Here is a 127,485-nt window from a genome sequence, read left to right as displayed (position 1 = left end):
AAACGGCTAATCCTTATTAAAATTATGAAACTGAAGAGTTTGTTTGACATTGCGACCGATTTTGAAAATTGACTCTGTGTTAGATGATTCATTTATCGAGAATAGTCTAGTACTATTTTTTATCCAGGAGCGCGGATTAGTTCTCATATGATAGATACCATTGACGGAAGCTGTGGGCACTACAGAATAATATCCATACCGATTTAGAGCCAGATCTTACTATCGGCCGACGAAAATAGTTAGAGCTTACAAATCAGTATAAAGATGAATGGTAGTACGCACATGACAAAGATCAGGTATTTATTCAATCCCACCAAAAACATTAAATGTAAAAAAAGCCAATCCTCTGCGCAATTCCTCCACCGTAAAAAGTTTTGAGATCGCATAGAAGCCAAGTCCTGTTCAACTTTATTTGTAATAATAAATCAATATTTTGTGACTATATCAATAGTTTCGTTCACTTTACAATAATATTGACTTGGCCATGAGCACAATAAACTACAAATATAATACAGCATATCTTGGAGAGGTGAAAGTCAATCATGAAGTTTAATATCACAGAATTAAATACTTTTAGTTTTTTCAATTGTTACTAAATGACCGACAGTCAGTATCATCCAAAATCATGAACTGCACATTTACTATGGCGCATGTTTGGTCCATGGTGATCTCAAATTCCAATCAGTCCAATTGTAAAATCATGTCCATATAGAATGTATCAATTCAATGGTATTTACACATTATTTCAGGGAGCGACTATTAACTTGTGCTCATGGCCAAGACAATATTATTGTAATGTGAACAAAACTATTGATATAGTCACAAAATATTGATTTATTATTACAAATAAAGTTGAACAGGACTTGGCTTCTATGCGATCTCAAAACTTTTTACGGTGGAGGAATTGCGCAGAGGATTGGCTTTTTTTACATTTAATGTTTTTGGTGGGATCTAATTTATTTTTTGTAGGTCTCCTTCTTCTCTAAGTATATAACAAATTAAATTAACTTACATGCAACTAACTAAATATATAACAAACTAAATATGTAGACCTAAACTAGCACGTAAACAACATTTTTTTAAATAAATTAAACAATTTCGAAATTGTCGAATTTTTTAATCGAATATCTTTTAGAATAAAAGAGATTTATTTCAGAGGTAGATGGCGCTATCACATGAAATTGTTTTTTTTTTAACTAAAAACCGAAGCGCGATTTAGACTAGCACAACGCCATCTATCGAGCGAGCATGCAGTATTTATCGCACTCACTGCATTAATATGAAAAATTTTTTCATTATTCATTTTATTTTAACCTAGCTTTTTTATTCATATGTATGTATATTTAATACATAATAACAATATACCACACTACGTAACAATAAACAAATAGTAACATTTTGTACCTACATAAATAAAAAACAAAGTTATCAATGCAGTCAAAATTCATACACAATGTTCTTGAAAAACCGCAAATATAAATTTGTTTCCTATTTTTTTATTAAGTTTTAAGGTTTTTCTAATTTTCCCTTTATATGTAGCTAATAACCTATCTTGGTGCCAAATTTGAAGGTTCTAAGTTTGCTAGAAGTACCTTAGACTTTTGATGATCGGTCAGTGAGTGAGTCAGTGACAAAATGGTGTAACTTTGATCGCTCATAACTCGTAAACTATTTATTCAAATTTCTTGTAATTTTGGGACTGAGCTTGTTCTAATACTTACTCTTGGTCATCGAAAACCTAAACTCCTAGCTTTGTTTACATGGAAGATACAGGGGGCTGAAATAGCCGCGAAACGCTTCGAGAAAAGATGGTACGGCCGTGCCCGCTTTGCTCGAGTCTTGGCTGGGGCACTGCCGTGCCCTCAGATATCAGACCGACAATGGATTGTACAATTGTAAATTATAGTAATAGATAGCTGTGTTGCTGGGAAGTTTGTTCTTCACCGCTTCTTCTTTCCAGCCATAACACTAGGACGTGGTGAAAGACACTTTGGGGGTGCTGTCATTTTTGTAATGTTGACGTTAAAAAGTGCTAATCTAATTAGCCTACTTTAATAAACGATTTTGACTTTGACTGAAAACATAGAATGAATAAACATTATCTTTAAAATATTTTTCGCCTAATATCGGATCAGCTTTCAGCCGACTTTTTAGTCTACAGTGTTCGAGGATGTCCTGCAGCTGAAACTACAGTTAAGTATGTATCAACGAAAACTAAAAGTTTTAACTAAAATCATTCAACTTCACCTGCATTCACGAACTTCGTTCTGAAAACTTGACCTATTTCATCCATTTCCACGAAAACTCAACGAATTTCCTGAACTGAAAATTATTCAAAAGTTTATCAAAAAACGAGTTATGAATTCTCGCACCGAAAAATAAATAAAAATGCAGTTTTACTTTATGTAAAACTGCATTTTTATGAATGAATTACCAGACGTAGGTACACTAGAGTTTTTTCATCCTTTTCATTGCGGGTATAGGATTTTAAATGCTAATGGGTTTTATTTTACCCTTAGTATATGTTGATATGAATGGAATTTTCCAAGATTTTACCGGGAATTTGTTGTGTTTAAACGAGTGTACAAAACTTCCTCGATGAATAGACTTTCTGAAATAGCGCGTTCAAGCAAAAAAGAAACAAACAAATTCTTTAGCTTTATATTACTAGTATGGATAGCATAAAATAAATGAACTGACATCCAATTCAAACAACCAAAAATAGCTGTATTAGGAATAGATAAAGTCATCCAAAAAACACACTGAGTTGGCGGTTTTTCCGAGCGACACCGCTGGTTTTGTACTAGGGGTGACGCGCGGATTTTAACTAAATTAAAAAAAGAGGTTCTCAGTTTGACCTGTATACTGTTTGTATGTATGTTATTTGTGAGCGATTATCTCCCGTTTTTGATGCAATTTTCAGCATAGTATTTGCCATAATTTATCTAATCAATGTAATTTTTGTACCAAAGTACCAGAAGTCAATTTGTCAAAATCGGGCAACTTCGCTTGGAAAATCCACCAATGTGAAAACACTGCTATACCAGTCGGGTCCGAAATAATTTGGCCAGCTTACGTGGGCGGTAATCTGGTGGTTGCAGCTTCCAGCCCACGCTTATAAAACAATTTTTCACCCAGTTAAAACTTTTCGCTGAATAGATTTTTGTAGAATTTTTCTTTGCCTCTTAATTAAGGTCTTATGCATAGCCGTGGGTGTCGCTAATGACTTCTTAAGGAGCTTAAAATATATCTATAGTAAGTAAAATAATGATGTTGATAAAAAGAATATAATTATTACGTATTAGGGAAGGTATTTCTGACGGAACATGCGTTGCGTATTATCGGTGGCGTAACTAAAACAGACAAAGATACGATAAAACATTCAATCGTTCACTCCTAACCGATTATGCGTTAGTGTGACGATCATACATTTATGATACGCTCGACGCATTTTCCGTCAGTTACGAACCTTCGCTTCATGTAAAAAACCGGCCAAGTGCGAGTAGGAATCGCGCACGAAGGGTTCCGTACCATTATTTATGAAACGAACGGACATAAAAAACACGTTTGATGTATGAGAACCCCCAAAATATTTACTTTATTCTAGTTTTCAGTATTTGTTGTTATAGCGGCAGTAAAAATACATCATCTGTGAAAATTTCAGCTCTCTCGGTTCATGAGATACAACTTGGTGACAGACGGACGGACGGAGCTTTGGCTACGGAACCCTAAAAAAGATGTAAAATATTGGTTCTTAGTTGCATCTAGATAGACTGGAAGCCGACCCCAACATAGTTTTGGGAAAAGGCTACAAATATAACAAAAAACTATGAAAACATTTCTACAGCAATGATTACATGGAAAAAATATAAAATTCACAAAGCAATTAAAATATTTCACTGAATGAATACATAATTAATTTAATTCTCTTCACTGAAATAATTTTATTTCGAGTTCCAGTAGCGATGCATCTGTTACATTCCATGAGATACAAAATATAAATGAAAACCTATTTTCACAAATATGAATGAATATTACAAGTTATTTTGGGACTTAATGGAAATGTTATTTCCTTTAATTATTGTAGGTAGTTAGTACATGTGGGCTGGGTAGGGTAGCCATGGGTTTTGACTATGTAGGACATGGGCAAATGTCACCATCACGAGATAGAAGTAGAGTTATATGGAACTGCTTTTACAGTATTCGGGTAGTAAGTCCCTCTGGCCTACTTCCCTGTTCATATCTTTCAACCAATAACTGGAAATTGTCAAGACATGACACCATGACAAATATATAGCTGCCACATGCCATAGTAAAATTCACAATGTTAGTAATTTCTATGCTAGGTTTGGAAATAAGATTGTATATTTCATAAAAATAATAATAACAGTTTCATCATCGCTTCATGAAAATTTTATCACCAATGTAAATCTGTAGTGATTACAAAGTTTTTCTAACTCTATTCCATCATTATTAGATCCGAATAATCTTAATTTATTTCCCTTTAAAGAATATATTTCCATTCCAATATTGATATCGCTTTATGAGGCTTAAATTTATTGCTGGCTCCTTTGAGTCTTAAATAAATATTCTGCCTTTATTAATCCTGTCTTCTCCTGCAATTTATAGATTGGGGGTCACCCTACTTACCTACCTTTTATGAAATATTTTTTATACTATATTTTGGTTATGGTGAAACGATGGATGGCTTGTGTGAAAGTCGATATGGTTAGAAAGAATGTTACTTGTGAGATGACGGCAGATAGAAGAGTATGGAAGGAGAAAACATGCTGCGCCGAATCCAAATGGAGCCGAATCCAAGGATGATGATGATTTTTGGTTAATTAGAAGTTTTCAGTACTGTGGGATTTTTTGAAAGAGAACATCATCATCTGCCTAGCCTAATCTCAACTGTTGGTTTTCCTTTAATCTAACTGGATGCTCCTGACCACCAGTGTTTTGCAAGGAGTGTCTACCTATCTGACCTTTGTTGAAAAGAAATAGGTCCCTGAAACCTAAAGTGAGCTTCTTATATGTGAAAATATTCTCGGCAAAATCACGGTAAACTACTAGTAGATAATATTTTGACGTAGTAGGTATACGTAGTTAATAAATTCCTACAGAATTCCGCTAATTCCTAGCGCAGCAGGTTACCGGTAGGTATATGTGTGAACCACATAGGAATTTTGTGTATCCTCTGTTGGCGTATAGACGCATTCCTTGTATTAGTTGGTTAAATAAATTTTATTTGGTACAGCCTTTTCACAATAGTGGATTTCCCGCTCATTTCATGAAAGTGATTGCTTTTAGATATTCATTATTTTAATAATTTCCCGTCGTACTATAAAAACTTTTAAATGTCTGTTGAACACTTGTCTAAAAAATGACAGATTATAACGTTGACATAAGGTCCATTTTGCAGCCAAACTTTTTTAAAACTGGCGCTCAACAGATGTTTAAGTTTTTGTAGCAAGGCTGTTAATCTTTTATTCTGGTACGTCCGTCCGAACGTTCCGAGCGCTACCGCGCGGAAAACCCGCTTGTGTAAAAGCGCTGTAAGAGTTTTAGTTGTAAGTATGTGTAATGATAAATTGCATCATATCAAATGTTTGCATGCCAAAATGGTAGAATGTACTAGAATTCTTCAACATTTCCGTAACCACCTTATTGTTAATACCTATATTCTGAGCAAATAAATGAAAAGCGAGCGACAGATTTTTACCACTCGAAATGTGTTCCCCGTATACGCTATCGGTTTTATTACGCGCGACTAAAACCCCCAGTGTGAAAGCACTATAAGGCTTAATAATATTATAAGGTGTATCTAGCTTTTGTCAGTTAGGAATTTTGAATTTCCTTGAAGTCGGGTTTACTGACGGTAAAATGAAGCGTAAATTCAAGAATTATTGAGAAATGAACGTCAAAACTTGATGTTGGAGCTAGGTAACGGCTTGCAGTATTATGTTATTTTAAATAAACAACAGCAGTATTTATAGTGCAGATAAAAAATCATCTAAAATCTTCTTAAGGAAATTCCAAAGTTTGAGTTTTTCAGTCTGTTTTTAACAGTAGTTTTTAACTCATCATCATCCTCCGAGCCTTATTCCCAACCATGTTGGGGTCGGCTTCCAGTCTAACCGGATTCAGCTGAGTACCAGTGCTTTAACTACATAGTAATTAGTACTACTACAAAGTAGTTAGTAGTTTTTGTAGTTTTTAACTACATAATCAAAATCATGTACCATAATGAAATCGGGAAAAACAGTACTTTTTGGAAGTAAATATATTTTCTCTCTACTTAGTTCTCGTGGATAAATAAAAATATTGTTTCCAAAAAGCATTGATAAAAGTAATTTATTATTATTGAATAAAACTGTATCTTCAAGTAAGCCTGGTTACAAATCTGATCAGAGTAGATTCAATGTTAATAGTGGAAAGATATCGGGTTACGTAGATAGAATTACACATCAAAACAAAGTCAAAGAAGTGCTAAACCATGCAAAGATTTTTCAAATCTACCAACCATCTTTTCAAATTTTGTTTTGAGTTTTTTTACAGTCAATCTGGATGCAGTTGAATACCAGTGTTTTACATAAAGCGACTACCTATTTGGTCTACTCAAACCAGTTAACTGGGCGACTACTGCCCGCAATGGGATAAAATATAGTGTATGTTATTCTTGAATAGTGTAGCTACTCAACAGTGAAAGATTTTTTTATCGGTTCCGTCGGAGCCTTTAGGGTACAAACAAAAAGCTAAATAATGTTTCCTCTTTATTATAATATATAGTAATCATGAGTCGGTCTTATTCTGATCTTTGTAATGTGCGTACTACCATTCATCTTCATACTGCTTTAAGCGCCCGATCAATCGCACGACTAAAAGTTTGCTGTGTGTTGCTCTTAGCGTGACTGGACTGGATATTTTTCGTAGAAGGTATTTACAAAAAATGAATCTATTCCACATTTAGATATCGATGCTTGAATAATATTTATTTGTAACACCTACGATATGGGATAATAGTTCTGAGGCTAAAATATAGCCACCCACTTTTGACACATAAACCATTCTTTAGTGACGAAATTGTTATAGGTAAAGGGGTTATAACCTTACATAAATGTTGTATGTAAATGTAGGTAAACATATGTATAATGGGTTTGGAATTAAAAAGAGCCGTTATATTAAGCTGGGTACTCACTTAGCAGTGTAGCACGTAACGTATCAGATACGGTATCAAGTGAGTAGGTACGTAGGCACGAGCCGGGTCACGTATAGCCAATATTAATTGTTAAATAATAATTGTAATTAGAAAGTGCAAGAAGTAGTGACCTTTTTGAAGTAGTGCCCGGGACGTGATAAAAGCCGGTAATCATTTAATTAGCTCATCAAAAGCATTTCATTAGCAAAAAAATGCATTAAAATATACATATAAAATTAATTGGTATTGCTACAAAAGTGAACCTTCTATGTATTTGCCTGCAGTATCATAACCACGGTTAGAGTGGGCGTTCGGCTCAGAATTTAGTTTCTGCATGCCTTAGTCTAAACTGATTTAATAACATCTAATAATAGTATAATATCTATGGAAACTGGAATTTATTACATCGATAATGATTTACACATTTTTAACACTTTATCTGAACGTAGAAAGGATATGAAGGTAAGTATGTCTCTGTATTTTATGACTCATTCACGCTACTGCCTGCCCATTGGATGGATTATGATGAAACTGACAGTATGTAATGTTGCTTATTTCCTCCCTTATAAAAGGTACTTTTATAGAATACGAGTTTCTATTATTAGGATATCAAGATGATAAAAAATTATATCAATCCAATGTTATACAGCTGAATAATTTGTCTATTTGAATGGGCGTATCTCAGGAACTACTTGTCTGAATTGAAAAACTTTTACAGTGTTAAATAGCTCAGTTATCGAAGATATACAAGCTACTTTGTACTCGGGTGTGCGAAGTAGTTTACACAAGACACAAATCTTGGTTTTAGTTGCGGGCAGGAGCTAGTAAAAAAATTATATTAGCTCCAGCTTTAAAACAAATTAAAAGGAGTTTAGCATAAATATGACGTTCGCAATGAACTATAAAAATATTAAGTTATTACTTTAATTGGATTACGTTCATTTTTGAGTAGTTTGGAGTAGGAATTTTAACGAGATTGGAGTTTCTATGAAATTAAACCAATCAAAAACTTACTGATTGCTGATTCCTCTCGAAGTTGAAAAGTTATATCATTTTAGAAAATGCATTTTAATACAAAACCCAATTTATTGTTTTTCGTAGACTGGATGTCTTCTGAAAACCTCGACAGTCTGAAATCACCAACCCGCATTGAGCAAGCGTGGTGATTAACGCTCAATCCTTCTCCGTGTGAGAGGAGGCCGCAGCCCAGCAGTGGGATGATAAAAAGGCTGATGATAACGAAGACATGTCTTTAATGATCAGTCTGATATGAGAAGAAGCTTTATAATTTGGACATTAAAATTACCAAAAGTAGGTAAAGTGTCAATTTGAAATCTACTATCGTTACACTTTCATTTCATATTTAAATGGAAAATCTACCAAAACGTCAATAGATACACACTTTATGCATTACGAAACCGTCAAGCACGCCTACGTACTCTGCCCCGGATTTGCTGGCACCCCTCCCCCCCTCTTGAATATCAATGAACGGTGGAATCTTGCTGTAACCCCTCCCCCTCTCGTTCCCCTCTCTCGTCTGCCAAAGTTGGCGCATTATAAATTTTATTCTAACGTCAACATTTGGCAGAGAGATGATTCGATGTTTTTTTTGGTATTTTGAGGATTGACAAGGATTTTTGAGTGGCTGACTCGGATTTTTGTAAACAGTGGCGCCAGAAAAGAATTTAGAAAAAGTGTTAGTGTGATAGGTAAGCGGTTTTGTGAATGGGAAACAATATAATGAATAGTTTTTATATCATTCCAATTAAAGATTCAGAGTACGGACATATAGAGAAGATGATTAGTAGGATGCACATTACAAAGATCTGGCATTGTATTGTTGGCCGTCTGTTTATCCTGAAGTGTGCGGGTACTCTTAATTATAACTGGATCCTTGTTGATTTGAACCAGGAAGTGATTTCATGTCCCAATTTATTTCCTACCGTACTGCCCAGTGACGCTGGGCATCCTAACGCTTGGCATCCCATGGGGTCTACCAAAGATGTCAATTTACAAATGACATAATCAAACAATCACAACAACCCGCCCACGTCTGAAAATCGGTGACCGAATTTTCGTAGGACAAAAATATAACTCACTAATAGCAATAATACAATAAAGCAAGCACACGTCCTACAAAAAGTTGGTCAGAAAATTCTTGTCCTACCGAAAATCGGTCCGCTTATCTGTTCTACAAAACATCCTCCGTACGCGGCCAACCTTATGAAAAACAAAATAAAACTGATAGAAACTCAACATGAATCGATCTCATAATCCGTTCTAAAGCTAAAATAATCCTACATTCTACTCCACTATTGAATCAATAAAGAATTAAATATAAATCTGTCCGATACTTCAATAAGTCTATATCAGAACCCTCTTTTATCCTGTTCGGTCGGATAAGGCTCCACGTCATCGGAGTGCAGTAGCGAGCACTCCAATAATATTTAAGCTGGTGCAATACTGTGAGATATAATATAAACATTTATTTAGCGTAAAAAGTCGTGGTGGCCTAGTGGGTAAAGGACCAACCTCTCAAGTGTGAGGGCGCGGGTTCGATCCGAGGTCAGGCAACTTTTCTAAGTTTGTATGTACTTTCTAAGTATATCTTAGACACCAATGACTGTGTTTCGGATGGCAAGTTAAACTGTAGGTCCCGGCTGTCATTGAACATCCTTGGCCTTAAATATTTTAAGTGCTATATACTCCATTTGAAACCGCTGGTGTAAGCTTTATATAATTAAGTATTTATTAATTATTGTTCCCAAAAAGGTTTAAGTTTAGGTGTAAGATAAAAATTTGCTTCAAATGCAATTAATAGCAATAATCACAGCTCAAACAACACATTCTATTTAAAAATCTCTCCAAGCATAAGAAAATGGAATGCAAAAATAACAATAGTCACAAACAAGATATCTTGTACAGCTACAAAAGATACAAAGTCAACAGTATTTCAAAAGGAAATGCCGCCCTCATTATAATGTTCTAAAGAGCTCTTTTAGACCCGCAGACGGCAGATTAAACAGTCGGCCGATAGGTGACCCGATAGTTGGATAAATTTAGTTTTTTAAGAATATCGTGAATAGGCACGGCGAAGGAAAATGTAATTAGTCCGTCTTTTAGATAACCCTAAAATAATACACACATCTTATTATTTTCTTTCACAAATAAATAACAAGGAGGATAACATACGATTGAATTTTAGTGCTACGTCTCTTTTAGGTACTAAATTTACATAGACCTGACACCATCAATCGTTGTTACGTTATATCTTAGTAAATATTTAATGTTTTTTTTTTTTATAATAATACCTGTACAATATTTTTCGCCTATATAAAATGCGGACGGAAATTTTTAGCCCTATCGTCACGCCGCGCCGTTAGAACCAACATTTTTAGTCGATCTGATACCATCTAAATAATTGTACCTAATGTGCACACTAACACTCATCTTTATCCTGTTTTACAAGCCCAAACAAACTATCGGCCGACTAAAAGTTTGCAGTATACTCTTAGAATTACCAAGGCATATATTCATGATGGTTGCCGCCCCCTCATGTTAAGCACTCAGCCTCCTCAATTACCTTTGAGCATTCTATGCTTTTAACTCAAGAATTGTGATACAAGGAAGAAGTAGATGCGGGGAATTAAATCTTTTGTCTTCTAGTTAGTCTAATTAACTGCATAATCAGCGGTTACACCCGCGTATTGTGGGACTTTCCTTGCGCGAAATTATATATACTTCCCTGCCGATTTCGGCTATGGTGACTGCTTTCAGTTATCATTGAGAGAAGAGCTAGGATGATCAGCTCTTCTATGCGCCCTTTGATGGCTGCAGTACCCTATTTTATGTGTAAACGTGCGCGAGCATTGGCTGCACGTTAGGATACCGTCCACGTAGTTATAATGAATGGCTACTGGTGTTTTAGCCTTAAGAGCATCACGCTTCGCATCCAGTGCAGATTTCCTTTGCTCTTCGAAATCTTTGATCGCATTTTTAAGTAGGCCTCTCCATTCAGGGCGGCAAATGGCTTTTGTCTCCCAGTTCTGAGGATCAATGTTGCACCTTTTCATGTGTCTTTTCTGAACATCCTTGAAGCGTAAGAACTGGCCACCTTGTTTCCGTCTGCCGTTCTGGAGTTCAGAAAAGAAGATGCGTTTGGCCACCCTATCATCATCCATGCGTAAAACATGACCGCACCATCTGAGCTGTCGCCGCATCAGGTACGCTTCTATGCCGCAGACATTCGCGCGTCGTAGCACTTCGGTATTTCTAATCCGATCCGACCATTTGATTTTCAGAATGTCTCTTATGCATTTTAGATGAAATCGGTCCAGCGCCCGTATATGTTTCCGATAGAGGACCCATGTTTCAGCCGAGTATAAAAGATTTGGGAGGACTATGGCCTTGTAAACGGAGATTTTTGTCGAAAGCTTCAAATCATGTGTGTGTAAGTCCTTGGCTCGTAATTTACCGAAAGCAGCTGATACAGCGCCAATGCGATGGTTTATTTCGGTATCAAGGTCACACTTGGATGTAATTGTGCTGCCCAGATATTTGAAGGTATTCACTTGCTTCAGCTCAGTATCGCCAATGTTTACCTTGATAGGTTCTGTAGCTCCTTGAGAGTCGATTGCCATTACCTCAGTTTTCTTAACACTGATTTTTAGACCGAAACGACAACAGACTTCCTGAAGGTTAGTCATCAGGTTCTGGAGCTCTTGTGCAGAGTTGGTAACAAAACACAGATCATCAGCGTACATGATCTCCGTTATAAGAGCATGAGATACTTTAGTATATGCTTTTAATCTGGCCAGGTTGAAAAGTCCCCCATCAGTCCTGAAACGTATTTTGATTCCAGCAGAAGTTTGTTTGAGTGCTTCACTGACAACGACAGAAAAGTAGAGAGCAAACAGTGTTGGCGCAAGCACACAACCTTGTTTGACCCCACAGGTGACAGGGAAGAACTCTGACTGGTCACCATTATAAGTAACACAGCAGGTCATCTCGTCGTGCAGAAGGCGAATCATTCTCACAAACTTCTCAGGACAACCTAATTTTGCCAGTAAAGTCCAGAGGGCTTCCCTCGGCACGCAGTCAAAAGCTTTTTCTAAGTCCACGAAGCACATATACAAAGGTTGGCCTTGTTCTCGGCTTTTTTCCTGGAGTTGCCTAATGGAAAAGATGGCTTCGCCGGTGCCCCTGTTAGGTCGAAACCCAAACTGAGTTTCTGGCAATATGGCTTCGGAGACTGGTAAAAGCCGGTTGAGAAGAACTCTGGCAAATATCTTCCCAGGTACAGAGAGGAGCGATATACCCCGGTAGGAGTTGCAGTCGGAACGGTCTCCTTTGTTTTATACAGTGTCTGTATACGGGATATTTTAAATTCAGGTGGTATTGTTTCCTCGTTCCAAATGCGATCAAAAATTTGCCAGATGTAAGTATGAAGTTGCTCCCCTCCGTATTTCAGCAGTTCTCCGGCGATGTTATCAACGCCAACTGCTTTTTTATTTTTCTGCTCTTTGATGGCTTGAACAACTTCAGCAAAAGTTAGTGGTTCAGCAAGCGACTCATTCGGCGGCAGAGGATGGATACGCCTTATATGCTCAAGATCTGCTGATCGATCTACATTGAGCAGGTGGTTAAAGTGCTCTGCCCAACGATCAAGTATATCCTGCTTAGCAGTGAGCTTTTGGGAACCATCTAGGGACCTTAACGGAGTGCAGTTTTTTATGGAAACGCCAATCAACTTACGCATTTCTTCATAGAAAGCGCCTAGTTGGTGGGTATCTGCAAGCCACTGTATCTTTTTTGCCTTTTCAAGCCACCATCTATCTTTCATCTTCCTCGTTAATTCCTTAAGGAATCACCACTACTTCGGACTTCTTGACTGGATTTATGATTTCCTTCACTACGCTTTATGAGTACACGATGCTGTTTGAATGCTTCAGTTAGGGCCCTATCATTCTGGTCAAACCAGTCCTCGTTGATTCGTTTTTTGTATCCTATGGTTTCCGTAGCCACAATCAGTACGGTGGATGAGATCTGTTTCCATTTTGATATTAAGTCACCTTGCTGGGCATCAAACACATCTAGCGCATCTGTTAGGCCTTTTTGGTATTTTTCTTGAAGATCTTTATAATCCAGTCGATCTAAGTTAAGAGATATTGGTTTAGCCCTGCAGGGTCTTCGTGGTTCACGAAGGCGGAGCCTCAACTTAGTTACCAAAAGCCTGTGGTCTGTCCAGCAGTGCGCGCCGCGCATAACGCGTGTGATATGCACCTGGGAGATGTCCCTTCGTCGCGTTATCGCGTAATCGAGGAGGTGCCAGTGTTTAGAACGCGGGTGCATCCAGGTGGTTTTGAATTTGTCGCGAAGCCTAAACAGAGTGTTTGTGATGGTGAGGTCGAATTGGGCACAGAGTGTGAGTAGTAATTGCCCGTTACTATTCATATTGCCCACACCATTATTTCCAATCACGCCCGGCCACGACTCAGAATCTCTGCCAACCCTCGCGTTGAAATCGCCTAGCAGCAGTATTTGTTCGTTTGAACGTATGCTGGTAAGGCATTGGCAAAGTTCTTCATAAAACTGATCTTTGACACTGTCCTCGTTACTCATTGTTGGTGCGTATACGCTTATCACATTCAGGTAGTTGTCGTTTAGTAGGTGAAGGCGTAATGTGATAATGCGGTCCGAGATGTATTGTGGACATTCTGGCAGTTTTTTTACGATGGTGGATTTGATGGCAAACCCTACGCCAGCTAACCTTCGTTCATTTTGGGGTCTTCCTTTCCAGAAGAATGTACAATCCCCGCCGATTTCCTCGAGTTCGCCTTGGTCAGCTAAGCGTGTTTCGCTTAAAGCTGCCACGTCTACATTGTATCGAGCAAGTTCACGTGCTACGACAGCAGTTTTACGCTCCGGGCAAAGGTTTCCGTCATTATCGATTAATGTACGCACGTTCCATGCGCCAAATGTCATAAATGATGTTTTTAACTTATTTTTCTTGTTACGTCGACCGCGAGTAATGGGGTGCCTAAGCAGCCGCGGTTGCGCGAAATTAAGTAGCCTATAGCCTTCTTCGATGAATGGGCTACCTAAAAGTAGTCATCATCAACCTCCTGCCCTTATCCCAATTTTATTTGGGGTCGGCGCAGCATGTTTTCTCCTTCCATACTCCTACCTAAAAGTAGTATCTTTTTCAAATGGGATCAGAAAGGTAGACTGGCCCGTTCAAGCTAATAAAAAAGCTCTTCAGTTTTATAATATTTCTAGTTATTTTCCGAGAGTTGGGTTAATAAGTATTTAATATTTCGAGTTGCTTTGCTTCAGTTTATTCGCGTTTTCAGGAAAATAAATGTTAATCCAGACTTTTTATATACCTACTAAAAGCTTTGTTTATTTGTTTCCTTGAAATCGCTTATCTCAAGGACTGTTCTGATTTCAAATGAAATGTTTTAGTATTGGATAGCTCATTTATCGAGAGAGGCTCCTTTTTAACCAGCTGTGTGGAATAGTAACTAGGGGACAAGGGTGCACAGTGTGCTCACCAACACGCAAATTCCCTTAACTTGGGGGAGGCAGCAGTCCAGCAGTGGACGTTTTTAGGCTGCAACGACTAAAATTCTTCCAAAATTCGGCACAAAATAAATCCTGAAGCCACAAGTCATAAATATTAAATCCAAAACAAAAGGCACACCTCTGAACATGTGTAAACATAATTTTATAACTAAAATATACTTTGAAAATCCTATTATCATAAAAAAACTGGAACACGTAGGCAGAAACCGTTGTAAGCTTTAAATAGTAGCTATTTTCAAGTGTAAAAATAAAACTTGTTTACACAAATATTTTTTGTTTATATTTATTTTTATGTAAATGCGTAGATTTAGTTCAGATTTTTATGGAAAAATATTTATTTACTGTCTATATATTCTGTCTCGTTTTATCAGTACCTTGTTACCGGCTGTCATTGAAAATCTTTGGTAATCAGAAGCCAGTAAGTCTGACTACCAGTCTTAGCAATTGATATTGGGTTGCCGATTAACTGGGTTGAAGAGGTCAGACAGGCAGTCGCTCTTTGTAAAACACTGATGCCTACTCAGCTGCATCCAGTTTGACTGGAAGACGACCCCAACATAGTTGGGAAAAGGCTAGGCAGATGATAATGTGTTTACTGTCTATAGATGACAATAATACTGGGTACCTTCACACTTAACCACGTATAAATTTTGGGGAACAAACAAAGAAAAACAAAATGACTCCTCTTTATTATTTTCAGTTAAGATTCTCCGCCATTTTATATTAATAGCATATCTCACAATAGCCTACAAGGCTGGCAGACATTATTTATTACCGAGTCCTATAGAGGACTATTTGCTTTATCGAAAAGCAAACAAGAGAATGAAGTTCCTTCCGCCCACGGTTTAAACTTGAATTCGAAAATATAAAAGTTGTACAATATTAAGTTCGATTTTCCGTTTTTACAACTGAACAGATGTTGTTGAATATTCTTAAATAAGACTTAGTCTAGCCTTAGTTTGAGAAAGTTTGTTCTCAACAAAAAAATTACGATGTAGCTTATTTGTGAAGAATTTACTTAATAACTAGATTAGTTTCGACAACATTTAAATTATTGTTTTTTTTTTTAAATTAAATTATGTATGAGGATATTTTATTGTATAGCTGTGCTTTTTCTGAGCATATTTTTTGTCGTAATTAGTCCTTACTTTGGCATGACCAATAAGCTTTTTGACGTAATCATCATCATTATTTCAGGCGTAAGTCGTCCATTGCTGATGATAGGTCTCCCCCATTGATTTCCAAAAGGAACTGTGTGAAGCGGCCTACGCTCGACTATCTCGTTGGGTGGACCATTCTACACTGCGTTTACTGTGGTTTTTCCTCAAGCAACTTTCTGCATCATCAGCCATCGTAACATCGCCATTTTAACAGGTTTATCCGGATTTGGAATTGCTCAAAGTGATGTCAGTGGGTTTTGACTTCACTTTGATCAATTTTGACTATTCAAGCTTGTCGCAGACTCGCTTGTCGCGACGTAACGTTGTTTTGCAGATGATCAGGGCAAATATGACACGAAGAGAAATCAAATCAAATCAAATCAAATCATTTATTTCATGTAGGCCTTTACAAGCACTTATGAACGTCAAAATTATAAATAAGTTTGCTTCTAGTTGCCCATTCCAAAAGTAGCTTCCTATGGAGAAGAACGGGCAAGAAACTCCATGGTTACTCTTTTTAAAAACATAATAAGTGTTACAATTTGTATGTATTGATACATACGATAATAACATGAAAAAGAAATGTTTACAATATTTTTTGGGTTGACTTTGAGAAAGTTATACAATGCAAGTTGAACTAGGAAGTTATAAGAGAAAATTATTATACAAACTATTTTAAGAAGTTAATAAATTAAACACACCAACTGTCCAGATTACAGTATCTGGCCTACTAATTTATATTTATGTAAATAAGTAGGTATCTTGCTTACTTGGCCTCCCCATACATGCATTCCCATTACTAAAAATATTGTAAATTAAAGTAGTTTGGTACCCTCAAAAATGAAGGAGATAAAATAACTTCCCCAGTAACTGATGCTACTGTAAAAGCTCATGAAAATGAATTTTCAATAAGTCCTTTGGATGTGGAATTAACTAGAATTGTGTCCACAGCGCAGTTTCCTCGCTGCAATATTCATGAGGATCCACAAAATTTAGAGCAAGTGGAATTAAAATAGGTATCAGTTATTTATATGGGTAAAGTACCAAAGTTTATTCCGGGTAGGAAATATGAACGTTTAACTAATTTAAAAGAAATTTTCATATTTTCTGCTTTAGAGAGCACCCTCAGAAATCTGGTCTTTCTATGATTGATTATGATAAGATTCTTAAAGGGGATTCTACCTCATGGGTATGAGTATGGGTATAGGGAATTTACATATAGGATAAAACATTAAGGTATAGGACTAACGATCGTTACTGGCTTCACATGGTTAAATTATATAGTTTTAAAAGAAAACCGGTTCAGAACTTTTTCCTATACTTCAATATGTATAATATGTGTAGAGGAAACATTTTTTGTTCTTTTGTCTTAGAGTGCCAAAACTAAACCAATTTGAAGAAATAATTCACAGTTGGGCAGTCATACCATCCCGGAGTAACATATGCTATATTTTATCTGGGAACGCAAAAAAAAATCTTTAAGAACAGTTAGCTAGTCAGCGGTAGTAAACATTATGAGACAGCTAGTTTTAGATTATGTAGGTTAGGTTTAATTGTCAGTACCAGAATTCCATACCACCATGATTCACAAAAGTAGTTCCCTCTCTGAACATTTGATAGTGATTTTTATTGAAGTTTTTATCAGTATTTGTTCACACTGAGGCTATAAATCAACTACGATTTACGATTAATCTGATATCGACAGGTTTTTTTTTCATTCAGTTGTATAGGGTTGATAACGAACTGTACTTTTGTAGTATGAGCTCATTTTAGGATATTTTAAAATTGATGTAAGAAGTTACTGACTAGAATAATGTCATGTCAGTATAATTGTTTTTTTTCCGATTTGGGCATTTTTTACTTGATTCCATAATAAATATTAGACATGCTCTTGATCACAAAAATCCTGCCTTTAATCCAGTTACTAGAAGTGGATGTATGTAATGTCTGTGTAGTCCAAAAGTTCAAAAATGAGGTAAAGAGGTTAAGAGGTTCTCAGTTTGACCTGTGTACTGTTTGTATGTATGTTAATCGTGAGCGATTATCTCACGTTTTTGATGCAATTTTCAGCATAATATTTGCCATACTTTATCTAATCAATGTAATTTTTGAACCAAAGTCCCAATTGTCAATTTGTCAAAATTGGGCAATGTCGCTTGGAAAATCCGTCAATGTGAAAACACTGCTATACCAGTCGGGTCCGAAATAATTTGGCCAGCTTACGTAGGCGGTAATCTGGTGGTTGCAGCTTCCAGCCCACGCTTATAAAACAATTTTTCACCCAGTTAAAACTTTTCGCTGAATAGATTTTTGTAGAATACTTTTTCTTTGCCTCTTAATTAAGGTCTTATGCATAACCGTGGGTGTCGCTAATGACTTCTTGAGGAGCTTAAAATATATCTATAGTAAGTGAAATAATGATGTCGATAACAAGAATATAATTATGACGTATTAGGGAAGGTATTTCTGACGGAACATGCGTTGCGTATTATCGGTGTCGTAAGCAAAACAGGACGTCCTCAGGCACGGTGGAGTGATGACTTGCGCAAGATGGCTGGCAGGAGTTGGATGCGAGAAGCCAAAAATCGATCTCAGTGGCGTGCACTTGGAGAGGCCTATGTCCAGCAGTGGACTGCGATAGGCTGGTGATGTATGATGTAAGCAAAACAGACGAATGTACGATAAAACATTCAATCATTCACTCTTAACCGATGATGCTTTAGTGCGTCGATCATACATTTACGTTACGCTCGACGTATTTTCCGTCAGTTACTAACCTTCATGAAATACAAACGATGTAAAATACTGGTACTTAGCTGCATCCGGTTAGACTGGAAGCCGACCCCAACATAGTTGAAAAAAGGCTCAGCAGATGATGAATATAACAAAAAAACGATGAGAACATTTCTGCAACAATGATTACATGGAAAAAACATAAAATTCACAAAGCAATTAACTATTTCACTGAATGAATACATAATTAATTTAGTTCTCTTTACTGAAATAATTTTATTTCGAGTTAAAATGCATCTGTTACATTCCATGAAATACAAAATATAAATGGAAATAATAAATGAAAACCAATTTTCACAAATATGAATGAATATTACAAGTTATTTTGGGACTTAATGGAAATGTTATTTCCTTTAATTACTGTAGGTAGTTAGTATATGTGGGCTGGGTAGGGTAACCATGGGTTTTGACTATATAGGACATAGGTAAATATCACCATTACAAGATAGAAGTAGAGTTATATGGAACTGCTTTTACAGAATTTGGGTAGTAGGCCACTCTGGCCTACTTCCCTGTTCATATCTTTCAACCAATAACTTTTTTGGAGTAAACTGTCACTGGAAAATGTCAAGACATGACACAATGACAAAACAATATACAGAGGTATTACCAAATGCCATAGTAAAATTTACAATGTTAGTAAATTCTAAGCTAGGTTTGAAAATAAGATTGTATATTTTATAAAAATAATAATAACAGTTTCATCATCGATTCATGCCAAATTTAATCACAAATGTAAATCTATAGCTATTACAAAGTTTTTCTAACTCTATTCCATCATTATTAGATCCGAATAATCTTAATTTATTTCCCTTTAAAGAAAATATTTCCATTCCAATATTGATATCGCTTTATGAGGCTTAAATTTATTGCTGGCTCCTTTGAGTCTTAAATAAATATTCTGCCTTTATTAATCCTGTCTTCTCCTGCAATTTATAGATTGAGGGTCACCCTACTCACCTATTATGAAATATTTTTTATACTATATTTTGGTTATGGTGAAACGATGGATGGCTTGTGTGAAAGTCGATATGGTTAGAAAGAATGTTACTTGTGAGATGACGGCAGATAGAAGAGTATGGAATAAAAATGAGATAAGGGCATGTGAATGATGATGATAATAATTTTCAGTTATAGTAGATTGTTGTTACGGACCTTAGTTTAAAGATTTCAGAACAGTGTTTTTTTTTTAAAAACCTGGAAACCAAATTTTGATCAAAGTAATCTGGCTAGCTTGGTCTTAATTGTTGGGACTGCTTTAAGTCTAACTGGATGCTCCTGACCACCAGTGTTTTGCAAGGAGTGTCTACCTATCTGACCTCTGATGAAAAGAAATAGGTCCCTGAAACTTGAAGTGAGCTTCTTATATCTCTCAGCAAAATCGTGGTAAACAACTAGTAGATAATATTTTGACGTAGTAGGTATACGTAGTTAATAAATTCCTACAGAATTCCACTAATTCCTAGCGCAGCAGATTAACGGTAGGTATATGTGTGAACCACATAGGAATTTTGTGTATCCTCTGTTAGGCGTTGGTTAAATAAATTTTATTTGGTACAGCCTCTTCATACTGGCGAATTTTCCGCTCAATTAGTGCGAGTGATCGCTTTAAATATTAATCTTTTCCATTCATTATTTTAATAATTTCCCGTCGTACTACAAAAGCTTTTAAACGTCTGTTGAACACTTATCTAAAACTATGTCATATTATGACGTTGAAATAAGGTCCGTTTTGCAGCCAAACTTTTTTTTAAACCGGTGTTCAACAGATATTTAAGTTTTTGTAGCAAGGCTGTTAATATTTTATTCTGGTAGTTGTCAATTGTTTTCTGTTACTCGTATAGGCGCGACACCGCCCGTACGTTCCGAGCGTTGCCGCGTTGAAAACCCGCTTGTGTAAAAGCGCTATACAATTTTGAAAAAAAAACAAGAAAACGTTTGTTTCAAACTAAGCACACACAGTAGACAGTCCAAATTATGTTAGTAAATGAGAAACTTAAAAATCTATGTCAGTAAAATTCAAAATAATTATTATTTTCAACACGCATGAGCGACAAATGCCTGAGTATTTGGCCGTCAACTCCAATGGCACACTCAGAATAGCGATAGAATTTTGCCGCTCGAAATGTGTTGCGATCGCTCGATCGGTTTTATTACGCGCGACAAAAATCCCCCAGTGTGAAAGCATTATAAAGCTTCATAATATTGTAAGGTATATCTAAAGCTTTTGTCAGTAAGGAATTTTGAATTTCCTTGAAGTCGGGTTTACTGAAGGGAAAATGAAGCGTAAATTCAAGAATTATTGAGAAATGAACGTCAAAACTTGATGTTGGAGTTAGGTTACGGTTTGCAGTATTAAGTTATTTTAAATAAATAACAGCAGCATTATAGTGCAAGTAAATATTCTTACTCGAGGAAATTGTAAAGTTTTGAGTACCAATTTTTTTGGCTGTTTTTAACTACATAATCAAAATCTTGTCAATCATGTCACCTATCAAATGAAATTGGAAAAAAACAGTACTTTTTGGAAGTCAATATACCTATTTTCTCTCTACTTATTTGTCGTGGATAAATAAAAATATTGTTTCCAAAAAGCATTGATAAAAGTAATTTATTATTATTGAATAAAGCTGTATCTCTAAGTAAGCCTGGTTACAAATCTGATCAGAGTAGTTTCAATGTTAATAGTGGAAAGATATCGGGTTACGTAGATAGAATGACACATAAAAACAAACGGAAAGAAGTTCAAAATCACACACAGATTTTTCAAATCTACCAACCATCTTTTCCAATTTTGTTTTGAGTTTTTTACAGTCAAACTGGATGCAGCTGAATACCAGTGTATTACAAAGAGCGACTACTTATTTGATCTACTCAACCAGTTAACTGGGCAACTACTACCCGCAACGGGATTAAATATAGTCCATCTATGTTATCAGGGAAAAGTGTAGCTACTCAATAGTGTCAATTTTTTTTTATCGGTTCAGTAGTTTCGGAGTCTGTGTTTCCTCTTTATTATATTACTAGCCGTTATCCTGCGGTTTCCCGTGGGAGCTGCAACCCGCAACGGAATAAAATATAGCCTATGATACTCGGAAAGAGTGTAGCTTTTTAAAAGTGAAAGAATTTGTCTAATCGGTTCAGTAGTTTCCGAGCAATAGGGGTACAAACAAACAAACAAACTTTCCTCTTCATTATACTAGTATAGATGTAATCATGAATATAATCAATCTTATTAATCGGTCTGATTCCGGCTAAATTCCTGTTCTTTGTAATGTACGTACTACCATTCATCTCCATACTGATATACGAGCCCGTCCAATCGGCTGACTAATAATTTGCAGTCTGTAGGAGGCTTGGCGTGACTGGACTGGATATTTTCGTAGAAGATATACACAAAAAATGTTTCTATTCCACATTTAGATATCGATGCTTGAGTAATATTTATTTGTAACACCCACGATATGGGATAATAGTTCGGGGGCTAAAATATAACCACCCACTTTTGACACATAAACCATTCTTTTTGTTGACCAAATTTTTATAGGTAAAGGGGTCAAAGGTGTAATTTTTGTGTAAATCTAGGTAAACATATAAAAGGTTTGTAAGGAAGAGTATGTGTGATATTACAATGGATTTCGTTTAAAACAGAAAACAACCACAGCGGTTGAGTTTTATGAAAGCAAATTAAAATTCTCATGGTACGTCGTTTTCTTTCCTCGTATATTCATCTATCTATACATAGGTTTAGTAAATCTGTAGAGAAGTGATTTTTGTACCTACATTGAATATTTTGAAAAAAAAAAACATTCCAGCGTGTCAAAGGTCAACCAGCAGAACCCATGTCTAGCATTTTTGGAATTCTTGTTTATATATATATTACTTATTTATATATACTTGTAGTCTAAGTCCACGAAGTATCTAATAGCCAATAATATTTTTCTTAGCTCTTTAATAAAAAGCATTTAATAAAATAGAATATACTGCATTACAAAACAAAAATTAAAAAGTACCTATTGTTACACAATTGAACCTTCTATGTATTTGCCTACTATTTCATAACCGAGGTTAGAGTGGGCGTTCGGCTCAGAATTTAGTTTCTGCATGCCTTAGTCTAAACTGATTTAATAATATCTAATAATAGTATAATATCTATGGAAACTACAATTTATTATATCATCAATTATTCAGACGTTTTTAACACTTTATCTGAACGTAGAAAGGATATACCTCTACATACCTATGAAGATATGTATCTATATTTATGACTCATTCACGCTAAAACTACCTAATTACTGGATGGATTATGATAAAACTGACAGTATGTAATGTAACTTTTTTATTAGAATAAAAAGATCTGATTATTATTCTTCTCTCATATGAGGTTATTTTATGAAATACTAGCTGGTGCCCGCGACTTCGTCTGCGCAGGTTTAGTATTTCGAACAATATGTTTACAAATTGTAGCCTATGTGTTATTCTGATGTATAAGCTATATTATTGTAAAGTTTCATTAAAATCCATTCAGTAGTTTTTGCGTGAAAGAGTAACAAACATCCATACATCCATACATCCATACATCCATACATCCATACATACAAACTTTCGCGTTTATAATATTAGTTTTATGAAATATGAGTTTATATTATTAGGATATCAAGATAAAAAAATATATCAATCTAGGCTAGACTAATGTTATAAAGTATCTTATTCTTTTTTGCACACTTAAAACACGAAATGCAGAAACAATACACAAAGATTATGTGAAACAGAAATAATAATTTGTCTATTTGAATGGGCGTATCACAGGAACTACTTGTCTGAATTGGAAAACTTTAACAGTGTAAGTGTGTCTTATCCAGGATATACAAGCTACTTTGTACTCGTATGTACGAAGTAGTTTAGTTTTTAGGTAGTAAAAATAATTTAGCATCAGCTTTAACACAAATTAAAAAGAGTTTAACATAAATATGACGTTCGCAATGAACTAAAAAATATTAAGTTATTACTTTAATTGGATTACGTTCATTTTGGAGTAGGAATATTAACGAGATTGGAGTTTCTATAAATTTAAACCAATCAAAAACTAACTGATTGCTGATTCCTGTCGAAGTTGAAAAGTTATATCATTTTAGGAAACGAATTTCAATACAAAACATATCTTTTTTGTGTTTCGGAGACTGGAAGCCGATCCCAACATTGTTGGGAAACAGCTCGGGAGGTAATGACGTCTAAAAACCTCGAATATAAAGTCTGAAGTTACCAACCCGCATTGAGAAAGCGTGGTGATTAACGCCCAATCCTTCTCCGTGAGAGATAATGCCAGTGCCCAATAGTGGGACGATAAAAAGACTGACGATGATGAAGACATCTTTATAATAATCAGTCTGATATGAGAAGAAGCTTTGTAATTTGAATACTAAAATTACCAAAAGTACGTATGTCAATTTAAAATCCCCTATGTCATTTCATTTTTATATTTGTAAATAAATGGAAAATCTACCAAAACGTCAATAGATACACACTTTATGCATTATGAAACCCTCAAGCACGCCTACGTACTCTGCCCCGGATTTACTCCCCCCCTCCCCTCTTGAATATCAATGAACGGTGAAATCTTGCCGTAACCCCTCCCCCTCTCGTTCCCCTCTCTCGTCTGCGAAAGTTGGCGCATTATAAATTTTATACCAACGTCAACATTTGGTAGAGAGATGATTCGATGTTTTTTTTGGTATTTTGAGGAGTTACAAGGATTTCTGAGTGGCTGACTCGGATTTTTGTAAACAGTGGCGCTAAAAAAGAATTTAGAAAAAGTGTTAGTGTGGTAAGCGGTTTTATGAATGGGATAAAATTAATTACCTAATAGTTTATATGTTTTTCTAATTACATATTTAGAGTATCATAAACCAGAATGAAGATGAATGGATGGATATTTAATCGATATCCCCTGAAAACTTCGAACGTAGATAATCAAAATATTCTAAAAAAAATTGTCGTCCGTCTCAACTGTCGGCCGACTGTTTAGTTTGAAGTGTCCATGTATAATTGGATTCTTGTTGATTTGAACCGGGAAGTGATTTCATGTCCCTACCTACCTGATTGCAAAGCGACGCTGGGACCCCAACGCTTGGCGTCCCGTGGGGTCTACCAAAGATGTTCAATTTACAAATGACAGAATCAAATACCCACAAACATAAGGCTACTCGCCCACATCCGATAAATCGGTGACCAATTTTTTGTAGGAGAAATATAGAACACACTAATAGCAATAGCACAACGCACACGTCCTACAAAAAATCGGTCAGAACTTCCTACAAAAAATCGGTCCGATTTTATCTTTCCTACAAAAAGTCCAACGTGGGCGGGCAACCTAATGAAAACAAAATAAAACTGATAGAAACTCAACATGAACACAAATCGATCCAATAATCCGTTCTAAAGCTAAAATAATCCCACATTCTACTCCACTATTGAATCAATAAAGAATTAAAAATAAATCTCTGCCGATCCTTCAATAAGTTATCAGAACCCTCTTTTGTCGTGTTCGGATAAGGCTCTCACGTCATCAGAGTGCAGTAGCGAGCACTCCAATAATATTTAAGCTGGTGCAATACTGTGAGATACAATATATTATAAAACACAATATTTACATTATATTATTTATTTATTTTAATTAATATAATCAGCATCACCGATAGACGTCATCATGGTAGCACTGGCTGTCGCTGAAAACCAGCGCTGGGACTCCGTCTTGTTTCGGGTCGCAGCATTATGCTGAGCGAGGGCCGTTTGCGCGCTTTAAGACGCATATTTTCCCCTTCTATTATTATTTCTGTACAATGTGCCTAATTTTAAGTGTGTGTATGCGCAATAAAATTTATTTCTTTCTTTCTATATTTAGCGTAAAATCTCTGTATAAAAACACATGAGTTATTATTTTATGCGAAGAAGATAGCATTAACTAGCAGATTTACAGTCAGTTTCTTCATCAAAAGTAAAAGCCAAAGTAATGCCATAAAGTAAAAGTAACGGTCAAATTCGTTTTTCCACGATTTTTGTACTAGTTTTGCTGTTACTTTACTTTGTTTTGATGAAGAAACTGGCTGTTAGTGGTTGACTTTATCGTTTTTGAAAAGTACCTATCTATGTGATTTAATTTAATAAATCTGTCCGATACTTCAATAAGTCTATATCAGTAGTAAGTTAATTGATCTCATATAATATTGTGATTATAAATAATAGATTAATAGTAGGTAATAATGTTTATAATAGTAGGTAATAATGTTTATAATAGTAAGTAATAATGTTTGCATGCCGAATGGTAAAATATGGCTGAACTTTATAATTATAAGAACTTTTGTATACCCATATTTGCAAAATAAAAATATTCTATTCTATTCTATCAGAACCCTCTTTTGTCGTGTTCAGTCGGATAAGGGTCGCACGTCATCGGAGTGCAGTATCGAGCACTCCAATAATATTTAAGCTGGAACAACAGTGTGAGATATAATATATAAACATTTACGTAGATTTTAATCTCTCAGACATACTAATTAAGTTATTTAATAGCGGAAAAATCTCTCTTTAAAACTACTTATGTAATTAATTTATGTAAGAATATGTGTAGGTATATAGATAGCATTAACCCGTTTATGGGGTGATTAACATTTTCATTTTTGAAAAATAATTATGAAATAGTTCTATTTACTGAATAGTTTGTTATGTTATGTATTATGAAAGCCCTAATTAATTTTAAGAAAAAATATTTTTGTGCTACATACTCCATTTATAGAGAAAGATATAGAGACGCGAGTAAAACCACTGGTAAAAAGCTTCATATAATTAAGTATTTATTAATTCGATATTATTCCCAAAAAGGTGTAAGTTTAGGTGTAAGACAAAAATCTGCATCAAATGCAATTAATAGCAATAATTACACAGCTCAAACAACACATTCTATTTCAAAATCTCTCCAAGCATAAGAAAATGGAATGCAAAAATAACAATAGTCACAAACAAGATATCTTGTAAAGCTACACAAAGATACAAAGTCAACAGTATTTCAAAAGGAAATGCCGCCCTCATTATAATGTTCTAAAGAGCTCTCTTAGACCCACAGACTGAAGATTAAACAGTCGGCCGACAGTTGACCCGATGGTTACATAGATAAAACATTTAATTAAAAAAAAACGTGAATAAACAAGGCAAAAAATAAAATTGTCCTAAAATAATACCTACCTGCCTACCTAAAATAATGATACGTTTTGTTTTCTTTTCTTTCACAAATAAATAAGAACGAAGATACAATACGATTGAATTTTGTGTCACGTCACTTTCCGGTAAAAAATTTACAGTCATGAGACCCCACTCAATCAATATGTGTTGCGTTATATCTTAGCAAATATTTAATGTATTGTTAAAATAATAAAAAATATGTGTCTAATATTTATCACTTATCTATAATGCAGACTAATTAGAATCACAATTTTAGCTCACGCTATTTGTCGTACTTAACGCTTTTAGAATCCACATTTTTAGTCGATCTGATATCGTCTGAATAATAGTAATGTGCATATTATATTATATACCATTCACTTTCATACTGATTTATGAGCAAAAACTGTTGGCCGACTAAAAGTTTGCAGTATACTCTTAGAATTACCAAGGCATATATTCATGATGGTTCCCGCCCCCTCATGTTAAGCACTCAGCCTCCTCAATTACCTTTGAGCATTCTATGCTTTTAACTCAAGAATTGTGATACAAGGAAGAAGTAGATGCCGGTAATTAAATCTTTTGTCTTCTAGTTAGTGCTTTTAATTAACTGCATAATCAGTGGTTACACCTACGTCTTTTAGGACTGAGTTTGAGACCATATATTTAAGTAGTCTGGGTATAGCCACTCTCGATCAATGGGTTATCTATACTAATATTATAAAGAGGAAAACTTTCTTTGTTTGGTTGTAATGAATAGGCTCAAAAATTACTGGACCGTTTTTAAAAATTCACCATTAGAAAGCTATATTATCCACGAGCAATATAGGCTATATTTTATCCCGGTACGGGCAGTAGCTTCCAAGGGACGCGGGTAAAACCGCGGGAAAACGGCTAGTGTAACGTAAAAGTATATTCAATTCAGACCAGTTGCATTGCAGTAGTCTCTGAGATAAGAGCTTTCAATGAAACAAATAAACAAAGCTTCAAAAGATATAGGTACCTACGTTAAGTCTAAATTCATTTTCCTGAAATATTTTGCTAAAAATACTATAATAATACTAACAATTTTCCTGAAAACGCGAATAAACTAAAGCAAAGCAGAGCAACTTCAAATATTAAATGCTTTTTAGCCCACTCTTTGTTTACCACTCAGAATTTTAGTCATGTATTTCATTCCGTTTCAATTTATAACTATTATTTATACATTTTAACCGGGTGCGTGGAGTAGTAAGCAGGGGACGTGACTTCCAAAATGCTCTCCCAGGCTGGAGGACAACAGTTGACGTTTTTAAGCCTTAACGACGATCGAAAATTATTCCAAAACTCGGCAGAAAATGAATCCTGAAGCCACAAGCAATAAATATTAAATTCAAAACAAAAGGCACACCTCTGAACATGTGTAAACATAATTTTATAACTAAAATATACTCTGAAAATCCCATTATCATAAAAAACTGGAACACGTAGGCAGAAACCGTTGTAAGCTTTAAATAATAGCTATTTTCAAGTGTAAAAATAAAACTTGTTTACACAAATATTTTTTGTTTATATTTATTTTTATGTAAATGCGTAGATTTAGTTCGATTTTGTGGAAAAATATTTATTTACTGTTTATTCTGTCTCGTTTTATCTGTACCTAGTTACCGGCTGTCATCTTTGGTAATCAGAAGCCAGTAAGTCTGACAACCAGTCTTACTAAGGGATATTGGGTTGTCCGAGTAACTGGGTTGAGGAGGTCAGATAGGCAGTCGCTCATTGTAAAGAACTGATACCTACCCAGCTGCATCTAGTTAGAGAGAAAGCCGACCTTAACATAGTTGGGAAAAGGCTAGGCAGATGATGATTTCTTTACTGACTATACGTGACAATAATACTGGGTACCCTAGCACCTATACGTAGGTTTTAGGGTACAAACAAAGAAACAGAAAGAAAATTATTCCTCTATAAAATAATAGTATAGAAGTACCTATGTATATCAGTTTTTTCAGCAAAGATTCTACGCCATTTTATATTAATAGCATATCTCACAATAGCTTACAAGGCTGGCAGACATTATTTATTACTGTGTCCTATAGAGGACTATTTACTTTATCGAAAAGCAAACAAGAGAACGAAGTATATCATACCGCCCACGGTTTAAACTAGAATTTAACAATATAAAAGTTGTACAATATTGAGTTGGATTTTCCGTTTTTACAACTGAACAGATGTTTGTTGAATATTCTTAAATAAGACTTATTTTAGTCTAGCCTCACTTTTAGAAAGAAGGTTAGTCTTAATAGAAACATAAGACTGCCGCTTACTTGAGAACAATAAGAATAACTTAAATAACTAGATTGGTTTCGACAGCATTACCTATGTATAATAGGTATAAAATAAACAAGTCCCATCCAACGCATTAATTTTTCAGATGTCTGGTTTGTAACTAAGTAAGTAAGTACCTAAGCTAGGTTTCGAATGCATAGCTTAAATGAATTTTATTGTATAACTGTGATTTTTCAAAGAGCATTTTTGCCGTAAATAGTCCTTATCTTTGGCTTGACCAATTAACTTTTTCACGTTATTAACATCAAAATTTTAGGAATAGGACATCCATGGCCGATGATAGGCTCCCCTCATTGATTTCCAAAAGGATATGTGGGAAGCGGCCTACGTTTTGCCTAGGACGTTTGTCAGATCGTCGGATCAACTCATAGAGGTGGCTATTTTACGCTGCGTTTGCCAGTGCATGGTCTCCAGTTCAGTATCTTTCTGCACCAACGGCCATCGTTTCCTGGCGCCCTTTTCCTTTCAAACGGTTTATGCTACCTTACTTTGAGCCAATACTGATTGCTCGATAAGTTGCAGCTTCGTTGAATTTCAACATACGTTGATTTGCGAATAGTCAACCTCATAACTATTATAACACGACAAACAATCCAGGTTAAAATCTTTGGCGTACTGCCTAATTTATATTTAAGTATCTTGCCATACTTAGCCTCGGTATATATCCAGTATAGATAATGCAAATAAAACGTAGCTTAATACTCTACAAAAAATTAAAGAGATAAAATAACTTCCCCAGTAACTGATGCTACTGTGAAAGCTCATGAAAATGAATTTTCAATAAGTCCTTTAGATGCGGAATTAACTAGAATTGTGTCCTCAGCGCAGTTTCCCCGCTGCAATATTCATGAGGATCCACAAAATTTAGAGCAAGTGGAATTAATATAGGTATCAGATATTTATGTCGGTAAAGTACCAAAGTTTATTTCGAGCAGGAAATATGAACGTTTACTAATTTAAAATAAATTTTCATATTTTCTGCTTCAGAAGTCACCCTCAGAAATCTGGTTTTTATATGATTGATGATGATATGATTTTAAGAGGGAGCTATCTTATGGATTTACCTATGGGAGAAATAGTCAGATATAATGGTTTTTCCAGGTTAAATTATATACCTAAACTTTAATAAGTTTTTTTCTCTTCTTCTAATCTTTAGATGGTTAGTGGTAGGTACTAAATAAAAAGTCGTTCAGAAGTTTTTGAGTTTAAAGTGAATATACACATGGTGGACGTTATCTACACTAATATAATTATAAAGCTGAAGAGTTTTTTCTTTGCTTCTTTCTTTGTGCTTATCTCAGGAACTACTACTAATTTTAAAAATTCTTTATAAGTATATAAGTTTTAGAGGTAGAAGCCCGTTTGTCAAGGAAGAATTTTTTTACTTTTTATTGTAGTACGCGGAGTAGTTTCCACAGCATGCGAGTGGAACCGCTGGTGGAAGCTAGTTGTCTATATCTTGTAATGTTCTATTAATGATCTTTCAATTGTAGAAATGTAGACCACCATGATTCACAAAAGTAGTTCTCTCTGAACCATTTGATAGTGATTTTTATTGAAGTTTTTTATCAGTATTTGTTCACACTGCGGCTATAAATCAACTACGATTTACGATTAATCTGATACCGACAGGTTTTTTTTTCATTCAGTTGTATAGGGTTGATAACGAACTGTACTTTTATAGTATGAGCTCATTTTAGGATATTTTAAAATTGATGTAAGAAGTTACTGACTAGAATAATGTCATGTGAGTATAATTGTTTTTTTGTTTTATTTTTCGATTAGAGCATTTTTTACTTGATTCCATAATAAATATTAGACATGCTCTTGATCACAAAAATCCTGCCTTTAATCCAGTTACTAGAAGTGGATGTAATGTCTGTGTAGACCAAAAGTTCAAAAATAAGGTAAAAATGGAAATGATGTTACGACTGTTTATATTATTTATCTATGAAAGTAACATTAACAAAGTTTCTTATCAGCAATTCATATAATAAATATACGAAGTCAACTTTGTGAATGCCCTAAAACATTCACATATGGCATGGATGCAACCATCAAATTTAATTTAATTACAGCATTTAAATAAAACTACTTTTACGGATTTTATCGCGGTTATATTATATTATTTAATCCCGACGTTTCGGATCCTTTACAGCATCCATGGTCACGGGCAGACTAAGGTGCGTAAATGTCTAATATTCGCGTAAGTGTCAGAAATTAATTACAGCATTTTAATTGGATATGTGAATAAGTAGACAGATTATATGTCATTGAAATGTAAAGTTTTCGGTGCCTGGTTTGTCTTTTCGTGATAAACTCAAAAACGGATTTTGTAGAAATTAATGAAGAAAAGTAAGTATAATTTGTGCTCCCATCAAACCAATGCGGATCACTAGGTACGTACATTTATAAAATCTAGTATCTACCAGTTTCTAAATTCGAAAGAGTAACCGCGGCCCTGATACACAAAAGGCTTTAGTTAGAAGGAATAAGGGTTGCTTTTAGTCAGTAAAAGTCTGAAACTCTCTCCCACTGTACCTTCCCACATCTTCAAAAAAAAAGAGAACTAAAATACCTACTGCACAACTACACAAATAGTACCTAGATATATTTGTTATTAACGCACTTTTACACTTACAGCTAGCCAACTCAGTAAGATAACTCAGAATAAATGACGATTCTGTGGAAAATAAGCCACATGTAATTTATGTCGATACCTGAATAATATTATCGATATAGTTATCGGCGTTATTGAAACCCAATCTAATTACAGAGCATTGAAATTAATTGCATCTAACGAGCTATAATATTGTATTTAGTGTAACTAACTATCTATGTCATGTTGCGTCATTATTGATTTTACTAGTAATTCCAATTAGTGTTGTGGTGTAGGGAAATTATGCGAAATAATGTTTTCGTTACATATTTTACCAAGCAATTATTGTAAGCACGGCTGTCATTGAACATCTTTGGCAGTCATTACGGGTATCGGGTTGCCCGGGTTACTGGGTTGAGGAGGTCAGACAGGGCAGTCGCTCCTTGTACAACACTGGTACTCAGCTGCATCAGGTTGGACTGGAAGTTGACCCCAAAATAGTTGGGAAAAAATTTGACAGATAAGGTTTTGAGTTCGAGAATAATATATAATGTAAGTTTTGATTAGGAAATTAAATTGGTATAAGGGGTGATGACAGTAATTATGATTGTTTTGCAGAACGTTAATAAAATATCTCACACGTGTATCATAGACTCAGAAAAAAATATATTTAAAATACATTGTAAAAAAACGTGGCCTTAAAAATCCACCACCATTAAAAAGCATAGTACAAACAAGAAAAAAACGCGACATTTAATTAAGCTTCAAGGTCAGAGCTAATTAATTTCCGTTACGACATTTTTGTAGTTTCGTTCCGCCATTTTTCATCTGCAGTCCAAAGGGTCCGTGTTCCGACTTCCAATTGTGTGCTCGAGTCATTTATCATGAAGTTAAAAGTACTTGTTAATGGTTGAGTTTTAGATAAACTGTGGATGTATTTGTTTTAGAAATACTGAGTAGGTTTAAGGAAGAGATAATTGCTAGTCATGTAAAGTAAAGAATCTATCTTTAACCACTTCACTATCCACGAAGCAGACACAATAGTTAAACAATCGGTGTGTATCACATATATTATGACTCATGGGGCAGGCCCTGTTCCATGAACCTGGCCACTTCCCTGGGAAGTTATTAATACCTTGATTTTTAAATAAGCCATCTCTTACACATGCATACACATACAATTCCCACAAACACCATACAATTCCCACACACACTCATACATCACACATTCATGCGCATACTCCACACCCATATGGTTAAATAAATGTTAAGTGTAAATAATTTAAAAAAAAATCTCTCAAAACTATAATTTAAGAGCGGAGTCTCCTAACACAGGCATTACTTGCTTAAAAGGAGGCTCCAATCACAAATTCAATGTTAAAATATTTTGGTACAGAAATAAAACTTTTTGTATTTGTATTTATTTATGTGAGATTTTTTTCTAATTTTAATATACAAAATCTTAACAGTATTATTCAATCAATGTGTATCATCTTAAGGATGATACAAGCAACAGGAATATTAGGTATTCGAATAAACAGTGTTTGAATTTGGCCAAAATTATGGTGTGATTTCAACAAAATGCACCCTTTCAACAATATGCGAGCTTTCTTTGTAAAATACGTACATACGCTCGTCTAGGCGAGTGCACAGCAATTGTGCAAAGGTTGCAATTTCTCGGATATTTTTAAATGTTCACACACACACAGTTTGTTACTGTTTGCTAGAGCAAGTATCCGAAAAAACATTTGTATGTATTACAGTGCCGCACACCGATATATTCTTGCCGAGTTTATATTGCCGTTTTCCCGCGGTTTCACCCACGTCCCGTGGGAGCTACTGCCCGCACCGGGATAAAATATAGCCTATGTTACTGGCAGATAATATAGCTTTCTAATGGTGAAAGAATATTTAAAATCTATCCAGTAGTTTTTGAGTTTAAGATCTATTACAACCAAACAAACAAAGTTTTCCTCTTTATAATATTAGTATAGATACAAGTAGACTAAATTAACGATTGTATTGTGAAAAGAAAGTGTGTTTAAGAACTTAAGAAACTCGGATTATGGAGCCTAATAATGTACCTACTAAGAAAAAACTCCATTTGAGGTAGGTACAGATTATGAGATTGTAACAACAAAATTCTAATAATAATATTTTAAAGAGAACTTTCTCAATTTCTCTTTAAAACGACTTTAATTTCACGCGGCATAAAATAGTTATTTCGCGTCTTAAAACGATTATGCTTAGACTACCCGCACATTGCAGACAAAACAGTTGCCCGACAGTTGACCCGATGGTCAGCAAAATTTCTTTCAAAAAAAATTTCGGGTCTGCTAGAAGAGGTTTTATTAGAAACTAGCTTCTGCCAGCGGTTTCACCCGCATCCCGTGGGAACCTCTGCACGAACCCGAATAAATAGTAGCCTATAGCCTTCCTCGATAAATGGGCTATCTAACACTGAAATAATTTTTCAAATCAGACCAGTAGTTCCTGAGATTAGCGCGTTCAAGCAAACAAAGAAACAAACGCTTTAGCTTTATAATATTAGTATAGATAAGCAGTACCTTTGTACTATTTTATGTTACACACGAAATAAATAAATGGTAAAAAAAAATATATCTGATCCCAATCAAAGTTTTCAGTCGCCATGATACCGGCTAAATACCTGATCTTTGTAATGTGCGTACTACCATTCATATTCATACTGATTTATGAGCCCAAACAAACTATCGGCCGACTAAAAGTTTGCAGTGTGCGTATACTGTAAAACGATAATGCTTAGTGTAAAGTAGTAATATAATTTTATTGTTGGTTCTAACGTTTGTTGAAGCTATTGCGTGGGATTTTATCAAAAGAGTGTCGGAAATCTTTAAAAATATTTTCTAAAGAATTTGAAGGACTTTAAAGAAAAGTACTAAGTCTTTATCAGCTTAGAGTGTATTCAGACTTGCGTTTTTGTTCTGCACGTGTGTTAAAGCGATATAAGCGCTTTGAAATACGCTTAAATCCGATGCATTTAAACCCAAAATTGCCGCAAACTAGTCTGAAAACCTATTGAAACTTGGATTCTCTAGTAAATTAAACAGTTATTTAAAAGCTTAGATAGAAAATTCTTTTATGAAAATTGTTACTACCCTACACTCTTATGTACTACCCTACGCTCTTATGTACTACCCTACTCTTATGTACTACTTGACACTGATGTACTACCCTACTCTTATGTACTACCCTACTCTTAAGTAGTAGTTGTAAGTAACTATATAGATTTTACCTAGTTTTAGGTACTAATTATATCTGTACGCTCTACGAGCAATGCATGGGGAAAGTCAATCCCTACTAATATTATAAATGCGAAAGTAACTCTGTCTGTCTGTGTCTGTCTGTCTGTTACGCTTTCACGTCTAAACCACAGAACTGATTTTTATAAAATTTGGTACAGAGATAGAGTTGACCTTCAGAAAGAAGATAGGATAGTTTTAATCCCGGACTTTTGAAGAATTCTCTTGGAAACGCGATATAACCGAACTTTGCGCTGGCGAAGCCGCGCTCGGAAGCTAGTATTATATACAGTCATGGACACGTAATTAAAGACACTGAACTTACCGGGGCATTTCATCTGTATTTCTTTTTTTACATTGCCGTGGGAACTTTCTTTTCTATTTTAAAATATTTAAGAAGGCATTGTGAAATGTTAAAATTAATGACTATATTTAATAATCCCCCGCGCCTAGTTTTTTTTCGCTTTATCCGAATCCCGGGCGGTATAATCCATAACGAAGCCTGGCCATCTAATTAAAGACACTCCATTTGTTCAGAGGAAGAAATACAAATTATTAATATTATTGGAGTTATCTTTCTACAACAACATTCCCTACTCTATATTTAAACATTCCAATAAGTATTAATATTTGGTTTATTTCCTTTTACCTCCATAACAGTACGACATCCTTGAATGAGCAAGCGGTCCGTTTTGTAGAAGTCGCTGAGGGAATTTTCTTCCATGCTTAATTAAATTCTGTGTAAAATTGATCGATGTTCCATGTACGACTTATTGCCATGGTATTTTTTGCCTATTACCAGTTTTAGTTTCATTGGATTCGCAATAGGCCAAACCAAAACCGTCATAAGTTGCCCGATCAAAGAATCATTTTTACTACTCTTGCAGTGTTTTTCAGAACTTTTCTAATTTGGAAAGTCCTAATGACCGGTAAATTATGCTTAGTTTATAACGATATGCTTATTTATGAATAATTATAGTACTTGAATTCGCCTATTTTTAATAATACCTTTCTGAAGGGTCTTACACTAAACAGTGGCGACCAACCCCACACTATAACATTTTCGCCTCCTACGTTTGAGAACTTTCTTGGTGTACTTTGGTTCCATCACATGTTTTGGAAGTGACTAAAATCATTTTTTTTTGAATTCTTCAAATTAATTTGTTTTATCAGATAAAAATCATTTTCAATACTTGTTCAGAGCAACTTTCACCTTTGCTAGAAAACGCCAACTATAGTATGGACACCACGCGGTGCTTTTCCAAAAGTAACATCTTCCGATACACATGCACTACAGTTTTTCCCGACCCGGCTGTTATCTTAAAGTTCTGCAGACACAATTTTCGTCCTTCTAGCATCAAATGACTCCGAAAAAACAGTACCGAATAATATTAATAGTTCTCTATTTTCGTTATAACACGTTTCGTTTGCGGACAAGTTTTCCTTGGCGTCAGTTTTCAGTTGTTCTCAAACCTTGATTTTTTAAGTGCCATTAACAAGGCATGTTTAATAATAATTTTATTACCGTGTCCTTATTACAGTTCAAGTGGTATGAATGAATCCGCATGACAAAACTTATTTTAAAAAGCCTAAAACATTTTGCTACCAGAATTTTTGATTTTGTCGTATTGATCGGACTAAAATGAAAAAAGTTAATGAAGGGAACCTAAATTATTACCAAATTTGAGTTCTAATAAATATTTTACTCACTTAAAAAAAAAGTATGGCGACTATTTCTATCTTTCGTTTTTTTTTCTTAACTAGGTATTTACTGTCTTTAATTAGCTGACCAGCCAAGTATCCGCTACAAAAGTTAGTGTTCAGTTCCCATAAAGCGTTATATCTAAAGTATTAAAGAAAGAAAATATTTTATGTCCTTAATTTAAAGAACACAATGTAATGTTTGTTTTAATAATTATTACACTACAGTTTATACCGTGCTTAAGCTCATGTCAGTACCATAACTATTTATTTCACTTCGAGTCGGGGGTGTCTTTAATTATGTGTCCATGACTGTATGTACTAACACCTTGTAACCTACCTATGTACATATACACCGTGACATTTTAGTCGTCTTACAACGGCAGCCCACATCATGTATCCAATGACTAGAACACGTTCATTAAGAAAATATATATATTTATGACATTTGAATAATTCAAAAATAAAAATAAATTCATTATTATGACGCATGACATAGATTATAAAAACACCCTGTAGTGAGCGCGGCCCGAGTCTTTATCAATGGAGCGGCGCGGTGCGGCGCGGCGCGGCGTCTTTATCAAAGTTCATTCACCCTAGCGCAAAATAAGTTTCTTATTACTATTGCAATCTTAATGTTCTCATTATGTAGCAGTTTGTAAACTTGCACTCTTACTTAACTTGTAACACTTAATTCCAATTCTTCCTTCATACTTTTACGGGCTTAGGACCGTCAGAAACATTTTTCGTAATAAAACCAAAACAAAGTGATGTAAGTTGACAATGACGTACCTATTATCAGGCCTCAGTCACTCTCTGTACTCGCGAGCGATAAATGCCTACCGCTCGCTGGGTTACCGGTGACCCCACGCGGCTCAGGGCGCACAACAGTCACACGCGCCGCGCGCGCTCCAATATTATTATTTTTATTTCGTGCGGGTTGATCACTCCTCGGTTCCGTAACATTATTAGATTGTTAGGCGCAGCGTACAATCTTCTTGCTTCCCTTAAATTGTCACCAGCTATTGCGTGCACGCGTACCATTTGTAGGTACTCGATATTCGAGTAGCGACGGTTCCTATCACTCATCATGCAAGACGTATACCCTATTCACTCGTAGCGATCGCGAACAACACTTGATTACCGGTAGTGCGCGCACACTTCCACTTGCGGTGTTCGGACGGCAACTGAGCCACAGAATGACCTTTAAAACCAATTTTTAAGTAAAAGGCGGCATTTATCAAAGTCCACGTGGACTCTTTGAAAAGTGCCGTCGTCGTCTTTGGCGGTGCCGTCGTGCCGCTCGTGGAATGAATCTCATTGGATGACAGTCCACGTGGACTGTGCTAGATTGGCTTACGATATTTTGTCTCGTAAAAAATGGAGATGGAACGATCACTCGACTCGAGCGCTGGGAAGGTACTACTTTCTACCGTTTGATACGTAAACATTATTAACAGGATGTTTCTTATTTCTAATGTATTATTTATTTTTCTTTGCACCTATTATCTTAATTAATGCTATAAAATTAATAATCATGTCTAGTGGTATTTTATGTCGGATACATTCAGTGGACCACCTTTGTAAGACGACTAAAAAGTCGCGGTGTATTAAAGAACTGTGACTTTTACTTTGACTTTAAAGAGAAACAAGAACAATTATTTCCCGGAATTTTCCATTTGTTGTGAAAGGATTGTTACTGTTTTACTATGAAAATAAACTGAAGTATAGGTTAAGGTCTTTTTTATCTGGTATACCTATGAATATACCGCTTACATAAAATTAGTAAGTGGTAATTGCTGTTACTCGCTAGCCAGGATTTTAACCAGGTTCCCATTCACATATGTATGTTCTACAAAATGATATAGTATTAACAGTGTTAATTTAAAACAACTACTTACAACAGTACTTAGGTACTAGAGTATACTATTACAAAATTGTCTTTATTCTAGAAATCCATATGTATAATAGACTGAATGAGACGAAAGTCTAATAAATTATTCGGGCGTTGTAATGAACGAAAATAATAATTTCTTACATATTTTGGTCCCACTTATTTCACACCGAATCTATCTTTAGATAGTGTTCAAAATAGTCCATATCAGTATTGAAATAGTGATTGAGAGTTTTCTTGCCTAATCCATCCAAACGTATTTTCAGTAATTCTCTGAGGAAATCTGATTCAAAAGACCTTTAGAAAAAGAGTGGGCTATAATCTATTCTAAATTGCTGATATTCTGAAATAACTTTCCTTTAACGCAATTGGTTAAGAACACATACAAAGTAGTAAAAAAAAAAAAAACCAGCCAAGTGCGAGACGAAATCGCGCACAAAGGGTTCTGTACCATTATTTATAAAACGGACCAAAAAATCACGTTTGTTGTATGGAAGCCCCCAAAATATTTATTCAATTCTAGTTTTCAGTATTTGTTGTTACAGGGGTAACAAAAATACATCATCTGTGAAAATTTCAGCTCTCTAACTATCACGGCTTATGAGATACAGCGTGGTGACAGACGGACGGACGGACAGAGGAGCGAAAACAATAGGGTCCCGTTTTACCCTTTGGGTACGGAACCCTAAAAACGTATATTATAACGACCAAGTGTTGCGTAAAAAATTCTTACAAGCATTTTCGACCAAAGGTCGCCTAAAGAATAAGAGTTTTAGCTTCCATTTCACACATCGGTGAACATACGAGCCGGTCTATTTCCCACAATATTGCTTCTTTATAAGTAATACTTATGTTTGAAATATTACCCTGAAAGTATAATCTGAAAGGTACTTTTTTTGAAGGGGCCTCAATTCATCGAAGATTATGGGGCTTATAATCTTGTTATCAAAAAACAAATGAAAATAGATTGTTTATTCTTTTAACAACAAAATATCATAGGTCAATAAAGTGTGTTAATACCTACCACAGTTAAAAGAGAGATAGTTTATAAAGGACTAAGAAGTCACTTTTTCTCGTGTAAACTGGGAGCAAAATTTTTGCTTCTATCTCTGGGCAAAACTTACATATTAAGGTAAGGTCATAATACTAAGACTTAGTGATAATAAGACATGTACACACTCAGAGACATTTAATGGTTACTTAAGCCGTTCCCTAATGCAGAATTTCTATGAGAATCGGTCACTAAGGAGTGACTTAAATAATCATTAAATTTCTCTGAGTGCGGGGGTAAGAACTTAATTAAAAAGATGGATAGATTATTCTTTATAAGCTATCTATACCTATTAATTCATATTTTCAATCTTAAAACTAATTAAAAGTAGGTGACAGGACGTAGGCGATGAAATATAATCGTTAAGAGCGATCTCTTTCAGACAACCTTTGGATGGACTTTTCATTTATCTACATATCTGTCAAATAGCAGTTTTAATCATCATCATCTGCCTAGCCTTTTCCCAGCTATGTTGTGGTCGGCTTTCAGTCTAAACAGATGCAGCTGGGAACCAGTGTTTTACAAGGAGCGACTGCCGATCTGACCTCCTCAACTCTGTTGGAATAACACTTTATTAAGACTGGTTTTCAGACTTTCTGGTTTCTGACTACCTGTATAATCATCGGCTCGATTCTTGAGCGCTGACCTTCACCTGCGCAGAAGTTATTTATTGGGTCCCTTTTGCGGTATGAAGTGAGGCGCGGGGGTGGGCTAAAGCGGTGATTGGCCCGCAGCGCATCGCGCCATAGCCGTCACTCGGGATTGGTTCTTTGCTAATAAATCACTTCTGCGCAGGTAAAGGTCAGCGCTCAATATTCGTGCCGATGATTGTACCGACTGCCAAAATGTTCAAATGACAGTCGGGACCCACCATTCTTTTTATGAAAGCTCATTCGGATTAATGAAAAGTAAAAAAAATTAATTGAATCACATTCTATAGAAGACTTGAAAGCTTATATTGTGTTACACAAAGACTTTACTGAGGAGATAACTTGAATTTGTTCGCCTTGTTACTTAAGTTAGATACACTTAGAATATGTATAACTTAACTTTTGATTTAATAGAAACATTTTCTCCTTTGATCTTCGTGTGGGTGATACAACAATTTGTATATCAAGTAACATTACTCGTATTTTAAAACACTAGCTTTTCTCGCAGTTTCACCCGCGTCCCGTGGGAACTACTGCTCGTACCGGAATAAAATATAGCCTATGTTATTCGGAAAGAGTGTAGCTTTCCAACAGTGAAATAATACTTTAAATCGGTTCAGTAGTTTCAGTCTTTAGGGTTACTGTAACTGTTACAGCTTTTTTATCGTTCCACTGCTGGGCTGCGGCCTCCTCTATCACGGAGAAGGATTGAGCATTAATCACAACGCTTGCTCAAGGTGGGTTGGTGATTTTAGACTAGATAGTCCAGGTTTTCTCAAGTTCTTTTCCTTCACCTTTTGCCTTTAGGGTATAAACAAAAAATGTTTCATCTTTATTATATTTGTATAGATACATAGACTGTTTCTTGGTTCATCCGCATCTCGGGGCTATAATACCCGAGAATAGTGAAACTTCTTAACAATGACATTATTATTCAGTAGTTCAGGTTCAGTGATTTTGGAGCCTTTAAATGCATAGAAAACCGATATTGTGAGTTGTGTTTATTTTCCAATTTTTCTTCTTCTTTCTTGCCTCTTAATTTCTTATGGTTGTTTGTTAGAATGTAGTACTTCTCTGTGCCCATAGCCAGACGGAACAGCCACCTGACGAAGGCTATGGCAGTCCACTCCCTTATATCCCATATTATGGATGGTTATAATCCGGTCCGATATAAATTCTGTTGTAATGTAGCTATATTTTTTATTCAAATATATTTTTTTAAGATTAACGCGTTACGCAATATTACAGAAGGGTCCATCAATTGCCAAACTGATATAGGTCTGTCTGAGAAGATGTAGGCGTCCGAAAATAATTTTATAATTCCCCTCATTGCCATTACTCCCTAATTATAACTCGAAACTTTTCAAATCCAAAATAGCTTCCCAAAAGTCAATCATATCAATCACGATAATTTTGAGGACTTATCTTGCTTCGATCACGAAACCAATTTAGTATTTGGAACGACCTCTCGCCTACGTCGGCTATCTACGTAGTAGGGATAGAATTCATTCTGAGAGCACCAGTTGCTCTATGAATGGGCTCATTCAATACTGTGGCGGGAGGTGCGCATGCGTCGTATCGATCTGTCGGGGCCGGGCGGGAGGAAGCGCGGAGCGTTTTCCAATGGCGCGCGATGGGTCGACTTTCGACACGGGTGGTTTTGTTTGTGGGGTTTTCATTCATGTTTTGAGACATAAAGGGCTTCAGAAGGAACATGGTGGGTTTTAGTCAGTAAGAATCTGACACTTTCTCACGCTGCGACCACAGCGGGTGGGTTTATTTGAAGATTTACCACCAAAAGAAAAGGTTTTCTGTTGAGAATTTTTCGTGTTATCCTACAAATATAAGCCTGATGATGAGAAGCTATCTTTTGGCTATTTACGTTAGCGTACTTGATAGTACTCGATCATACTTGATTTTCTGTTGAGGCAGTTAATTCGCTAAATACTAAGTCGGTCATTATATGACTTTTAACTACAATAAGCCGTAGTCCCGAATTCTTAAAAAGAAAAGGTATGCACATAAGCAATCCATTTGGATATGACAGGCTTTGAAAGGATCCCAAAATTATGTTTGTGGAGCATACAAAAATTAACAGCCAATTTCCTTTGAGCCACACCTTGAAAGTATCAATACTTAGTTGATTTACTTACATAAATTATTTGCTCAACGAGATTAATTATATTTTCGACACTAGAGTCAAATGGACAGCCACACCCATCCGGAATGTTACGTTTTGGCAAATAGCGTATCTATACATACTATATGTATAGCTACACACATATACTTGTATTTCTATATTTACAATTTACACAGCTTTGAAAACCTATAGATTGATTCTAATTTTAGACACAATTTGGATAAATGTGACTGTATAAAATAAAGTTGATATTTTCATTTGAACATCTTTGGCAGTCGTTACGGGTTGTCAGAAGACGGAAAATCTGACCATGAGTCTTACCAAATGGTGTCGTGATGCCCAAGTAATTGGGTTGAGGAGTTCATATAGGTAGTCGTTCCTTGTAAAATACTGGTACTCAGCTGCATTCGGTTAGACTGGAAGACGACTCTAACATACTTGGGAAAAGGCTAGGCTGATCGTGATATAGTAATGGTTCTCTCTACTGAAGCCCTCTGTTGGACGTAAAAATGTAACAGAGCGGTTTCTTATGTCTTAAAATAAAATTCCATATTGATCAACTCGAGGAAAACTGAAACGAAACTGAAACTGTCCATTCGTCCGATACAAGACTGTCTCATAAGTCATAAGCCGTGGTTGAAATTATATAATTTGAGGTTGACAGCTTTTCCTCAAGCTACTTAAAGTGGACAAGTAAAACCGTAGGAAACTAGCTAGAAATGTAATAGGAGGAGTACATATTCTTAAAAATACATTTATACTTTGAAACGTTTTCAAACTGACAAAGACAAACTACTGCAGTCTATTCATGTTACTGTGAAGGTTGAACTAAGGTCAATCTTAAGTTTTTCCAGTCAGAACCATTTTAACATTGCCATTCATTTTGAATTTTTGACACCATTAGCTGGTCAAAAATGGGTTGTATGATGTATAAAGAATTGGAACATGTTGATTTAAACAAAATCTTAGAAACTTCCATGGCTAAAAACTAACATAACCTTTGAATAGGATTTATTAAAACGACTCAAGTCAACCTCTCGAGTATGAGGGTGTGGGTTCGATTCCAGTTCGGGCAAGTGCCAATGCAACTTTTCTATGTTTGTATGTACTTTACTTTTAAAAAGGTGAAGGAAAACATCTTGAGGAGACCTGCTCTATAGTCTGAAATCACCAACCCACAAGCGTTGTGATTGATGCTCAATCCTTCTCTGTGTGAGAGGAGGCCTGTGCCCAGCAGTGGGACGATAAAAAGGCTGTAACAGTAAGTCATCATGTTTTGGTAAATTCGCACTTTCTTTACTTAGAACTTAAAGCCGAAGCGGAGTTTTCCAGTAACATACCTACACATCGTTTTATGAAGATTTATTCCTCAAAGCTTGCTTTCCAAAGAAGAATAATATAATAGAAAAGAATAAAAACACAGACATTGTCTTGAATGACGCAAAGCGCTGTAAAGCGATGCATTTCCTTTGAAGTAGTTGTTTTACAAAGAAGACTTTGACTATGTATATCTTCCTAACTGATATTTTATCCTACTTACTAATATTATAATGATATGCGTTTTTTAGTTTGTAAGTATTTTTAAAAAAATTAAAAGCGGACGGACGAACGACGGTACTTGTGAACGGCAATCAATTTCCTTACCTACTAATATTATAAATACGAAAATAACTGCAGTTAGTTTGTCGCGTTTTACGCCAAAACTGCTGACCCGATCTAAATAAAATTTGGTACACAGATAATACCTACAAATCCCGAGAAAGGAAAAAAAAAATAATTCTCACCACAAGGATACAAGTAATATGATAGTATAGTAACACATAATTTCACAATATTTATGGTGGTTCATATGCCACAAACGTTACACATTATACCCTGAACTAGGTATAGCCTGTATCTCAGGAGATAGTTTTGTTCAGTACAAGTCTCAAACATAATTAATTAACTTTTGTGTGTCACTGCTCTGATCATGTCATTGCTTTATTGATTTACAATGAGAGAAATTATTATTATTTTCTATTTTTATACAAAATTTTAAAAATGCATGCAGATGTAGTGTTTGGTATGTGATGTGTGAGGTGTGTTGGTGTAATTGTGAAGATATATACATATATAGTACATGTGTGGTGTAATATGTATGTGTATGATTGTATGATGATGATGTGTATGATTATATGGTAAAGGTAAGCAAGTTTTCAGTCTCTTGGTAATTTAGTTTAGGACACGTGTAAGTAGGTACTATAAATATGTAGGTGTGGTAGATTACTTTTGGCTCGGGTGCGGAGTGGTTTTTACAGGACGCGGGTGAAACCACGGCAAAAAACCTAATCACTTCGCTATCGACATACTTACTAAGCACTTTTTTCGAAAACTGAAAACATATTACCTACTGACAGTGTTGTTACTAAGCCACTAAATCTGCACCAGACTGAATGATTTTACTCTCTAAATGAGTAATTCTCCTAATTAAATTCCGCTGAAACCGTTTCCCATTTAAAGTCTATTCAGTGAGCAATAAATGGTAACACGTTAATAGAGTTAATGGTTACGCTTAATGCCAATACATCCCACACGTAAAGTGTACCAGTTAATTTATTATTAGCTTTATACAGGCATCAGTTTGCTGCTTTGTTTAGTAAAATTGTACAATATTCATTTTGTTACTTTTTGAACATAATAATGGAATCGTCGTTTCAGTAGAAAGACGTCCACTGTTTTTCGCCTCGTGGACTCGCGATTTTTTTGCCGTATCGGCCATCTTTTCTGCCATCATCATCTCCAGAGCCTTTTCCCAACTATGCTGGGTTCGGCTTCCAGTCTAACCAGATGCAGTTGCGTACCAGTGCTTTTCCTGCCCATTTTTTGCCACTTGCCACTAATGCTTTATTTTTATATACATGTGTGTGTGTGTGCGTGTGTATGTAATCTGTGAGCTGTAAATGTTATTATGTGTGTTTATGGAATATGTCCATATTAATAAAAGGTAAAAATACCTAAATATGGTAAGATTATAATTTTTTCTGGATATTTGAAATCCGTCGTATGTAAGTAAAGTCGTGGGATAACTTTAAAAAAATAAATAAAATCACAGTTTATAAGGATATTCTCGTTTAATTCCTAGAACTCATGAGGTAAACAATACTAAACTATATATCATACCAATCAAACAAACTGATCATATTCGGACACTACTTACAAAATTGTGTATTCATTATTTTTTCAAAAAATTTTGGTACCACACATTCTGTTTACTATTTTTTTTTTGTAAAAAAAGGTTTTAAAACACTCCATACATTAATACTTGTAGTTGTAGACAAAATACTGTATTCGTAGGGAAAAATCATTTAATTTAATTAACGAATACTAAAATTAAAGCTACGTAGTCTAAAATACATAAATACGTGATTAAATTATATTTTTTTTATATAAAAAATGTTGTGAGAGAAAAACTTAAAGAAAGTGAAAATAAAAACAGAGAAAATAAAATTAGATAACAAACAACAAAAATAAGTGAGTTTAATGCCGATTCGTAGAGCCAATTTATATTTTAAAATCTATCTCTAACAAAAAAACACTGAATAAAATTATAATTTATTTAATATATTTTTTCAAAATAATTTTATTCAGTGTTAATTTTTAAAGAGGTTCTTTATTAAGCTGCCTTAGAAAATAGATGTTTAGACCAAAACTTTTAAAGTTACTTCTTAATTCGACTATTTTTATGGCACGGCCTATTCTGAATAAAAATAGATGGAGATGAGTATGAAAATGAATTGTACCTACAGTGAAATTGAATTTCCTTTCTTCATTCAAACAAGTTGCATTACAATGTTTAAAATTGTTTAATAATATACTTTTATCCTTAAAACAATCGTAAGACAAAATATCAATGCAATATATTTATGCATTGCTCAGGTGATGATGAAGTTACTAAGATATAGTCTTACGATTGATAATGAAAGTAGAATATAAATTAAAAATAAAGTTATGCTCAAAGAAAATGACACAATAGGAACAACTGAACAGATCTTAAACTACAAATACTGATACATGCTAGGAATAGGGTTTATAAACAGTTTTGGTCACAAAAATGATCGATAATCGACCATTTTCTAAAAACTAAATGGCTCAAACGGATGCCAGGAATCAAATATCAGGAATGCAAAAGGTGTATTTTAGAAGGACAAAAATATATAATTCTAATACTGAAATAAAACTGTGTTAAAATTCTCGCGGCGATATGTCAAACTCTGTACAAACTGAATGAGTGTTGATATTAAATGTCATTTTTTTAATATCAGCACTCACTCGCACATAAATATTCTCACTCACTTTTTGTTCAAAATTTGAAATATCGCAGCGAAGAGTTTTAACAATTAATATTATTACTTAAATGAAAGTTTATGGCATTTTATGGCTACCTCATGAATCACAAAACATTAGCACTTGAATTTTTTTTACTGTACACTAATGCCTAATGATTTTTTTTTATACATACATTAATAATTTTTTACCAATATTTCTGTAACAATTACATTTTTATTAACATTATGTTTTAATATATAATCTAATCTTATTTACAAGTTGTATTTTGTTAAAGAATTGACCATTTTTTATTAAATATGTTTTTTTTTATTAAATATATTTTTTTCATTGTAAAACTAGTTTTTTTTTGTGATAATTTCTGATAGTGAGGTGTTGTTTTGGCCATTGCATGAGTTGATACATATAAAAAATGAGTATTTTTCTATCAGATATTATCTCAAAATATGATATTGTCATGACTTTTACCCTCCAGGCACAAAGTGGTGTTCTTAACCCAATTTTTTCTGCCTTATATTTTTTTATAATTTCACGAAGTTCTACATTTAATAATACTATTCGTAAAAATGTCTTTTTCATGGGGAAGTAATAAATATAAATATTTTATATAAACTAACAACTAAATTGGTCAGGATTTAGGAAATACACACTTTTAAATATAAATCTGTTTGTGTTTTAGCAACAGTCTTCAGAACCTTAACTGTGGATACACCAGTGATTATAAAATTTGACAGATTACAGTTGCTTTTACCAAAAAATGTTGCTAAAACAAGACAAACATGCATGCAGCTGCACCTAAGGGTTATTCACAATTTTTTGTTCATACATTTTTAGGAAAATAGTCTAAACATACGCCTCCACAATCCATAAATCGTTCCAATAAATTCAACAATAGTTTTAAACTAATTCGGTTTTGGCACAAAAATATTTGCCACTAGGTTACATCCAGTTTGTGACTAAGGCACAAGGTTTGAGGGAAACTACTAATTTTCATAAATTTTGTAGGTATAGGGAATCTTATAACATCAATGTTTATGTATAGCAGTCTTCATGGCTCCATCAAATATAGTACAGCCACTAAATCGCCACATCTACTTGTCTAATCAAAATTTGTGTATTGTCAGGCAGACCCTTGAATTTTCCTAAGATACTAGGCACTTTTAAAAATATGTAGTCTTAAAAGACTGGATAGGGTCACTATAATTTCACGTTTTCACATTTATATGTCCATGTTTTTTGACACGAAGTCTTTTTGAGAAGGTCCGTTCAGTTGGTGCCACTGGTGGACGGTCCAAGGTTCGCTTCCTGGTGTTTGTACTTGTGTGACGTCATCTGGGAAAGCCCGAGGACAGCGAAGCCACATTGTAAGCAGTGGTAGTGGGTTTGCTTCTTGCTGTGGATGCATTGGGGCTCGTAGCCGCAACCTGTAAAAAAATAATAAAAATGAAAAACTTGAACGAACAGACGAAGAAAACCTAATTAATAACGTGACAATCGAAAACGAAAGAATAATTGAAAGTAATTTTGCAATCAATGACAAAAATTACTAGTTTAAAATAAGGAGATCAGTAGGTTATAAATGCTACACTACAAATCAAGTAATGAATCCTTACCTTTACTTGGCGGGAACTTTTCAAATCCAGCCGCCTGTATGGAGTCAAGTTTCTGATGCTGACGACGATGAGCAACCACCTTGTTGGTATCAGTGCAGACGAAGTCACATTTCAGACAGTGGAAGTGAGATGCCTTGTTCTGTCCTGTTCCTTAGGCAAAAGAAACGTACAATTTAGTAAAGCAAATCGTGAAAAAGAAATATAAAAAAATATTGAAGATGAGAATGAGTAAGATGATGGTAATGATGAGAAATGAGTTTTGAATGTGACGCTCTATTAATGTAATTTGGATGTCTGTTTGTAATGCAATTAATGTGATAAATGCTAAGTTTAAAATTGACACAGAATTTAGAAACTGTAGTGGTCTTGAGAACATAAATGGGTTCTTTAATGTGTTGGTTTGGGGTGGATGTAAAATTGATATGTATACTAATGTACGTACGAACTGAATAATTACCGAATGTCGAAGCATGGGGGCACTCTGGTCGTTTGCAGTACACGTTGGCACGGTACTGCTGGAAGTCGCCGCCCATAAGCGTGTCCAGTCTGAAAAGATAAAACCATAATATAAATATCTAAAAGTTTATGTTCTACAAAGCTGTGTTTTTCACGAGTAATAGAATTAATTCCATTGATCATTAGATTACTGATTTTAAAGCTTAAATACACATTACTACTGTACTTGTCAATAAAATTAAAACTCACCTTTCGTGTCTGGCCGTATGTTGAACAAATCTGGTCTTATCGCAGAAGGAATAGCCACAATCCTTTCTCGTGCAGTGGAAGTGAGTTTGATGTTCCCTATAACAATAGACATAAGGTTTAATTTCGAACGTTTTACTAACGAAGAAGCTGAAGAATTTGATAATAGTGAAATAAATGAAGACAGTGAAGTTAACACTAAAGATGTAGTTACCTGTATCCACAATGCTGATAAGCACAGTCTTCATTGAACCTGAAGCGAAGGTATCCTTCAGGAATGGGCTCATCTTTCATGACGCGCATGTGAGGACCACGCGTGGTATGAGTCCGCCTGCTGACAAAGATATGCAAAGTTAGTATTGAGCTAATTGACAAGGATAAAGATATAATAGATACTCGAAAAGCTTGAAACAACTTTCGTATTCATAATTTACTTTGGATGGTATTCATTTGAATTGTAAAATGCTTGAGCTATAAACGCGATCCTTAACATATTGACCTATTTACAAGTGCTTAAAGTTTACAAATTAAAAAAAGAGTATAAATATATCATCAAAGTATTAAAATATTTCTACTCACGTCTTAGCGATCATTTCAGCCTCTTTATCAAGACCTGGTGGTAGACCGTGACCTTGAAGCAGACTCTGTTCCAACAGCAACTCCGGAGGGTACAGCATCGTTGGGTACAGAGGGAATGGTGATCCACTGGAAAGAGAGAATTTGGTGATAAGCATCTTACAAGTAAAGAGATTGGATAAGTTTAAACTGATGAATCCTTGCCTGAAGTTACAAGAGAGTTCAATATAAATGATGAGTATGATGATGTAGATGCTTACCCTTGTGAGAATAATGCAACTTGTGCCAGTCCAGGTAGACCAGCCAGTGATGCAGTGTACTGCTGCTGCATCTTCAACTGTTCCTGCAGACTTCCCTTCCTGCCACCTGCCAGATACTGCTGAAGCAGAAGACTTTGCACTGCCTGTACCTAAAAACAATATAGAGTTAGTAAAGGATTTATTATTTGAAGTGCCCTTAAAGTTATATACAAGGACCTTTATACGGAATAAATAGAACTTCAAAATTACCTGATCAGCAGGATTTGGTGGTCTTGGCTGACTGTGGCTGGGTGAAGGCGCCTGACTGGTAGATGATGATGAAGCAGTTGACGGTAATATCGAGATCTCAGGATATTCCCTTTCCAAAGTCTCCTGTGCGCAAAAATACAATCTTAGTTGAATTGAAAACTTAAAACAATTATAAGGATATACCAAATCTTTAACAATACGTGACGAGACGTCATGACAAACAATGGAGTATTAGAGTACATAATAGTCTATACTAGGTACCATTTAATCGATTGTAACATTCCGAAAAGACTATTAGACTTCCTTTTGATAAAATCAAAATTTTCCACTTTGTACAAACAAAAGCAATTGTGACTGAGTAGGAAAATGACGATGAACATAATTTTACGACCAAATTACGACCATTAATTTTATTCTTGTACTTTACTCACCTTAGTAGCAGCCAATCCAACAGGTCCTGGCTCCATAGCATTGCTGTGCTTCTTAACCATATGACTGAAAAGCAGTTTCAAGTCCACATAAGCTTGGCTGCAATGAGGGCAGTGATAATGCAGGTTCATTCCTGTCGAATTCTTGTTCAGAGGACAAGTCTGGTCATGGCACGAAGGCGGGATCGTTGGGCCTGAACCCTTGGGAGGTTCAAAGACCTTCTTCTGGTCGTACTCCATGCGTGGTTTCATCTCCTTGGATGGAGAGGCATCGTAAATGCTTCTGGGTGAAGGTGATGACGTGTTACTGCGGAGATGAGATGATGGGTAGAAGGTTCCCGTCGCTTTTACTACTGGAATAAAAAATATTTCAGGATTAGTTAATGGAATATTATTTTCCTATGTAAGGATATTTTAAATATAAGGATGTTTTAAAGTTATATTTGAATTTATTTCACTTTTAAATTGCAAAGAAGGACACTCACCAGACACGCTGTCCTGTTCCCTTTCAAACTCACTCTTTATAGAGAAGTTTGCAGGAGTAAAAGACTCATTTGGTTCTTTCATAGAACCGACGCTGTCTGCAGAAGCCCTTTCCTTCAGCGAATAGTCTTTAGCTTCTTCAAACTGTTTCTCTTGTTCTGTCTCACTCTTAATCACTGGGGTTCCCCTTCCATGCTTATGGGTAGCCAATGCTGAGTATTGTGTCAAAATTGCAGGGCAGTTATTACCCTGAGCGCAATGGAAGTGAGACCTTAGTTGGTTCTTTAAACAACTCTTGCCTCCACATTGGTCGAATGACGCGAAATAGTCAAAGCCTTCGAGAAGGGGACTGACTCCATGGACCTCTCTCATGTGGGTTTCCATAATGATGTGGGTTTCTCCAGAGAAGCTGCAGTTGAAGCAGTGGAGATGCAGCCGTGTCATGCGAAGTTGACAGCTTGGGTAGGAGGAAGTACAAGTATCGGGGCTAGTGAACACTTCGAAGTGTTGGAATTTGATGCGCTGTGAAACAAAAGAAAATAATAAATAATGGAAATCAGGTACATGTATAAAAAATCTGTATCTAAAATGCTAAGGTTGTTATACTTACAGGGAATTCCTCAATTGTAGGTATAACCGGAGAAGGTATAACCGGTGGTAACTGGTTACTTTTCGGTAACTTAAACGACGTAAATATGGCTTGAGGAGTGATATTATCAGTCCATACTTCTACAACTCTGTTCTTTGGCGGTCTTCCTCGTTTTCTGCTAAACATTTCATCCAATGAGCTTGAAGGATTGACCTGTTGTGGTACTACCCCTGGACTTGGTCCCAAGTTTAATTGAGCTTGTAAATTCGGTGTTAATTGTGAAGACAAGCTTGGTGCCATTTGAGCCAGCTGAGCCAAGTTTGGCGGAAGGTTTGGCAAACTTGGTACTTGACCGAGTTGCGCTGCCATATTCGGATGCAACTGAGCTGACAATTGTGGTGTAAAGTTGGGCGCAAATCTCGACGCTAAGTTCGGAGACATAGGACTCAGAATTGCGTGCTGGCGGTGATGTTCAAGACGTCTGAAGGGTTGGTCTTCGGATGAAAGGATGACCGCTCCACAGTTCTCCCAGGTGCAGTGGTAATGTGTGATGTCCCTGATGTGTTGGCACGCTGAGTTACTGCAGGGGTTGTGACGGGTATACGTCACGAAGTACGCTTCAGTCACTTGGTTCTGTTGCTCATGTTCCATAACATGCTTTACCATGGTAGTGTGACAGCTGAAAAATAAAATAAAATGAGTTATATAAAGCCATGGGCATTCAATACATCTGCATTGAGATGTGTAACTAAAAGAGAAATGGTATTATTATGATCTAGTATTGTATGCTTACCTATGAGCCATCTTGCAGCCATCAGCCAAGCAATGGTAATGCTTGTTAAAAGCGCTGCATTTGTTGCATTTATCTTCAGCCTCTTTACCGCCATTGAAAGTTTCTATATACTTCCTTGTCACTTCTTCAACTAACGCTGGATTCTGTAATAATACCAACAATTCTTCATAAATGATTCAGAATTTTAAGAACAGTCACATATTTTATTAATAATATCTCGCTTGCTCTCATTGAATGTCTCTATTAACTCTCGAGTGGCATAAAATCTCTCAATTAGATTCTTGCCACGTCATCCCTAACAATAATAACTTCATTATCATGACTAAGTGTAAAATTGCTACTTACGAATGGATGCGGGTAGTCAGAATCCATCATTGGATTGGACATATCGTCATCCACGTGGAGATTTCCACCAGGAGAGTACATGCTTAGGTCCGCCCCTTGCTGCATCAGAGCATTCTGAATCACGGATGTTGGAAGCCTGTTGAAAATATTTAAATTAGTAATGATATTCCTAATACGTGTATCAATTTAAGAGTGTGAGTCAACAGTAGCTGCTAGTATGTCATTGGTAAAATACGTGTTTGGAATTATCAATGAAGAGTGGTTCAAATCATTTTGCGGTTTATTGCCGTTTAATTGGTGGTTATTTCTTTATAACCAGTTTTCCTTAAACTTGCGGATAGCATTTTTTATCCTAATCTATCAAATGAGAAATATGATCTCTAGACGCATGATAACTTACCCGAAGCTCATTTCCTGTTCTTTCCTCTCATGCTTCCTCTTATGAGTGAAGATCTGGCTGCTCGAGTGCAGCACGTAGTTGCAATGAGGTCTGATGCAGTGGATGTGGTTGCAAGTCTTGCTAAACCGACAGTCCCGGTAGGGACAGGCTTCGTTCTTCATATACTTCTTGAAGCCATCCTTGGATAAAGCCTCATCTTTTATGTGGTAGGTTTTGTGTTTTTCTGTGAAAAATTGGAAGATTTGTTTGATTAACTTTATAGCTGAAAGTGCCTTTTGTAGGACCAAAATAGTCATAGTATTTATTTTGGCAGCTGTAATTTTAGTTGTACTTACCCATATCAGCCTTATTCTTAAAGGTATAAGTGCATCCAGGTCTTCTGCAATGGAAGTGGGTGGTCCTCTGACCAGCGAAGACACAATGAGGAGCAGCACAGCTCTCGGTAGCCCTGAACCTTTGGAACCCTTCCTGAAGGATCGCAGAGTCCTTCCTATGATAATTGGCGTGCATTTGGACATCTGAAGTTGATATGTACACCTGCGAAAAAGCAAAATGTATAAGTTATTTTTCTCTGTATTTTAATTAAGATTCTCAGTAGTTTGTGTCTGTTTTTATATCTTAGAAATGCGGATCAAAAATCTAATAAAGGTCATGTTATTCACGCACGTACGATTTAAGAAATGATAGGACCAAGATACTAGGAATTGGAACAAAATTCTGCATTAACAGGCTTAATTAAAGTTGTTATTGTTATTAGCAGAGCTTTGTGAAGCTTATTTCTATGCGATGCTCATCAAGTTTTTTAAGACATATTATATTTTATTATGCAACAAATTCTGAGAATTGCTAATTGGCTGTTGTTTCACTAATTACGTTAAAGTTCTCGATAAGACAAAAAGTGAGGTACGTAGCACGGAACTCAATTGTCACGCATGAGTAGCTGGTTTGAGTAGGGATTGATAAAACTATGAAAAAGATCTAAGTTACATGTTGGTGATTAATTAGATAGCTACCAGAATTGATTAGTAAAAGCATCAACGCAATATGAGCAAAATAACTAATTTATGACAAATGACTTAATGAAATACACACTTGGGTGGGGTTAAATAATTATTGATGAGCGGTTTCAAAGAAACCGAACGAATAAAAACTATTAAGTTATGGTTAAGTAAACTTTAAATAAGTACCTAAAGCTTTTTATCATAGAGAAAAAGCTTCATGTTTCTGCGTAAGTAAACTAGACAGAGGGCTTTGTAGTTCGTCTTGGACCGCATAGATGGCGCTGAGGGTTCATTGTACGCTTGCATGAAGAGCTTAAAGTTTTATCAAGGTACATCATGAAGAATATTGACTTGTTCAGGTTAACTTAACATTTCCCTGATCGTCTGAATTATGTAAAACTGAGTTAGGGCAAGATTTAAACTCTGGACGAAAGACAAACTTGAAGAAGAAAGACAGACTTGAAGTATCTAGCGATGAAGTTACAAAATAAAACTAACTTGCCAACTGCTAACAATAAATACCATTACAAAATCGATAAGTGTAAAATAGATCAGCACGTTATTTCCGGTGCGTACACTAAGAAACAACTGAGCGATTATATCGGGAGGAAGAGCAGCATCCTGGCTTTGTGCTAATATCATCATATTGTGATCATCCGAATGTTTGTAGAGCTTTTAATAGCAAGATTTAAAATGACATCTGCAATAGTTTTGCAAAGAATGCCTTGGATGAGGATTTTTTTAAATAAATGGTGTAATTGATGAAAATAATTTGCCTACACACTCACCATACAATTACATAATGAACTACATTAGCGAGAAATTAATCACTTTAAATTGTTTTGATGACTCGAATACCGCTGACGACATAAGAGTTCTAATTTATATAGATATAAAAGCTAAGGTAAATGCGAATGGTCACAACGATGATAAAATAGATAAAATTGATGATGATGATAATGATAGAATACATGATGATGAAGACGCTTACCTTATCACAGCCATCCTGAATACAGTGGTAGTGTGTTTGGCTGCGGTTGTGAGGGCAGTCAGTGAATCTTTCAGAGCAGTCGTCCAGGGGAGAGTACCTCATAAAGCCATGGGCCAAGGACTCATCGCGTTTCTTGTGCCACTGAGGAAGAAAGACATTTGTTAGCAGCCGAAGGAATTACGAAGTAGAAATGTCGATAGAGTACCACTTGTGATTTAAATTTTAGAGGTCTAAAAGGCAAATGTGGTATCCAAAACTGACGTGAATGTCCTGAAGACTTACCTTGAAGTGTCTGATCATCTCTTCTTTCTTGCAGAAGACTCTGGCTGTGCAGTCCATGCAGTGGAAATGCTCCCGGTAGCCCAGGTCCTTGCAGTATGAGGAACCGCATTCCAGAGTCGAGCTGTACCTGTTTTAGAATTAAAGTAGTTAGCTTTGACGAATTTCTCAGAACCAATTCCATCTAATTAATAATATTTCTGTATCATGACAAAGTATCTAATCATTCATTTTTTGTTCCGCCTCTCATTAGTCATTAAACTCGCTGTTACCATCCAAGCTCAGTACAGAAACAAGCTCAATCTAACAAAACTTATTAAAATTATTACGCAAATTAATATCCATGTGTATTGAAGCAAAAAAACTTCACATCACGTCATCATGACTTCTGATAACAATTTAATAATTTAAAAGTGATCACGAGAAAAATTCACGCAAGACTGTACACTATAAAAAGTGACAGCTAAATTATATAAATAATATTTCAGTAGCTATACCTCTTAACATATCTGGAGTAGTCGACCGTAGTTTGCAAAGAGTTCTTCCGTGCCTGATCCAAGTGATTCAACGCTGAGAGCAGACCTGAACAAAAACGAAGAACACATTGATACAAACAAAAAACTATATTATGCTAATACATATCGAAACAATCATAACTAACGATACATTCATCCATTCCTTTTCCGTCAAACTTATTCTTTTGTTTGGAACAGCCAAATCACCTCCATGCATCATATTCAAACGAACAATGTAGTGTTTTCATCATATTTTAAAACTAGCGAGTCTTTAGGTTCGTTTTCGTCCGCGTTTGCGTTACTTGCTTGATAGTTAGAAGTTTTTAGTTCAAAAACAACTTAAACGTCGGGCGGGTTGTGTAAGCGGCCCCTCCCCGTATCAAGTTTTGGAGTATCAAATAAATTATTATGGTAATTAATCAATGTTTTCTCCTAGTCACTGCGGAGCGGCCCATTGTGAGTGATCGTTGACTCTCCGTCTATGTACACTGGTGCACGAAACTGTTTTTGTGTATCGATTCGTTTTTTTACAAGACCAAAGATGTTATCTTTTAAATAGAAACGAGTGTGTGGATCGAGAATCAAATGTTTAACACGTTGAAATATTTTATTTGGGAAATTGAAGCGTTACTTATTGATGTTACGGCTAAGATTAGGTTTAGTGCGCTTGATAAATGAGTTCGCTATTTTGCAAATAAAATATATATTGTCGGCTGGTCTCGATTTGATTTCATAAATGATTTAAACTAAATCTTTTTCGAAATTAAAGGAGGTGTAACAGTACTGATGCATAGAATATTAAAAACGTTGAAAATTTTGATATTCTACTTTTATACTGTATATTAATGAATCAGTTGTACTCAAGAAACAGTTCCTTGTATGTATAGCAAGCATACAATCAAAAAGGTACATTGTCTCTCTTTGTAAATCAAAAGAATCACTTGAGTACTCATCATTACAAAACTTAAGTATTGTATTGAAAACTTGCGTGTAAAGTTTTAAAGAGAATTAAACCTTAGACGAACGATGTCGAAATCCCGTCGTTTTTTTTACAAAATCGTTTTTGAAAGACGAATTAATACCTATACTTATGTAGATTAGAGCTCACAACACAATAGATGTTAACATGTAGCTAGATAATTTGTGTGTTACATAAGACGTGCATGAATCGTGATTGTAACGGACAGGGTTTTAGAGAGAGCAGGTTATTATTAATGAATGAGGGTATACTTGATCCTATTGTAGGGTTGGCGAAACATGCGACACTTGTAGATAAAAGATGAAAGTTTGCATGAGTTTCTGTAGTTTATAGAAGTGATAATGATACTGAATTAGTTTTAAATGAAAATTGTATTGTCAATGGTGAAACGGATGCTGAATTTGTTAGTAAATGTCACTATGAAGTATAAAAGATAAAGTTTGAAAGTAAAATTCGTATAGCAGCCCTAATAGATTGGATAACGGAGTTAATAGCTCACGACTCGTTGGCGATAGTGCGAATATAGAAAAACAATTGTATATCGACAGTACTTCGTGTTTATTGCCTCTAATTTATGGAGATTATAGATAAGATTAGAACCAAATAAGAGTTAACTAAAAGAGTAAATTATGCTACGGTTATTAAGAAAAAGAAAAATGTAACTTCTAACACGAACTTGCAATAAAAAACTGGAGCAGATATAATGTATAGAAATGATATTAAGATCAAAACTTGAGAATATTTCATCGGTAGTAAACTTAACATAAATAATATAACATAGCACTCAAGAAAAGCAACTTGAACAAGTCATAAAAACTATTGAAGTAGATAAGAAGCGATGTCCCGTTAAGTTGATTTTATGCAAATAAAACTTCGCTATAAAAAGATGAATCTATCGTCGAGTTACAAGTTACAACTAAGTTTCAACTTAAGGAAGATTGTAGTAATGCGAAAATAGCATGAGAACGCTAACCTATCATTACTTTTTTTACAATATTCTTATAATTTGAGCCACATATTACGTTTTTGGGTGTGGTAGACTCCATACAGGCTAATTAACATGCTCACATCAAATGTGTTATAACCGGAATTTAAAAATATACGAGGCGCCTCAAAATTCAAATACCAATGGATCCAAAAAGACAATGGGTGTCCAAATCAGATAAGTACCGTCATAATAAACATCCATAATACGGTGGTAGGTTTTTTAGGAAATTTCGTAAGATATTGTACTGGTTCATTCAGCCGAAACAATGGATCCCCATAATGTTCTACATAATGGGTTTTTGAACTCGCCCAACGGAACCACGAGCGATCGAAAGTTCTTAGTACTGGGATTTATGATTCCAAGGAAATTGGGTGTGGACTTCCTTTGAATTTGATTGTCGTTGACAACTGAATGCTGAAGAGGTCAATTCAATTATAGATGGGTGCATCATCGTTGGTTCTTATAACAACTCCAGTAAAGTAAAAGATAAAGCTAAGTAACAATACATTCAAGACTAAAAAACTGTGTTCTAAGTTAGATTCAGAAATACCCATCGGAGACCATCAAAGCATGTCTCACCGTCCGTTGAAAACAAAATACAAAGTCATCTAAAAAATAATAAATCAGTACCATAAATTCTCAAGCGATCCACAAAATTGATTCGCTTTAGTGTATCTAGATCCATTTTTTTGCATATCAGGATGTTAAATAAACAGACAAAGTGGATACAAATGTACATAATGACTATACGGATCAACGCGCAGCTCTAGAAATAATCATGACTATAGACGTAAAAAATAAACAAAAACCAAGATCTGAACTGGCAAAAAATAAACAACGAAATCGATATAATTCACACGATTCTTGAGTTCCGACGGATGAGCGAAACACATTGCTTGCTTTATCTTATGAAACTATTAAAGTAATTTGCATTGTTCATTTCGAAGCAGCAGTAATATTCTGCAGTAGCCTTATAAAGAAACCTTTCTAGATAAGTTGTGGTTCGCGAACTTGGCATGTGTTGATGTATAGTTTTGACGCCTCCAGTCCAACCGTATTTAACTTCATACCTACTAATTAATGCTATGATAATTTATAATTTACGTCTCCCGAAACGGATATTTTGTCTGTTTATCTTGAGCCTGATGCAAAAATTTACACAGCTACGTGAGCACAATCAATAATGTTTAAATTTCCTGAGACAGCTGTGACCCAAGCATGCCTGGGATCCACATAATCCTACCCTGGCATTTAGTTAAGTGGAAAACGAATAAATGTCAGTGCGTACTACATTTTTGGTCACCATTTACAGTTCTATGACTAATTGAAATTAAAATGTCACTTAAGATTTAGATAAACGGATTTGTGTCCGTGTGGCCGATTTGAGAGCGTTGTTTTTAGAATCATTGATTTGGAATGTTTTAGATCGATCGATTTTGGGTTTTAAGAACGATTCCTAGAATCACTTAACATATTTTTTGATAGACAGTTTTGATCTTTTAACATTTACAAAAGTTGTAGCTACATTCTAATCATAACTGTTCACGTTTTTTGCTACGCTGTCAAGCGCTACTTGTTTCGAGTTTCGAACAATCTATAATCGTAACCTTTGAACATGTAATCAATCTACTTGCAAAACAACTTTTCCGTCAATACCGTTCAATCATTTAACAAATTAAAAACGGATACTTTCAAAAAGGCATTTGATATCTCTCATTAATTATTCCATTGTCTTCACATCGACAATCAGATCATCGTGCAAGAGTTCAATAACTGCATCAATTTCTTGCATCAGTACCCGTCTTCCATCTAAATTGACATTTACTCTCTGCAAGTATGTCTAAAATGTAAATGCGGTTACTACACACACCAATTCACGTGTGTTTGCATCTATTTGCAGCTTTACAGTTACTGCTGCTTGAACTTCAACTTTATTACAATCGTATAAGGAAAAAGTTGTATTGTAAGACTGCAAATTCAAAACATCTTTGGTAATGCATGTCCAGTTTAACCTGATATGTAATGTTGATTACTTTATTAATGTTTTTATTGAAACCGGAGATCAAGTTAAGTTGGACGGAGCGGTCAATGTGATAGTACATTAAAGTGAGGCTGTATCGTATAGGAGGTAATGAGGCGGGGCGATGGGTGTACGTACGGACAAAGATCAGACTATTGACATACACGAGATCATCTATGTATAAGTATCTACTTAGAATTCTTAAGCTTATTAACAAGTTATGATGTCGAAGACTTGTTTTGTGACTTAAAATATTAACGGCCACAAAAACAGAGGATGAAATACTTACGTATGATCGTCAAATAGAGAATGTTATTGAATACAAGACATGTATGGAAGTTCTCGCGTATCTAATTGAATAAAAATATGAATCTCACATCCCAATTTGTACAGAAACGAGATGAATCATATCATTCCTTGGAGCGTTACGTCAATTGATGACCAATTTGAGTATTCTGTTCGAATCATCTTTTGTAGCCAACTTCGACCTTTGTGTCCAAGAATTATGATCGTAAATTGGGTGAGAAGTGATTTATAAGCCTGAACAATGTTTGTCGTATCGTAAGTACTTTTTATTAAAATATTTCGTTCCAAGATGTTCAGATAAGGCCAACGTATCTAGTTTTATTTTAACAAGGATCTGTTCTTATTGTGGTGGTGGGTACATTAGACATTCGTTTGAACATTTTCCTGTAACGATAATATATTTTTTACTTATTGTTCTGGATCTCGAAATACTTTTGTCGTCGATGTTATTGTGATTTTCGTGTTACAGTTTAAACAAGCATTTTCCTTAAGATATGTTTAGTTGATAGCCCAAATTAAAGTCGGGGCCTCCCAAGGTTCAATCTTAGGACCACTTTTTCTAATCTCCACAAAAGTCAAGTTGTCAATCAAAAAACTAATGCTAGCGGTGAAATCTGTAACTCGATCTAAGAATCGTCTTATTAAGACCATCAGTTAAGTTATAATTGCTGTGTATTGTGTACTGTGTAGTTAATTGTCCATATTAAAGTTAGTAATGATCATTAATTACTTGCCAATATGATTTCAGACGTTTACACGGGGCAGGCGATCGTAACTTTGGTCGGCGGATGAAAGAGCCGAGATAATTATGAACGTACGCATGCGTAGATCAAATCGGGATCCATCGATCGATAAGGGATCTAGATATGTTGCGCCGGCGATCACTTGTACATATTACGTTTGTTGATGGCAATTTTATGTGCTCTGTAACGTCGAATGACGTACACATTTTGTTCCAAGCCGATTTGTTTATAGTTAGATATGGCAGTGATATGCATTATCTTCTATTAAATCTGTTCATGGATTGTGTGTTTGATGTACTATCATATGCAGTGTCATTGCATTGAACTTCCGTATGTACTGTAAATGAAACTTTATTGCTAACTGCAATGCTTTCAGATTCTTCACCATTCTTTTGTTTTTCATCAGTGTTTTGTTTGCTAAATCTTAGTGTTCAATGTCTAACAATGTCTATGTCGATAGCAAGAGCATTGCTATCACACACCATGCCTTGCTCGTCGATCTTCGTCTTTGTTCGGCCATCGCCGTCGTTCTGCGCACGCGCTGATTGGAGTAAATGATTCCGCATGATCTTGTTTGCTTTTGTTCTGTTTACTCTGTCTCACTTGATGGTTTAAAGTTTTGTTTTTTGTTTTATACGAGCAGTCAATTAGAGCAGAGTTTTTTGTTTTGAGAAAGTATCGACGAAGATTTTTTGGTTCGTAGTCTATAAATCTTGGTTTTAGAGATTATTTTTAAACTAATGTAATAAAGTTCAGACATTTTTATGTTTGTTTGTACCTTAAGGATCTGAAACTACTGAATCGATTTGAAACATATTTTCAGTGTTGGGAAACTACACTATTCCCGAAGAACATAGGCTATATTCTATCCTGGTCTGGGCAAACGCTATTGATTTACAAAAGAAAATCAATGAAAACAATCCCACAGGAAGGTAGAAAACAGTACCAACATTACATCACAAACAAAGAAGGAAACGAAACACATAAAACGTCGCATGCGCACAGCACGTTCGATTTTCCCAACTGCCGACTGATCTAAGCTTTGGGGCGTGGTTTACAATACAAAATAGGTGATTGGCTTGCGAATCGAATATTTTTGTGGTGCTAAATGTCACGATTGATGTAGTCACACGATATTTAAAGAAAGTAAAGACTAAAGTTGAGTTTTCTTTAAAATCTTGACTCAGTTAAATATTATTTTTTTATCGTTTTTGAGTGAAAACCTCGGATTTTTGCTTAAAATATTGCATTTATAGGAAGAGAATGCTGTAAAGCATATCTTACTCTTCCTTCTGCAAAATTTGATGTTTTACACTTACGATGTTTTCTCTCTAAAACGTCGATAATATCATAAGAAAATATTAGTTTATGACTGCTAGTAAATTCGTTACCACTTTTCAGACGTACATGAAAACTAAAAAAGTGTTAATTAAAACCGTTATAAAACCTACACATTACATAGAAAAAGAAAAAACTGCATCCATAAATAGAGATATTGATGCCATTACAATTGTAGATATAGCAATTTCGAAACTTCCAGTCGAAGCCGCGAATACCAATGCTACTGTCTGAGTAAACATTGACAATTATTGTCCACAAGGTGGCCTCCCTAACTACTATAAAAGGCACTAATTGAAAGAAAAAAGGAATTAAAAGTAAAACAAGAGGCAACATCATGATGGATAGACGAGAGCCAAGCTCCGATCGATTATATGGATTAATGCGGCGATAATCGATACTTTTTGCTCGTATTCCGAATCGATTCTTTTTGTTTCCGAGCAGGTGATATTGAAGGCTTCGTGTAGGTACTCGTATGTATTATCTTTAGTTTATGGATCTCATTATCGATTTAAAATATCAAGATTGTAATAAATCTTTTGGAAATTTTGTTTCGGTTCGATCTTGAGTTATTGTATCGTTTAGAATGTTCTGTGTTTGTGTTCATATCGTTTGTATTTACTTCTTTGAGCTTTCCTTCATTTTTAATATCTTCTTTTATATTAAAATCTACTTGTACCAATACTTTAACAATAACGTCATTAATAGGAAACTTGCCATTTCTGAAATCATTAACAGACTCGCGAATATTACAAACTGTTAACATAAACGTATTTTAAACACTAATAAATAATTAGTTACTATTAACTAATAATAATTTAATAATTACTGTCCGACATAAACTAACTACTGCTGACAACTTTAACGCTATAAATTATTCGTAGAAATACGAAAACGCGTTACCACTGCAATTAAACGTCTCACTATATCTTACTGAAAATTCATACGAAATAGATGAAAGCGGAATCTTGATAAATCATAATATTGAGACAAGATACTTCGGCTCTTAAACAAACAATTTATCTTCAACAAGAAACAAGAATTCTCTCAATAATAGTCCAGACTTTAATAATTTTAACTTTTCAACTAATGTTAAAAATCTGCATATGCATTTGTTGCTATGTAAGATTTCACGGCACTAAAGCTAAACAGATTCAGATGTAATTTGGATGGGGATAAATGAAACCCTGTAGATAGTTACGTAGCATTATTTAATACTATTTCCATAATAATATTTACTGTTTATATCTATGTATATATATATCTATGTATATATAAAGGCTTCTTTAAAATAATAACTATGCTTGATAAAAAATGGCACCACTTGAACAAAAAGTGAACGCTACAATTTTTACACTCGTACTAACTTCACGGGCCACCGTTGATGTTCTCAAAAGCTTTCAGACAAGCAATAATATGTATAATAATGTCCCTCGTTCCACTTGATATGCAAAACAATGCATATTCCATTAGCATTTGAAGGATACGAAGAAAAAAATCACAAGTTCCTACACCTTATGCATGTTTCATTTCTCAAAAATGACAAGCGCCTATTTCAAGGTAACATACGTTAGTTTTGAATATGTCTTACATAAAGAACAAGACTTGACACAAGTCTAGTCAAAACCAAAATCGCTAATACGAAAATAATTTCAAAGAAATAATCGCAAAGCTCTTCAAGAATAGGATAAATAACTTTCAAGTGTGTACAGGAATGGATAAAATAAATAGACAGCGCAAACCAAAGCGCCTGTACCGTAAAGGTACCTTTTACCTTTTATAACATAAAAACGACCACTAAGGCGCGTCCGGGTCATATAATGCATTATAATTTTATACAAAGATACAAACTGCAAGACTCAAATGAATATGCAAAAGCAACTCGCATGTAGTACGATTGAGTTATTGTAATCGCTTGTCTGTGTGCGTAAGGAGATGCGTGGCAACACTGTGAGAAGTACGCTTGTGTGCGTGCCCGCGCGCCTGTGTGTCGTGCGCACACGCAGCCGAAGAAATGCATATTTTATGACGTCTACTCACATTCTGTGCGGTGCCACAAAGAAATTATACGCGCATTAAATCCGTGGAGGTGTGATTTTTTTTTATTCATACTTTTTTTTTTTGCCTGTGACCTTTACGAGAGTTTTAGATAGGTTTTATTTAAGATGAAGCGAATAATATGAGCGATACGTTTTATATTGCAAAAGTTCGGAATGGATTCGATTGTGAGATGAAAAAAATTTCTTATTGTATTATTTTTGGTGGTATTGGTACAGGTTATGTTTCGGCAAATGGCGAAGATTATTCGATAAGAATATTCGTCTTTTAGACAGGACAATGTATGTGTCTAAACTTATAACAATAGTGTTATGACTAGGAATGACAATGACACATAAATAGTTGCAGGTTGAGGTTTTGTCGTCAAGAGAATTATTATTTGCTTTGAGAATATTATCAAACAAGTCGTTTGAAGATGGCTTATTGATTGTTACGTACTAAAAATGGTTTTTTATAGCATCATTAATTTATGTGTGTATTGAAATATTTTATTTTCAACCTCTAGACATATTTTATTTTTGCTTTGCTACATTATTGGTAGAATTTAGTGTCATTATTTGTAGAAAAAAAAGAAAATTTTATATATCATATTAATAGAAATACTAGGTACATTTTATATAATTCCCCCAACAAAAAATAATTCCCCGAAACTTCCCCAAAAAAAAAAAGTTTTTTTTTACAATTTTTTTTAGTGTTTGGCAGCTCCATTGCTACTGTTCCCAGGAGGATACGCGAATGAGCGTCTATGTTAATTACCAAAGCCTGGTGATATGCACATGTGCTGCTCAATGGATGCACTGTCCTCAGCATCAGGAAGGACCGGCTTCCTTTACATGGAGTTTTAGAGTTCCGCATGGTTTTATTTGTGTGTGAAATCATTTTGATAAAGAGATTCGTATTTTTTTCGTGACTTTTTCAGTAATATTTTAGGGTAATTTGTAATCATTTACAGGAAAAGAATTCGTTCGGAAACTTTGTGTAAAAATATAAAAAAAAAACTTTGTCTGACTTTAAAATTGAAGTCAGGAGGTTTAATAGGAAATTAGATACCTAAGAATAAAACTTATATAAGACTGTGTTTTCGTCTATAATTATTATGTCTCTAACAGCAGTTTACATGAACAAAAAAACACAGGAAATAATAAAAAAATAACATTAAAGAAACTCGAAATACAGTTAACGAAGGTAGCAATTAGATTCATTCGATATAATTTCGAATCGATTTCCGCAAATATTCGAAAGTAATCGCGTATTAGTAAAAAATCGGTAAAATATCAAAAGCAGGCTTCCGTAACAACTTAGTAACTGTCTAACTAAACTATAGCAATTAACAACTAAATAACAAGTTTGTCAAATTAAACGATCTTTACGACCAATCCATATAAGAATTGTGTTGTAAATGTAAAGAAATCGTTTCAAACCAAATCTAATTTAAAGTACAACAACCTAATCGATTAGAATGGATTAATTATTCGATTAGAATCGTTTCGACTCGATCTCGACTAAATTAGAACATACTCAGTAATCACGTAGGTACATTTTTATTTAGACCGGTTAAGTTAGAATCGAAGAAAAGAAGTGGTTCCGTATGTTTTAACCAGCTAATAAATGTTTAATGTCTTCATTATAGAAAAACATGATTGTATCCTGCAGCGTTCGTTAATTGTTACGCAGTATTTTCTTTTAATAATCAATAAATAGTTTTGATTAGATGTCGAGATAAGGAACAATATTTCTGTTTTTATACAATGTCATATTTTTTTTTTCTCTTTCTTGACTTTTATAAAAATAATCTGAAGACGATGCAAAAATATATTTAACTCAGATCTGTTTATAGTATGACTACCTAGTATTTTTCACTTAAAAGTAAAAACTAAGTGAGGTAAGTAAAATTTATTATTGACAGATCAAATAAACACTACGGAACCCAAATCAGATAAAAAAATCCGATAAATATCCATGAAGTCGGCAATAAACAAGAGAAACTTACGAACACAACGATTTAATTATTATAATTAACAATTTTTTGTATAAATTATAACTCTATCGCCTCGGGAACATTTCGGTTAACACAATTTGTTAAAACAAAGACAGAAGATCACGTTCTCCATATGTAAGAAAGAGAAAAAAGATAACCGAAATGAAATAATCGGTGATCACTATCGAACAATCGGTTGTCACTTTTCGATAATTTATTTAGTGAGTTTGGTTTATAAATAAAAGTTATTATTTTGCGAAAGTGTTTTATATTGTTATTTGAATGGTTATGTAGGCATGTTTTATGCAGATATAAATATCTTATTTGTCAAATATATTTACGTACCTACCTACTTATATCATACTTATAGCACAAAGGTATCCTACGCACTATATAAACTAAAAATATACACTGAATAAAAATGACTACTTTTGTAAAATTGGCATGGAAAATGCCAGAATTGGATCCTAAGATACAATTGGACGACAAAATGAGCCATGACTTTCAAACCTAAAATAAAACAGGTTATATATTAACTCCATATAGATCTACTTATGTTAATATATTAAGGGATGTGCTCAAGCATTAATATCGGTTGTCATTGAATATATTCCAGGGACAAGACGGGGGACTAAATCATAATGAAGCTGGGTAATGACTGAATTATTGACTAATTATATGTATAAGCATTGTCGAGGAAACTTTGAGAAATACGATTGATTTTAAAGGCTTGAAAACTTATTAAAATATATATTTTTGCCCACGGTGCAACCTGGATAAAAAGTAGCCTATAAATATCCTTTCTGAGGGTATAAACTTTATCTGTGTAATGTTTATATAATATAGTTATAGTGCAAGTTTTTATCACCGTCATCATAAAGTTAACTTTAGTGATATTTAAACGGAAATTATTACTATCCTATGCAGATATACTAGGTACTGCTAATTCTAGTTATACCTATTTTAAAAGAAAACTTAGCACCAATCGCTCACTATATAAAAAACAACTTGTTATAGTTGTAGTCCTTCTAAAAGGACAATCGCTCACTATAAGTACATAACTTCTAGTCCTTCCTAAAACAACCACAAATATTCCATAGTCCTCTGACCCGCTTCGACTATAACGTCGCGAGCATCGGCGACAGTCGCACGACAATCAGTGGCCCAACGGATGTACTGAAACTAAACTATTACACGTAAATGGGAAACGGTGTTTGTCTATTAATGTGGTCCCCTCGCGTATAAGGATAAACGGCACATTTGGAAATGTAGCCTCAAATTGGTTAGTAACATATTTAGTTTAAAAACTTTTAAAATCTCGAACTCATAAAGATTTTTTAATGTAGCCGTTTGATTTAAAGAGAATTTGTATTTTTTTACTGTCAAAATAAAATTGCTGTTTTTTATAGATTCTGTATAAAATAATAAATAATAAAAAAATGTGCAGACTTTTAAAATTGCTAACATAATATTTTATTCGTAACAGAGTCCCTATTACCAACGTTTATAAAAAAAAAACTGGCAAAATATTTTTTGGCTTAAATTAATAGTAGGTACTAAATATCAAAACCCCCTTTTTCCCACCAAACACTAACACTAAAAATAGGCATAAACACGTATGTTAGTCTATTAACGTCACCCCGCGCTCTGCGCTTGCGCACTCAATTGACTGAATTCGCCTTTATTGAGGAGATTAGTGCTCCGAGGTTTGAGCAATTACCAGGGGAGAAACGGGAAGTACGGACTACTGGTAAATAACTAAATTTGTGGTAAATTTTGCTGTTGTATCTATGGGAGGACTTTATTTTTAGTTGTGGGATACAATTTTAGTTCATACCCAATGATAAATGGATTTTTTTTAGGTATTGATAAAAATAAATATACAAACTATATAAGGTATTTGTTACCATTTAAAAATGTCTAAGATATAGGTACATATATCTTTTTAAATTATTTATGTCTTGAAAAAAAAAATGTTTTAATGAAAAATTAAACGTTCTTACTAACAATTTCTGAGAAGAATCGCTTTTAAAATATTTCATTGTAAAAAGATTCGAGTTCTATGAAAAAGAGCGTTAATTAAATGATTACCGCAGCGCCTACTGGTAGCATTATATCATTAGTGTTGCTTATAGAATCATTACACTCAATCATCTTTGGACTAGCAAGGAACGTATCGAATGAACTTTGCACCCAACTAAATTGTACAGAAACATGTTGGTATGTAATAGATTATTTAATAATTAAGTTATTAAATTATATAATTTTAAAAGGAGTTCCTGTAATACTGTTTCCGTTAAAGTCGGACTAAGAGGAAACTTGAGTCTTATCAAGCGAAAATATGTAAGTTAGTCTCTAAAATCATGTAAGTATTATGGGCGAAGATAGCCATACCTTCTAATGTTATAAAGCTGAATAATTTATTTATTTGCTTGGACGCACTAATTCTCAGGAACTTGTCTAAGTCCGATTTGAAAAAAATATTTCATAGTTATACAGCCAATTTATTTAGAAAGGCTATAAGTTACATTTTATCCGGGTGCAAAGAGTTCCGTATAGAAACCGCTGACGCAAGCCAGTATAAAATACATATAAAAATGCCATCGTTAGCATGCAAATAATTATAGAGTATACCTTGATAGAGTATTTCTCCTAAAAACACCGCTTAGAGGCAAAAACGTGTGTAATCATTCAAATTAACCGAATATTTCCAAACTTTTTAGTACAATAAATATTAGAGTTACACACTGAAGACTAAATAGTCGGCCGATAGTTGATACAATGGTTCATCATCCCCGAGCCTTTTCCCACCTATGTTCGGGTCGGCTTCCAGTCTAACTGATGCAGCTGAGTACTAGTGTTTTACAAGGAGCGACTGTCTATCTGACCTCCTCAACCCAGTTACCCGAACAACTCAATACCCCTTGGTTAGACTGGTGTCAGACTTACTGGATTCTGACTTCTGATTCTGATGTTCAATGACTGTTGGCCCGATGGTTGTCAATACATTTTTTTAAAGGAAATCTTGATTCCAATCAAAGTTTTCAGTCAGTCTGATACCGGCTAAATACCTGATCGTTGTTATGCGTACTACCATTCATCTTCATACTGATTTATGAGCCTAAAAACTATCGGCCGACTAAAAGTGTGTAGTCTACTCTTTCGGTTCATTGTACTTTTAAACCAAATATTAGTGTGGAATAGTTAATTAAACCACCTAATATTTAGTAGTGATCATAGAATAAATTAGTTATATGTTATTTTTCACAGTTCAGTGTAAAAATTCAGTGTTTTATGGATACATTGATTCGTTTGTTTTCTAACTACGGTGTTTGAACGCATATCTTTGTTTGGGTTTTTAAGCTGTCGGTTGCATCTTTAATGAGGTTTCGGAAATTGAGAGAATACTGATTTTGAGTTCTTGTTTACCGTTGAAATATTTGACGGAACATGAAAAGCGGGGTTTTGTGTTTGAACTTTTATTTTATGCAAGCAAGTAAGAAAGAAGCTTAAGAATTATCAAAAGTAAGGAAGTTTACCTAGGTATCATTTTTAAGGGTGTGTAAAAAGTTTTGTATAAAAAGGTGGTTTATTTATCTTATTTTTTAAACGTAATAATATTAACTATGCAGTATATGTACATATCTATGACAATGTTACACCGATGACACATAACCCAGTTTACAATTTAGTTCTAACGCTAAAATTCTGAAACGTCGATCCTAATCGTTGCTAATTCTCTTAAGTACCGTCCAGTGATATTTAGCGAATGAAGAAAACTAACCAAAAGGCTCTAAATGACCTGCTTTGAATGTTATGTAAAAGGTTTTAGTTATATTTTCAGCCTTAGTTATAATGGTTTCCAATATATCGACTATTTACGATTTTAAATAATAAAATTGATTGCTAAAAAAAGGTGAAAGCTCCAATTATCAACACAATTCTAATCCGAAAAATCAAACAAGATTTTAAATAAATAAACGAAGAAATAAGAATGCTTTTAATTTTTATGTTTTTAGTGTCCAATAAATCATTTTCTGTGTAATCGGTACCTAATAACATTAATAAAATTCTTACGGTCGTTGTGAAATTTTGCATATGATGCAGGGAGGTAATTAAACAATCGTATAAGTTTTTTTCTTAATTAGTTTTACTCACCGCTCGCCTGCAGCTTCCTCTCTTGAGAGTCGTCAGCATCCAACGTCGATTGCTTTTGAAAGAAACCCTAAAAAAATTATAACATTTTTAATTGATACCTGTTTTTCTTGTTAGTTAGGATTGATCGAGTTTTAGGTGAATGTCGAACTTAATTTTATTGAATCCCGAATCTGATAAGCGATTCTCAATAATCGAATAACGTTTTTATTACCAAAAATTAAAGTCTTCGTTTGAAATAAAAACGGAATTGGCGGAGTTTTTGTTCTCACAAAGTAATTTACATAATCTTGTTTCTATTCATATCTGATGTAACAATTTTATTGTACAAACAGACCTATTATCTAACAATACACACCTGCATTTGTAAATTGGCTAGATCCTCCAAATTTTTCCTCATCAGAAGGTTTTGTTGCTCAAACTCCGAAACACTGTTGGCGGCGCTCGAGGTCGCCGATTGTTCCTTAATAACAAAAAACAGATACTTATCAAACCTCAAATCTAACTTTGCATTCTATTATAATCACATACCATTCATAAGTGTGCAAATGTCCGGATTATTGTCAATTTCAAAGAATTGTACTTAAGATTTTAAATATCATTGAACTGCCTCGAACTCGAAAAGGAATAAATAGGTATTTTATTTATCTGCCTCGCTCTACAGCGCTAATAAATCTCCTTTAGGATTCTGAAGTGCTGATATTAATAAAATATGATTGGTACGAAAGGAATTTGTGTATTTCTGTACGTCTTACCTGTCCATCAGTATCTCTTGATACACTGAGGTCAAGAGTCTGGTCTCCATCATCTGAACCGCTTCCATCTTCTTCTTGACCTTGAGATCTGTTGAACAGCCTCATTGACTGTTGGTTCAATATCTGTAATGCTCTTTGTCTGAAATAAAAACATTCAACTTTAACACTCTATAGTAAAATCAAAGTATATGCTAATTGAATTCAAAATATTATTTTCTTTAGTTATGTATTATTATGAGTAATTTACCTCTGAGCGTCCATGTCATTATCAGGGGTTTTCGGTGGTGTGATATTAGTAGATCCCTCATCTTCAGTAGCTGATGATGATCTCCTCATACTCCTGTCAGTTCCATCTTCCATACCAGAATCATGCCGTCTTTTCAAACCTAGAGGCAGCTGCGTAAACGGTTTACCTAGAAAACAAAAATCATTTGAGACTTCATCAAAAACATATGAAAATAAAGCTAAGAAGATTATTCTAATAAATTTTATAATAGTGTTAAGTTATTCATTACTAATGAGCTCACCTTGAAGAGCTTCTAAAGCTCTGATTTGTCCACTGATAGCATCAGCGACTTCATTAGAAGACAATCCATAAATTCCAAGTAACTCTTTCATGGTGTTCATGGCATAGTCTCTCAATATTCTATTTGCATTTGATGCGTCACCATTCTGCTGCGTCTCAGTCGTCTCCATCTGTTCCTGGTTCTCCTCTAATCTCTCATTTGCATTTATATCCTGACCTTTATCCTCATCAGAATCCGAGTCCCTTCTTCTCGGAGGCGAATTAGTCTTTATTAGTTGTGATATAGCAAAAGGATTTTTGGCACAAAACGTCTTATTTTGTAAATTACTAAAGTTTAGGACGGTCCGATCTCTCTCGGCGCCCTGATTAATTTGTAAACTATGTATGTACGAATGTTGAAACGAGTCTACTTTCTTATCCTCCGGTAACCTATTTTGGTAATTTGAGTCTATGTTTTCATTGGAGTCAGTGCTTAGTCTTCTGCTTAGGTCAACTGCGCCGCTTTTTAAGAGACTGAAGTTTTTGACACCAATTTTTGCATAATTCCCATCATCCTTATCGTTTTCGTCAACGTTTTCGGGCGTAGTTCTATCGTTTCCATTGATAGGACTGTCCGTGTCATCACAGTTTACTCCGTTTGAGTCATCTGAGAAGGCGGTAGCGTTAGGAGCACATCTGGGCTTGAAATTTTTTCTCTTGTTTCTTTTTGGCATGTTGTAGTATGGCGACATGTCGGTGCTGTGCTCCTCCTGATGCTCTGATGACTCCGGCCATGACGACGCTTCATGGTGCAGGTACAGCGGTTCCTCGGGCGCAGGCTGAAGTCTCTCGTGGATAGATTCCTGGTGAGCAGCCATCGCAGTAGTCATTGCAGTATTTGGACTCTTTCGAGGATCACAACCTGAAACGAGTCCGTCCTGCGAAAACAAACGAACACGTTTAGTTTTATATAAACAATCAAATTTAACTCAATACATTTTAGCGTCCAATCATAACAGTGATTCATTTTGGTTCAATTTAAATTGAAACAATGTGTTGAGAAGAAACAATAGTCTTTTGTTGACAATAAGATTAGCTGAATACTGTGGAATGTTTTGAATTTAAATTTTCTCTTCATTGTTTGGAAATAATAAAATTGATTATTAGCACATTTTGTTACCTGGGGAGTAACTTCATGGAGCAATCATTTCCTAATTGGCTTAATAAATATTTTAATCAGTCTTCAAGATCAGCCAATAGCAGTGCATCTGAAACAAGAGAGAAACGCGAATGAGTAAACATATCAGACAGCTTAACGGCTAAACAAGTTCGTTTCGAAATTGAGTAAAATTATACATCACGAATACAAAATATACGCTAGATAATGTAGTCTAGTCATTAATTCTATATTATTACAACAAAATTACTTTTTATAATGAAATAGGAGCCAAAAATCAACGCTGACATGGAACATATTAGGGCAAAAAAATCTTCAAACACCAAAATTTCGCGTAAACCAATTTGTGGATAAAAAAAAGCGTTCCGTTTTCTGGCTGTATTGACGTAATACTCTGTAATTTAAAAATAATTATAGAAAAAAAATACACGTCAAGTAACACGCATCGATCAAGTGAGTCTGTATGAAATTAATTATATTCAACATATTAGATCTATTTTCGAGAAAACAAGATTGCTTGGAGCGGTGCGAGAGAAAAAAAAACATGTATTCATGTCGAAATTGGTAACGTGGTTTGGGTGTACAATTACTTATTAAAAACTAATACAAAGATACGGCCTTCGCTCACTGCTACTATCGATCTCTCGTGTAAGTGGAACGTCATAGAATTGGTGTGTTTACCCTACTTCTTAGTTTCGGACGTTGACTTTGAAATTTTTGAGAATCAGTTACATGTTTTATCGTTAGTAGCCCGATTCGTAATTGGATGAGTTACTTTTTTAACTTTTACTGGTTTTATGTGTATTGGTAGTTAGAAAGTTATAATTACGTTATATCTATAAGCAATATTCGCCAGCTCATTTTGTTATAGTTTAGCTTGAATATAAAAATACTTAGTGTAGTTATGCGAAGATATTCAATTGTTTGTGAGAGCGCCAAACTAATGGATACCGAATCTTTTCGAAGCTTTTATCAGATAAATCATTTATTAATGTTTCTACTACTATATTCTTAGAAATAGCGAACATACATTAAGATTGTAGCAAAGAAAAGAGTCCGACGAATTGAGAACTCCTCCTTTTTGGGAAGTCGGTAAAAGTACAAAATACAATATTACATTTCAAAATGATTGAAATTCAATTGAACTTATACTTATACTACGTACATTTAAATTATATATTACATACGTTAATTAAACTCAAGTGACACGGTACCTCCAAGTATCCGGCTTATCTCCGGTTTTGACATTAAAATAAGTGAATGATCTAATAAATAACAAGACACATGTTTTTGAAGTATTGTCGTAAAAAAACTTCGTCAACGTCTGTTCGAATCATCAGCACTAATGAACATGGTATTTTTTTAGAAATATGAAGCAGAGTGATGGAAATATAAATTGTTGGACTATTTATGTGTTTTGATAGTAGGTGTTTCTGTGTTTAACCGACATTAATAAATAAAAATAGATAAATGCTTTATTGATGCAAATGCTAACAAAATGCTTAATATAGTTTAGCGGGTTTACAGTTTCATGAAGGCACACAAATGTTGAGACCCCGGCCCCTAAACTAGGAATGCCTCTGACTTAGGAGCTAGAGTTCTACTGTCACTTAGACACTATGAAAATCCTTATAATGAAACGAGCTGGTTGGCTGATACTAAAAAAAAGTGTTCGTTAATTTGAAATGTTTTAGAAAACAAATAATTATATATGTGATGGACAATTTTAAATTAAATTATTCTTTTTACTTAAAAAAAGGGAGGTTTGTAGTTTGACGTGTATGTATGCGTGTTTGTGCGCGATTATCTCACGTTTGGCTGTCTGATTTTGTTGCGGTTTTCAGCGTGTTTGTCAGAATTGGGAGAATCAGTTTGAAGGAAAATAGGTATTTTTACTTTGTTAATTTCAAAAAAACCCTTTTATCTTGTGACAGGTTCTTAACCGTTATAAGCGTCACAGATACATTAGTGATTATTATTTTTATTACCTATTGGATCAAAATTACTAAGTAACTAATCTTAGGTTTTCCCAAAATTAAGCTTTAAATTTTGCCTTAAATAATTCGTCAAAACGGGGTTTCGTCAAAACCAAAATGTTTTTAAGATCTTTAAAATGATAAATTGCCTTCCCCCTAATTGACTGTTGACAGATATAAATAGTGGACGTCACATATCGATATGTGTCAGCTAGTGAAGGGATTTTATCGATATGTTCATCTCGAACCTTCAAAAGTCGATGATTATGCAGCTGTCGTAACAACTAGCTACTTATATTGTTTCAACAAAACGTGTTTGAGTATGTAGCTGTAGGATTTTTTAAAGGTCTTTTTATTAGCCAAATGCTGTAGGTGTTTGCATAGAGAAACTTCTACTTATCTTGATGAATTCAAGGGTGTGTAATACTCGTACATCTGCTTAACCTGCATTAGGTATAAAGGCGTTATGATTCAAACTAAAGATACTTACAAAATCAATGATTAACCACATAATAAGCAACAAAACAGTATTGTTTGTTACCCAGAATACAAATCAGCTGTTTCCTTACTCGAAACAAACTTCAATTTATTACTCAATTCTAATGAAGTAATCAACAATAATATACTTTTCTCTTACTCATATCATCGCACCATAACATTACAGAGATCAGCAGCCTTAAAGGGTTTCATATTCCTTAAACGACAGAAGTAAACCCATTGTGGTATTAACAGCTACTTAAAAAGCAGAGCCGATCCATTTTGGATACAGCCTTGGTTGAAACAATATCCAATAATAACAATAAAACGAACGCAGTTATGCGCTCGCGCATTATTAATATTGATCGGGATCCAAGATGGCGGCCAAGATGGCGTCGCGAATAGCGGAAACGGATTAAATTGAAATCTAGATTGGGTGGGATCTTGTTTGTTTAATGATTTAATTTAGATATGTCTGTCTGTTTGCTGTTAACTAAATAGTGATGTCATCGCTGTTTTTCGGTTTTTTCAAGTGAGGTTAATTAGTGTTATTCTTATTTAAGTTTTGCTGAAAAAAGTCCCGTTAACTATACATATGTATATGTATCGCCAAGCTTTTCAAAGATATGGTTTAATACCTGATAGAATCCTGTAGATAACTTAGGTAGGTAGATACCTATAGCTTATTTTCATTATTTGAAAGCAACCGAAGCATGGCTGGTTTTTCTTTTTTTTCAGTTATAGTACGTAAGTTGTACTTCAGCAATATATTTATCCTTTCACATTCAAATAGTAAAGTTAAAGGTTTTCAAAGTCACAATGTCGCAAGAATTAGTTATTTTCTTATAACAATTGGATCAATTGACAGTTATCTTTTAATCTAATCTTTAAAATCCTAATTACTTGTAATAAAAGATTGCACAAGTTAGTTTTTATCTTTTTTCAGTTAATTACAAATTGTAACCTTTGCCCTTGATTTTTGTGTTCAATTAATTGCCTTTTGTAGCTGTTATTGTAATTAACAATAGGTTTGGGTTGTGATTTTGTAATACTTTTGAAAACATGTTATATATTGTTTTAATGAATGGTTACAAGACTTACCTCCCCACTCAGAGACATTTAATGGTTACTTAAGCTATTCCTTAGTGAAGGATTTGTATGACATTCCGTCACTAAGGAGTGTCTTGAGTAATCATTAAATGTCTCTGAGTGGGGAGGTAATACACTTGAAAGTAGTGTCAAAATCCAAGATAATGGCGCACAAATATACATACAGGTCAATCTATAAAAACAGACTTTTTCGAAGTCGGAAAAAATAAATTTTTGCGCATGGTTTTTGTATTATATTTAAACTAATATAAATCATGACGATCATAAAGTTGTAAATTAAATAGATAATTACGGCCGTATCATAACGGTTAGTTGTCAGATTAACATTCGGTAGAATTAGCAGTCAAATGTCTCTGTTAGGGCTCATACGCACTATGCGGGTAGCCGCATTACGGCTAGCCGCGCGGCTAACCGCAAGCAGAAGTATGTACGTAATATTCATTTCTATGCGCACTGCGATGCGGCTACCCGCAGACCGCTCCGGTCGCTCGGAGGGCTGCGGCCCGAGTGACGGCCAGCCGGACGGTTGCTATACGCACTGTGCGGTTCAGTCTGCGGCTGCCCGCCATTGAGTGACTGTTTTTTAGTTCTTCGAAAAATATTGCAAAATGCTTGCACTCATCTCGTCTTTGCAAATAAGGATGCACCCAGTACTTCTTTCTTTGTTTTTTCATCTTTACGTAACGTGTGTAAATGTAGTAAATGGCTGCAACTTCTTCCACGTCCATCTTTGAAATGGATCGACATGACCGCAAATCGCAACGGTTCTTCAACCGCACATTGCGGTTGCGAATGCGGCTGCCCGCGATCCGGCTGGCCGCATTCGCAACCGCATCCTGCGGTCAGCCGCGCGGCTAGCCGTAATGCGGCTACCCGCATAGTGCGTATGAGCCCTTAGATATTTTTATATCCTATTATGTATGGTTGACAAAAACATTGTAACGGCAAATGATTTTTTTTATCGCCAATAACATTGATTTTAGCAAAGGATTGCCCGAGTGAGTTGAGGTGGTCAGATAGGCAGTAGCTCCTTGTAAAACACTGGTACTCAGCTACATCCGGTTAGACTGGAAGCCTACCATAACATAGTTGGTAAAAGGCTAGACAGATGATGATGAAAAACTTTAATTTTTATCCCAATAGAAAGAAGAGACTAAGATTGTTATAATAATTTGAAGTACTTAGGTACCAAAATCTACAATGTAAATTTTTACAAGCAATTCGTTTTTTGTTCCAACTTCGTTTGTACAGCCAGCGAGACAAATAACAAATTGTATATTTAAGGGACAATGATTAATGACACTCAAAAGTGATTTTTTTTCATGCTGGTCATGTGCTCCGGCAAATTTTAGTGTTATTTTTATTTTAAACCAAGCTTATTGTGAATTCTTTTCAAAGTTTATTTTTATAGATTCTAGCTTTTGAATGTTAAAATTACTTTTTAAATGTATTTTTTTTCTATTTCAAAACTGTCATAACTCAGTTTATAATTTGTACTAACTGCAATATCAGTTTTTTTTGCAACTCAATAATTTTATATATATTTTATTTTACCCTGAAAATAAAAACTTAAAATTTTTTTTTTTGCTTATTGCTTGCGTTTTTTCTTGCTATCGTTACGCAAAGTATTGCAACAAAAACTTAACACGTTGTGTATCAGACCTTGATAATAAATATTTCTAATAACTCTGGAATGTGGTTCAATTATAACTATTGTTCACTTGATTATGGACAAACAATTAGGCTAGCCGGTTTCTTTAACCATGTTTTTGTCACATGTGTTGGGTAGATAAATGTCACGGTTATAAGCAGGTATGATATTTAGTCGGTTTGCTTAAGACTTTTTAACATCAAAAACTGTTTAAAACTAGGTTCATTATTAACCTAAAAATATGTTCTTTTTTCTAGGTTATAGTTAACTTAAAGTCTAACATATAAAAGAAGCTGTAACCATAAGACAATCAATAAAAACAATATTTATACCACAGCTACCCACGTTTCATATAAAATACTTAATTACATAGACTGGTAAAAAACTGCCTTTGGCTTCAACACATAAATCGATTACGGAAAACTTCTCGATTTTATGTGAAGTACGAATATAATCGATTATGTCTGTATGTCTGTCTGTTTGACAAACTACCTACCTACATATATACGCATATATTTGCCGGGGCTACGGGATTATTCGAAAGAGTTACCGCGGCCCTGGTTCATAAAGGGCTTAAGAAGGAACATGGTGGGTTTTAGTCAGTAAGAGTCTGACACTCCCTCACGCAGCGGGAGGGGTCATTTGATGATTTCCCATAAAAAAAGACTAGGTTCTATGAGCCTAGTTACCTTGTTTTGTAAAGAAGTTTTGGGTGGCTTATAATAATATATGTATATTTTAACCAATTAATAATGAATTAGCATCATCTTAAATTCTCAAATTCATTTTCACAACGTGAAAAAACAGTATTTTAAACAGACAAAGTCGCGTGCTCGGCTAATAAAGACACGTATGGAAAATAGATAAGATATACTGGCTGCGCCCACGCACCTAACTCGATCTAATTAAATTATAATATCGATACGCAACCGATTGAGTCGATAACTTTTTGATAAAAATTTTGTAATCGACTTTTTTAAGAGTTCGTGTAAGAATTTAATTTAGAAAGCGCTAATAGTAATTTGGTAAGCGTAATATGTAATTTTGTTTATCTAATGCGCAAATCGTTAGTTGTTTTTTTTAGTTTTTAAATTAATATTAAAGTAGGTTTTAAAGTTAAAGATACGATCACCTCACACTAAATTATCTGCCTAGCCTTTTCCCAAATATGTTGGGGTCGGCTTCCAGTCTAACCGGATTCAGCTGAGTACCAGTGTTTTACAAGAAGTGACTGCCTATCTGACCACCTCAACCCAGTTACCCGGAAAGTTTTCCTAGGCAGTCGTTTAAAAATACTGTTACTTATAAAATATAAATAATCACAAATTATTAAGTTTTTTTTTCTATGTAAAAAGTCAATAAAAATAAACTATCATTCTAATTTCAAACATCGTCTCCGTTCGGTCAAGTTCGGGAGCCGACGATAATTCAAAGCCGAGTATTCCAAGTGATCGTTATAGGCCGTAAAGTCACCAATAAAAACGATTAGCGCCCATTTGAATATTCAAATGTCGAACGCCGCTTCCAAAATGTGAATGAAATTTGTTACTGGCCAGTTAGAGTGAATGATGTGTAGATAGGACTTTTTTTATAAAATGTATTTTTATATTTGAATTGCACTTTTTATTTATTTTACTAAAAATACGTATGGCGTGGAGCGATTGTATAATTATAAAAAAATCGCTAAGAACATTTAGAAGTAAATAAAATAAAAATATGACAGAAACAAATTATTAGAGAAAAAAATTTGAACTGTAAAAAATATTATAAATTGGAATAAATCGAGGTCTACGCGCCGTAGCGTCTACGAGATTCGTAGCTCTACGCGTCAAAGCGGAACTGCGCGCACGCAAGCTTTCTCGCTTATTTGTCCAACACAACTGATTGGAAATCTTTCAACTTTAATTTTATGACATTATTAAACAATCGATATTATTTTATGACCAATCCTCTATTCGTATCTATTCAAATCATCAAAATAAAACTATCCATTTGAAATATTCCGAAAGTAATCAAATGAAGCTTTATAATTAATTACTTCGAGATAATATTTTACCTTTTAAAGAAATCATGTTTCTATAATAAACGAATGTTTTTATACATTTCTGGAAAGAGTTAAGAGGGATACATTAATCATTGTTGATGTATGCGTCTGCGCAGTAATTAACCTTAGAGGTTCTAATTGGTTAACTGTACCTAAATCGATGCAGTATATCATTGAAGTGTCAACGGGTAAATTGGCGAGTGTTAAACAGTAGTTAATATGTTTTGTTCACTTGTTGAAGCCCGGATGTTAGTTTTTAAGCGCGGATAACGTGATTGGGTAATAAATTTAATATTATAAGTATTATAACCGTTATGAAAGCTCACATTTTTATTAGATACATTTATCATTACGTAAGTAACTAGAGTAAGTATAATTTAGCGAAAGTTTACCTTTACCAGAATAAAATCTACGTACTTTAATGACTCAGTATTCATTAGCTACTGGCCATCTACAACGACGCAGTAGCCTCCTTCGTTACATGACTCAAAAAAAAAGTTAAAAAGTCAACGTTCTAAATTTAAAAAAAGCGTTCGAATTATGATTTAAAACGTGTTCCGGTGAAACTGGCCGACGGACATATCTAGCGGCATTATACGCGCGGTAATGACTGTACGCGCGAGTAGTCAGGACATGACTTAACTATTATACTGTAAATATACCAATTAATCAATTATAATAAAACACAGTTTTACAGAGTACATACAGCAATAATCAATAGATAAAGGTTAATGGAAACTCAGAAATAGAAATCATATCGAAGAAAATACTCGAACGAAAATTGCCAAAACACACAAGAAAGAAAGATTTATAGTGTTGTAAATTCACTTTGAATCGATTTCAGAACGTAAATACATAAAATGCATTAGCTACAAAATATGAAAGCACTTTTCATGTCTATGATACAGTTCAAAGATAAAAGCTTCATCAATATAAAAAATTCCGATGTCCGCTTCGCTCTCGTGTCTAACGAAGATAGTGTACTTTATAATAATATAATGTTTCAAATATTTCAAGGCTAACCGTTCTCAGCTGTCAATCATAATAAGCTATCTGACTCTTTCTAACATACATATGTCATGTTCTATCTATCCTTTTCCAGCGTACGCTCGATCGAACGCCGCGAGTTCTTTATTTGAAAATTTGATTTTAAATGTGGAATGAATAAGCATTATCTTAAGGAATACGTTCTTTATTTGAATTTTTAATTTCTTTTTTCGGTTCGACTACTGGCTTTGTGATTATTTTTCTTTATTCATTTGGTTGAGGATTTTGTGGCCTGCCTGATATATTAGGAGATGTAAATGTGTTCGGCATGTGTAGGTATGTTTTTTATTCGTTTCCAATTGACGTTGGGCCTTTTGTTTGGGAAAATTTCGTGTTCTCATAAGGATTATTTTTATGTCCAGTTTTGTTCTAATGTTATTCGAGATTTGCGTGTTTCGGAAGGCACGATAAACTGTAGGTCCTGGCTATCATTGAACATCTTTGGCAGTCGTTACGGGTAGTCGGAAGCCAGTAAGTCGGCAACCAGAAGGTAGCCCCGGGTAACTGGGTTGAGGAGGTCAGATAGGCACTCGCTTCTTGTAAAACCCCATTAAGTACTTATAGTTGAGAAAAAGGCTCGAAAGATGATTATTAATTTTATATAGGTACATTTTTGTTCTACAGATTCGCAGTAAGACAATGATACCATTTGTTTATGTAATCTTATACTGTAAGATTAATACTAAAGGTATTTGGAATGTGTCGTGTATATGAAAATAAACTCTTTAATAGATAGTTATCGCTGTTTCAGCGTCTGGACAACCCACGTGCTTTGTGTAGATCTAATTACTTTAGTTTTAAACGGTAATTAATAAGTAAGCTTTTTACTGTAAAAGGTTATTGACTGGTTGACGATGTAGATTTTGTGAGCTTATTAAAGTTTTTGTGTACTTATTCAACTAGAAAACATTTTTTTTTATAAAATAGGTACTTAATTTACAGTTCTGACTTTCCTATCATTTTATTATATGTATAGATAACTTTTTACAATAACTTAATAATAAATATATATACAACATACAACTAACTTATTACCTAATATATACACTTACTATACTTAATAGGAATGTGTACGATTTTGAAATGGGTTCAGTGTGTAACTTGATGAAATGGTTTAAGCATGATCAAAATATTTTGTAGGTACTGTAGTGCATTTAGCTAGAAACTTTATCATTGGTACTTAATGCGAGAGGAGTCATCAGAAGATTTATGGTGATGATAATCTGATGATAACCGTCTTAAAAAAGCTACCTACCTAAATACTTATAGGGAAGGTGTACAAAAAAAATTACTTTATATATTTCCCGGTACAAATAAAACCTTAAACTGAAGCAATTACAAACGTAATATAAACCAGCATTGATAAGGACCACCAGTTTGGACCCACCACGTCATTAGCTACCAACGGATCCGACGCACAAATCTGCGAATTGACGAACGTAAGTAATATAACACTTTAGTAGAGCAAACTGCAAACTTTTAGTCGGCCGACAGTTTGTTTGGGCTCATAAATCAGTATGAAGATGAATGGTAGTACGCACATTACAAAGATCAGGTATTTAGCCGGTATCAGACCGACTGAAAGATTGAAATCAAGATTTTCTTTAAAATTCGCCATATGTCGAGTCAACTGTCGGCCAACTATTCAGTCTTCAGTGTGTACAGGTACTCTTACACTCCATTTTGTAAACAATACAAAAGCTGTTATTGTTATAACTCTATATGACTATGGACCTTAAGTTTCTTCGGAGAACAACCTCTCCATATCAAAACATAACTAACAAACTTATTCATGCATTTGTAAAAATAAATTCCGTTCAATTTTGGATTTTAATCACGAATACTTAAAGCTTATATTATCAAATTGGAATCGCAATGTTAAGTTTGTAAATTAGGAGTAATTTAAAGAATTGTAATTGGAACTGTCCTGTTATAAGAGTGTTCTATTTTTGAATGTTTAAGGTTCGAAATTCAAAAGCATTTGGAATGTGTGTTATGCGTAATAGGCCATTCTTTGTTGAGCACAGGCTGTTATTATTAAAAGCTTAGCAAATTCTTATTTCAAAAATTTGGCATATCAGCGTCTTTGAAGGATGTGTATTTTTATTCGAACGTGTTTATTCAAAGATTTTTATTCAAATTACGATTGTTAATTCACACGCCATTAACGAGAAACATTAACTAGCAACAAACGAATTAAAATTAAACGTGCTGCGTACGACAGACACGCATTTCTCTTCCTTAGCGACTCGCACCTATTTAAAACTCCCATAATCCCATACAAAGAAACAGCCTAATTAAAAACCACAATGACAATTCGCTGTCTACGAACGAAGTCAATAATTTAATATTAATTATAAGCGGAAAGTTACCTATTTATTATGTAGTTTACGCGTCGTTTAGTACGAAGTGGATACGTTGAAGCACGGTACAGCTTGGCACATGTTTTTAATATTAAAATCTTAGTTTTCCACCACATCATCGCCATTTTCCTGTCATTGAAGGACGCGGTGACAGACTTGACACTTCAAAATGCGTTTGGCTTGCTTTGTGCATTGAATTATTAATGTTATTTTATTATTGCTATGTTAAGCGGTAGGCGTATCATATTGTACCTACTTACCTACATGCTAATGTGGAATACAATGAGTATATGGTTATGTAGACCAATGATTTCGTGGAGTTATTTTTATAAAGGAAGTTTGATTATCATTCGGAATATGAAATACTAAAGTTTTACTTTATTGGCATACTTAGTTATGTTTGCAATATTCCAAATTCCAAAAGAACTATAGGTTTTTCAAACCTTCCGCGCTGTATTTGACTTCATTAGACAATTCTTCAATTATCATTATTATCAAATTACGATTCTACATCATCATCAGCCTTTTATCGTCCCACTGCTGGGCTGCGACCTCCTCTCACACGGAGAAGGATTGAGCGTTAATCACCACGCTTGCTCAATGCGGGTTGGTGATTTCAGACTTTATAGTCCAGGTTTCTTCGAGATGTTTTTCTTCACCTTTCACCAGGTGTCTTAAGATATACTTTACAGCTAAGATATATATTATTAACAGCCAATTTTGTAGTGTAGGTATAGTATTTACGTTTAAGATTAAATATGTCCACGTCATTATTTACATAAGGCACAGTCGCAGCACTCCAATAGTTTCTTTGTAAGTAAATATTTGATTAATATTTCAATTATTTTATTTACATACGTTCGTTCTCGGAATCAACACTCAGCTCGGATTTCGGTTAAATGTTTTGTTGTTTTTAATTATATCAATTTTAAAGCCATATGAAACTGTACGATTTTGTTTGGTTTTAAAAGTAAAACAAGTCATTGAATTACGCTTGAAAAGTATTTATCGGAGCTAGTGAAATAAGAATTCTATATACTTTAAATAAATAAGTAAAAAAAAACATTTGTCTGTTTTTCAGTAAAAAAAAATAACAAAATGAAATCAAGATTTTTTGTTTATTTACCAATAGTTTCAATATTTACAGCATATTTCTAATCCCACTAAACATCTACAACAATGCAGTAAGCTTCAACTCACGCGCACATCAACCGACTCATTGCACAATTGTCTATAGGTAGGTACTTATCAACCACACACGCTGTCTAATCTACTTATTTTTTTGTAATTAAGCAATCAATCTCCACTTTAAAATGATACAGTCATAAATCTTCTCCAATCAGATATAATTTTTATTCCAATATAAAATCAGTAAAAGATTCAGAATGCTAAAGATTTTTTACAAACACTCGTAGAAATAAATCATTTGAAAATTGTTTTAGTTCAGGTGTTTAATTAAACGCATAAACTGTGGCTGTTAATTATTCTTCAATTTCTTAAAAAAAATTGCGGTCTGATTTGGTAGAAAAAGGTTGAAGCTAAATGCAAAATAAAAACTGTTAATGACTAATTGGATTTGTATTTAAAAAATGAGCAACAAATTAAACGGCTTCTGTCTCTATTCTAGGCCAACCTCTCGTGCTAAGTCTATTGTATTCAATGTTATAGGTCTAAAACATTAATTTAAACTTTTAATAGCTTTCACAATGTTTTCAAACCTACATTGTATTAGAAGCTAATAGTAAACGTAAAATAATAGAGCAGTTTCGCAATTTGAATTTGGAACTGTTAAAACAATTCCAATTCTAATTTCATTTTTGGAGCGTTTATTATTCCAATTTGAATGTTTATTATTCGAAATTGGATAAATATTATTCGAGCGCTAAAAACTATTTTCTAATCCTTTTTTTATCATTGTTTGTTGAGATAGCAGACGTAATACTAGGTAAGTATTTTATCGAAGCTTAAAATTGACCTTAATATGCAACGGACAGACAAACTGACAAAACCCATCATGGTATTACGTGCCACTAAACAACGGATGAAGAAATTCCAAGCAAGTTTTAAGATTACAATTTCGAGTGGCTAGATAATTCACTATTTAGCATACAAAGGAGAATTACCGTCGAGTTGTGCGTCTGTATGTCACACAGTTTATATATAAGAGGCCACGCCTTGTAACTGTCATATGTAGCCTAATTAGGCTTGAGGCGCGTTGGCCAACTATTAGATTTTATTATGAAATTATGTACAGTATCATTTTACAAAAGTGTTTTGGCTTAACGGTACTCGTTTCCTGTGGTTATCTGGATTCTATTGCTTTGTATGAATACTGTATTAGGTAGCGGGACTGACGTATGGACTTATGTGTCAATAGTCACGTAAATAAATAATAGACATTGTTATAAACGCACATAGTCGTAGAAAACTTGATAAAAGTAGCACTCAATAAAATACCTACAGCATTTCTTTCAAAGTTGTTTTTAATAATGTCCGTTCTAAGTTAATATTACTGATAAAAGCAATAAAACATAAAGCTAATTCTAATAAGGACATAAAACAAATAAATCCTGACACAATTCCATAGAAATTGAAAGAAAAAAAAAACGAAATCTGTCAACTGTCACTCGACCACAGACAATAAAAGTTACACAGTCCATAAATATAGAGTTAATAAGCGATCACCAGGAAGGCGCGATACTCCGAACTAGTGTCATTAAATTCCTCACACTTTCTTATTTAAATTCATAAATATCCGGTGTAAGTATTGTTATTGCTAGCCGCGTCACGTCCGACCGATTGCGCACAAACACACATACACACAGACACACAGACATACAGACATACAGACACACAAACACATATTATAAACGCACTTAATAAATCTAGGAGCAGTTCTGACCGCCATATAGCAATTATAGGTACCTACTTTCTTTAGTTTTAACGGTAGACGCCCAAATATAAAATTCGAGCATATTTCGATAGCTTCCGATTTTTATTATCTAGTTAAACGAGGAAAAGTTATCATAAATGTTTCTAAATACACGTATATTGGAGCAAAAACTAGGTTATTGTATAAAAGTTCGTAATTGCACCGCATAATGTAATAATACAGCCGTTCTATCAAAATAAATGTTTTTGCCGGTAATTGAGAATTTTATTACATATATATAACTTGTTTTCTTGTAACTAGGTTGTTGTGTAACTATACATGCAACATTAAGTAATTGTGTTCTAATAAAAAAATGGCGACTAAGATCTATTGAATATTTTGCAAAATGGTTACAAACACACAGCGACCAGTTTACAAAGACCCCCGAGCCCATTAAAATTAAGTATGACCAGGGCTCAACTTATTCTGGTCCACGCAATGCATAGTACAATGAATTCCATTTGCTACACAATAGAGCACACACGATTCCAAATTCAAATTTTAATTCAAAAAAAGAACAGTATGCTAGTGCTGTAGCGATGGCGTATTATTCGAGTAGGTAAGTTCGAATATATGAATCGGAATGCAGGTTTTAATTGTCTTTGAAATAAAAGCTTAGTAGATTTGCAATATAATAAACTTTATGAGCTTACATATTATGTTGGGTTAAAGAGGTTTTTGACTTCAGTATACATGGCAATAACATGCTGAAAGAATTACTGAAACTTTTTGAATAGATTTTTTAAGTTGTCAAAATCATTCGATATATGCATAATTCGAATAAAATCCTAACTCATTCACATCACTAGCACAACTTTAAGCGCGCGAAATTCAAACACAGTTCCTATTATTCGAATTTCGTATTCTTAATTCGAATTCAATTATTATTTTCAATTACCCACAATGCCCGCGGCTCGCGAGTTATAAGCTATTGTCCCATTTTTTTATTTATTCTCTTCAGCTAAGAGTACCCGCAGACTGCAAACTTTTAGTCGGCCGATAGTTTGTTTGGGCTCATAAATCAGTATGAAGATGGATGGTAGTGCGCACATTGCAAAGATCAGGTATTTAGCCGGTATCAGACTGACTGAAAACTTTGATTGGAATCAAGATTTTGTTTAAATTTTTTTTTTTGGCAATCATCGGCTCAACTGTTGGCCCACTGTTTAGTTTCCAGTTTGCGAGTACTCTAAGGCGTTGGTTGTATTGTAGTGAAATTTTTACGTAGGCTTCATTACACATTACATTCAATTTCAACATTTTCAAACACGAAGGTTTTATGCTAAGTCGAGAACTCAGAAACAAGAGGTCGTGATATTACAAAAAAAAACTATTGTGATCGATCACTGCTATACGTTTGCGGACCTTTGAAAAAGTTTAATTAATTTTCGCCTTATCTCAACAACTATGTATGTCACTACATAATTCATAGAGTCGGTAGTTGATAAAAACAATATCTTTTATTTTTATTCTAATCTAGTTAATTATCACCTGGAGGCTTGTCTGACGTCACCGTTCCAGTTTAGAGTCTACATTTTTCAAACAAACAGACAGTTTCGGATCAACTAAAGATTAATGATCTCACTAACAGAGCGAGTCGGATTTCGCAACACGAATTACCGGTACAAACCGCTTTGGTAATAAACAATTCGACCACTCGATTAGGAAAAAAGTCGATTATCGATACCAAAAATTGTATTACATCACATCACTACGCTGTTGAATTGGCGCGCGAATCGAGATATCGAAAAATGAGCAAAATAATTTAGTTGATTAAGGAAACTGTCAGTTTTTTGTATTGTATTCTCAGAATCGCTGAATTATTACAAAACTTAAAACAAATTTTATCTCAAACAGTTACCACATTAAATTCCGAGAATAACAAAACTGTACTGTAGTGAGTACATTTTGAAGAAATTCAAAAAAGGAATAACAGACGCCATTGGTAAACAGAGCTGTTATTATAAGCCAAAGGGGAAAAAACCTAGCGAGTTCGTCGACTCCTATGTTCCCAGCCACTCGAACATTTTATAGAGAAAACACTTCAAAACTTATATTACTATTTCCATACTTTAATTACGTACTAACGCCCACATGGACAACTCACTCACACATATGCGCAGCAATTATAAGATAAACATATGGCCTTCTTACTCAAATACTTATACGAATATTAGGTTACTTTCCTGTGCTTAAAAAGCTTGTCTGTTGAAAAATGTGGCTGCGTAAGTCATTATTTTAAACTAAAGTAGAAGATTTTTTAGTACGTTTTTATGTTTAGTTTACATAGAACTTCGCTGAAATGTAAGTAAGTTCGATACAATGTCTGCTAGAGTGATGCTTACGCAATACAAACTAGGTAACAATTTTAAGTCCAAACCATTACTTATAACAGACAATAAAACTATAAAAATATTAGTAAAAAAAAACGTTATAAAAGTAATTGCTCATTGTGTCGTATGGAATTGTTACTGGCACGCGTCACGTCGCCACAGGAAAAAGAACCCGTTCCACATTCAAATTGGAATAGAATTTGAATAGGTACGCGATTGTCATTGGTTGACAATCAATCATTATGGTTTTTGAAATTCGAATTCCTCGACATACGTGAGGTTCGATTTGATCAGTAAGTGGATAGTCGCCGCTGGGGCCGGTCGTCTATCAGATAATATACATTGTTAGTTTTTGTTACAAATCCTGTTCTCAACGATTTCTATTTGAGTACGTAATGTTTATTGTGATTGGAGCCATGATTATGGCAGAATTACGCGAACGTACTCAGAAATCAACTTTGAGAGTATTCAACTTTTTTTTTTACTCAGAACTGGCTTTTGTTTTACTAATGGCCAGATATATGATAAGTTAGCTCCTTTTATAGATAAATGATGGTTTATATAATATTTGAGAGGCTTGGTATCAATCATGCGCGCTCAACGGAAGTTGACAGTCAAATACATCGATTGATTAGACATTTTTGGTTAATGAAGTCTAAAAGTTTGAAACGAGTTCAATTTATACGGGTCTAATTAACTAAGGCAGGTAACTCGGTTAAAACTACTATATATCTTCGCAAAAACAAGATAAACGGAAGGTTTTCAAACTGGTAGAATCTCATTCATTGGTAATTTATTATAGCTGGTCCAGATGTTACATTTAAGAGTAATACAATTCAAGTAACAATTTTTTTATGAAGATTTTTGTATTGTAGATGTTACCATTTAAAAAAAAGGATCTTGACTAATTGAGAATCTCCTCTTTTTTGGGAAGTCGGTAAAAAATTAGGCAGATCGACAATATATCCATTTTTACAACTCAACATTAAATTCTTAAATATTTTGGGCATTACAAAGAAAACAACAAATACTTATCTCAATTCGATACTCGTCTTAATCAAAGAGTATTTATTTTTGTACTTAAACGAACGTTAAACACTACAGAAGCTGGGAAAAGAAACTTCTCGTATATTGACATAAAGATTTTGTCATTTCACTGGTAGGGAATATTGTTTTAAAGTGTATTTTTTTTTATCTTGTCTATGAGAAGTTCTCTTGCGGGACTGGTGTAATATTTTCGAGATTATGTACTTATCTATATACAGTTATATTAACTAACTCAGTTATGGTGTTTTTTAGAACATAGAACAAACATTTACCTAATGTTGATCACTTTCCCTCTTCTCTAAAAAAACAGGAAACAAATTGACAGCAAACGTCAACCCGCCATTTTGAATTCGCCATTAAAACAATGGCGTTTAAATCGAATTGCTTTCTTATTTTAAGCCAACTACGTCAAACGTTAATCTGTAAATAATTACTGGGAATAAAAACTAAGCTAACTATCTATAGTGTAGTGTAATAACTGTTTTCCATCAAACGTGGTTTCTAATCGAAATCTGACAGTATATATTTGGAGCGAAGTCGAGTACCGTAATGGCCGCGGGGGCAATACAATTTGTGTATGACCTGTATGAGATAGTTACGTATTTATTTGACGAAAGAATTCGTAGATTTTTGCATTTTTTCCTCGCTTTTGAACGCATTGATACTAGCTTTTCTAATTCCGATTTCAGAAAGTTGCAAATTGGTATAAGTGATCTAAAAAATATGTCTGATTTGCCATTTTGCCGCGTCCCGTGGAAACTACTGAACGTAACGTGATAAAATATAGTCTACGTTACTCTGGAAGCGTGTAGCTTTCGATCAGTGAAAGAATTTTTCTAATCGGTTTGGTAGTTTCGGAGCTTTTTGGGTACAAAAAAGAAGTTTCCTCTTTTTTATATTACTAGGTTCAGATGACTTTTATCTCAACTTACAAATATCAAAGTTACACAATTTCCTTAAAAATCGCAATTAAATAGAACAAACTAGAAACTTAAATACCGCAAAAAGCTCGGTTCATGGTCGGCAAAATGTTAACCGCTTCTGTATGCAATTAAAAAATAATAATTTATTTTAAACAAAACTTGTTTAGCCAAAGTATATGTTGTTACATATATTATTATGTATAATGTTTCAAATCGTAATTATGATCATTTGTACGAAACCTTAAACACGTGTAAATCTGGGTATATTTATAAAATTTTGATGTGTTTGAAACGAAAATCTCAGGAACTGCTACTCCGAATGGCATTATTTAAACAAACTTAATGCAAATAATAATTATTAAGGTCAATAGTGTCACAATTCAAATACGTTTCTGTTATATCGACTAAAAGATATGAAACAGAAGATAAGACTAATTATTGCCCAGTTAGACTGTGTTTGGGCAAAAATCTATCTCTGGGCTACACTAGATTGCGAAATGATTATATTTGAATAATAGAATTTGCTTTGTTTTACCTATTTAGGTAGGACTTATTAATTATCAAACGCCTTGAGGGATATAGCAATATAACTGTAAGTTTTTGTTATATGTATTATGTACGTACTATAGGTTTACTTGACCATTCGGAAGCTTTAATCTTACTATCACTATAGAAAGTAATCACTATCTAATATCCTAGTATCTATACGCGACCACAGAGTAAATTAGTACAGCTTGTCAATTCCATTTCACACAACAAAAAAAAGATAACACATAGTTACAAAAATTACACCGTTTATTACAAAAGAAAGTTACAAACATGGCAGACATATATAATATAAATTTTACAAACAATCATTTCGAAGGTTCAAAATCTATCAAGCGTGAATTACAACAGTAATGATACTTTAAAACTTGCGTAACACACGACTGTACTATTATTTTGTTCTTATCACGATCATATACCACATGTCATGTCGACGAGTAAAAATCTTTTGATCTACGACCGCTGGCGAACGCTTGTGATTGGTCGGTTAGCGCACGAAATTAATTAACTGTTGCAATAATAATTAAGGTGAAGAATTACAGTAGCACAGATTTAAGATTTTTTGTCGTCGAAGGAATGTAAAATGTCTTTGCAAATATTTGATTTTTGTGAAATAGGTAACTGGGATTGAGGAAGTCCGATAAGCAGTCGCTCCTTGTAAAACACTGGTGCTCAGTTGCATCCATTTAGACTGGAAGCCGACCCCAACATAGCTGTTTTTTTTACAGCTGATGAAGCACCTACAGTTTTAAGTGAAACTAACTTTCATTTATCAAATTATTTACCTACATCATCAATAACGATTATAACAAGGCGTAGTTTAGACCCATCTCAACGTTTTGTCGTAGGCGTACCCGTCTTGTCGTACTGTAAATCTTTACACTGTGGTATGTGTAGTAGCAACCAATGTTGCTTTATCTGAGTCGTGCATCGAACTTAGTATTATTTTGAGAAGTAATTATTAATGTAATGGCCACCGAATTTCTGGCCAATGCAAACTAACAATAGCTAATGAATAATAGAAAACTGGACTGTCCAAGTAGCTGATATCGGTCTTAGATAAATGATGAATGCGTTTTCGGTACAGAGCTGATTTTTTTCTAAGTAATTATCTCAAGAATTTGTTTTGCTTTCTTTGGTTGGTTACGAAAGTTTAGTTCGTTTTGAAGCGATGTGTTTCGAAACTTAATTACCTTAATACGAGCTAGCTTATTATAAAACTTGGTCCTAGGAAGGTACTGGCTTTAGTCTTAGATATAAGCCATTATCTAGTCTGGAACAAAGTTGAGCTAAACCTAGTACTAAACGCTGTACTTTTTAAAACCAAGTTTTATGTTAAGGTGCAAGGAGTCTAAGTTCTGGAGAAAAAGCAGTCTCCGAATAGCTATCAGGATTCACCGTGAGAATATCACATCGTGAAAACGAGTGGAAACATTCGTTGTAATAACCATGGGCAAAAAGTTCAGTTGAATGATTTCGGCAAAGAATCTTCGAGCCGGCTCGTATACAGAACACCGACGTAAATTTGACAAAAGAATTTTATGAACGTATAAATTCGTTGGAGAACGTCATTCGATTGGTGCATCTTAAGACGACTGCATATCGACAGATTTCGATGATTTTTTTTTTTTTATTCTTTGGTCTGTATAATTCTGTTCATTAGTCAATATAGCGTCCCATTGCTGGGCACAGGCCTCCCCACACATAGAGAAGGATTGAGCTTTAATCACTACGATTGCTCCTTCTTTTAATCAGTCATAACTCGGATAAATATTCTGCTTAAAAAAGTTTAACTAAATGGCTCCGAGCTTTTATATTATATTAGCCATCCAATGCTATACATTCACGTCTTAAAACTATCAATATTTAATTTAATACCACTGATACGAAAACTGGTAAATACAGTAGCTTATAAGCTTCCAAAAAAGCTTCTTGACAATCGCATCTGCAACCACCTTAACCCCCAGTTTCGGCGAAACATCGTCTTTTTGCTTCCACATCACAAGTCGTTCAATTACGTCCAAAATTAATGATTGAACACATTTTTAAGTTGCACCGTATTTACACAAACCCACACATAGATACATGGGGAATCTCACAATAGGAATACAACGCCATAAATGGGTGCGCAACCAGTTATGATTGCTTATGATTCGCGTATATTCACTGGTTAAGAGAACCCACTGGTTTAAAGCACACTGCAGACTAAATAGTCGACCGACTTTTGCGGTGGTTGTTGAAAATATTCATTATTCGCTTCTTGGAGAAATTATGTTTAGCAATTTAAATAAAAAATGGTGTCTAGTCATTTTTAGATTTTCATCTTATTTGCAAGTAACTCGGTACTTTTTATCACACACTATAGCAAACTTTTATGTGGATGGTAAACTAAGATGAAAGCACAATAATTATGTGCAAAGCTCTGCGCTCGCGCATAGAGCCAGATAATGTTTTTTTTTTTTTATAGGAAATCTATTATATTCTAGGATATTTTTTTTAAAGTCTTTAGTCAGTCTTTGTAATGTGCGTACTACCATTCACCTTCATACTAATTTTAAGAGCCCAAAGCATCGGCCGACTAAAAGTTTGCAGTATGCGGCAACTCTATACATTTTTGTAGCTTTTGTTTCGCATAGACTGTGTTCATGCATTTTAATTCGGTTTTAGTGATACTTGAATTATTATTGCTATTAGTATTTGTGCTTATGTTACTTAGTTGCAATATGGCGCCGGAATAAGGGTGGGTACACTCCGTTTTGATTTAGAATACTGCTTTATTTTATACTGTGGCATTTTTTTAGTTTTTTTTTTTTTTTAATTGAAAAAATATATACTTAATTAGAAATGGTATATAGGTAATTTCTATGTTACAGAATTCGCGCTTAACAATGATGTCTTAAAAAGGGTTGATAGGTTCTTAATGGTTCCGGGAAAATGTGTTTTTTCTAGACTTTGTTGTTACTTTGTAATAGATGTTCTGTTATTTTATTAATTGTCCTTAGACAATAAACTTAACTGAATTAGCACTTAATTGAAGTAAGGAGTTAATTGCGACATTTAGTTCATCGAAGTTTTGTAGCCATAATAGACTTTTTACAATGTATTTGCAAATGACAAGAAAAGCATTATTCAGATAGAAGTATTTATCGTTTATTGAAGGGATATGTACTAGAAACACGTTATAACCACGGACTTTAAATAGATATGTTATCTGCGATCAGAATCGAGTAACAAATGGACAAAAAACGACATACAATATGAATTCTTAATCATAAAAATTGTTATTCATAATGATACAACAATCCATATCCGTAATGTTGCCATGACAAAAAATAGTTTTTTTTTTGTTGCAAACTTGTGGAACGTAAGTTTTCAATCTTTGTAAGAAAACATATGTTAGTTATAAAATATTGTTTAGTATAAACTTCAGTAGATTAACCGACCCATTAAATTATTAAACGGAAGCCCGATTAACAAGTCCATTAAATAAATTTTAATAAAGCATGTAAAATAAAAAAAAAATGTCTACCAACATCATAAAAATCCGGACCAATATTTCAAATTAAGAACAATTCAAATCAAATTTCGAATTCTCGTTAGAGCAGGACGCCCGTAGGGTTGATGACCCGTTGAAATGTCAGCACATGTCTATCCCTCTCTCTCTAGCTAGTTACACATATCTCCGTCCTACTCACACGCGGAGATGTTGATCTTGATACGTCACATTTTTAATAAACGAACTTCGTATGACATGCCGCACGGAAATTCGTTCCAATGATTAATATGGCCGCTCCAACCGTATAAGAAACTAATATAACTCTGTTTTTAAATGTTATTAGAAATATTGATAGTTCCATGTCATTGCTCGTGTTTGTGATCACCCGATAAACGTTTCGTAGATAGAAAGTATGACAGACTTAAATTGAATGCACGAACGCGTAGGCAGCAAACGCAAAAAACGTAAGGAATCGACCGTCTGTCTTACACATCTATGATGTAGTTCAGTTTTTATTGTGTTTTAGGCAACGAATCGCAGTTAAGTGTGTCTTCATATACGTACGTTTAAGTACGCCAATTTTCGCATGGTTGGCTATTAATTAGAACAGTTGTCTGTAGACGGGTCCGCCTCAATAACGTAATAATCTTGTCGCCGTTGGCGTTTCTTGCTTTTGCTCGAATTCTTATTTTAATTTTGACATTAATAAGTGCGGCGGTACGTATAACAAAACAAATGAAAAACGAGCGAAGCTATCCAACACAAAAAACGCCGAGATGTGAGTACTAGACATCACACCGCGCGTTTCATTACATCTCAAATAAAAAAGTTCATATTTGACGTTTAACAAATTGTTCCTTTTTCAAATCGACCAATGAGACCATTGTGTTCACTCCTAATGGCGTGTTCTATTTTCAAATCTCATTCTCTTTTCAAATCTGGCTCGCCTTTCAGATTCATTCGAATTTGGAATGCGTCGGTTGGATACATCCACGTACATTTTCCCACACGACTTTTTAGTTAAATGACTTGATTAATTGGATGTTAGTTTGATTGTTGCGTCTCGTCTTGTTCATGTCGCAAGACTGTACTCGTAGCTCCGTCAACAACTAGCACTGTATCCATCCGACGACATGACGGAGTGGCCTCGCGAACAAAACATCGAATATGATATACTCATTGTCATCACATAAATTTGCGACGTGTCCGCGCGGGTGGCCATACAGCATAAAACTTTAATCTGAAATATGCATCAGAAAAACCCCGAAATGGCCAAATGTCGCGCATCTAGCCAAGCGGGAGATATTGCCGAAATGCATAAACATCAAAGGGGTTTTTGTTAAAAAAAGATTTTAAAATCGAAGGGCGCGTCCCCATCTAGGCAAAATGGCGTCCGAGATTATAATAACGATTTTAAAAGTCCCCCTCGGTTTTTTATTTTTAGTTTTTTTGGGAAGGGTTGAGTAAGTGGACTTAGGGAACGATGGAAAATTTGACACTACAGTTTCAAAAAATAGGGTGAAAGTTTTGCATGTTTGTGTCCAGTGAATTCGGCAATAGTTATCGGGGGAATATAAAATATTGATCGGCACTACTTATTGAGATAAAATCTGTTTCTCTTTTGAATTTTTTGTTTGGGCGTAGATAAATAATAAGAGAGTGTCGTTATGGAAAATTTTATTCTTTCCCATTGTTGTTACGTACGTAGACATACATTTATTCAGGGTGCTTAGAAAAGCTTATTTATTACATAGAAATGTTATGTTATAATTCAAAGGGAATTAATGTCGTTTGATAGATATTAAACATTTCATATCATCATATTTATATATGTACTGAAATTTTAACTACAAACGGAACTTTTCAATGATTACAAGAAAAGCAGACCTCAAATCCCAAAAAAAAGGAAACAACCAACATCAAAATAATCAGTCATATTAAAACAAGACTCTACGGTTAACCCTTTCAGCCTTGGTAAGCGTATCAATTCACGCGTACAATTAGGGCCCATCTTAACCCTACAACTGCTACTGGTCAATACGACGCGGTAACTACGACCGAGGCCGCCGTGATTCGACCAATTTAAGGCCAAATCCGTACCAATTGTCGTCAGAGACGCTTTTATCAATAAAAATAAAAATCCTTCGAGGAAGTCACCAATTTGTTCAAGCGTACCACCGTGATGGTGATTCACGAACGAGTTTCAACTCTATTTGTAGGAGAATAAGATTTATTGTCTGTTAAAAAGATTTGATAGATTGTGAAATCAATTAAATTAGTACTTTATTGATGGGCTCTGTTTATTGGTGCTGGTCATTTTAATACAATGTTACGGATTCATATTTGGTATTCATAGTTGAATCGGTCCTCAGATACATTTTAAATAATGTTTATAATCACATGTCATTGAGCATAGCTTTTAAATACAGCAGTTTGAAACAACACTTAACTAAATGTTGTGTAAATAGCCACCGTTTATATGGCAACAATTATGTATTTGATTCCATTGATTACCCACTTAATTACAAAATAGGACGCGATACGCACAAACTACTAATTATTATTTCAAATGCGATCAATAATCCTTTTAATTTGATTGGCCATTGCGTATTCACGTCCCGTTACTTCACGCAATAAGCAATACTTGACCATAAAGAGCAACAATAAAATAGAACCAACAAAATGATATTTTCCACCTATAATGGCCGTTTGGTACGCCCAAAACGGCGTAGAAAGTTGAAATAATAATAATATTTGACGTATCACGAACGTATTTTCATCGAGACGTGAGCGGGAACAGAATCCGGGACTTGCATACTGATTGCTTAAGTTATTGCGAGTTTTCCGAACGCATACGTTTCCTCGACACGTTTTCTGTGGAATCGCGCGATTTTAAGTCGGGGCCACTGCGGAGCGCGCTTCGAATGCACGCACGCACCGACAGGGTTAACTGATGTCGATTTCTTGTATAATTGATTGCATTAGTTTATCATATTATGTAACTTTATCTGCTATAGATTCAGGGATTAATTTTGCATTTCATAAGTTTCTTTTAATGTTTTCAAGACTCATGAAAATCCTATTTTAGGGATTGTTCATGCCAGAGACACTGAAAATCTTGAATTACCTAATGAAATAATCCTCGCAATTTGGATTCGTTCACGCACACAGCTGCTACCTCCATAAATAAATAGTTCAATCATTCCTCACTTTACAATAAATAACAAACGTACCTAATACAACATTTAAATAACCAATAAACTGCCTACATAAATAAAATAAATATCAATAAAAAAATAGAAACCGATTGTCGACTTCATCCATTGTGAAACAGTTGAGCGCATGCGTAACCCGCATATTAAGAACCGTCGCTAACTACCAGCGAAAACGGGAAACAATCGCCGTTCCATATTTGAAATCGGCCGTTTGAATATGGAACTATTTAAAATTTCGAATCCGTTTGCGTTATCGCCGCGACGTGTTGGCGTTTTCCGATTGTTCTTTTTTTGAATTTTTATTTTTTTATTTTAGTGTTGTTACTTAGGTATATCCGTTTTATGATAGTTTTAAGTAACGGTTGTTGGTTCCATATTTAAATAGAGGCATATCCTGGCGGCGAGTTTGAAGCGCTTGCAAATGAAAGAACATGTCGTTTATGTTTAAATGACCTGCTATTAAGTCTTGTATGAATCAAAATAACTTGAGCATAATACTAGAGATTTAACTATTAGTAAAAGAATGAAAAATGTTTATGTTTCAAAGAAGACCTAGTTAGTTAGTTAGTTACAGCCTATTTATCGTCCCACTGCTGGGCTGCGGCCTCCTCTCACACGGAGAAGGATTGAGCATTAATCACCACGCTTGCTCAATGCGGGTTGGTGATTTCAGACTATATAGTCCAGGTTTCCTCAAGATGTTTTCCTTCACCTTTTTATCAGCCATTGGTGTCTAAGATATACTTAGAAAGTACATACAAACTTAGAAAAACTAAAAGAAGACCTAGAAAAGTTTAAAAAACCAACGGTTAAAAATGAAAATGAATTGAGCCATCGATCAGAATGACAAAAAGCAACAAAGTATTAAAAGTATTTTTTATTATTAAACATTATCCGAATATGTTTCACAAAGGTAGAACAATTGTATTGTTTTAAAATCCCACGGTGCAATCATCGGCCGGATTTTTATGCGATTCTATTATAAGTCTGTTACTTTGTAACTACAATATTGCATTTATTATTTCGAGAGCTTTTTTGTGTTCGAAATTTGAATATTGCTATGTTCGATTTTTGAATTTTTTCATAAAAAGAATGTAGATTCAGTTACAGATGCGGATGACGTTACTTTTTTCGTGACAAAAGTATGAATATCTGTGTGGTATTTTCGCTTTAATCTAAATATATAAAACTCAAAGGTGACTGACTGACTGACTGACTGACATAGTGATCTATCAACGCACAGCTGAAACCACTGGACGGATCGGGCTGAAATTTGGCATGCAGGTAGATGTTATGACGTAGGCATCCGTTAAGAAAGGATTTTGATCAATTCTACCCCCAAGGGGATAAAATAGGGGATGAAAGTTTGTATGAAACTTTGTCAATTTTAAACCGATCGGACTGAGACTTTGCATGCATAAAGCTACTATGGCGTAGGCAACCCTTAAGAAAGGATTTTGATAAATTCCATCCCTAAGGGGATAAAATAAGGGATGAAAGTTTGTAAACATCTTCTTAGATTTTATGAAGAAGTCCTGATGACGAATCAGAATTTTATGATGACGTTCGCTTAAATACGATTTTGATTAATTCAACCCCCATTCAACCCCCACGGGTGATAAAATAAGGGATGATGAAGGATGTAAAATGTATTAGTTTGAACCTATCAGTACGTAATGCGACTGCTAAGTGCTAATCCTAATTATACTGTCACGTGAAAGAATGCTCCTACGGGATAAGTAGTATTTTGACTATTCTATATTGCCCACGCAGACGAAGTTGCGGGCAACAGCTAGTTTACAATAAAACTTGAAGGATCGATGACAGTTACAAATAAATACCGGGAAACTATAAGACGATGCATGTGCTTATTTTTTCACGTGAATCTGTAAGAAATGGAGCGAGCAACTTTCGACAATAACATCGCGAAGCCGTAGTGTCCGCCAGTCAGGAACATAAATAATGTTAATGCTGTATAAAAGGCGTTTTTCGATGAATTTATTCCCAAAAACGTTCGCTTTTGTGGCGAAACCAGGCCCGGGAAGTATAAAGTTGTCCATAAATAATTCATGACGTACACTTTTGGGACTTAGTGGTCGTAAGTTGCACTCCAGATAAAATAATGTTCCGACTTGCCAAAATGTCACGATTCAAATATAGTTTTTTTCTTAATTTTTCACCCGACGTATAAGGCAGTCATTAGTCTGCCAATCCGTTCTTTTAAAATCTTATAAATCCAAATTAGAATTCTCACAACACATTGTTGTACAATCGATATCTAATATCGATTATTAACGACAATTATCTTCGAAGAGTACAGAAAAAGTTAATACTTCGTTTTGTGAATACAGATGGACGGACAAAGAGATGGCTAAACGCAAGTCACTTCATACGAATTACCGCCGCTTTGTTTCAACCTTCGACTGACAAAAACATCATTTTTAATATCAATACGCCTCGATTCGATACTCGAATGTAATTATACACATTCGATTATAATTATTGAGCTACGTTCTAATTAAAGTGTCGATACTCGATGCTCCAAAAAGCCGTTGTCAAAAAAAAAGTTCGACGCACCAGAAATCAGAGTTTGAAAATGGAAGACCATTTTAGCGCGTGTATTCGAAATTTAAATCCTTTTTGGTGTCGCTGGCCAGGTATTTGAAATTGGAACTTGAATAATTCAAATTATTGATATTATTTTAGGTATTTTTTGGTAATGTCATGCTGCCAGTATGTCAGCTAATTAGCTGATCCATTACATCGATTGCCAATATAAGCTTAAGCTTAATATGCGAGGGATCCTACATTAAGCTCTTTACTAATACTCTTAGTGCTAGCTTCAATTTGGCTGATAAACCAACCCTAGAGGAGGCAGAACCATAAACCATAAAGAATGGTTGTTTTTAGCTTTGTCTCTGATCACATACGAACGAATGAGATTATAAAGGGGGTCCGGTCACATCAATTATTTTTGTGAGCTTAGCTTTCCATTTTTAAAATAAACTCTGGCAGAGGGGAGTTAAATAAAATTACATCTGATGAAGGGGTGAAAATTCTAATAAGAACATATTTTTGGATGATTTGTATACGACAGTTTTTTTTGTAGTTATGATTAAAAAAGTATGGAATTCGAATTTTGGTCGTAATTAGAAAATATTTGACTCTGCCAAAAACTGATAAATTCACTTTAAAATTGCAACGACCGATGTACTGAAGAATTTTAAGATACCATCGAATCGGTGGCTCTGGTTGATAAATTCGACTTTTGTATCTTCGAAACACTGAATTCCTTTAAATATTTAACTTTTTTTTTAACTGAACGAAAGGACCAACTTGAAACGAAATTTTAATTCGTGATCATTATTTTCAAAAATCGAATCCATTCAGTTAGACAGCACTTAAAGATTCCCATGTCATTCTGATTTTAAATTTAGAATTACATCATCATCGCTAATACAGCCAGTACTTAAATTGTGTTCCTTTTTTAAATAAGGTTCGTTTATTTGAATCTAGTATTAGTTTCGACTCACTGTTCCTGAGAACGTCGTATTAGCCTCGGCGATATCTCCCGCCAATTTCTAAACATGGCGTTCGACAAAATACCTGGAAACAAAAATGAAAACATTAGTCCGATACGGAATGAGATGCGAAATCTGTTTGCTAAGGAAATAATGGCGGATTATTCGAGATTTTATTGGGAAATGTTTAATGTTGTTAAAGTTTAACTCGTATGAGAAATAGAATGTCTTCTTGGAATCAGTTCGATTTGCTATACTGGTTGGAATGATACAAGAATAATTGATGGACAGATAAATTGTATTGTTGACACTCAATTTTGCATAAAGGCTTTTTACTGTCTTTTGTGATCAAGTAATTAGAATTCACTTGGTGTCAAACTTACTCTCGTATTTCTCGAGTAGAGCTTGAGTCCATTCGCAAGCGATTTCAATTAATTTAATTAACACGAACCACAATTAAGTTCCAAAGTCATTCGTTCAACCAATAAGAGATCGATCGCCTTCCAAATTTAAAATCAGATAGAACGCCGACACAATGGAATGGAACGAGCATGACGATTCAAATATTTTCGAAAATGGAATATTAAGTGAACGCCATTATGTGAACGAATGATTACTAGACGGTAACGTGTTATTAAAAGAATATATTTCGACTGTGTATGGGGAACCAAAAAATAAAAACATTCATACTGGTTCTCCTTTTTTGATGAATAGAATCCAAAAGCAATGCTATTGTGGTGTACAGTTATTTGAATAAACATCGTCTATTTAGTCTACTTAGTCGTCTATTACCATTTGTGTGGTCTTCTCAATACAAATGGGGCAAACGATTAATAATCTCCGTAGTATTCGTCGAAGCAGGCTAGTTTCCTCCATGGGCACATCTCATACATACAAAAGGTTGTCACGGCTATTATCCACACGTCTCGAGTCGGCATTCGATATTATATTGATTATAATATCATAATAAGAAGTCCCCGTTTGCGTATTGGGGTCAACGACTTGAGTATGCTGGCCGCGTGTGATGGTATGCGTCAAATGACCCCTTAATGCGACTTATTGGTTACTCATTTAAAGTGCACGCACAGACTGAAATAACACCAACTACAAGAACATTTTCACACTGTTTATTTAGTTCCCCACATGTCAGCATTTTTACATTCTGTGTGTTGGACCCACATTTTCCAATAAGGCGATATAAATTATGTAATAAACATGAATTGCTCGTCATTTAAGCATCAGACATAAAATTTTATCGTTGAAACGCCAAAAATGTTAATACATTCGAAGATTATAAGTACGGTGTGCACGGATGATCGATAATGCAAGTATACACGATGTGGTAACACGAGTGTGTCATTGAGATCGTCTATAGAAATACGCCTACGCGTGTCGAAACAAAAACAGATCGCAGTTCCACAAAACATCATTAAATTCAATATTTCGTTTAAAAAGCACTCCACATATCTGGACCATTAATCACTAAAACTACCGACCTTCAAGGAGATACATCGGAATAAAATCGCCAATCGAAATAAAGCACTTAAAGCGAAACGTCATTATCGCACAACATAAATAAAAAACGCAGAAATCGAACACAAAAATTGAATATCGAACTCGATTTAAAACAGAATACGAATTTTAAAAATACGAGCGCGGCCGAGCGGCATTAATTAAAAATTCTCGGTAGAATATTCAAAAATAGAATTCGCATTCGAACGCTCCTTGTACGGATCCCAAGTTTGAATTTGGAAGGAACAAAAGGAGAAGAGCGCGGGAGCAACCCTTTTAGCGCTGATAATCTGTTGGTCGGCCGTGTTGCGGGACGTTTTTTATTTGTTGTCACTTTTTTGTCCGAACCGAGATTGTACACAACATTCTTTACTTCGAAACGGAGCTTTTTAAAACTCGCCTCAAGATTTATTTCTTTTTTATACGCCTTTAATAACGAGTCCCCGTCCGATTTAATTGACGAATGGTCACGAGCGAAATGCTCAAACAATTTTAGAGGTCAATTCTGATTTGGCATTTAGCGAGTAATAAGTATAGCGTTATTATTAATTACTTTTACTAGAACTTACGAGAGGTTAAGAATCAAAGCGCGGCGTTTACCTATTGAATTCGTTCAAGGAGTTGAATACCAAGCGGCCAGCACTAAGATTGAATTGCTTCGAAATATAAAATTTTAAAAATAGAACGCAATCCTTCCGCCCTCGGTCTCGGTTAGTGTTTTACATGAAATATTATTTTATGGAATCAACATCTGCGTTTGTGTCGATGTGTGTGTGAGCGAGCTCCGACAGGGTTTATGTACACAAGTGAAATTACTTAAATGTACCATGCCTCAAGTGGATGGGAACGTTTTCAAACTCATTTCTTTTCAGTTTAATTTTAGAATCACATGTTTGATTTTCGAATTTATTATCACGGTTTATTAAGAGTTATGTCATAAATTTCGGATTTACGAGATAGGTTTAACGAGTAACTGAAATATAGCGGTGACTATACAAATATGGGGATTAGGTAGTTGATCCACAGAATATGAAACAGAAAAAATTGTTTCTTTCTAGAAAGCCAAGATGCCTAAACCGAAACTATCGGAAGAGGAGAGAAAGGAAAGAAAAGATTGTCTGAAAAAAAACGACGTGAAAAGTTCTTTAATTGCCATGGACGCATGTTTCATCGCCGTGGCATGAAAATTTTAATCTTGTATATCTCGTTAGTTTTTTAAGCTATATACTAGATATTAAGTAAGAATACATATATTATCAAAAAACTTGAGTAAACATTATTTTTTCTTGTTCTAAAGTTGAAGAATAAAAAATCCACGGAAATGAAGATTTTATTGGACTTGTTGAAATTCACCCATAAGTTATAAAATGGCTAGTTCCCTCTCGCATAAAAAACGTTTTACAATACCGTCGAAATCGTCAAATCACTCGTTCGGGGTTCTTTTTTAAAATTGGAACGAAAAGTGAAACCCTTCCATTTTTAAATAAATTGCTTTCGTCATGCGCTCCCTTCGCCACTGTTGTGAAGTTCTCCAACAATGCGAGGATTTTTTAAACTTTAATGTCATTTGTCAAAAGTTCATTTGAATGTGGAATTATATAATGTTAAATTTATTTTGTGTCCATTGTCCAACAACGGCTGGATTAGGACTTTTGTAGCTTTTATTTAAAAGGACAATGTAAAGCTTTGATATTTTATTATAATGTGCTCTAGTTATATTTGAGTAATTTTCATTATACTATCAAGGCTTACTAGAAAAGTAGTTTCTTAGATAGGAATTCAGAAAATTGTCAAGAAAAGTCTCCCAAACTAAACTGCATAGAAAGCAATATAGTTAAGGCAATTTATACAAATATAGGACCTTAAACTCCAAAGCAAACTGCAAAAGTTAGTTTGGAGCAAAAGGATCCAACATTAAAAAGGGCATCCGAAATACATGCACTCCATTAAAACCATTTAAATCATCAAACGCACAGCGAATCCATTTCTTACCAAAACCAATGAATCAACAAAAAATGTCATTTTTTACTTCCATTAGTCGATTCGAAGCATCATCTCGAAATTCAACCGAAAACAGCTTATTGTGCTCGTCAGCTGTGTTAGTTTAGAGATTACGAGTTTTTGCCTACCCTCCTTTAAATTTAACTCTTTTGACTATTTTAATATTTTCTCCAACAATTTTTAGCTTAGGGCGAGGGCTTTTTATATAAAGGGGTACGTATTTTTAGTTGTTCCAGTATGCGGGCGTTAGATTTAATATATCTGATTGAATAGCGGACAATTTTTATTGAAAGGGTTTTGGATTTTAGAGATCCTTTTTCAAATCATTTTTATGGCTGTAGTGAATTGGGTGTGTATTAAAATTTCTATTGTTGTAACAGCGTACATAAATCGGTGAAATATATGAAAAATAGTTTTAGATTTCAGAGAACAGGCACGTAGCATATTTGAAAAGCAAAATAACTAGGTAAAATTCACATCCGGATTCAAAATTAATCTGGTATTACAAAAACAATTACGAAGCACGATTGCGTAAAACGAAACAGAAAAAATGATCTACGATTCGACTTACAAAAACAATTAATCCTTTGACTTGTCAACATTATTTAAAAAAGGAATCCCTACACAATTAAATTCGAATAAAAACGATTCGAAAAAAGAAGAAAAAGAATTCGAAAAAAAGTAGGGTGAATGTCCTTGTGGAGAGAAACGCTTCATAAGCGACAAAGTCTACATGTATTAGATACATTGATGGTTTTGTACCGTCAGTGTCTTAAGAAGTTAGTACAAAACACGCATTGGATATGAACCAAGGAGAAAAGTTTGACGTTTCTTAAAGGAAGTGCAGACCAACACACGTTGGGTTTCGGTTTCATAATACATTAGGTGTATTTGTTAAGATTCAGAAAAAAATGCACCACAGATGTTAGCGTTCATTCCATAAACGGATTGAGGAAGGATGAATATTAATATTTTGGGGCGGAATTTTGTGTTTTTGAGAAGAATTTATTTTTAATAAGGCTTTGTCATTATGTGTAATGAGGATTTAATTTCAAAGCTGAAATACACTTAATTTCTTTTAGGTAAAATATCAGAAAATAAGAGAAATATCTGAGCCGAAAATCGATCTCAGTGGCGCGCACTTGGAGAGGCCTATGTCCAGCAGTGGACTGCGATAGGCTGATGATGATGATGATGATGATGATGATCAGAAAATATGATTTTGTTCCGACATCAATTTGTATTAATAATATATTTTAGATAATATTCCTAAATTAAAAAATGTCTTTCCGCAACAAAGTAAAAATTAATCAACACTGAAACTAAACGGAACAACAACATATCACTTAACTAAAGAAAATGGCAGATACTAAAGTAAATGTAACTTGGTAACTTAAAGACAATCCTCATAGTTTACGAGATAAGTGTTAATAAAACAGTTGTAAACTCAGTTTATTATCGTTTCAACAATAAACACTACAATTTCCACTTTGTTACTTCTCTACAAGTCGTGATTTGTTGATTTCTTAACTCTTACTTTAAAGCAAATTCAACCTTATATCTTGGTACTTAGAGTTCATTTTTCTATATCAAAATATAGCTAAGGACGTACCTTTAACAGTGTGTGGTGAAAATAATGAGTAAAATTATTTTGTTACGACAAAAAGTGTTTTGTTTTTTATTTCCGGGAAATTAACTGTATTTTATGCTAAATAGTAAGAAATAACGGTCGAATTTTAAATTAATTATTATTTCAATTCTCGATTCGAATTTCGTACGTCAATTGTATTTAAAATTAATTTAAATCGATTAACGATTTATTTTTCATAAAAAGAATTTAGATAAGAAATGTCTTATTCTAAATTCAAACTTTTTACGTTCTAAAAATAAACTTAGTTTTAATTGGAATTCTAATTTGAAATTAGAATTTACGCGTTCGATTTATTATGTTCATACCTTTTTTTTCTTTTGCGCTGCAAAATAAACGAATTGCGTTTAATTTCTGCAAGTGTTCGTAGCTAGTTGATTGTGTTCTGCAATCGAAGTCGGGGCAGACGGTCGGCTATTTGCGGAGATGCGTTTTGTTATTCCAAATGCAACAATTCTCTATTACGTTGTGTGCTAATGATGTTTGTGTCAATATTGTAGTATTTTGTATCGGGTAATTTCAATGTTTTTTCTATACCTAGGTAATTGATGTTTTTACTGTATACGTTTGTGTTTAGAGATATAAACTTTACAAGTGAAATTGTTGCAGTATTTTAGCTTTACCTATTAAATATTTTCTTTTCTTTTATAATTTTATTTTTAAGTTATATTCAGATTTAACTCTTTCAAATATCTACTTTACAAAGTTACAATGTACTTAAGACTCTTCCCAAAGAATTTTCAGTTCAAAAACAAAACTATTGCTTTACAAAATTGATAGCCACGTTTGTAAACCAGACAAACATCCCCATATCCAGACAAATCCAGACACATAAATTACAACAATATTTCGTCGGTAACGAAAATAGTTTATAATATTAATTAACCTGCGTACGTCGCGTATTTCATTTTAATCGGCGTTTCTAGTTTTCGCACAACGCGCGAGTATGCGCAGGCGCACCTGTCCCGCACTCTGTTACAAGATCACTTTGTATGCGTGCCGCGGACTTAGAAGTTATTGTATTGTTTTTTTAAACGCACATCATATTTTATTACAGTAAAGGAATGGCACAATTTTAACATTATAAGTCTGAGATTTTTTTTCAGTAGGTATTTTATTGTATCTTCAATTGTTAGGTAATAGAATGTCTTTGTAGTAGCTACAACAGGCCAGTTTAAGACAATAATGACGGCTGTGCAAGTATAAAATACATCAAAAACAATAAAAATGGAGTCGACCACTGTACACGTTAATAGACTACGCGGAAAGCGAAACGATAAATCTGAGTGCATTTTTCGCAAACGCATAAAATCCGAACGCACCTATTATTGAATCGGAGCAACACTGACGAACCTGTGTCCGTCTCGCTCTGTCTCGATACGCTTGTCTCGCTCGCTCGGTGCACGCGCCGCTATTGTGTCTCGCGCTACTCCGCGAGGAGCGTCGGACTCGCTCACTCGCGATAGCGCCGTCACTGTCTCACGCATGTCAATGCATTTTATTGTCGACGTTAATGGCTCTGATTACAAATGTAAATTTTCAGCGCGCGACGGCGTTGGTTGGACTTTTTTCTGTTCGATTTCTCTCTATGGTATTAAATTGTAGCAGAAATTAATAGCGCACATTTATGGGCATGCTCGACTTTTTTGAATTTTAAATGTTCTATTGTTGTATTGAATAAAAACGGGTTTTAATAAACGTTTTTACTGCAAGTCGAAATCGTCGCTTTGTGATCACGGATTGGGCTCCGAGTTTGTGTCGCAGCGACTAGACAAAAGCTGTAAACTTGTGGAATTTATTGCGAGTGATCTACATTAAATTAATAACTAATGATTAGTTAATCCGGCGAACAAAGCGCAGCCAATGCAACTTAGACCAAAATACAATAGCGGCATGTAGGCACGTCGAACGCACTGACGGACAGACTTACCTATTATTCGCATATCAGGGCACTTTATTTATAAAACCCGCCCAGTTTGTGCTGACATATCCCCTTTGAGTGGTTTTCTAACAAAAGTGAGTGTGTGGGGGGCGCATCGCGGGTCTCCGTTAGCTGGACGTGGCCACAACGGTTTCCCAACCGAATACCGTTCGCAAAAGATCTCACACGGCTGCCAATTTTCAGAAAGACAGAGCTAAAATAATTGCTGCAAACGCGCCCTATTTCGAGCTGCGCACTACAGTTTAGATACGATTTAATTCTAGAACATTATTATCCCACTGTTTGTTGCAACCGGTGTTCGGTGAAAATTCTGCGATGAATTACGAGAATCTAACTTCCTATTTCAAATATTGATATTTATACCACTTTCGTTTCGTGGAATCGTAATTCAAAAATAATATATCAATATTATTGGGTATTATTTAAATTACGAATTAATTTCAGGGATCGGACTTCCTATATCAAATATTGACAATTATTTTGTAGATTCGAAATTCAAAAAATAACGAATAAAAATCGTTACGATCGTAAAAGGCAAAGACATAATTAAATTGCAACGTTCAGTCAGACATGTGTTTCCATAACAATGAATAAAACTTAAACACAATAAAAGCTTTGATCTGATTACGAAGAATGCTCATTACAGTCAAGTGTTACTGAGAACTGTATGTTTATTTTCACGTAGATAATTTTAATGGACATTCGTCTGTTTCACGGCTCGACATGACACCTTAGATTATAACAGCATTTCAACTGAAACTAACGACTCTCATTATAACCTGACTGCTGCCATCAAAACCATTAAACAAACAGAATAATTGTCATATTCACATCAAACATAAATAGGCTATAAATCCGAAGAGACGACGCAAATTTTGGCAGTATGTTACATTGGCAAAGATACAATACATTATACGGAATGCAATTTCTGTTTACTTGCATTTCTTGTGTTACTTCGCGATGCGTCAATAGAGCGTGCGTGACATTTCTCATTTAGTCATCCCTTACTTAAAATAGTCTACAAAACAAATGACGTGATTATTTACTATTTTGTACGAAGCCGGGTAAAGGTCAAACTGGAAAAATATTTGCTGTAAAAGTAAGGTTAATCATTAACAGGCGTAGGACATCACGCTCGAGTCACATTCAAAGTTATCTTTATGGACAAGACGAGCGCGAGACTAAACTATCCATCGACGCTTATGCTTGCTTACAGCAATAACCAGACGCAACAACAATTACATTTGCACACAATAACCAAACGTCAAGAAAGAAAGCAAAATAATCCGCTTTTCTAAATTCGAATACAAAGAGACATTCGAAATACGAAAACGTATCGGCCAATAGCGCTAGAGCGTATGCCAGCAATTAGGAATGCGTTCTATTCCACATTCAAACGCGGGTGTCGTTTGAATTTGGAATAAATTATAATTGTATCAATCAGGCGCGTGTGCGGACACGGCTGTGTCGCGTTACGTTCGGATTTTAAAATCCTCCGAATTATGCACGGCGCGCGTATTAATTAAATTTATATATGAGCGACAGTGACAGAATTTATTCAGCGGCGTTATTTATAAATTCGTCTAAATGTCACGGGAACAATGGAGTGTCCGTGTCTATTTAAGATTGATGAGTAACGAATAATCCCTCTTGTTGTCGGAAGGCGGAAAGTCACTTGCGTAACGCTACGGACTCGACTATGAGAATGTCAGATTACGGCCGGTATTATTTTCGGTAAACGATACGTATCTCTGTCTGTTCGGATTCGACGTTGCGTTTAATAGTTTAAGCATAGTAAGTATTCGGTCGGCCGCGGACTAATCTTGACTGGCAACCGCGATTTCTCCCGGAGATCAAACCTCCTAACATTTTTAACGTGGCGTTGCTGAAAAATGAAAATCGTGATTGCTCCGCTAAAGACCGAAATATTATCGTCGACTGTTAATCGCCCCTAAAAGTCGTTACAAAAATTCGTCGGACGCATTCATCAAAAATAAGAAAATAATTAATACCCGGTTCGGAACGAGAAACGAAACATTTAGAACGGACATAACAATAAAACAATACACCGCTCGCAAACCGAAACAAAACACAGAAAAATATGAATTCCGATCGGAACGGGCCATGGAAACAAAAGATGGCGGATTTAATGAAATGAAATAAAATATAAATTCCTTTTGCAAGCGAGAATTCTTACATTTTTAATTTGGTACCGTGGAATGGGGCTAAAAACGGTCAAATTCCAGATTCATAAGCGGCCGGCGGATGGTGATTGAGTGTGGAGCGAGCGGGTGTCGCGCCCGAACACGAATATTCATTTTATTGAAAATCAATTCTATCGTGAGCCCGAGCTTTTTTATAAATTATTAATTACTTTTCCGATTTTAAATGAATTATTGACTTTATCATCTGTGGTGCGCACCGCGCCTAGCCTCCGAGTAATATAATTAGTTTTGGTGTCAAAAAGATTAAAAAGCTGAGCTGATTCGTGATCTATACGAACAAGTTACTGGCATAAATTAGCTTCATGTCACAAAAAAGGAATCTGAGTTCACTTTTCGAATTTTAAATGTAGTTTGCATTCTTGCAAGCGTTTATTCTTTTTAAAATCATTGTGGAGTAGAATAACATTTGAATTTAGAATAGCAATTTATAGTTGCGTTCCGAGTTCTGTAATTGAAATTGTGGATTGATAGAATTTGCTGTCAGTTAATTCATTTTTCTTTGCTTGAAAAATGTTGGGATATTCATAAAAAGCTTATGATCGTTCTGAACATAATATAATAAGTATTGCAGATGCGTACAATATTGAGACGAAACAGACCGCCTTCCAACGCGATGACTAATTCCCAGCGAATTGTTTATTTGTTCCAGCTTTTATGAGTAAACGTTGTCAGTTCGGGGGAATCTTTATGATTATATTGATAATATTGGTCGATTGTGTTGCTTTTATTATTATTTGCCTTGTATTCCACGTTGTTCTTGAGTTTAAGGCTTTTGTTTGGTCTTCTAATTAACGGTGGCTTTAAGTTAACAAAGTAGATGATTATGAAGACTGATCGACAGTTTCAGGGATGTATGATGCGGAAACAAATACATAGATATATCTCGTATGTGCTATTAGATGAACAGGCGCTCATTACCTAATCACTTATTACCGTAACAGTGAATAATTTATTAAGGTTCTCTTTGTCAAAAAGGCAGCATAGTCAAACCCTAAGCTCACAGTTCCAAATTCAAAAACAACCAGCCAGCAATCAAGCATAGGTACATAAATTACAAAAATTCAAACGTCGAATTCCGCGAAACAAAAAACGGTTACGAACAAGTACCAACCAAACGAACGTTTTAAAACACAGATACGGTACGGTAATAAAATCAATCATACACAATAATAATATAAAGATATGAACAATTTTTACATTTGGTGGTTTGGCTTAAAAATAGATATTTTGAGTGGTTTCCAGCCAGATAAGTTATATTGATGTGTTTCAGACGGATGGATGGTAGTTCGTACATGTTTTTGGGTACCTCGTGATTGTGGGATAATCCTCCGCTTTAATGTTTTTTTTCTTTAAGTTTATTTATGGAGGTTTTAAGTGTTTCAGTGAGTGTTGTTTGTAAGGGAAGTTTATTGAAGTAAGTACATATTTAATGATGATTAGTTAAATCTAAAGTTACCAATAAGTAGGTAGGTATACTGATTTCTTAAGTTGTGAAATACCTATCTATTGCAAGTTCTTAATAAGTAAGTTAAAGTCTTAACAAAACTTAAGAATATTAATTCCCAAAACTACACTCCTAAGCCAAAGCTATCAATACTTCAAAATTTCTGTTTACAACTAACTTGTAAACACATTCGACGCCATAAGAGTCCCATAAGACACGTCAACGGCTTCAAAAGTCGAAGTCGTCGTCTTGAAGCCGGTGTTTAAGCCACAATGGCAGGCGTGGTCGCGAGCTAGCGGCGAATAATTACACCTCCCCCCCCTTCTCTGGGGTCTAGCACCTCCCCCCTGGTTGCTCATTGAGCATTGTCTTAATATGACCTCTTAGTATCGGCTTATGTATGGAGATTGGGGCTAATTTTGGACGAAGAAAGCTATTTCGTCTCGTGTAGATGGTATTTTTTATATGGAAAATGTGTGAAAAACATGCAAATGGAACCCTTGAAAATCTATCTGGTTTTTATTCAGAACATTTTTTTCCCAAATTCTTTCGTAGATCATAAAGAAAAGTCAATAAAAAAATAACATTTTCAAAGCTATCAAAACTGAAAACATAACATATGAAATCGAACAACTTCATCTATGAATCGATAGCTAGTTCGTAAAAGAATGCGTCGGCCACCCCGCGCGCCTTATTGCCGGTACGTGAAGTTGGCGCGTGCGCAGATTCACCAGCATACACAATACCACCACTTACGTAACACGGAACGCGCACAGAATTACAGAAACGCGATTTCTCTATCACACCTTTCATACTACACCATGACAATACGACCAGACAATTTATTGTCCACTAAAATTGTCTAGACGCAAAAATAGTTAAAATTCACGTGTCACTTTTAAACTTGGAACGACATTCTTATCCGACGTTCCACATTTAAAATATAAAGTGAAGCAATTGAAAAACGAAACGAAGCAAGTTCATATTACTGGCCGGTGTTCCAAATTCGAAGAACGTATTCAAATATCGAACGAGATGGATGACTGGCTGGAAACATGTCTTACCACAAATCATATTTTTTTCTTTTTTTTTCTTACATTATCTATTTACTGATTCATACGATTATTAGAATTGCAAATACATGAAGTACATTTTAGAATTAATCATAAGCTATTTAGTAGGATCTCTTTTATTTCCAAACTCGTAAAACCGCAGCGTTTTTAAACAGAAACATTCAATCAACCGAAAAATTTAAATAAAATATTACTAGAACTTATAAAATCATAATGTTAGACGAGATCCCATTGATTGATGGGTGACCAGGCTGCGTGAGGAAATAACGACCACTATATTTAGGACTCTAGTTTGAAACATCAAGTTTGTATCCAGGGGTCAAGATATATCGGTGATTCTTTCCCAAGTCTGTTGACCCCGAGAGTGGACTAGTATCTACAAAGTTTTGAACTTAATTAAAAATGTATAAAGAATTTATTGCGTGTTTACCGCCCTGTTTGTAGAGCAGATTTTTTAATTACCGTTAATTGGGGAAGATGGCCGACAATTTGATTGTCTGGTTGTCTGGTCATCTGTTTGTCTGGATTCTGTTTTTCGGTATTTATCTAATTTCCTGTTCGTATCAGATGACTGACAGACTGAGTCAGATTTTTTTAAGAATACAACAATAGTGATGGGAATTCTGACAAACTGTCGACAGATTTTTATTATTAGTAGTTTTATTAGGCGAAACTAGAAACGTGTAACTATTAAAATAAAAACGGAAATCGTGTACACAACTAAAAATATCGATCAATCATCAAATTACGTAACCAACGCAAATAAGTATTGGCATCTAATATTATTTTTTATGATTGCCTAAAGCACTTGTTTACTTATACACTTCCTACACGCCAACAGTATGTAATAAACTTATAATCATCGAATCGAGATATCGAGACAAATCGGTATAACCAACTTAACGAATAGTCGATTATTTAAGAAGCCTAATCGATTATCTGCATTAGAAAGTACCTAATGAATGTATTCAAAATAAGTTACAATGTTTGTAGAGCAAGAACCGAGTCATAATAACTCGCTTGAGATTAAAACTAAAGTCGATTCTTTTGAAACTAAAAAATCAATCATCTTTGCTCACAGGCGGATCATAAAGAATCATTCCCGTTCTATTTTCAAAACACGAATTTGAATACGAAAGCTACATTCGAACGCTCCCCGTGTTTGTAATTCGTCCGTTTGAAAATGGAACTTGTTGTTCTTATTATGAATGCGTTAAGGATGCGCTTGGGCATGCGTCTGACGGTTTAGTAACTGATGCATTAATGCCTCGAATGATCTCTTAGGTTTTTTTTATTCGACGCCCAGAGATTGATCATTACACATCTGAATATGTGTTCTCGACAAAAAGTTGGATCACGATTCGGTAAAAAGTCGAAACGACTTGTGATGTAAGTAGATAGCAAACGTGCTCTTTATGTTATTAGAATTTGAAGTTTCCGGATTGATTTGAAAGTTTTTAACGGCCCCAAACTATTTGGTTGAGAGCAAATTGATTTTATTGTGTTTCTTGTGTGTGGTTTCTCTTAGCATTCGAGCTTTTGAGTATGTTAATTTGAATACCTACTCCGCTTTTCGTCGCAACACTACAGAAGTGCGAAAAATAAGTAAGTCTCTGAAACTTATAAACCATAGAATAAAATAGGTAATTGATTCCATGAATAAAACTATCATTAACATCATTTTGTTCAAATTGTATGTACAATCCTGTTCATATTTTATTTCAATGTCTACTTCTACGTTCAACAACCTACAACAATCGCCCAATTCATACCAGAGTACCACCGTAAATCGATTGAATCATACAAAATGTGTTGCGCCATATCGCTGCCGTCCTCACGTCCTCATAATTAAACGTTCACATATTCCTTAAACATGAGAATTAACCCCAATTGAGGGACCGCTCTATTTAAATTACTCGCTACTATTCAGCTTTCTGGAAGGACCACGTCACTAATCTATATCGCAGCTGCTCGGATCAAGTACCAAGACATTATACACGGCCATTTTTCTTAAAAGAATAGTTTAGTATGACTTTTCACGTTCCATTTTCAAAGTAAGTAAAATTTGGCTGCTTGGCTTAAGTACCAAGACTATATAGACGACCTTTTTTCTTAAAACAACAGTTATTTATTATGAATTTTCACGTTACATTTTCAAAGTACCATGACTATATAGACAACCTTTTTTCTTAAAACAACTGTTATTTATTATGAATTTTCACGTTTAATTTTCAAAGTGGTGGTTTTAAGGAAACTAAAGTTTGTGTTGTTGAAGGAGTGAGCTTTAGTCGATTTTTGTGTTCACATCACTAGTTTGTTCTTTTTTTTCGTGTTCTTTATTTGAAATCTGAAATTTTTTATTGCTGACACTTACGCGAATATTAGAATTAGACGTTTAAATAAAACTAACGGGTGATTTTTTAAGAGGTATAGGATTTGATTTAAAAAAAAAACACAAAAAATTTGAAAAATTTGATGAAATCTTTATTGGAATCGATAGAACGGTCAATATAATTTAATGTTTGAAGATGATTTCATACAAATGCTGGCCGCGGCTCCGGTTTAGATGGCCCATTCGCAAGGCCCAATTTCGGCACACTCTCTCCAACGTATCAGCCGGTATTTTACGAATAAATGCTTCAATATTGGCTCCCAGTGCGTCAATCGTTGCTGGGTTCTCCCTGTAGACATGAGCCTTAACATGGCTCCACAAGAAATAGTCCAAAGGCGTTAGATCACACGATCTAGGCGGCCAATTGACGGGCCCAAAACGTGAGATAAACTGTTCACCGAAGGCGGCTCTCAATTGGACCATTCTTTCGCGTGCCGTGTGGTATGTGGCACCGTCTTGTTGAAACCACATGTCAGGCATGTCCAATTCTTCCATTTTGGGCAAAAAAAATCGCCAATCATCACACGGTAGCGCTCGCCATTCACAGTAACGTTTCGGCCATTGTCGTCTTTGATAGTAAAATTTAATCATTTGCAAGCGTTGTTCGTTCGTAAGTCGATTCATGGTTAAATTATAGACCATACTGAACAAGTTTGACAATGACACAAGACACGATTCACGCGTGATCTGTCCAAAAGAGTGTTGCCAAAAAGATACCAGCAAAAAAATCACCCATTACTTTAACCTACGGATTTTATCGCGATTATATTCATATTTATACGAAAAAATAGAAGTATTTATTTGTAAAGGTCATGCTTTAGGTAAAAGTGCGCTGTATATATGATCAGACTAGGTATATAGGCATACAAATATTTGGAACTTTGTGCTTTTGGATAGTATTTATCTCTAGGCTTGATAGAGCATAATTAAAAGATTATATCCAAATTGAGTTATTGAAGTTAATTTAAAAAATATAAAAGGTAGTATAAAAGGCTTCTAACAAAATTGGTAGCCAAAAATGTGTTCAAAAAAACGATATCAAGCAATAAAAACGAAGTATCTAACAGCAATAAAATTCCGCTCTCATAAAAATTATATCATTCGTTCTAAAAGCCAGTTAGCGAAAAATTACATTATTTCAATAAAAAAACGCGTTTTAATTTGATTTTAGAACGGAGAAAGAAGCTCAACGCGTTTCCTGTTACCAAAGACACACTTCATAGCTTTTTTTCGTACAACCGGAATGACAAGATGGATTTCCGTTTTCACAATACACAACTACAATAATAATTTCGCATTAAAATAAACTTGCTATTGTGCCTTTGTGGGCTATAAAATTATCATAAGCGAACACAAGTAATAATCTCATATTTGAGCCCGTTTCGTCCGCCATCTTTAAAAACAATGAACGTTATTGTCTCTTCTTAATTCCATTTTTGAAAAAATAATCCATTTCGCATTTCATCGCGAGTGCCTCATTGATTACTTTTGTTCAAAACATAAAGAACCTTATCCACATATGAATAGAGTCCTTGTTTGTTTGTGCTGAGAAAGCGCAGCTGTGTTCTTGAGAATATTTGCTTAAGGAAAATTGGATCTTATGTGTAAGAGTGAAGGTTGAAAATGCCTCGGTAATTGGTTTACGGGAATTGCATATATGAAGAGCGGAAAGGCAATACTGCAAGAAAGGGATGTTGAGAATGCACGATTTTGCAATGTGTCCGTTTATTATGATAATTATTCGAGGACAAAATCGAAATTATTGCGATACAGAGCAAAATAATATTATTTGTCTTTTAACTTTATTGGTGTTGATTTTTAACACGTGTTTTACAATGAAAAGAGAATTAATTCATTTATCTGTAACGATGTTGATAACGTGAAATTAATGTAGGTTTATGTGTCGTTTATTTTATTTATAGTTTGCATTCATTTGCATTTTTATTGGCGGTTACATAAATAACGAAAACTTGATAAGTCTGGTATAGTAAACTGACTTCTAGAACTTTTATATATGATCTAAACTTACTTAACAAACTTCACTTGAAAAAATTTAACTTGGCTAGAAACTGAAAGAAAATCCTCCTAACTTTTTAGGGTTCAACATAACAATAATAAAACCCCGCTGGGTTCTCTACAATACAAATTCTAAAACACCAAAACATATGCTTATAGCAACAATACATCAAACATCTAATATTTATCAAATCATTTCGAAAATAATTACGCTAACACTGTCAATAGTCTGCAAGTTTGTATAACAAAGTATCAGTACGGACAAATTTTTAAACAAGTCATTCAATTCAAATTTAACTGTCCCATCGAACTTTAATCCTATTTTAGAAACAGAAAAACTAATATCAAAACTTCTAAAAAATCCATAAAAGTACCTACAAACTGCAGACTAAACAGTTGACCCGATAGTTATCAATTTTCTTTATAAAGAAAATCTTGATTCCAATCAAAGTTTTCAGCCTTTCTCATACCGGCTAAATACCCAATCTTTGTAATGTGCGTACTACCATTCATCTTCATACTGATTTATGAGCCCAAACAAACTATCGGCCGTCTAAAAGTTTGCAGTGTGCTCTTAAAGTATGAAATTAGAATTGATCAATAAATAAATTGGCTATTTGTGACCATAACTGGTTAATTTAGATCGTAAATGGCTGTTGACAGACAGATAGACAGCAGAAACTACTTAAGGACGGAAAATAAGTACTTTTGATATTATATAGGTATTGCTAAGTTAGGTGAAGTTATCATGTTTGTTAAAAATCATGATAGATTTTCGATAGCTTATTTTTATCACATCTTTACTTCCTGCTTGTTTTTTATTTACAAATTCTCAAAATAAGATTAAAAACTAAATACTTCTGAAGAGGTTATTTTTTTATTAAAAAATTGTCCTTTTGTATTCTAAAGGTAACATTGAAAACCTAGAAGAAAACTGAACTTTCCAATAAGATCATAGTGCAAATAATATTCAGAAAGAATCCTACTAATATTATCTGTACCTATAACTAAATAACTAACTGCATTTTGGTGAAACTGGGCTTATAATATCAGCATAAGATATACTTACTTAGATAGATATACTTACTTATATATACTTAAAAAAAGAAAGAGGTTCTTAAGTCGACGGAATCCTTTACTTTTCCTAATCAGTTTCCTCAAGCCGCTTCCGTTTGCGGAAGATTCTAAACTTTATAAAGTAAGTAAATAGGTAAAGTTATTTTTTCAATCATAAAAAAGGTTTACAAATAACTGAAATTTTAAAGGAAGTGATCTAAAAAGAAATGTCATACAGCTGGTATTTTAAAAAGGCAAATCTAATTAGAAATAAACATGACAAAGTTATATACCAGTTGTATCAATACTAAATGTTGATTATTAAAAGTTCTAACTTATTTCTACCATATGTCAAGCATACTCTTAACTTTAAAGCTAATACAATTAGTTTTGCTGTTACAGTACAAAAATAAACAAACTGTTTTCTTGGAAATATATTGTGAAAATCTAGTAAAGAATTTTCGGGGAAGTTCGCTGAATCTGTCTAATTAATACTGCATAGACAATCTTACCACAGATTATAAAAGAGAACGAATGCTTATTTTATAATGCTGTTTTGTTGATAAGAAATAAGAACTTGACAATACTTGTAAGTATAGGGTAAATATCAAAATCTTATCTTTAGTAAATAGTAGCAAAAGAGAAGATAGATAGAATATAGGAACAACCGTAAAAGAAAAGCCAACACTTTTGACGTTCGATAAAACATTCGGAACTTTTTGACATCGAACTCTTTTATCGATGTCGCTTAAGCGTTCGATATTTGAATGAATCACGTGACATGAGTCAAGCCCATTGTTCGTACAATACTTACGTCGGCTCGAGTAAATTAGGAAATGTATTTTTTATTGGAAAGCCACTCGGAATTACAATGGAGGCTAATATATGACACACGTACAAGTTTCCAGCAAGCGGCGTGATAGTATTCGAAGTTTGAACGCTATCGTGTCTATGGTCGCCCATTGATGTTTTATACCGAACTTTACGAGTGTTGCCCACTAAAAATATTAATTAATTAACCATTCCGTTTTACGTAGTCAATAATATTTGAGTGCAAGTTTTCAAAGTGTTAGTTGAAATTGTTTGTTGACTTACATTAACATAATTATAACTTCCTCTTACATTTACAAGTTGTTTATCTTGCGTAAACTCAAACAGTTCCCGTTTCGCATTGTTTTACTCAGAAGTTAAAGAAAAAAATATCTTTTATTTATATAACAATCACGTTCGGCTCACATTGATTGTGCTGGTGGTATGTGACGTCACCTCCGCTGCCTGATAAGGGCCACTTCCGGTCGAAATCCTGACCGATGACTGAATGAATGACTGACCGAATGAACGGAACGAACGACCTTATCGGTTTTTGAGGACGATTTTTTCTCATCGCACATTTTTGGTAGCTGCATTGACGTTAGGCTGTGTTGCATAAAATAATAATTAAATTGATAATTTATGATTTGTCAACCATATTTTAACGTGAGATAATAAATTCGTATAGACATATAGGGTTGAAATAATTATGACTAGTAGTAGCGACTGGTGACATATTTCATCAGCATATTTTGTACATAAATTGCTGACAAAATGGAAAACGGCAGTCATTTCTATATGGACAACTGACAAGATTTGTTATTAAAAATACAGTTTGTTTCAGCAATAGTACTTTCGAATATATAATATTATGTATTCTAATATAATAAAGAGAAAACATTTTTTTTTTCGTTTGTTTCTACCCTGACTGAAACTAGAGTCGATTTGAAAAATTCTTTCACTGGTTGGAAAGCTACACTCTTCCCGAGTAACATATCCCGGTACGGGCAGTAGTTGCCGGGTGAAACCGCGGTAAAACGGCTAGTATGTTTATAAGTTTTAGGTAAAAAGCGGTTAGAAACTTAGGTAATTACTTTTTTTTTCTAAAAAATACAAGTAATGTACAAACACGAATTTATTGGAAAAACAATGATACCGAATACGTAATCGGGGTTTCCCTGGTTCAAAAATGGCTTGTTTCCGAGAATACTCGCAAAAACAGTGGAATTTTAATAAAAACTTATAAGGACTTACTTTATTTGCGGTTTTTAGGTTCCGTGTAAACTTATTAGAATGTGTTTGTTTTTTTTTTGTGTTTAATTTACATGTTTTTGGATATTTTAAGTTATAATGGAAAAGTTTTAATCTAAATCAATGAGACTAACTTGTTTAGGTATAGTGATTTATTTTCAATGAGTTTGTTTTATAACTATGGACTACTATGTTGGAAATAATTTTGCCGTCTCTCTTGAGTCTAGTCTGACTATTACCCAGTAGCAGTTATCATGTGGATTTGAGAAAACTCTAACCCCAAGGCTTGTTACTCTTGTTAGAAGTTTAACCCGCGGCCCTATTGATAAGATAAAAAGGTAGAATAGTAAGGTTTTGATGCTAATATTGTAAAGTTTAGAACCTATAGGTACTAATATTATAAAAGTTGCATTCCGGGCGCTACTAGACCAATTTTAAAAATTCTTTTAGTTATAGATATCCCAATTATCAAGGAGTAAATTTCACGAGATGGGGTTAAAATTACTCTCAGGAGCTGATGTTTCAATATTTAGATAAGACCCGAACCACAGAATTAACTGATTCAATCCTAAAACAAGTGAACAATGCAATTCTTCAAGTTAAATTGTTGCAAAATAAGCTAATGTAGTTATTTTTCATCGCACAAGAGTGTCGGCTACAATGTATCTTTCAACGTATTATGTGCTTGCCAAATACAATCATTGTGCTTGCCAAAATAATCTTAAAAACTTTTCTGTATAGACTGTCTGAATTAGATTCCTATTGTCTACATATTTTGTGCCTAATTTTCTTAATCTATACTTCTATACTAATATTATAAAGAGGAAAACTTTGTTTGTTTGGTTTTAATGGATAAACTCAAAACTACTGGACCGATTTTAAGTATTCTTTTACCATTAGAAAGCTATATTATCTGCGAGTAACATAGACTATATTTTATCCCGGTGCGAGCAGTAGCTCCCACGGGACGCGGGTGAAACCGCGCGAAAACGGTAAGTAAGACATACAATAAATCTGTAGGTACCTACTCAATATTATAAAGTTGAAAAGTTTTGTTTGTTTGAATGCGCTAATCTCAGTAACTACTGGATGGACTTGAAAGTTGTTTCAGTGTTAGATAGCCCATTTATGGAGAAACTTTTTATTTTGATGCATGGAGAACCTACTTAGTTCCGTAGTATCTACATTTGAGCTTAGATTTTGATTATAAATATTAAAGTCTTGTCTTGAACGATTGACATTATTATAAGTGTGTAGTACAAGTGAAATTTTTATAGCTGAAATTACACTTTAAAGATTTCATGAAACTAAAAATGTTAAGATATGTTTCGTCGCCATACTTACTAATAACAAAATTAACTTATTCCAATAGTTTATTTAAAGTCACTTTGATATAATTCCGATACAATAACAAGGTTTCCAAACAGTATAATTAAAATAATAAATAAAGAAAGCCGCTTATTTACTTCGATGTGTACTTAATCTTTATTTTATAACCATATAAATAAATAATTATCTATAAAATACTTAACTATTTTCTATTAAATTACAATACAGAATATTTTTCTTTACAAAGCAATATAATAAAAAAATAAATGAAAAGCGTTATTTGTTCTATATTCATACTGAAAACTAAACATTGCAGCGACAATATTGAAAAGTTCGTACAAACTGTTTTCCGTTTCAATTTTAAAAAAAAACTTTTTGTCTATACTGAAAGAATATTTATTTAGTTATTAAATATGTAGCTTAAATTGTTTGATTTATTTCAATGTATCAACTTAAACAATTTTCATAAGTACGAGCGCTAAAATAGCTTTAAAAGTTTCCGGTAAGTTTTGAGAATTCAGAGCTTTACACAGCTGTGTAATTTTGTTTATATTTTTAATATTATAATGCGAAACTAAATTAACTTTGGTTGGAAGTATGTATTTCTATATTTACTTATTTAAAAAGTATGTGTGTATGATCCTATAATTCAATACCTATAGGCACTAATATTAAAAAGCTCTTCAACTTTAAAACTTATCAGGATGTTTGCTTTAAGGCGTATATCTCAGGAACTAGTAGACCGATTTGAATATTGCTTTTAGTTTAGATACTTAGTCTATTTATCAAGGATAGTTACAAGCTGCTTTTTATTGGAAAACGTGAATTAGTTTCTACGGGACGCAGGTTAAATTAGCTGAAATGTGAAAGCATCACAAACCAAATTAATTTCGCTTTTATATAAGGAATAAAAAAAATATGCTTTACGAAAAATATAATACATTTTATGTATATGCAAATACTGAACCAAATTCCACCGCTTAACCAATTCTTGTTACGCTTAATTACTCTAATTGTAGCTAAAGCTAATAATATCTAGTTATAAACGGTAATATTGTTATCCTATGATGAACAAAATATTTATAAACTATAACATCTATTATCAATATTACCTACTGTAAAGGCTGAAAAACAGTAAATGAGTTTTCCAGCAACATCTTAACATTTCACAAACTCTTAACTAAAAGTCCGATCCGCTCTACAATTCGTTTGTTTTTAACTTTAACCACTGTGTTTTTGGACAAACTTTAGTTTTGCATAAAATATACTGCAACTATTGATAACATGACTAATATTTTTAACATAATATGCTCTTGTAAACCTTGAAAATCCTGAATTTTAACGGCAAAAGTCCGTTGTTTTCCGAAATAACACATTGGTTTCAGATGGTGTTTTTGAAGCAAGTACCTAGGTACCCATATTCTTATATATAGCAAGTTCATATTATTGCAATTCATGAATTCTAATATTAACCAATATGCCTTTTACAGTAACATAACATACTATTTCTAATCTACATAAAATCAAATGAGAATCGAACTTCAGCCGGCAGAAGCTTGATCTAACCACCCGACCTATGACCTATGTAGCTGAATGTGCCTTCTATCTGATTGTGATTACAAAGATAAAGGAAAAAATGCACGTTCCAGCATCTTGAGATACATATCTTTTATGTTCATGCTGTGAGAGGGGTGGTAGAGTTAAAAGAGAGGAATCTTATTGGTTAGTTTAACTGTGGTTTCAGTTAGTTTTAAAGTTCAAAATGTATTTTTGTGAGGATTTGGTTACATTAGGTAATCTTTAACATTAGGTATACGAAATTAATGTTAGTTAGTGTAAATGATAATGGCGATAGAATTTTAAATACAGATTGCAAGCTGAGCAAAAATTGGTTAATGGTAATTAAATATACCAAACATATTGTTAATAGAAAGTTAAATTAAAATTAAGTAGGTACTCTATAGTTTACTCGTCTTAAGCCTTAATTATTAAAAAAATATGTTATTAAAAAAAAGTTTATAGGTATTGTAAATATGGCGATGATTAAATAGTTCAATAAAAACGAAATGCAAAATAACTACTTACAATAAAAAATAAATTAGTAAAAAAGTTTTGCACTATCGAAAAACTTTTATCAAAACTTTGTATCTTCAAAAAAACAAAAATTAACCCTCAAATGAAGACGTTAAAATCACACTAAATTATTTTAATGCACACTTAAAAATAAGCCTTGTTATTATTTTTAATGAAACAAAAAAAATCCTTACCTTAATTTAAGACATCCAAATGTATTGTAGTCGACTAAACAGCGCAGTTCATGCACAATGTCACTAGTGTTTATAATATCACCATAAATCCTCAGTGTCACTCACGCACTGTTCACAGTTTGTCAACACAGTTTATTTTACAAATCTATGTCTTTTCAACTAACTCTTATTTACACCTGAAATAAAAAAGTTTCAATACCAACTCCGCGACTCCAAACAAAATAAAAATAATCGTCCGAACACGGCTAATGTAACAGCCGCGCGCGAATTTACTCACGCGACTGAAAAAATTGCCACATCTGCGTAAGACTCGGAAACTAAATCAAAATACTGGCTAGGAGAGGGACGAGTCAACGGAGGCCCCACCCTTCCCCCACCACCGGCCGATACGCAAAAACATTCATAAAAACACGCTTGACTCCTCCGCGAAATTATCAATTGTTTATATCACGACAAAAATGTCAACCCAAACGGATTCATCTCGACAAAGCCCTAGATTAAGCAAAACATTAAACAATTAAGAGTCACACAATAGAATTCCGACAATGTCGAAATATTTAAAACAATACACGGTTTAATTTGTACGAATCATAATAATAAACACGGGCGCGTTACTGTGTTATCGAAAATAATCGATTCTTCGAACGTTTCGGTGGATTATTTTTAAAGATGGAAACCTCGGTGCGGGTTGTGGGCGCGAGTTTTCCCGCGCTCCTGGAATCGGTCGTGACGTACGAGGTGCGACCGCGCGCTTCAGCCGCTCGGCGTGGAATAACTCGCGCTCGCCCGCCGTCTCCGCTCGGCGTTTTTTTCTGCCAAAAAACTAAGAAAGGGTCTTTAGTTAGGGTTAACTGTAAGCTGTACAATGCGGATGATTTTTTGTTAAAAGTCTTTTGAAACTGGAGCATGTTTGAAATGCGCGGTGACCTTCGACATATCGTTGCTCGCAACCGCGGTATTGTCTTACATTGCGTTTTTTGTTTTTGCTCAGATAACATCTGTTCTGTATGTATTGGTAAAGCAATGGATAGTACAAAAGTAATGGTTTCGTAATATTAGACCTTTAACATCCAAGTTGGTAGCATTTAGTTTTTTTTTCAACCTAAAACGTGTTTGTACTTTTTTTGGCAATTTTGTTAAGGATGTAGGTAAGTTGTTTAATGACATTATAATTATACACCTACGAAGTTTGTTCAATGTTATTTTAAGACTTAATTTTAATACCATTTAAAAATACTCTACATACACCTATTTTTTTAAGACAGTCTAAGTTGAACTTATTTTTGAGACAAAAAAAGTTAAGAAAAGTGTAGTACCTACATCTACAGTTTTTCATTATTTATTAGAAATAGGTTAATTATTAAGTTATGTAAACAAACACAACTCAGTTCTTAGTTTTGCAGCTTTAAGGTTAAATCAACGAACTACAACTCTTTATTTCTGTTCCTTAATAAATAACGGTCCCTTCGAAAAACAAGAGATGCTTAATTAATTAATTCTCTACTCAATCTAATAAATTTCCAATGAAATTGTCTTTGGAAATCTAAACAAAAATATCTCAAAACATTAGAAGATTCTTCATTCATAACAGGGAAGGGTATATGATGGACTCAGCACGGACTTTATAGGGCTTGCAGAAAATTTTTCTTATCTATTCGATCTTTAGCAGCACGTTCAAGTTTATCCAGGAATGCTTAATTCTAGAAACTGATTTAGAACCTTATTTGAATGCAAAAACAATAGAAATGACTCATAGATGTAAAGTAACTACTGATCGTCACAACATTGTTGTGACAAACAGACTAATGTACAAACACAGCGATAGACTAGCTAGACTGAAACTGACCTATCTTAACTATCTATGATAAAGAGTTCGTGTGTTTGTACGCGGTAATCTCTAGAAATACCAGAGTATTAAAAAAAAATCTTCAGTGGAAGATGGCCCATATATTGAAGAAGGTGATAGGCTACCTTTTATCCGGGTGCGCGGAGAAGCTACCTTAGGACACGAGTGAAACTGCGAAGGTAACTAATTACGCACCTCTACATATGGTTATACATAGAAATATTATTTTTCAGTTCTAGTATTTGAAAACTGATTTAGAAAAAAATACTGTGAATGGAAAATGGACCGAAGCTTTTTAATAATAGCTTTATAGTTTCCTGTTACACATATGTGTTAATTTGTACGTTGTGTCCAATTTTTCAACTGCAGCATCCAATATACATGGAATAGATAATACGTAGTACTAGCTGTTAACCGCAGTTTTGCCTGTGACTTTCTTCACATATCCGGATAAAAACTAGCTTATAGCTTTCAACGAAATATAGGCTTTTGTATCAAGCAGTGACTTTTTTATCGTAGTTTAGTAGTAGGTTTAGTTTGATCGGGCTCTTTAAAATATGTATAGTATTGCGCACAATACAATCATCTAGTAGCTTTGGCAGACTAAAACTTTGATTGGATATACGATTACCTTCAATTTAGTTACGATATAAGCCAGAAAGTCTGACAACCAGTCTTACCATGGGATATCGAGGTTGAGGGGATCAGACAGGCAGTCGCTCTATGTATTAAAACACCGTTACTCAGCTGCATCCGATTAGACTGGAAGCCGAACCCAATTTAGTTAGGAAAAGGCAAAGCAAACGATGATTAGGTCCTAAAAATCTTCGAACTAAACTGTCGGCCAACT

General features: G+C 34.4%; 1 protein-coding gene across 9 annotated transcripts; it reads right to left on the bottom strand.

Moving 5' to 3' along the window:
• Positions 1-45,684: 45,684 nt before the first annotated feature.
• LOC110373911 (uncharacterized) lies at positions 45,685-125,581 on the bottom strand. 9 transcript variants are annotated; one of them, XM_021331375.3, is made up of 26 exons: positions 125,467-125,581; positions 124,790-124,965; positions 73,146-73,233; positions 71,988-72,903; positions 71,708-71,873; positions 71,461-71,599; positions 71,064-71,168; positions 70,709-70,775; positions 56,123-56,207; positions 55,629-55,755; positions 55,347-55,487; positions 53,690-53,891; positions 53,355-53,577; positions 52,955-53,090; positions 52,610-52,752; positions 51,838-52,495; positions 51,230-51,749; positions 50,748-51,097; positions 50,317-50,439; positions 50,068-50,216; positions 49,811-49,936; positions 49,446-49,565; positions 49,235-49,330; positions 48,972-49,075; positions 48,530-48,679; positions 45,685-48,340 (listed from the first exon to the last, which is right to left on the bottom strand). In XM_021331375.3, exons 4-26 carry the CDS (start codon positions 72,853-72,855, stop codon positions 48,183-48,185), a joined length of 4,956 nt encoding a protein of 1,651 aa, XP_021187050.3. In that variant the 5' UTR covers positions 72,856-72,903; positions 73,146-73,233; positions 124,790-124,965; positions 125,467-125,581; the 3' UTR covers positions 45,685-48,182. The 9 variants fall into 9 exon arrangements, with proteins under 9 accessions (XP_021187050.3, XP_049705395.2, XP_063897794.1 ...); XM_049849438.2 differs by having other exon boundaries at positions 125,067-125,558; XM_064041724.1 differs by having other exon boundaries at positions 124,790-125,558.
• Positions 125,582-127,485: the final 1,904 nt, after the last annotated feature.

The sequence above is a fragment of the Helicoverpa armigera genome, chromosome 26 (genome assembly GCF_030705265.1).
Source record: "Helicoverpa armigera isolate CAAS_96S chromosome 26, ASM3070526v1, whole genome shotgun sequence".
Classification (NCBI taxonomy): Eukaryota; Metazoa; Arthropoda; class Insecta; order Lepidoptera; family Noctuidae; genus Helicoverpa; species Helicoverpa armigera.
The sequence above is the reverse complement of the archived record's forward strand: the minus strand, read 5'-3'. Positions and strand labels throughout refer to the sequence as shown.

Bases quoted from the DNA above. Each gene is read 5' to 3' on its own strand.
- LOC110373911 (XM_021331375.3), bottom strand. From the start codon at position 72,855: ATGACTACTGCGATGGCTGCTCACCAGGAATCTATCCACGAGAGACTT. The intron at 55,756-56,122 runs GTATAGCTACTG...ATTCTAAAACAG, and splicing joins TACTCCAGATATGTTAAGAG to GTACAGCTCGACTCTGGAAT. The intron at 53,091-53,354 runs GTAAGTTATCAT...TATTTTCAACAG, and splicing joins GAACAGGAAATGAGCTTCGG to GCTTCCAACATCCGTGATTC.